This window comes from Hemitrygon akajei, chromosome 11 (genome assembly GCF_048418815.1).
Source record: "Hemitrygon akajei chromosome 11, sHemAka1.3, whole genome shotgun sequence".
Classification (NCBI taxonomy): domain Eukaryota; kingdom Metazoa; phylum Chordata; class Chondrichthyes; order Myliobatiformes; family Dasyatidae; genus Hemitrygon; species Hemitrygon akajei.
The window spans coordinates 129,842,404-129,986,582 of record NC_133134.1 but is presented as its reverse complement, the minus strand read 5'-3'; positions in this window follow the sequence as shown (position 1 = coordinate 129,986,582).

Here is a 144,179-nt window from a genome sequence, read left to right as displayed (position 1 = left end):
CACCAGCCGACTCACAGGTGAAGTGTCGCCTCACCTGGAAGGATTGTCTGGGGCCCTGAATGGTGGTGAGGGAGGAAGTGTAAGGGCAGGTGTAGCACTTATTCCGCTTACAAGGATAAGTGCCAGGAGGGAGATTGGTGGGAAGGGATGGGGGGGGAATGAATGGACAAGGGAGTCGTGTAGGGAGCGATCCCTGTGAAAAGCAGAAAGGGGGGAGAGGGAAAGATGTGCTTGGTAGTGGGATCCTGTTGGAGGTGGCGGAAGTTACGGAGAATTATACATTGGACCTGGAGGCTGGTGGGGTGGTAGGTGAGGACAAGGGGAACCCTATCCCGAGTGGGGTGGCAGGCGGATGGGATGAGGGCAGATGTGCGGGAAATGGGAGAGATGCGTTTGAGAGCAGAGTTGATGGTGGAAGAAAGGAAGCCCCTTTGTTTAAAAAAAGAAGACATCTCCTTCATCCTGGAATGAAAAGCCTCATCCTGAGAGCAGATGCGGTGGAGACAGAGGAGTTGTGAAAAGGGGATAGCATTTTTGCAAGACACAGGGTGGGAAGAGGAATAGTCCAGATAGCTGTGAGAGTCTGTAGGCTTACTGTAGATAAGCCGTCTCCAGAGATGGAAACAGAAAGATCAAGAAAGGGGATGGAGGTGTCAGAAATGGACCAGGTAAATTTGAGGGCAGGGTGAAAGTTGGAGGCAAAGTTAATGAAGTCAACGAGCTCAGCATGCGTGCAGGAGGCAGCGCCAATGCAGTCGTCGATGTAGCGAAGGAAAAGAGGGGGATGGATACCGGTATAGACTTGGAGCATGGACTGTTTCACAAAGCCAACAAAAAGGCAGGCATAACTGGGACCCATACGGGTGCCCGTGACTACATCCTTGGTTTGGAGGAAGTGGGAGGAGCCATTGGAGAAATTATTGAGAGTAAGAACTAATTCCGCTAGACGGAGGAGAGTGGTGGTAGAGGGGAATTGGTTAGGTCTGGAATCCAAAAAGAAGCGAAGAGCTTTGAGACTGTCCCGGTGGGGGATGGAGGTATATAGGGACTGGATGTCCATGGTGAAAATAAGGCGGTGGGGGCCAGGGAACTTAAAATCATCGAAAAAATTCAAAACGTGAGAAGTGTCACAAACATAGGTGGGAAGAGATTGAACAAGGGGGGATAAAACAGTGTCAAGGTATGCAGAAATGAGTTTGGTGGGGCAGGAGCAAGCTGAGACAATAGGTCTACCTGGACAGGCAGGTTTGTGGATCTTGGGTAGGAGATAGAAACGGGAAGTGCGGGGTGTGGGAACTATGAGGTTGGTGGCAGTGGATGGGAGATCCCCAGAGCTGATAAGGTTGGTGATGGTATAGGAGACAGTGGCCTGGCGCTCCTTAGTGGGGTCATGATCAAGGGGTAAATAAGAGGAGGTATCAGAGAGTTGTCACTGTGCCTCGGCCAGGTAGGGGTCAGTACGCCAGACAACAACAGCTCCCCCCTTATCAGCGGGTTTTATAGTGTTGGGATTGGTGCGGAGGGAGCAGAGAGCAGAGTGTTCGGAAGGAGTGAGGTTGGAATTAGAACAGGGTGTGGTGAAGTCGAGATGGTTTATGTCCCATCGGCAATTAGCAATGAAGAGATCCAGAGCAGGCAGAAGACCAGAGCGGGGTGTCCATGAAGAGGAGGAGGGTTGAAGACGGGAGAAGGGGTCATCAGTGGGGGTAGGAGAGTCCTTGCCAAAGAAGTAAGCTCGGAGACAGAGCCGGCAGAAGAAGAGTTCAGCGTCATGACATATGCAGAACTCGCTGAGGTGTGGGCGAAGGGGGACAAAGGTGAGGCCCTTACTCAGGACAGAACACTCTGTCTCAGAGAGTTGAAGGTCGGAGGGAATGGTAAAGACCAGGCACGGATGAGAGATGGGATCAGAGGGGGGAGGGAGGCTGGTAGTGTCAGTGGAGAGGGAAGGGTTGGGGTGAGAGGAAGATGGAGCCTCTGAGGGCCTAGGAACTGACGATGGGATCTGAGGGAGAGTGGATTGCAGAGTGGTGGTGGGGGAAGGGGAGACGGGAGTCACAATCGCAGCATGTGAAGACCCGGCCTGGAGTTCAAGACTGGAGTCGCAGTCGGTGGTTGCGCAATCACTTTGAAGCTGTCCATGGTCGTTGGAACACGCGTTGATGGCGCTGGAGTCCGGGTTCTGAATATGCCCTGGGTCACTGGGGCAGCCGAGATCGACGGCCGGGGCCAATCCATGGCCATTGGAACACGCGGTGATGATGCTGGAGTGCAGGTTTTGAATATGCCCTGGGTTGCTGGAGCAGCCGAGATCGAAGATTGAAGAGGATAATTTTAATCTGTCCCAGATTTTTAAACTTATCCATTTTTGCACTCCATTGAAATTAGCAGAAAATTAATTTGGTTAGAAACTAAAATCAGCATTTGATACAATCCCATTAGATTTCCTCGCAGTGGGTTAGTTTAGTAAGTCTTCCTTTGGTGTTAACTTGCCTTTTCTTAGATACTAATATTTTAATAGATTTTGTTTCTTAAGCATAAAAACAATGTTTGTATTTTGTCTCCCTTTTCCATGTTTATTTCTTTACTCATTGAGATACAGTGTGGAACTGACCCTTCCAGCTGCTGCCCAGTGACGACCCCTGATCTCATCCCAGCCTAATCACAGAACAACTTACAATGACAAATTAACCTACCAACGGTACGTCGTTGAACTGTGGGAGGAAACCGGAGCACCTGGAGGAAACCCACTCAGTCATGGGGAGAACATACAAACTCCTTACAGGCAGGATATCCATCTATGTAAATATGTAAAACCTCTTTTTGGGTAACATATCATGACTAAAGATTCCTCTTGACATTGTAGCAGTCTGCTTCTTCCTTAGGCAGTCAGTTGCAGTCAAGAACAGTTTGCTTTCACTCAATCTCTGAGAAGTAGAAGAAAAAGTCTTTCTGAATTATTTTAACATAGTGTGTCTGGGGACACCAGCCATCACACAGGTAGGACAAAGTGAGATTTTGGTTGACTATCAAGAGGTTTAAAGGACAATTAGAAACCATTCTCAGTTACAGAAGCATACCACACACACACACACACACACACACACACACACACACACACACACACACACACACACACACACACACACACACACACACACACACACACACAGTTATGCTGAGACACATTGCAAGCGCACACAGATGTGCTATGACCGTGCACACTATTCGTGAGCACACCTGCATGTATTAGGGATGCAGTCAGTCTACATGTGCACACGTAACCATGACAACAAGCACATAAACATAGATGTACATGTTGACACACACACATACATAGATGCTCACAAATGTAACATTGGCAACACTCGGACATAGACTCACAAAATGGAAATGCATGTGCAACATGTACTGTAGATAAATATATAGATAAGTTTTGTTTAATTAAGTGCAATCGTGAACAATAGCCAGATCAGAAATGCTGATCAAGTCAACTAGTTCCCAAAGAGAACTCTGATAGGCCAATTAGATGGTTCACTGCTGCTCAGCGATAGAACCCAAAAAAAATCGTGTACAATTAAGAAACATTATAAATAGTAAAAATACCGGAGTCATGATGATCATGATGAAGTCTGTTGGAGAGAGACATTTATACACATGCTGTCCTCCATAATTCAAAGAGATTGAAGGATTAGGTTGCAGGGTGACAAAACAGGGCAGGAGCACTTGGAACTAAAAACTAATCCCTACTGGGAGAAAACAGCACCTGTTCTTTCCGCACTGTTCTCCAGCAGTTTAAGGACTAAGTCCAGCCGGAACATAACTCCCAAGTGCTCTTAAAAGTCAGGTATTAACCCTACCTACCAACAACCAAGCATTGCCGTCCTGGTCCCCTTCATAGCTTATGAAGAGGCATGTGACTTCCCTCCCAGAGATGATAGGTGTTTGTGAACTCGACTCTTGAAGGCTTGGACCCCATCGTCGCAGATGTTTCCAACCACAGCATCTGGAAGGCTGTTCCAAATTCTGCTAGCACAGTGAAGGAAGCTTCTATCCAGAGTGTAGGTACACACAGAGACATAGAAACATTGATGCAAATACACACACACAGACGCACTCATAGAAATTTACTGAATAGTTTCAAACATACCTTGAGGCTGAATCTGTTAAACTGATGGCCAGCTCAGCTAATGCACTTCATAATGGCATCTCAACTTGTATTACTTTCTACATTCTGCATTCTCAAGATTACTTTGCAAAGTCCATTGCTTCCTTATGTGAATTACACTATATGGTAGAGTATAAATTTTCTGTACAGCTGAATTTCTTCACTTAATTCCATTCTTGACCCACTCAAACTTTAATTGTGGATCGATATATCTAATTTTAACTATTTTTGACATTTATTCCAATCTTTTTTATGCATTTGTATGAGTCTGTAAAGAGGAAGTTCTTAAAAGTAACTAAATTTCTTAAGCACCCAGGGCATGCCCTTTTTCCACTGTTACCATCAGGAAGGAGATACAGAAGATTCAGGAACAGCATCTTTCCCTCTGCCATCCGATTCCTATATGGACGTTGAAGCTTTAGACATTACCTCACTTTTTTTTAATATACAGTATTTCTGTTTTGCACATTAAAAAAATCTATTCAATATATATAATTGATTTACACTTTGTACTTGTTTATTTAATATTATGTGTTATTTTATTTATTATTATTATTTTTTCTCTCTCTCTTGGATTATGTATTGTATTGAACTGCTGCTGCTAAGTTAGCAAATTTCACGTACATGCCGGTGATAATAAACCTGATTTTGATTCTGATTCTGAGATGGACCTGCCTCTAATTCCTGGCAGTTCTTGCTCTGACTAACCTCAATCCAATTTCACCCTTCTACACTTTCCAGGAAACACTGGCAAGACACCTTCAGTTGGCAATAGTGCTGAAGCAGTTGCTTCAGTGCATAACGTGGCTGGCGGGGAACATGAGAAACACATTGAAATATGATCACATAAGGTCATTTAATTTCATTTCAGGTTCATTTTACACCTACGAGACAACAGCCCATTACTGAAAATTAGTTGAACTACAGAAATGGATAGAAAACAAATATAATAATATATTTAATACATACATATAAAATGCAGATTCCCAGCCATCTTCAGTATGTGAGAGAATTGGCCAACATGGAAGGCATAGTTATAAAACATTCTCTCTCCAGTGTGGTTGAGCCTGCTGCATATTTCTAATGTTTCTGGTTTTACTCCAGTTATAATCAACTTGATTCATTTTGAAACACTTAAATGAAAGTTCAATGTCAGATTGTTTATATTTACAAATTGAATTATGTAATAGAATGATGTTAGATGAGAGCAGTGGTGCTTTGAGATGGAGGAATCTCTGCAATTGCATCAAACTGTATTTTACATCCAGATGCCCAGTGGTGTGTGTGTGTGTGTGTGTGTGTGTGTGTGTGTGTGTGTGTGTGTGTGTGTGTGTGTGTGTGTGTGTGTGTGTGTGTGTGTGTGTGTGTGTGTGTGTGTGTGTGTGTGTGTGTGCGTGCGTGCGTACGTGTGTGTGTGATCGACATTAAATATGAGGTTACTGGGTTTACTTTAACTGCTCACCCCTGTGGTTGGGGAAAAATGTTTTTGATGTAGGAAAGAACTTTTGAAAAACATGATTATTCATTTTATTCTCTTTTATGCTTGATTTTGGAGGTTTGCTTCAGAATATGTACTAAATTAACATCTAATGATATTTGCAAATCACAAGGAGAACTATAATTAATATATGCAAGAGTTCAGTAGAATAGAAAAGTGACAAAGCAAACTGAGCAAAAAATTGTACAGGCATCCCCCGCTTTACGAAAGCTCGCTTTACGCCACTTCACTTTTACGAGAGACCTACATTAGTACCTGTTCTCACTAACCGAAAGAACTCCGGAGGATTTTCGCTTTTACAAAAAAGGCGCCCGCTTTAAACTTGTGTTTACCCTGAGAAAGACTACCATGACCGTGAAGCCTTGCGCAGGCAGCTGTGTGCGCATGCGTGTACGTGCCGATTTTTTTCTATAAATCAGATTTGGTTAAATCTTCCCAATTCTGATAAGTGACACTACACTGTACGTACATTATTTCTACTTTATATAGGCTGTATATTTATCATATCATTCCTGCTTTTACTATATGTTAGTGTTATTTTAGGTTTTATGTGTTATTTGGTATGATTTGGTAGGTTATTTTTTTGGGTCTGGGAACGCTCAAAAATTTTTCCCATATAAATTAATGATACATAATTGCTTCTTCGCTTTACGCCATTTCAGCTTATGAAAGGCTTGATAGGAACACTCCACTTTCGGATTGCAAGGGAAGCCAGTATTAAACTATCACATGGAATACAATGCAACTTTGTGCAAACTATAGTTAGTGGATCAACTTGAAGTTTTTGAGATTCATTTACTTATTTATTTAGAGACATAGCACTGTAACAGGCCCCACTGGCCCAAAAGACCGCATCACCCAATGACACCCAAGTGACCAGTTCACCTACTAATCTGTACATCTTTGGAATATGGGAGGAAATTGGAGCATCGGAAGAAACCCACACCATCACGGTTCAAATGTCAAGCTCTGTATATGCAGTGGCGGAATTGAACCTGGATCAATGGTGCTGTAATAAGGTTTTGCTGTGTTATGCACTGCATTTGTGTAAGTGTTACTGAATTGCTGCATGATGAAAGAAATTATGTCAGAGAGCACATTGGCATGAGAAGTGATCTGGGCATAACCATTGTCACGCTGTTGATTAATGCAGGTTGTCGTGTACTTACCCAGCAGTACAACAGCCTCTGCAGTCCCTGGGTCAGTGGGGAGAGAGGCAGTTATTGTTAAATGGCTCATTACATTTCTTTAAATCCTGCTAATATGCCAAATTCCCATTGGCAAGCTCTCATCAGTATGTTCACCTGAGGCAGAAAGTTAATGAGCACGCTGAAAGAAGACTGATCCAAAACAAGGCCAGGCATTCCTCATTTAGGCAAATTCATATTGATCCATGACAGGAGCACCAAGATCAACAAAAACAAATAAAGGAGTAAATAAAGAGGTGAAACTGGGCACGATGAGGCATTCCCCACAGATACAGGGAATACTCAGATGAGAAGGTGGCCAACATTGGCACTTTAGAATTTTCACATAGAAGTTAATGAATGAAAAATCTGACCTAAGGCTGAAACCCTTACTTTTGGAGACCATTTGGGCTGAATAATGTATACAATAAGCTAATATAAGCTAAGAAATTAGAAATTAGTTGATGGAAAGCTTCTGTTCTAAAAACAATAAACTGAAGAGCACAGTTTTAAGGTGCTTAGAAGTAGGTACAGAGGAGATGTTAGGGGTAAGTTTTTTACACAGAGTGTGGTGAGTGCGTGAAATGGGCTCTCAGCAACAGTGGTGGAGGTGGATAGGACAACGTATTTTAAGAGACTCCTGGATAGGTCTGTAGAGCTTAGAAAAATAGAGGGCTATGGGTAACCCTAGGTAATTTCTAAAGTAAGTATATGTTTGGCACAGCATTGTGGGCCAAAGGGCGTGTATTGTGCTGTAGGTTTTCTATGGTTCTAACACTGCATAGGTAGGCACTGGTTACTTGTGGTGATTTTGATCTCCTGTATCACATTTTAAATTCAATTGGCATTGGAAATGCACTTTTTATATGTGTTTTTGTTACTAGAATCAGTCATCATTATCTTGTCCCTCAACATTTTCAACCAATACTCTTCATCAGGATTCAAGAGCCCTAATGAAGGGTTTCAGCTCGAAATGTCGACTCTTTATTTCTCTCCATAGATACTAACTGACCTGTTGAGTTCCTCCAGCATTTTGTGTGCACTACTCTGGATTTCCAGCATCTGCAGAATCTCTTATGTTGATGGTATTGATGGTCCTTTTTACTGTGATTCTCGTGTGGAACAACTTGAAAGGATTGACTGGAAGTAGGAGACTTACTGGTGGATTAAAATGGAAGGACAGGTATGTGCTGATATTACCCCATATTCTGAATGTGGAGATTACTGAAACTGGTCTGCAGTTAGATGGAATTCGGCATCCGTCCCAAGTGTGAGTAACAGAACTGAAATCCCCTGAAGCCCCCACTGGTTTCATCGTTCTTTCTATTCCTCCTGAAGCTCCTCTTCCATTGTTTTCCTGATTTTCTTCCATCCATATGCTTCACCTAATTGCTCTTGTTACACTGGATTATAAATGGCAACTCTCCATCAATATTTGTAGTTATTGCAGGTATGCAAATGAATATACAAATTTCTTTGGGACATTTTTGCTTGGTACTTTTCAGTGTTCAACACTATGTTTTATACTTTATGAATTCAATGTGGACAATCTCACATTTTACTATGTTGGAATCCATTTGCTACACTGATTCACTTAACCTATTATTATTTCTTTGTAATTCAATGTGACAATTGAACCTGCTTACAATGAAATCATCTTGTGCCATTGGCAAATTGAAGCTAATAAGTGATAAAGTGCTCTTTATCCATGCACTGATGTCATGTAAATATTGTTAGTAACTACTGACCTAGCATAGATCTTTATGAGACACCACTAGTCACATCCTGCCATTTTCTATACCCATCCATTAACAGAAAAATGTCTCTTGTTGCACAGCCAATTTTGTAGCTGATTAAATAATTTCCCTTTAGTTCCATAAGATTTAACTTTAGCCAGTTGTTTCTTGTGAAGGACTTTATTCACTTAAATAAACCATACTCAAAAGAAAGGACAAAGATGGTGCAAGGTATGAAACTCGGTAATTCTGTTCAGAGTCTGCCGGGAAAGGTCAATACATACAAAAATAAGAGTGCATCTTCAATTAGATTTAGGGCAGAGTATGATGGATATTCACTTTCCCAGGCCCGAGATGCTTATTGCTAAACTCAGCTTTCTAGCACAGCAGCATGACATTTCCAAAAGGTCAGAATATTTGTGACAAAGTTCAACTTGGAACCAATGCTTTTTTGCTCAGTGTCTTGACGTAAGCAAGAATAAGTCTTCACTTCTTAATGTAAATTGCAAGCAATAATCAGTCTGAAGTTAAAATGACAGTTTTGCAAACAAATAGTACTAGCTGGGTTGTTTGCACAATTGTGACTGACTTCAATTGCACAATTGCAGACCAGATTTATTTTGTCACATAGCGCATCAAACACTGTCACAGCTGAGATAAATCAACAGTTGGGATATTTGTGTACTCAGAGAGTCAGCCTTCACTGCATTAATGTTGGTGTCTGGGATCTCTGAGCAGCTTTTAGACTTTTAAACTTTTAGGGAATGAAGATATTGCCAATAAGTGGCATCTCTTTGTGCACAGCTCCAAAGGGATTCTTCAAATATTCCTGGTTAGGACTACTAAAGCTGAAATCCACAGCCACAGCCATGGGTACTGCAGTAAGCAATATTGTTTAAAACATTAAAAAACATTTAAACAATGCACCAGTCTTCAAAATTGACAGACCCTGGACTCAGCTTACAAGTGCAGTTTTCCCTTAAGAAAAAAGAATAAGGAAAGCACACTGGGCCTCTGAACTGCAGAGGTCTTAGACACCCCCACTTGCCACTACACTGCGGGCAAATGTACAGTTTCTAAAAAATTATATTGAAGTCCTCAGAGCAAGACTGCAGTACCAGAGGGACATCAGGGACTGCTATGTACATTGCTTTATGGAGACATGGCTCTTACCCGCCATTTTGGACACAGCGCAGCAGCCCAATGACTCCACCATTTGCTACAAAGATAGGTCAGTTGAGTCTTTTAAAGGTGGTGGAGGAGGATTATGCTTCATTATTAACTTATCGTGCTGCACAGACGTGACAGTACTGTCTCAGTTCTGCTTACCTGACCTGAAACATCTAGCAGTCAAATGCTGTTCATTTTATCTGTCAAGGGAGTTTTCTGCCAACATCCTGGTAGTTGTATTTTGCACCTCAGTCTAATATAAGGCAGGAACTGGAGAGCTGAGCACTGTGATCAGCAGTCACAAAACAGCACATCCTGATACATTCCCTATTATAATAGGGGATTTCAAATCAGGCCAGCTTGAAAAAATCTCTGAACAGCTACCACCAATATATCACTCGTGGAACCAGAGGAGCCTAAACTGACCACTTGACCACTGTTATACCACCATCAAGAATGCTTACTATACCATCCCATGTCTGCAGTTTGGTAAGTCCAATCATCTGTCTGTACTTCTACTCACAGTATATAGGCAGAAAGGAAAGAATGCAGCACCAGTGGTGAGGACCATGAAGGTATGGTCAAGGGAGGTGGAGGAATGCTTACAGCGCTGCTTTGAGTCAGTGGACTGAACAATATTCTGGGATTCATCTTTGAGTCTGACTGAAGTCAACTACAAAGTCACTGACTTCATCAAGGCCTGAGTGGATGATTATGTGCCTTCGAGAGCATACCAGAACCAAGCTGTGGATGAACCAAGGGATTTGTGCTGTACTGAGGGCAAGATCTGTGGCATTCAAGACTGGTGATCCAGAAATAATCAAGAAGTCCAGGTACAACCTATAGAAGGTTATTTTATGAGGGATAAAAATCAATTCTGATTGAAGGTTAGGGTGGTTAGGGGAGCAGAGAAGGTTATTGGGGTCTCCCTACCTTCTGTCCAAGACCTCTTTCAGAGTCGATGCCTCCAGAAGACATGGTACATCATTAAAGACCCCTCACACCCTCTCCATAAACTGTTTGTTCTTCTGCCATCAGGCAAATGTTACAGGAGCATCAAAACAAAAACCACAAGGCTACTAAACAGCTTCCTCCCACAGGCAGTCAGACTGCTAAATAGCTGCTCTACCTGACTCTGCTTTGGACACTTTTAACTTGCACTGGACACTTATAACTTGATTTTAACTGACATGTGGCTGTTGTGTTTTACTACTTATTGTTGTGTTTACTATTTATTGTTGCATTTGTTATGTTATTGATGCACCATCAATAACTCACTCTGAGACGTAAAGGCGAGGTATCGGCTTTTTATTGACTGGAAGAAGGAACAAGCAGTGGTTGACCACTATACTACATCCTGGAGACTGAGAGGCCGGGCTCAGACCTCCATCACCTTTATACAGGGGTCTGTGGGAGGAGCCGCAGGAGCAGTCAGCAGGGAGCGTGTCCAGACAGGTATATGTAGTTCACCACAGTTATGATTGCACTTGCCCCTGGGAAACGCTGTCTCATTCTGCCCTGCAGAGCTGATGTATGGTTGGAATGACAATAAAGCTTTTGAATCTTGAATCTTGAATCTTGAAGGTAGAGACAAAATTGCACATGCATCAGCAATGGCAGGCCACTACTTCCTACAGACCGATCCTAAAATTATGAACGGCTGTGATGCTTCACTGCCAGATGAGCTCAATGCCTTTTATGCACACCTTGAAAGGGAGAATAAAACTACACCTATGCGAATCCCTGTGGCACCTGCTGATCCTGTAACCTCTTGCTTCAGAGACCAAAACCAGAACATCTTTCAAGGGGGTAACCCCTTGCCAGGTATCAAGCCATGAAGGTATACCTGGTAGGACTCTGAAAATCTGTGCCAACCATCTGGCGTGAGTGTTTGAGGACATCTTCAATCCTCTCAATGCTTCAGAGGGAGGTTCCTCCCCCCTTCTAAAGGGGCAATAATTATGCCGGTGCCCAAAACGAGCGGGGCGAGCTGCCTCAATGATTAGAGCACACATGCATTCTCATCTACTGCGATGAAGTGTTTTGTGAGGTTGCTCAAAGCTAGAACCAACTCCTGCCTAAGCAAGGACCTGTACTCACTGAAATTTACCTAACACTAGAATAGATTTACAGCGGATGCAATCTCACTGGCTCTTCACTCTGCCTTGGATCACCTGGAAGGTAACAACACCTACTTAAGGCTGCTGTTTATTGATTACAGCTCAGCGTTCAACACCATCGTACCTTCAGTTCTAAATAGCAAGCTCAAAAACCTGGGTCTCTCTACCTTCCTCTGCAAATGTATCGTTGACATCCTCATTAGGAGACCACAATCAGTGCCGATCGTAAATAATTAACAGACTTCAACACTGTTGCACCTCAAGGATGTGTGCTTAGCCCACTGTTCTACTTCCTCTACACCCACAACTCTGTGGCTAGGCAATGTTCAAGTGCCATCTATAAATTTGCTGTGACACAACTATTGTTAGCAGAATTTCAGATGGTGACGAGGAGGCGTACAGGGGTGAGATAGGTCAGCTGATGAGAGGTGTTGCAACAACAGTATTGCACTCAGCAAGATTAAGGAATTCATTGTGAGCTTCAGGAAGGGGAAATTGAGGAAATACACACCAGTCCTGATCAAGGGATCAGCAGTGGAAAGGGTGAGTGTCTTAAGTTCCTGGGTAGCAACATCTCTGAATACCTATCCTGGGTCCAACATATTTATACAATTGCCAAGAAGACAGTGGCTATATTTCATTAGGTGTTTCAGGAGACTTAGTAAGTCACCATAGATTCTTGCAAAATTCTACAGATGTACTGTGGAGAGCATTCTAACTGGTTGGTATGGGGGCAGGGGGAGCCACTGCACAGGATTGGAAAAAGCTGCAGGAAATTGCAAGCGCTGTCAGCTCCATCGTAGGCACTAGGCTCCCCAGCATTGAGGAGTTCTTCAAAGAGTGATGCCTCAATTCTTCAGTATCTGTCATTAAGGATCTTCATCACCCAGGACATGCTCTCTTCTCACTGCTATCATCAGGGAGGAGCTCCAGGAGACTGAAGACACATACTCAACATTTTAGGAACAGCTTCTTCCCCACTAACATCAGCTTTCTTAGTGTAGAAGAAACCCATGTACAGAACCTCACTATTTTGTTTCATTTTTTGCTCTCTTTTTACACTATTTCATTTCATTTTTATATATTATTGTAGTTTATCTTTTTTATTATGCATTCCAATGTACTGTGCTGCAAAACAACATATTTCTCAACATATGCAGGAGATGTTAAACTTGATTCTGATTCTGACCATCTGTGTGAATTACTTTGTCCTAGCAAAGGTATCTGAAAAACATCACATGCAGAACTGTCAACTAGTAGCGAAATAGTATGAATATGCTAAAGGTGAAGAAGTATTCTAAAGGTAGGATGACACAACTATGGCTAACAAGAGAAGCCAAAGCCAACATAAAAACCAAAGAGAGGGCATGTAATAGAGCAAAAAATAATGGGGGATTAGAGGATTGGGAAGCTTTTAAAAACCAACAGAAGACAACTAAAAAGTCATAAAGAAGGAAAAGATGGAATACAAAGTTATGCTAGCTGTTAATACTAAAGGAGACACAAAAAATTTCTCCAGATATATAAAGTGTAAAAGAGAGGTGAGAGTAGATATAGAACTACTGGAAAATGACCCTGAAGAGGTAGTAATGGGGGACAAGGAAATGGCAGATGAACTGAATAAGTATCTTGCATCAGTCTTCACTGTGGAAGACACCAGTAGTATGCTGGAAGTTTGAAAGTGTCGGGGGCAAAACAATGTGAGGTTGCCATTACTAGGGAGAAGTTTCTTGCTAAACTGAAAGGTATAAAGGCAGATAAATCACCTGGACCACATTCTATGAAAGAGGTGGTTGAAGAGATTGCGGAGGCATTGGTAATGATCTTTCAAGAATTAATAGTTTCTCACATGGGTCTGGAGGACTGGGAAATTGCAAATGTCACTCCACTCTTCAAGAAAGTAGAGAGAGAGAGAGAGAGAGAGAGAGAGAGAGAGAGAGAGAGAGAGAGAGAGAGAGAGAGAGAGAGAGAGAGAGAGAGAGAGAGAGAAAAGGAAATTATAGGCCAGTCGCTGGGGGCACTATTCAGAGCTTGAACAATTTAATACCGACCCAGATAGACTGGAAAGCCCAAGAGTGGAGGTGAGAGTTGAGCTGATATTGCTCGCTCTCCAGTGCTGGATTAACCTAGTAGCAAAAGTAGCATGTGCTATGGGCCCCGCATTTTCGAGGGCCCTGCACTAAATGCTTGCAAGCTGCAAGCTGGTGAAATCGGCATCTCACCGTATTCTCACGACGATCTGGCAACGCTGTTGTTTTCATGTCAGGGGAGCTGCACGCTGCATGGTATGTGTGTGCAGGCATGTGTTGGCTCCTTGCTGTGTCGTGGTGACCTTTGTGCTATCTCCCACTCTCCCAAGCCGCCGCAGCGTGCGCTGTTACGCTGCTGGAGGATGCGCCACATGGTGAGCCTGCGGCAAGGGATGTGCAACTCAATAGTTTTATGTGACCCAGTTCATGATTCCTCATTTTTTCCTGATTTTAGGTAGTCTGAACCAGCTCAGGAACATACAAAATCAGATTAGACTGTGAGTTTCAACCTGTATTTCCCAATTGAAATGAGTTTCAATAAGCAACTAAACAGATAATTTTCAGAACACTATTCCTAGTTGGTTATTCTGTTTCATTGGATTCTACTCCAGATATATCTAACTGACCAGCTAACTTTGACTGTGCGCTATATTTCGCCATTGGACCAGTTGAAAGATTTGCGAAGTTTTTGGATATTGAAGGTCATAGTGCTGAACAGTTCGCTCAAAGTTTACTTGACTTTTTAAAGGAAAATGACATTGATATAAAAGACCGCCTTGGTCAAAGTTATGACAATGCCAGCAACGTGAGTGACAAGTATAGTGGCTTACAAGCACGAATTAAAGAGGGGAATGAGTTTGCGGATTACATTCCATGTTTTGCACATTCTCTAAATTTGGTTGGAAAATATGCTGCTGAATGTTGTCAAGAAGTATTAATTTTCTTTCAGTTTGTAGAAAGCCCATGCACCTTTTTTTTTCTGCTTCTACTTATCGGTGGGATCTCCTTTCTGCTGCATTATCTGATGATGGTGCTCATTTGCCCTTTGTGAAAAGAATGTCAGATACCAGGTGGTCAGCTTGTGCAGATGCAACAAAAGCACTCTTACACAGCTTTTCTGCAATAAAACAAGTCTTGGATGACATTTCAAATAACAATGATCAGAAGGCAGAGTGTCGACAACAGACTCGTGGACTACTTTCAACCATGATGAAGTTGGAAACAGGAATAATGGTCATATTGTGGGATCAAGTATTACAGAGTTTTCAAATGACTAGTGCTTCTTTGCAATCTTCTGGCCAAGACTTGAATACAGCTTGTGCACTCTATGAATCCTTGCACGGATATATTCAAGCTATGCGGTCTACTTTTTCAGACATTGAGCAAAAAGCCAAGGATCTGACCAAGTGTAAAGATTATCAACAGCAAACTCAAAGAAAACACAAGCAAAATCGCGTGTATGATGATTTCAGTGGTTCCAGCACTCTTGATCTACTTGTTGAATCTCAAACGCCTGCTCAGAAGTTTAAAAGCCGAACATTTCTTGCCATTATTGACAGCTTGCTTTCTGCCCTGTCAAAAAGGCAGAAAGCTTATCTATAGATGAATGGTGCTTTTAGAATCCTTCATCAGTTACAGTCGTTTACACCTGAAGGGATCGTAAAGAGGTCATCAAATCTTATTAAATCATATCCGTAAGATCTGGAAGAAAGTCTTGATGAAGAATTTGTGCAGTTTACTGAACTGTTGAAAACTGATCTTGCTTCTCATATTGGTACCAAACAAGACCTTGTAGAGTTACAGTTGTACCGTTTGATAGCTGACGATTCTTTGGAGTCATGTTTTCCAAATGTAGAAAATGCCTTGCGCATCTATTTGTCACTCATGGTTACCAACTGCAGTGGAGAACGCTCATTTTCAAAACTGAAAAGGATTAAAAATGAACTAACCATGGGTCAAAACAGATTGAACAATCTCACTCTAATGAGTATTGAACATGAACTTCTGTGTGAAATAGACATTTCCAGTATCATCAGCAAATTTGCTCATGCTAAATCTAGAAAATGTAACTTTTAAATGGTAGTTTTGTTACTTTCAACATTTGAAATTGATACTTAAATGTAAGTAATACTATTACTGAAGTGTCAGGCATTTGTCATATTATCTGGCAAATGAAAAAATTGAAATACTTTACTATGCAAGTAAGTAATTTATGTTTTAATACTTAAGTGCATTTTTAAAATTTAAAATTTAGGGCCCCTTTATAACATATGCTGCAGGCCCCGCACTAGCTTAATCTGGCCCTGTCGCTCTCCATTGATGTTCATTCCTCTCACCAGTCGCTGTCATCTCTATGGATTTTGTGGCATTTTTTCCCCACTAATATGATGAACTTGAGATTGAAGCTTTGGCCTGCCAGTCTGGCTGCTCCAGAGGGTGGATCTAAGACCCAGCCTGGTTCAGAATGCTATCGTTTGCATCAATTGTTTACATGATGTGTGTTTTTCCCCCTCTTTCTCTGTGCAATGGTTATGGTATTCCTTTTTTTAAATTCATTCTTCAGGTTTCTTGCTTTGTGGCTGCTTGTAAGCAAATATCGAGGTGTATAATTTCTACATTCTTTGATAATATATGTATTTTCATTGATTGAGTTAGTCTGACCTCAGTGGTTGAGAAGATGTTGGAGTCAATTGTTAAGGATGTAGTTTTGGTGTACTTGGTGGCACTCGATAAAATAGGCAGTAGTCTGCCTGGTTTCCTTAAGGGAAAGTATTGCCTGCCAAATCTGTTGGAATTCTTGAAGAAATAACAAGCAGGATAGACATTGGAGAATTTGTGGTTGTTGTGTACTTGGGTTATAAGAAGGCCTTTAACAAGGTGCCACACATGAGGCTGCTTAACAAGTTATGAACTCATGAAATATTCCAGCATGAATGGAGGACTGGCTGATTGGCAGGAGGCAAAGAGTGGGAATAAAGGGAGCCTTTTCTGGTTGGCTGCCGGTGACTAGTGGTGTTCCACAGGGGTCAGTGTTGGAACCATTTCTTTTTATGTTATATGCCAGTGATTTGAATGACTTGAGTTGACAGCTTTGTGGCCAAGTTTGCGGACAACATGTAGATAGATGGAGAGGCAGGTAGCTTTGAGGAAGCAGAGAGGCTATAGAAGTATGTAGACAGATTACGAGAATAGGCAAAGGACTGGCAGATAGAATACAGTATTGGATTGTGTATGGTCATGCATTTTTGAAGACAATATACAAGTGTAGGCTATTTTCTAAAAGGGGTGAAAATTCAAAAATCAGAGATGCAAAGGAACTTGGGAGTCCTCATGTAGGGTTCCCTGGTGTTTAATTTCAGGTTGTGCCAGTTGTGAGGAAGGCAAATGCGACACTAGCAAACACGAGGAAATCTACAGATGCTGGAAATTCAAACAACAACACACACACACAAAACGTTGGTGGAACACAGCAGGCCAGGCAGCATCTATAAGGAGAAGTGCTGTCGATGTTTCGGGCCGAGACCCTTCGTAAGGACTAGCATACTAGCATGCGATACTAGCATTCATTTTGAGAGGACTAGAACATAAAGCAAGGATGTAATGTTGCGACTTTGTAAAGCACTGATGAGGCAATTCTTTGAGTATTGTGAGCAGTTTTGGGCCCCTTATGTAAGAAGGGATGTGTGGACATTGAGCGTGTCCAAAGGAGGTTAATGAAAATGATTCCAGGATTGAAAACCTCATCATATGTGGAGTGTTTGATGGATCTGGGCCTGTGCTCACTGAAATTCAGAGAATGAACAGTGACCTTATTGAAACCTATCGAATATTTAGAGGCCTAAATAGAATGAATGTGGAGAGGTTGTTTCCCATGGTGAAGGAGTCAAGACCAGAAGACATAACTTCAGAGTGGAGATGAGGAGGGATTTCTTTAGCCAGAGAGTGATGAATCTGTGGAATTTGTTACCACAGGCAGCTGTGGAGAACAAGTCATTGGGCACATTTAAGGCAGAGGTTGATAAATTCTTGATTAATCAGGACATAAAGTGATTTGGGGAGAAGGCAGGAGTATGGGACTAAGAGGGAAAATGGATCAGTCATGATGAAATGGTGGAGCCAACCCGATGTCCAGATGGCCTAATTCTGCTCCTATATCTTATGGTCATTGGAGATCGTTAGGAATGACATGAAGAATGACAGAAAGATGTGGTGACAGAAATAAGTTCATTGCAGTTTATAAATCTTTTAGAATTCAGAAATCTTTCATAAATCAGAAATCCTCTGCAAGTTTTAAATGTGTATTAAGAACTAGTGGTCTAAATTTTATCATGTATCATTAAAAATGAAATAAACTGTGTTTAAACTAATTTATTAACTGGAAGTATTCCTCCTTGGTAGGGAGGGCAGCCTCACCACTCAAGCAGCGGGTAGACCTCGCTGCAGAGGCCAAACAGTGAAGGAAGCAAGTCTTTGGCGAGTAGGTTGTAACAGTATGAACTTCCTATAGTGAGGATGCCTGAGGAGACCTTTATCAGACAGGGCATAGCATCTCCTTTTGAGTTTACACTTTTGTGAACAGTGAACTCAATACCATCACAAGAGCAAAATGGTCTAAAGGCTAAATTGAATGTTATTTATTTGAATGCATTATTCACAAGGTAAGTGAATTAGACATATGTTAAATTGCTGTAATCTAATTGCCATTACAGGGAGATGGGTATAAAGTTACCAAGGTTGGGAATTAAATACTCCTGGATACTTAACAAACCAGATTGAATAGGAAGTGGTAGAGCTGTGATGTCAAACAATGGGTCAAGGCTGAAGAGCAGAAGGATGCTTGCTCAGAAGGCCAAAAAAAATAGTATCCGATTGGGAGAAGCCATGGGACTTGTATAAAGTATTAGCAATAATGCAGGGCACAGTACAAATCAGGTAATTAGGTCATTATAAGTGGTATAACAAGAGTAGCAAAATAATAATGGGGCCTTCAATCTACAAATAGACTGGGAAGAACGTGGAACCTGCCTTAATAATTATCATCCAGTAGCACTGTGATGAAGTGTTTTGAGAGGTTGGTAATGAAACACATCAACTCCTGCCTGAGAAATGACCTGGACCAATTGTCACAGGCCGAATCGAAGGTGGTGATGAATTAGTATATAGGAAGGAGAATGAAAATCTGTTTCAGTGGTGCCACAGCAACCACCTCTCACTCAATATCAACAAGACCAAGGAGCCGATTATTGACTTTGGGAGGAAGAAACCAGAGGTCCATGAGCCAGTCTTCATTGGGGGATTAAAGGTGGAGAGGGTCAGCAACTTTTAATTCCTTTCTGAAGACCTGTCCAGGGCCCAGGACGTAAGAGCAATTACAACAAAGCACGTCTGCTTTCTTGGAGGTTTGTGAAGATGCAACATGACATCTAATATTTTGACAAACTTCTATAGGTATGTGGTGGAGAGTATATTGACTGGCTGCATCACATCCTGGTATGGAAACACCAATACCTATGAATGGAAAATTCGACAAAGCATAGTAGATACAACCCAGTCCATCACGAGTAAATCTCTCTCCACCATTGAGCACATCTACATGAAATGCTGTTGCAGGAAAGCAGCTTCCATCATCAGTGACTCCCACTACCCTGGTCATATTCTTTCCTTATTGCTGCCATAAAAAAGAAGGTACAGGAGCCTCAGGATTCACAATACTAGTTTCAGGAACAGTTGTTACCCTTCAGCTGTCAGGGTCTTGAACCAGTGGGGATAACATCATTCAACTTCACTTACCCCATCACGGAATGGTTCCCACAACCTAAGGACTCACTTTCAGGTACTCTTCATCTCGTGTTCTCAATATGTTTTGGTTACTTATTTGTGATAATGATGTAATTTATTATTATTATTATTATTTTCTCTTTTGAACTTCCTCAGTTTGTTGTCATTTGCACATTGGTTGTATGTTTGCTCTGTTGGATGCAGTCTTTCGTTGATTCTATAATGTTTCTTGGATTTAAAGAGAATGCTCACAAGAATATGAATCTCAGGGTTGTATATGGTGACATATATGTACTTTGATAATAAATTTACTTTGAACTTTGAAACTTGCTAATTATGCCATATATATTCATAACCAAATAATATACATATACAGTATAATGAATAACAGAGGCTCAACACTGATAACTGGGGCACCCAATTAGTCACAAGCCTCCAGTTGGAGAATCAACTTCCAACTGTCATACTCTGTTATTTATCATTGAACCAATTCTGAATCCAACTCACTAGCTCCCCATGAATCCCATTCAATCTAACATTCCAGATCTGGCTGTTATGCAAAACCTTGCCAAAGGCCATACTAAAATCCTTATAGACAAGGTCTGCTGTCCTACCTTCATCTATCCCTTAGTTACCTCTCAAAAAGCTCCAAAAGATTAATCAAACCTGACCTCCCATGTACTAAACCATGTTGATTATTCATGATCAGGTCTCAACTACCCAAATGATGGTAGATCTTGTTAGTCAGAATCCCCTGCAGTAACTGAAGTCAAACTCACAAACTGGTAGTTCTCTGGCCAGTTTTTGCTACTCTCCTTGGGCAATGGAACAGTATCATCCCCCTCCATTCTTCTAGTGACACAATATCTTTACAAGAGCATACACAATGTCTTTCTTTGCCTCCATTAAGGTCTGCAGTTGCACTTGGCTAAGCCCTGGGGATCTGCTTGCCTTAATTGACCTTCAAGGCTGCAGATATCTCATTCCTCATCACATGTATGTAATCTAATAACTCACCACCTAGTCCAATGCAGTTAAGTAATGAGGTTGTGACTAGTGGGGTCCACAGAGCTCTGTGCTGGGGCCCAGGTTGTTCACAATTTGATGAGGGGATTATATACAAGTTTTCTCATGATACTAAGCAAAGTGGGACTGTGAGCAGTATGGGAGATACAGAAAGGCTTCAGGATAATGTAGATAAGTTGAATGAATTTGGAAAAATAAGCTAATTCATTTTGTAGAAAAATATAAAAGCAGGTCTTTTAGATTACGGAAGGTTGAAAGACGTTGGTGTTCAGAGGAACCTAGGTGTCCTTGTATATGACTCACTGAAAATTATTTTGCAGGTAACTTTATACAGTTTGTGAAGTATGTTGGCTTTTATTACAGTGGATTTGATTAAAAGAGCAGAGCCACCTTGCTCTACTGACATAGACCTGTGGAGATACACCAGCTGGAATATTGTGTACAGGTCTGGTCTTCCTACCCAAGTAAGACTATGTTAGTGAAAGATTCAACAGGCTAATTCCTGAATTGGGGGTTTCAGATATGGGGAGAGATTCATCAGACTTGCCCTATTCTTTCATGAGTTTAGGAAAAAACAAGAGATAATCCCTTTGAAATATATGAAGATTCATGGACTATTCAGTCAGGGTGAGTTTTATTCTTAAAAGATTGAATCTATTTGAGCATTATTTGTAATCTGATTTCAGTGTGCCATTTTCCTCATGTTACAAACAAGTTATATTGGACCATATAATTGCCACCTGCTGTTTGAACCATTTTTTAATCCATCTGCTTTGGTATTCTTACGTAAGTCATTAAAATTCTTGTTGTGTTGAGGACTTACTAGTACAGTTTTGACTCTTTGCATGCTGTTAATTGACCTTTGAAATTTTTACTCCCCTTCTCCTAGATTAAGCTTCTCCCCTTTCAAAGATCATATCCACGCCTGGACAAAAACCAGATTGTGAATCAAGCTTTCCTTGTATGTGACTAAATCTGGAAGTGCAGCTAATGTCAATATGTGATGTATGTTCTAGTTAATCCATGATTACAGTATGAAATAGGTTAGATCAGATCATTCAGGATTAGCCAAAATTCTAAATGTTACTCCTTATGTATGAAGAATTGTTCAAAGTAAATTTGAATATTGTTGTTTATAAATTTTAAAAATGAGATAATTAGCTAATGTAGAAACAACATCAGAGGAAAATTCCATGGCATGTCATAAATGTCAAGAACAATTCCTGTTGGAAACAGGACAGCAGGGTCATGTTAACCTGAAAATCATAGCAGGAACGGTCCAGACTCAGTTGAAAATCAGCCTGTTTCATTTTCATTATTCTCTTAATATGAAATACGATAGCCCAGGTGATTGATTCATCAAATAATATGAACACATAATTTGTAAAAGACAAAATTTCATTCTTGGCTGAACATTCATGTCTAGATAGTTGCACACAAGAAAAAGAAATACATGTTCATACGACTTATAATTAATGAAGGGAACTTTATTACATCCAGGAAGAAGGTGTATTAACCAGTATTGTGGCTGCCAGTCTGTAATGAATAATGTTTTTATGTTATGCTAATCTCACAGCAGTTGTTTATCATAATCATTGCTGGAGCCACTCACAGGATATTATAATTGTTTCCAGTAAGGTAATAAGGAAATTATTGAATTTTTAAAGAAGAATCTTAAATATAACAGCTTTGTAATAAAGATATTTACTGGTGACTTAGTGATTTTCTATTGCATTATAGTGTCAGAAAAGAATGGTGGTGGCATCCGTCGGTCTCGAGAGACCATGGATCTGCGCCTGGAGTTTCCAGGGCTCAGGCCTGGGCAGGGTTGTATGGGAGACTGGCAGTTGCCTTTCCCTCTCCATGCCACCGATGTTGTCCAAGGGAAGGGCACTAGGACCCATACAGCTTGACACTGGTGATGTCGCAGGGCAATGTGTTGTTAAGTACTTTGCTCAAGGACACAAACACGCTGCCTCAGCTGAGGCTCGAACCAGTGACCTTCAGGTTACTAGTCTGATGCCTTGCCCACTAGGCCACGCGCCAACAGAAAAGAATAATGGCTCATTTTAACGTGCAAGGACGGATTTCCAACTCTATACATTGAACATACAAACAGGAACTGATTTCCTGTCAATTTATGCCAACAGAAAGTCATTGCATTCCAAGAGCCATAGTTATTACCACGCCAGTAGTGAATTACATGTCATGAGAGGGCGCCCCTTTAAACTTACCAGCTCTTGGCCAGGACGGTGTGGGATAGCTTACATAGCAGAGCCATTGTCAGGCTGGCAATTCAGGGATGGGGTAAATGTAGGAGAAAACACAGAAAAGAAGCAGCTGGCAATATTTGATTGGAGCATGAAGGAATAGCCTTGCTCCACCTGAACCTGGATTATGTTTTCCTCTTCTGTACTTGGTACAACAGGCAGAACCTGCTATGTTTATAAAAACGTCCATCATTAATTTTACAGAAATTATTTGAAAAGTTAATTTCAGTTTTGGGCATTTCTGTATTTTCACCAGATCAATGAACCATTGGTATTAGGCAGTTTAAAGCCGACTGAGTTAGTTTTGACTCATTGGACTAACAACTGCAAACATTTGTTATAAATGAAACAATAGCTCATGCTTTGTTCTGGAGTTTCTCTGATCCCTACAGAAGTGGGTCAAACAGGTTTCAGAACTCCTAACCATCCTGACTACTCTTTCTTCTTTCACCTGGAACTGTAAAAGAGCATTACACGTTTTGATTAGAATGCATGCTAGGTATGTATTGCCAATAAAGATAGTTTGCACAGCTAGCCGCCAAATCTGGCAGAGGTTCTCTAGAGAAGTCAGGATGCATGTCCTGAGCAGCCTGAAGGAAGAATTCACAAACCTCCATTCCTTCACTTGAGTGATGTTTCATGACTACCCTTGAGAAGCAAATGATAAGAACAAATTAATAGCATCACCAAGTCATGGAAACAAAGACTAGAAGAGCCTTCAGAAAGTTCAATGCATCTTTCTTTAAAATATTTAGATCTTTTGTAAGTTCCCCATGTCTGGCCTACTCCCCCTGACATCTCCCAGTCTCCACCCAGCCAATAGGATTCACCTGCCGCTCATTCCAGTCTCATCACCTGCAACCTATTTAAACCCAGTTCTCATCCACTATCCTTGTTCACTCATTACACCAGCCAGCCTCAATCCACTGCTCCCAGTTTTCGCTCTCCCTGCCTAAGCTTTGTCTTGTTGCCTGGTGTGTTTAGTTTCTGTTCCCTCTTGTTTTGTGGCCATCCATGGCCTGTTATTTTGCGATCTATTATTAAAGTTGTTGTTTACTGCTAAATCATCTCCACTGCTCTACTTTCAGGCAAGTCTCCTCTACATATGCTGACATTTCTGCCAGCAAATTTCTCTGTCAGGCTTCACTAGCATATCTGAGATTTCAATCTGGACTTCAATAGGGTCAGTTATGTTTTGTATAAGATATGTGACAAAATGAGCCTCAAAAATATATTTAAAATTCCATAAACATTTTCAAGAAAGCACAGCACAAATTGTGAAAATGACCTGCTGGCTTTTATGGTAACGAACACTGTGATACGTCTGTGTCCAGAGACCTCCACATGATGTACCCATGTCAATATCATGTAACAAGAAAAAATCTGCAGATGCTGGAAATCCAAGCAACACACACAAAGTGCTAGAGGAACTCCATCAGTCCTGCTGCAGGGTCTTGGCTCGAAATGTTGACCCTACTTTTTTCCATAGATGCTGTCTGGCCTGCTGAGTTTCTCTAGCATTTTGTGTGTGTTCCTTCAATATCATGCAATGTACATTTGAAATCACTGTCACTGTAGGTCTTAATTAGAGAAAGAACAGGAGGGCACTGGCCCAGTTGAGTGTGAACTAAACATATAATCCTCACGGGTCACAGTCATGAAATATTTTCTGTTGAACCAGATGCCTTATATATTCTATATGGTAACTCTAATACTCCTCTTGGATCACTGCTATGATGTCCAATTAGAAACAGGGGAAATAAGGCATTTCTTATCTTTCCTCATTAGGTCAGCAGATTAAGCTCACCCATTTGAAGGCACAACTACCATTCAGACCTGACATAACGAAGCCTCCTGCCATGGTGGGAAATCACATAGGTAGTATGCAGATACTGTTCAAAACAATATTATATATGGCTGCAAAGTGTAACTGTGCTGAAGGCCCTAGACTGTCCAATTGGAAAGAAATACTCTGCAATGTGAGAAATGTCTTCCTTCCCAACCTCTAGAAGAAACTGGCATGTATCCCTTGTGCAGCTTTTACAGTTTCTATTGATTAGTGTTCCCCAGGATCCAGTGGCTGAATCTAACACCTGTTTCTACACATAATATTTGTAATATCCTTGCGATGCTTCTACCTTATTTCAGAACAAACTAAATATAAAGTTGGACTAGAACTGAGCTGATATCTGGTGGAGATTTTCACATGATTTCCCTTACACTTTATGCCTCCTGCTCAATATTCAGTACTTACATCTAGGCCTCAGCTCAAGGGAAAATGCTCCAATGGTTGGTGTCATACCTCACACAAAGGGAGATGGTGAAAGTAGTTGGATGTCAACCATTGCAGTTCCAAGGTATTGCAGCAGAAGTTCTCATGATAGGTGTCCTATTGTCAGCTGCTTCATTAATGATCTTCCTTGCCTCATGAAGTCGGGTCAGTTCCATACTCTTCTCCTCAGCAAAAGAAACAGTCCATTCTTCCATGTAGTACTTAACAATTAAGCAAGAGCTAACAAGTGGCAAGTAATATTCGTGCCACAAATATACCAGATAATGGTAATATACAACAAGATTATCCTTGAAATTCAGTGACAGAATGAATCCTCCACCAACACATAACATTTTGCTATCGAATTATTGGAGTTCAAAGGCTAAGTATTTTGTAGTTAATGACTCTCTTCCTGACATGGCAATGTCTTTCCACATGTCTAGAGATTGAACAAACACCTTCCATTTGTCAAGATGACTGTAGCGTTACCAGCCTCAGAAAGCATGATACAGACCAAGAGAAAGCAGTCTGCACTGAGCAAGCAGTCTAAATGTTATTCTGTTTGGCACCATGTGCCTGTGATAGAATTATATGATTCCTTCAAATAACTAAGAAAAAAATAAAAAATAAATGAAATTAAATGTATAAAAATTAAATAACTCAAATGAATGGTGACCACGACCGCAGAGCAGGCCTACCTGGCAAAGTATCGAAAGACAGGTTCCTCATGTAATGCTGAGGAAGTTGAGCAAAACGTAACTTTGCCTGTATGGTCTGGTAATGGAAAAGAGTGTCCAATAACTTACAGCAGGGCTGTACAAGTCCAAGATGTAATTGTCTGGGGGCAGCCAAGCACCAGCTATTCTGAAGCCAGCACAATTTAGTCTATGGTTAGGAATCTGCTCACAGGATTATATGAAGACAGAAGCAAAGGCTTGACTGTGTCTTAAAAACAGGTTTCCTCTCAAGATAAGGAAGAAACCAGTGTTTAGTGGTCCAATTAGTCAGATTCAAAGGCTTGCAGCAGGGGCTCTGTGATGTTATAATTAGAAGTCTCGTTTATTTGAATTCCCACCTGATTTTTCCATGTCCCACATCAAAGCTCTGGTTATCATTGAAATGCGAAATTCAACAACAAATACTGCAATATCTCAGTAACACTTTCGGATTACTTGTCTAACTATTATATATATATATTAATTACAGTAAATATATATATACTTACTGACTTACTGTAATTCAGATTTTTTTCTATTATTATGTATTGCATTGTACTGCTGCTACAAATTTCACGGCATATGCCAGTGATATTAAACCTGATTCTGGAAATTAAAAAAAATAGAACTGCTGTTTTAGGCCAATGACCTTTTATCAGTTCAAACCACCAATCTTTCACCAGTGCAAACAAAAAAATCATTGACTTTAGGCTCCCCTTCCTGCAAAGTGTCTCGAATACAGAAGAAGTGAGGCACATGAAGAAAGATATGAAGTAGATGGCTCCTGTAATTTTAAGGAGTAAAGTGTCCCTGGTTCAAAAGGGTGTTTCTTTTAGAAACCCTAGTACTTCCCATCTTTCAGAGCTTAGATTTTGTAGCAGAAAGTAAGCTAAGCTGTTCTGGTGAATGTATATATGCATATAGGCATATACATTGCCTAGATGTATACGCCATTTTGTATATACCTTATAAGGTGGACTTATCAAGGCCTTCTTAACAAACATTCACTGGATTTAATTCTTGAATTATAAAAAGCTTTTGCCTCTGACTGCCCTTCTTTAAACACAGTAGACAATTGTGATCTCAGATGCTTGGAGACAGGGAAAGAAAAACAGGAAAAACTGCTTTCTCTCAGGTAGACTGTATTGCCCAATTCTCATGCACATGAAAAACTTAACCTTATAGTTTACTCGAACAGTGGGCCTTCATAACAATGCACAATGATTTCATTGTTTGTGGAAATGTATAATGTGGCATGTCTTTCCTCTTCTGTATTGTGTATGTTTACATTGTAGGATTTTCATCTTATGAAAGATTTCATTTAATAGATTGACTGAAACCTTCTCAGCCAATGATGTAATTTTTGAACAGGCCTCAAAATAGTCAGTCAGCTAACTTATCTAAAAGAGATAAGATGCTAGATGCTCACCAAAACATTTGATTTTTGGGGATCAGTGCCTTATTTCGATCTCTCACAGCTATCGACAGCTGAGTGACAGGCCATGTGTGATGGAGTTGAGAAATAGTCCTTAAAAGGACCAAATACTTCCTAAGCAAATTTAAAACCAATAATTGTCACCCTGGTTCCACAAATATCATCTAACTGTCTGCTGGCTCCTCCAAGCTCAACACCCCACCCTATCACAGAATGCATCCAATTAATACCCCACCTCCACCTCTACCCTGCAGAAGACTTGCTCCATTTTGCAACACCTTCCCACAAGGCCTGCAGACTGCCTGTCAGTGCTTGTGCTAGGAGCTTATTAACAATTTTATGAGGCCCATTTTAGTTCAAGCTTCTCAAAAACAATATTAGGTGGGTGTGTTTTGTTCACAGGGCTCACTGTCATCAGCTGAAAACAAAAATTAGCCATTATGTCTGACTAAGAGTTTTTTGTGAAGCTGAAAGAAGCATGGACTTGTTTAAAATCAGCAAGCCGATCATGAATGCATCATCATCAATCAATCATCAAACGCTTGTTATGCTGTTGCCGCTTAGGGCAGCAATTTAGTTTTGCTGTTTCCGTAATGATTCTTTGTTAACCATTCAGGTTTGTTAGCTCTGAGCTGAATCCCTGAATCTGGAGGACCAGTGAGCCACTCTTAGTCTGGTCTCTACTCCTTGGCCTGTTTGGCATGGGTGACCCTACCAAGAGTCAAAGCACAAGGCCCTGACGCCAGCCAACAGATTTCTCCCAGTTATTGAGGCATGCAAGCCTCCAAACCCCACAGCAAGGTTATGGTCCTTTTGGAGGACAGGAATACATCAGCATTTGTTTAAAGCTAACACTTCTGCCTCAGTTACAAAGATGAGTGTTCAAATGCCATTTGAGAAGCAGGAACATACAATGCAGGTTGACAACTCATTACAATATTGAAGCGGAAATTTGAGCAATGATGAGTTATTGCATAGAATCCTATTTTTTTCTCCTGAGTTGAATGAAAACAAATCACTGTACTATCTCACAGAAGAGAAGGAGAGATAGCCCGGTTGTCTTGGCCTTTATTTTCCCTCAGTTAAGATTGCCTGAACACATTATCTGGTTATTATTCTTTTCGATAGATGCTGCCTGGCCTGCTGAGTTCCTCCAGTATTTTGTGTGTGTAGCTTTCTGGCATTTCCGGCATTTTCTCTTGTTTGTATCTGGTTATTATCATCTTTCTCTATATTGGGGGTTTACTATATACTGTACCAGTAATTGATGCCACTGTTGGATAAAAAAGATACATGCAGTCCATTGTCTGTAAAATACCTTGGGATAAGATGGGGTATGAAAGGGCCTATATAAATACTCAACATTCTTTTACGTTCACACTACACAAACATTTTTGATGTCCTCACAGAAAGACACTATTTCAGGAAGAAGTCAACACAAGTCCATTGTGTTGTGATCAATATTTATTTCTCAAATAACATTATGAAATGCTATTATTTGGTCAGCATCAAAGTGTCACCTGTAGGATCTTGCTGCATTCAAAATGAAAAATGTGTTTTGGCCTAACAGTCACCATACTTCAAGAACTTCAACAGTCATAAAGCAGTTTGGCTCATCCTGAGGTTGTGTGAAGTAAAAGATAAATACAAGTCTTCTTTTCTTTCAAACTATTTTTTACAGAGTAAATTTTATAATTACAGCATGTATATTAGTATTGTTCATTTGTTGCTCTACCTGTGTATAGATATTTAATCGTAGATAAATAACAAAGACATGCAAATTGCTCAAGTGAAGTTTTATTTCCTGTAGGCTGAAGTGACTGAATAACTTAACTATGAGTCTATTTATACTCCGGTAAGCAATTAACCATTATCAGATTTTTATTAAGCAAAGTGCAAAAGACATGATACTAAAACATGACGGACATATCTGAAACTTTTAATTGGAAGTGTTGGGAAGGACTTAAACTACAATATATCCTTTTTTTAAAATAACAATCTGTATCTTGGGAATTTGTGTATTATTTAAGAATAGACATTTGACTTGTGCAAACTAACATGCAATTGTCATATTAATATAGGAAATTTACTTCTCCTGTTCCAATACAACATTAAAATATGGTCTTATTATGATAGTTATATGTTCAAATATAAAATTACATTAATGTGATGGGCAGGTGAGGAGAAGAGGTAAGAGGGGAGCCAGGATAGGGAATGGAAAAAGAGGGAAGGGAGGGTGAGGAAAATTACGAGATATTATAGAAATAGACATTCATGCTGTCAGTTTTGTGGCTACCATGTGTAATACGAGCTGTTTCTCCTCCAACCTGAGAGTCATCATGGCACTAAAGCAGGTCATGGACCGACGTGTCACAATGGAAATGCGTAGCAGCACTAAAATGGGTAGCCAGTGTGAAAATCTGCCTTTTGGTGTAGCATTACAGAGAGCAAATCTAATAGTTGCATATTCAGACTACTTAAAATACTGTCTTTTGTTATTTGTATACTGTTTTGCAACTCCAGCACATCATGTTTTCCTTGCTTTTGCTTATGTTCATCTATTTAACAACAGAAGCATGTTGGGAATTTTATTTGGCTAGGTTAGGATTATTTAGGATTGCTAATGCTGTTTCAGAATATGAAATCTAGAGCCTAAGGTTAATAATTAAGTGTGATAAGTAGGTTAGTTATTACCAAAGTCAGACGTCCATTTATAAATCACATTTCATATATTCCTCTCAAGATGCCCCGGAGGGCATCGTATCAAACAAAGAAACTTGGAACTGTAAACACATTGCAAAGGCAGAAAAGTGGCAGCCAGATTACGTGGAGCAAGAAACAAGGTAACAAGGATCAGATGTTCTGGTTCAGTGATGTTTTAGTGGAAAGTCCAACATAAACTTATTATCCAAGTACATACAGTGTATGTCACCATATACAGCCCTGAGGTTCAATCTCTTGCGAGCTTATTCAATAAATCCATAATAGAATCAATGAAAGACCACACCAATTTGGCCATCCAACCAGTGTGCAAAAGACAATAAACTGCAAATATAAAAACAATGAAATAGCAATAGAGAAATAAGCAATAAACATTGAGAACATGAGATGAATAGCCCTTGAAAGTGAGTCCATTGGTTGTGGGAACACTTCAATGATGGGGCAAGTGAAGATGAGTGAAGTTATCCCCTGGTTCAAGAACCTGATGGTTAAATGGTAATAACTGTCCCAAGGCTTTTGTACCTTCTTCCTATTGGCAGCAGTGAGACGAGAGTAAGGTCTGGGTAGTGGGGATTCTTGATGCTCCTTTCCTGTGGAGTGCTCCATGAAAATGTGCTCAGTAGTAATGAGAGCTTTACCTGTGATGGACAGGGCTGTACCCTCTATTTTTTGTAGGATTTTACGTTCAAGGGTATTGGTGTTTCCGTACCAGGCTCTCCACTGCTCATCTATAGACATTTGTCAAAGTTTAGATGACATGCCGAATCTTTGCAAGCTCCTAAGGAAGTGGAGGGACTGCTGTGCTTTCTTCATAATTGCACTTGCGTGCTGGGCTCAGGACAGGTCCTCTGAAATGATAATATTGAGGGATTTCAAGTTGCTGACCTGCTCTGACGAGGACCTCTGGTTTCCTTCTCCTGAAGGCAGTAAGCGGCTCCTTGGCCTTGCTGACATTGAGAAGAGGTTATGTTGTGGTACCATGCAGCCAGATTTTCCATTTCCCTCTTATATTCTGATTCGTCAGCACCTTTGACTTTGACCAGTGACGGTAGTGTTTGCAGCAAACTTAAATATGGCATTGGAGCTGTGATTAGCCGTACAGTCACAAATGTAAAGCGAGTAGAGCAGGGTCTAAACACACAGCGTTGTGGTGCACCTGTGTTGATGGAGATTGGGGAGGAGGTGTTGTTGCCAATCCAGACTGGGAACTGCAAGTGAGGAAATTGAGGAACCAATTGCACCAGGAGGCATTGAGGCTTAGGCCTCAAAGCTTATTGATTAGTTTTGAGGGAATGATGGTTTTGAATGCCAAGCTGTATTCGATAAAGAACATCTTTGCTGTCCAGATGTTTCATAGCTGAGTGAAGAACCATTGAGATGGAATCTGCTGTGGATCTGTTGTGCCAGTAGGCAAATTGGAGCAGATCCAAGTTGTTTCTTAGGCAGGAGCTGATATATTTCATCAACAACCTCTCAAAACAGTTCATCACTGTGAATGCAAGTGCTAATGATTGATAGTCATTAAGGTTACCACATTCTTCTTAGGCAATGGTGTAACCAGGTAGGTACCTCAGACTGCCAAAGCAAGATGTTTCAAGATCTCTGTGAACACTGCAGCCAGTTAATAGGCACATGTCTTCAGTACTTGGCCAGTTATCCTATCTGGGCTGAATGTTTTCCGTGGGTTCAGGGAAGGATGCATGCACATCAGCCTCAGATACTCAAATCACAGGATTAGATTAGATTTGATTATGAGGACACTCAGTCCTCGTTTATTGTCATTTAGTAATGAATGCATTAATAAATGATACAATGTTCCTCCAGAGTGATATCACAAAATAAAAAATGGACAAACCAAGACTCACACTGACACAACCACATAATTATAGCATATAGTTACAGCAGTGCAAAATAATACCCTAATTCAATCAACGCAGACCATGGCCGTGGTTTAAAAAAAGTCTCAAAGTCCCAATCGACTCCAATAGTCTGATGATATCAGTCAGCAAAGGGAGAAACTCTCCCTGCCATAAACTTCCAGGCACTAACAATTAATGCCTCGGAAGCACTCGATGACAGCAGACTCTGAGTCCCTCTGAAAACTTCGAGCCTCCGACCAGCCCCTCCGATACAGCCTCCCGAGCGCCATCCTCTGCCGAATGCCTTCGACCTCGTCCCGGCTGCCGAAACAAGCAAAGCCGAGGTCTCGGAGGCCTTCTGCTCCGGAGATTCCGGACCGCACAGTAACAGTGGCAGTGAAGCGGGCATTTCAGAAGTTTCTCCAGATGTTCCTCCACGCTCTCACGTCTGCCTCCATCGAATCAGGATTGTGCACGGATCCCTACTTAACTCGAAATGGATATCCATCTCCAGAGAGGCCGCGCGCGCAGTGTCGCGCCGCCATCTTCTCCTCAAAGATGTTTGGGAGCTATGGGAGTTTGTGATCATTCTTCCATGTTTTGATATTCAAAGCGAGCATAGAAGGCATTGAGCTCACCTGGAAGCAAAGCCCTGTTGTCACCCATGTCGCTTGATTTCATGATATTAAGAAAGGAACAAATACAGCGAATTTACATATTTTTGTTTTAAACCTGGAAAGAAAACAATAATACTGGCAAAAGTAATCATAAAGCTGTCAGAAATGCTGTAAAACACCATAAAATATTTATGAATGCTGTAGTGAAGAACAGTTCTCCAGAACCATTGAACTGGAAATGCAGGCCTTTAGGTTGCTAATTCAGTAATTTATGTGCGGCGATATTGTGCCCTACAAGATGGTCATTCTTTACCAATCTGACCATAATCTATAGCAAATTAACTTATGCACTTAAATGCAAATAGCAGGAAGTGCAATGGTAATCTGCTCCTGCACAGGGTGTCCTGTAATCATTTTTTTTCCAGAGTCATTTGACAGGGAATTAGAAATTTGATGTGCAATTCAGATATATTTTACTTATTATAATTATAAAACAAAATAAAAATGATAAGTCTTCTTGAAATTTGTCACCAAATTTTTAATAGTGTACAAGGTAATAATTACTGTCTTTAGATCAAAAAAGGTTTTAGTATGTGCAAAGTGGTACTCTACCTAAATGACAATTTAAAATTCCAGTCTTTTTTAGAAAAATGTTTATGATATTTCATTTTCTACCTTCATCTAAGCATAAATCCAAATGTTTATTTCAATATTTGTCAGATTATTTTACGACTTTCTGCCCCCCTTCCTAACTTAAGGTTGACATTGTCATAAGCATACATAGACAGGATATAAATGCCATAACAATAGGTTTTTCTAGCAGCACCACAGTACAGTACATGACAAATGTACTTCCATTGCATTTCCTTTGTTATGTTTCAATACAGCGCACTCAGCCTGCTTAGTTATATCACTGTAGCTGAAAACTAGAAATCCTCTGATTATGGTGGCTGATTATAAGTCACATCAGGAAAGGAGGAAGACCAGCCAGGGGGCCCATTTCATTTTAGTGGCTCATTTCCTTTGAGGCGCTCAGTAAGCTCTGTACTATCATCTCTGACTGAAAAAATCTGCTTAATATTCTGGTTGCAAGAAAAGGTGATATAATTAATTAAAACTCACCTAGTAGCAGCAAAACCTTTTATGGACTAGTTATATGGCTGGAGCTTAAAGTTGTCCATGAGGAGAGTTTAAGCAATTTTATAGTCAATATGTGAAGTTTGAGAGACATTTTGTTTCAACACAGAGAATATAGTAGAGAATATTTTGTTAGCAGTTCAGAGACTCTTGTAAGCTGTACTGAAAATGTGCAAATTTAATCTGTCTTGCCAGTGGCAGCACAGGTCACAAAAAAGTTTGTCACATGCACAATGTACCCTTTCCAGTTAACTGATAAAAATCCGTCATTTGAAGCCACAAATTATGATGTCTTAACGCAAAAAAATTTCCATAATTAGACATAATTCAGACATAATTAGAAATCAAACTTCCCCTTTTGTACTCTTTTAGGACACTACTGCGTTTTAAGATGTAAGAGATTCGATTAAAATTTTAAACAATTGAAGATGAAGTACATTTTTTTCTGTCAGTTATAATCATAAAAGATGGACCAGTAGATATCTTCCCAATGGTTTTAGTCATGTGAACAAACTTTTGTGGAAAACAAATAAATTCCGTTGTTACACCCACAAGATGCTGGAGGAACCCAGCAGATCAGGCAGCATCCAAGGATTTTAGAAAAACAGTCTATGTTTTAGGCAGAGACCCTTCTTCAGTACTGGAAAGGAAGGAGGAAGATGCCAGGATAAAAAGGTGGCAGAAGGGGAAGGAGGACCAACTAGATAGGTGAGGCCAGGTAAAGTTAAAGGGCTGAAGAAAAAGGAATTTGATATTGTTGTATCTATGCAACCACATACTGTATCAATTAAATAAAAGCATGCATGCAGGCGATGGCTTTAAATGGTGCATTCACATTGCAGTGAGAGAGAGAGAGACACACACATACACACAATGCATACATGTAGACAATAGGACAATACGCAGACGACAAATCATATGTAGTGCTAAGGGGAATCTTCGCTCTAAAAGAAATTGATCCATACATTACACTTCCGCCCCCTTTAGATTAATGTCGCATAAAAGTGTATGCATGCAAAGCATTCAATTTCCCTTTTACAAACCATATTCAAATAACATGCTTTCCCATAACGGTCTATAACTAACATCACTGTACTAAAGGTTCAGTCTTTTGGGTGGCGCTTTGTTTCTTTCTGGATAGCACTTCTGGAACTGTGGAGTGGCATCAGGTTTGGCAAGAGTCTAGTCAATGATAATGTTCCTGTAGCACCTCTGGACCTGTGGAGTGGCATCAGGTTTGGTGGGTGTCTTGTCTAAGACAAAGTTCTCAGTTGCTGGTGTCACATTGCTGTCAGTGACATGATCATGCAAATCAGAATCAGGTTTATTATCACCGGCATGTGATGTGAAATTTGTTAACTCAACAGCAGCAGTGCAATACAAAACATAATATAGAACAAAATAAATAAATAAATCTTACTCAGTATACTTTATACAGTATACGTATATTGAATAGATTAAAAATCATGCAAAAAACAGAAATACTATATATTGAAAAAAGTGAGATAGCGTCCAAGGGTTTAAAGTCCATTTCGGAATTGGATGGCTGAGGGGAAGGAGCTGTTCCTGAATCGCTGAGTGTGTGCCTTCAGGCTTCTGTATCTCCTACCTGATGGTAACAGTGAAAAAAGGGCATGCCCTGGGTGCTGGAGGTCTTTAATAATGGACGCTGCCTTTCTGAGACACTGCTCTCTGAAGATATCCTGGGTACTTTGTAGGCTAGTGCCCAAGATAGAGCCGACTAAATTTACAACCCTCTGCAGCTTCTTTCAGTCCTGTGCAGTAGCCCCTCCATATCAGACAGTGATGCAGCTTGTCAGAATGCTCTCCACAGCATATCTATAGAAGTTTTTGAGTGTATTTGTTGACATACCAAATCTTTTCAAACTCCTTATAAAGTATAGCTGCTGTCTTGCATTCTTTATAACTGCATCAATATGTTGGGACCACGTTAGATCCTCGGAGATCTTGACACCCAGGAACTTGAAACTGCTCACTCTCTCCACTTCTGATCCCTCTGTGAGGATTGGTATGTGTTCCTTCATCTTACCCTTCCTGAAGTCCACAATCAGCTCTTTTGTCTTGTTGACATTGAGTGCCAGGTTGTTGCTGTGGCACCATTTCATTAGTTGGCATATCTCACTCCTGTACGACCTCTCATCATCACCTGAGATTTTACCAACAATGTTTGTATCATCAGCAAATTTATAGATGGGTAAATAGAGAGTAGAGTAGTGGGCTAAGCACACACTTCTGAGGTGCCCCAGTGTTGATTGTCAGCGAAGAGGATATGTTATCACCAATCCACACAGATTGTGGTCTTCCGGTTAGGAAGTCGAGGATCCAATTACAGAAGGAGGTACTGAGGTCCAGATTCTGCAATTTTTCAATCAGGATTGTGGGAATGATGGTGTTAAATGCTGACCTACAGTTGATGAACAGCATCCTGATGTAGGTGTTTGTGTTGTCCAGGTGGTCTAAAGCCATGTGAAGAGCCATTGAGATTGCGTCTACCGTTGACCTATTGTGGTGAAAGGCAAATTGCAATGGGTCCAGGTCCTTGCTGAGGCAGGAGTTCAGTCTAGTCATAACCAACCTCTCAAAGCATTTCATCATTGTAGATGTGAGTCATTAAGGCAGCTCACGTTATTCTTCTTAGGCACTGGTATAATTGTTGCTTTTTTGAAACAAGTGAGAACTTCCACCCATAACAGTGAGAGGTTGAAAATGTACTTGAATACTCCCGCTGGTTAGTTGGCACAGGTTTTCACAGCCTTACCACGTACTCCATCAGGATCTTCGACCTTGTAAGGGTTCACTCTCTTTAAAGACAGTCTAACATCAGCCTCTGAGACAGAGATCACAGGGTCGTCAGGTGCAGCAGGGATTTTCACAGCTGTAGTTGTGTTCTCCCTTTCAAAGCGGGCATAGAAGACATTGAGTTCATCTGGTAGGGAAGCATCGCTGCCATTCATGCTATTGGGTTTCGCTTTGTAGGAAGTAATGTCTTGTAAACCCTGCTAGAGTTGCCGTGCATCTGATGTCATCTCCAACCTTGTTTGAAATTGTCTCTTCGCCTTTGAACTAGCCCTCCGCAGATCATACCTGGTTTTCTGGTACAGGCCTGGGTTGCCAGACTTGAATGCCACAGATCTAGCCTTCAGCAGATGATGTACCTCCTGGTTCATCCATGGCTTTTGGTTTGGGAATGTGCAGTAAGTCTTTGTAGGCACACACTCATCCACACAGGTTTTAATGAAGTCGGTATCATTACTGAGAGGTAAGTTCAGTAGCTGGAATGTGTCTGTCTTTTTGGATGTAATCGACTCAGGTGTGTTCTTCAGTTGAGCATCCAGTATCTAGTCCATGTGATGTCTCCATGTATCATCTCCATCATCCACAATGTACATCAGTGGTCCAGTTCTTGTAGCTATCCTACTGGGTGTCCACTTGTCTTCTTGGTAATCACATGCCAGGACTTCCTGTCCAACCTCCAAGATCCTTGTTGATTTACCTGGCAACTGTTTGAACTGTTTATTCTGCACTTCCCTCCGTAGATCTGGTTTCAGGAGGTCTTTGTGAGATCTCAGATTTCTGTTCATGAACAGCATTGCAGGTGTTGGATTTGACGTCACATGAACAGAGTTCTGATACACAAAAAGCAAGTTGTCTTGTGCTGTGGAGAAATGTTCTTCTTGTCCATTGCTTTAATGGACTTCTTGAATGTTTGGATAAACCTTTCAGCTAACCCATTCATTCCAGGGTGATTTGAAATGTCTGATGCCATTTTTCTTCATGAACAGTTGGAATTCTTCTGACGTGTATTGTGGTCCGTTGTCACTCACAATTTGTTCTGGTAAGTCATTTCTAGTGAAGATAGTCCTCTGAGCAGAGACAGACTTTGCTGAGGTGGTTGACTTCATTGGTATAACCTTCCGGGCACTTTGAATGAGCATCCACAGCAATCAGAAACATGGAGTCCATGAAAGGCCCAGCAGAGTCAATAGGTACTCTTTGCCATCGTGATGAAGGCCACTCCCATGGTGTAATGGAGCCTGCGGGGGTGCATCTTGAACATTTTGGCATCCTGAACAGCTTTTGGCCTAGTCTTCAATCGGTTTATCCATTCCTGGCTACCACACGTAGCTCCGTGCGAGAAACATTATCTTGATTGTACTCAGGTGTCCTTCATGCAGATTCTCTAACATGCTGGTGCACAGTTTAGAGCGAACCACAACACAAGATCCACATATCATCATTCTTTGACATACCAATAGTTGGCGTCATCTCTCTGAGAGCTCTGGGAACATAGGACTACCAGGAGCTGGCCATCCTTGCAAGGTGATATCCTAGACTTTTGACAATGTCGGGTCTTTCCTTGTCTCTCTTTGTATTTCCAAATTTGTTACCGGCAACTAGTCCACTAATGCTGAGTGGAACACTTTATCAGGATCACAGCATGAAGTCTTTTCTTCTTCAATAGCCAGTAGTGGAAGATGTGGCAAACCATCAGCATTGCTGTGTTGTTTGGTTCCTTTCAGCTCTGTGTCATAAGGGTGGGCTTCAAGGAAAAGTGCCCAACGTTGTAACTGGGTAGCAGACATCGTTGGCACTCCCTTCCTGGGATTGAAAATGGACACAAGGGGCTGGTGATCTGTCACTAGCATAAACTTTTGTCCGTAGATGTAGTGGTGGAACTTCTTTATTCCCCATACCAGACTAAGGGCCTCTTGGCTGAGCTGCGCGTAGTTGCATTCTGTGCCTGCCAGTAAATGCAATCAGATGTTCAGATCCAACTTTCATAGTGTCAACAAAATGGCTCCAATGATATAAGGGGATGCATTGCTCATCAGTCTGATGGGCAGAAATGGGTCATAATGAGCGGTTCATCTGATGTTATTGGTCTCTTTCTTTCCTTGAATGCTCTATCACATCTTTCTGACCATTTCCACTTTGCTCCAGTCTGTAATAGTGCCTTCAACGGATGCAGCACCACAGCAATGTTTGGGAGAAACCGGTAGTAGTAGTTCACGAGGCCCAAGTATGACCTGAATTGTGACACATTTTCCAGTTTAGGTGCCTGTAGCATTGCTTCAATCTTCTCTTGTGAATTATGTAAGCCATGTTTGTCAATGGGATGTCCACAATATGAGATCGCATTCTTGAAAAACTCACATTTCTGTCTCTTTGCACACAGACCGTACTCACTCAGCCTGGTAAGCACTTTACCAAGGTTCTGAAGGTGCTCTTCATCATTCTTACCAGTCACAATGTTGTCATCAGGGTAACATTGTGTTCCTAGGATATCTTGGAGCACTTGGTCTATTGCTCTTTGCCAAACTGCTGGAGCTGATGCAACACCAAAGACGAGACGGTTATTCAAGACAAGTCCCTTGTGAGTGTTGATTGTGAGGAACTTCCTGCTTGACGCCTCAGTCTCCATTTGCAGATAGGCTTGTAACAAGTCAATCTTTGAAAATGTCTTCCCGCCTCCCGAAGATGCAAAAATGTCTTCTCTTTGTGGCAGGGAATGCTGTACAGTATGCAGCACAGGGATGATGCTCACCTTGGAATCCCCACACATGCGAATGGCTCCGGCCTTCCCTTTCTTGATCACCGGGACAATGGGCATGGCCCAATCACTCCACTCAACCTTGGAGAGAATTCCAGATGCTTCCAAGTTCTGAAGTTCAGCATCCACTTTAGGACGTAGTGCGTAAGGCACTGGGTGCACTTTATGGAATCTTGCTGTTGCTGCTTCATCCAGTTCAATGTTGGCCTTCGTGCCTTTGAGTTTACCAATGCCTTTCTCAAACATCTTCTCATTAGCATCAAGCAGCTGTGACAGTCTCTGATTAGTGCTACTGTTTGGACTGCAGTTGCCTGTCTTTGACACTCTGAGAGCTTTGATTGTGTCCAGTGCAGTTGGAGTTTTCTCAACTATTCACATCTGAAAAGTGCTGGCCCTCCGCTTTTCAATACATAAAGCTCTAACTGCTGTGTTTGGCCTCCATACATCACGTTCACTTCAGTTTGCCTTTGGGAGACATTTTCTCACCTGTGTAGGTCTTTAGCATCACTGAGGTCTTCTCTAATGGTATCTTAGAAAACAGTCTGTTACAGTCAGCCTCTGAAGTTATAGACAAAGCTGACCTTGTATCCAGTTCTATTTCCAGGCTTACACCAGACACATCTTGTGTGATCCATTTGATTTTGTGATCTGCTTCAGTATTTCAGTAATGCTATGCATGACGCCTCACCTTTGTCAGATGCTGTGTTGTCTGATTCTGTTTCACATTTGGTCACTTTATGCATCCGATTAGTTTTGTGTTTGAAACTTTTCACCCAGTGCGGTTTTCTTTTTGATTGTGCTTTTTGTCTGCCTTGCAGACTCTCTCTCTGTGACCTTGTCTGTCACACTTTCTGCAAACTTTTTCTTTGAAACAACAAGTCATTCGCATCATGGGAGGATTTGCCACATCGATAACATTTTTGGCTTTTTGCTTCATTCAGGGACTTTTTGTACATTTCACATTCTAACCTCTTTTTCTGTAGTTCTGCCGTGTCCTTTGCTGCAGTCTCTAACAATATTGCACTGGTCAATGCCCGTTCTAAGGTTAGGCCTCTTTCTGATGGTAGCCTCTTTTGAGTGCTTTGACAATGCATGCCACATACAAGCCTGTCCCCTAATGTATCAGAAAGGCTATCTCTAAAGTCACAGTATTGGAGAAGTTTTGCACAGTTCTGCAATGTATTCAGAAATGATTTCATCCTTTGACTGGTTTCTTTTGTAAAATCTGAATTTCACCGCTATTACCAGCAGTTTAGGGCTCAAGCGATTTTCTAAAATTGTAACTCTTTCATCAAATGTCTTGCTTGCTGGCTTTTCAGGGTTACAAGGTTGTGTAAGAGACTGTATTCCCTAGTATTCATTAAGCTAAGAAGCATGCATACTTTCTTTTGCTCATCCACACCGTTTGCCTTACAATACAGTTCAACAGTCTCGATATACGACTCCCAGCCTTCATTAGTACTATTGAATTTGTCAACTTCCCTGACTGAAGCCATTGTCACATTATTTTCACTTTAACTTTGCTAGCTGTGCATCTTTCACTGTGTACAATGCAGTGTACTCATGTGTCCCTTTGTTAGCATCCATGACGGCCTTCCATACTGTTCAGCTCATTCTTCTCACTGTCTCGTCCCATAACTGTCAGTGCAATTTGTGATATTTTCTGACATTCGGGGTCATACTTGTGGCCAATTTGTTGTGCCTGTGCAACTACATATCGATTAATTAAAAGCATGCAAGCGGGAGATGGTGCTAACAGGAGTCATTGCTGTAAAAGAAGTAGATCTGTATATTACAGATAGGAGAGAAAAGTGGACCATGGGAGAAATGGAAGAAGGAGGGGGACTAAGGGGAGGTGATAAGCAGGTGAGGGGAGGAGCTAAGAGGCCAGTGTGGGGAATAGATGACAGAGAAGCGGGAGGGTATTTTTTTTATTGAAAGATAAATTGATGTTCATCTTATCAGGTTGGAGGCTACCCAGATGGCATATGAGGTGTTGCTCCACCACTCTGAGTGGCCTCATTGTGGAAAAGGGGAGCCATGGACCAACATATTGGAATGGTAATGGGGATAGGGATTTAAATGGTTGGTCACGGGGAAATTCAACTTTTGGCGGATGGAGTGGAGGTGCTCAACAAAGCAATCTCCCAGTTTATTTTGGGTCTCACCAATGTAGAGGAAGCTGCATCGGAAGCACTGGATACAGTAGGTGAAGGTGTTGCCTCACTTGGAAGGACTGCCTGGGGCCCTGAATGGAGTTGAAGGAGGAGGTAAATGGACAAGCAGTAATTGCACATCTGTCACTTGCAGTGATATGTGCCAGGAGGGAGATTAGTGGAAAGAGATGAATGGGAATCATGGAGAGAATGATCCCAGTGGAAAGAAGGGAGTGGGGAGAGGTAAAGATATGTTTGGTGGTAGGATCCCATTGAAGATGGCAGAAGTTTTGGAGAATGATGTGTTGGATGCAGAGACTCATGGGGTGATAGGTGAGGACCAGAGGAACTCTTTCCCTGTTAAGGCGATGGGAAGATGGGATGAGCATGGATGTTCAGGAAATGGAGGAGATGTGAGTGAGGGCAGCATCAATGGTGGAGGAAGGGAAACCCTGTTCTCTGAAGAAGGAAGATTCCTCTGATGTCCTGAAAAGGAAAGCCTCATCCTGGGAACACGTGCAGCAGAGATGAAGGAACTGAGAAAAGAAAGTAGAATTTTTACAGGAGACAGGATGGGAAGAAGTTTTATACAAGATTTATAAAAGATATTGGTAGACAATTTGTCTCAAGAGAAGGAGACAGAGAGATTGAGAAAAGGGAGGGAGGTGTCAGAAATGGACAAATTGAATTTAAGGGCAGGGTAGGAGTTAGAGGCAAAGTTGATGAAATTGATGAGTTCAGCATGGATGTAGGAAGCAGCACCAATGTAGGAAAAATTCCATTATTGCAGCTTTTATTTTGTATTACATTGTGTGATTTCATGAGGTTATAAGATTTTGTGTCCTGCATCTATATAGATCTATTATTGATCTATGATCTTGAAAAAACTACTTTATAATTCTGAACATGTACTAAGAATTTGGATTTAGTCGATGTATGGTCTAAATTGTTTTTAGTTTCTCAGTTCTTAGAAGGATTGTCACATTTACTGAGACACAGTGAAAAGCTTTTGTTGGTTTGCCATCCAGACAGAACATTCCACACGCAAGAACTTCAAAGTAACAAAAATAGAAACAGAATTTAGAAAATAGTGTTTAGTTACACAGAAAATGCAGTGCAGATAGACAAAGAGCAAAGTCACAACAAGATAGATTGGTAGACAAAGAGGTCTGACATACAAGAAGTCTTTTCAAAAGTCTGATAACATCAGGATAGAAGGCGCCTTTGAGCCTGGTGACATATTCTACCTATGGGAGAGAGGAGAAGAGAGAATGACCAGTGTGAGGGGCTCCTTAATTATGTTGGCTGCTTTCCTGAGGCAGCAGGAATTGCAGGACCAGTTTTGGAATGGAGGTTGGTTTGCATGATGGGCTGCGCTATGTTCACAACTCTGCAATTTCTTGCAATCTTGCACAGAGCCGTTATCCAGATAGGACACTCCTATGCTGCATCTGTAAAAAATAGTAAGAGTCATTGGGGACATACTTGTTCCCCTACATTTAGTGCATATGGCAAATTCAAAGGTTTCCTGTGCATGAGGAAGACTGTCTGAACTACTATTCCAATGCCAAGGCAGTATGAAAAATAAACAATGTAGAAACCAAGGAATTAGGGGAAAACCTTTCAGCAAGTATGTGAAAAAGAAACATCTGGAAGACAAATGACAACATACATCATAACATTTATTCCTCATGAAAGTGTATAGTTTGTGGTCTGTAGAAAGGAAACAAAGTAAATCATCCAGTAAACACTGGAACTTCAAAGCCATGGTTTGATTATCCCCTCCACATATTTGTGGAAAGTTATTGCGTTTTTAGAGAGAACAAAATAGCTATTCTCAGTGACAAAGAGTGGGAATAAAGGGAGCATTTCTGATTGGCTGTAGGCGACCTGTGGTATTCCACAGGGGTCAGTATTGGGACCGCTTCTGTTTACATTGTATGACAATGATTTGGATAACAGAATTGTAGGCTCTGTGGCAAAGTTTGCAGACAATATGAAGAAAGGTCGAGGAGCACATAGTGTTGAGGAAGCAGGGAGGCTGCAGGAAGACTGAGACATATTAGGAGAAAGGGAAACAAAGTGGTAGATGGAATAAAGTGTCAGGAAGTCATGCACTTCTGTAGAAGGATTAAAAGTGTAGACTATTTCCTAAACAGGAGAAAATTCAAACATCTGAGATGCAAAGGGATTTGGGAGTCCTTGTGCAGGATTCCCTAAAGGTTAACATGCAGGCTGAGTTAGAGGTGAGGAAGACAAATGCAATGATAGTATTCATCTTGAGAGGATTAGAATATAAAAGCAAGGATGTACAACTGAGCCTTTATAAGGCGGAGGTTGATAAGGTGGAGAAGGCGGGGAAATGGGGTTGAGAGGGAAATGGATCAGCCATGATCAAATGGTGGAGCAGACTAGATGGGCCGAAAGGCCTAATTCTGCTCAAATGTCTTATAGCCTTAGGACCAGTAATAATGCTATGATTTAAGTAAAATGAAAAATCCAAGGCATGTATGAAAACAATTTACACCTGTGATTTAGTTACTTTGTACAAATCAGTCAACAGAAAGGCTTTATCATGTCTCTGAGAAGAAGCTCTGCTGTACATCACATAAAACAAAATAACACAAAATACAGCTGCTCAGGTTAAAGTAGCAAATGCAGTAACTAACTAGTACAACAAGATCACATTTGGAGTACATAAATCTGGTTCTGCTGGAGAGAAGAATATTGAAGGAACAGTGGATAATGGTATAAATTCATGAGTATACACCTAATCCACAACAGTAGATTGATAAAAACAAGTGTTAAATGTCTCAGCTAGGGGATGGTACCATTAGCAATAATTTTAGTAGAACTGCAGGACTCTAACCCATACAATTTACCCAGTCCTGCAGTCCTCCAAGAGCACCACAACCCTGTCAAGCTTTGGAAGCTTGCACCCCTCAGTGAGCTGGGGAGCGATGCTGCCTGGAGTCAGGGCTTTATGCTTTCGCTCTTGGTAGGGTCACTCATGCCAAACAGGCCAAAGGTCGGATGCCATACTGAGTAGTCCACCGGTCCTCTAGTCTCAGGGGTTCAGCTCAGGGCTAATAACCCTGAGTGGTCAAGCAAAACTGTTATAGAAACAGCACTGAAGAATCATTCTACATCTGTGTGAAATGGTATCCTGTGTCTCCACCTGCGTGGGACTTATATGGTTGACAGTAGTGAAAACTGAGAGGAAGCTAATGGCACAATGAAAGAAGCACCGAACACTGCCAAGAACCCTGAACCACACCTGGGGCACATAGAGAAGGCGGCCAAGGACAGACAGAAATATCGCCAATCACCATGGCAGGTCTAATATCACTCTTCCGGATAGTGACCCATGGAAAGCATTGGGCTTGGTTGGTATCACATGCCATGTCCTTAGATTCTTTTTCTAAGGACACAACTGGCCGTGTTAGTTACAGACAATTTTAACCTCTCTGTGCTTCATTTTGTGGTTCCTGTCTGCTTTAGGAAGACCACCATCATCCTAAGAGAAACAAAATAACAACTACCACCCCATAGCTCTGCCATCTATCAATATGAAGTCCTTCAAGAGACTGATCATGGCATGTGTCTACTCCAGCTTTCCAGACAATCTCAAACACCGTAATTCACCTATTGCTGAAACAGGTCTACAGTGGACACAATCTCCCTGGATCTACATTCATCTCTGAAGCATCTGGATGGTAAAGGTGCCTATAATCAGACAATTATTTATTGACTAGGTTCTCCTTTCAATACTATTTTTCCAAGCAGACTTATCACCAAACTCTGGGATGGTGGCAGTCAAAGCCTCCTCTGCAACTAGATCCTTCACTTCCTGACCTCAATCAGTAAGGATAAGCAGCAACATGTCAACCACAATTATTCTAAACAGTGGTGCTCCACAAGGTAGCATTCTCAGCTCCCTACTCTACTCTTTGTACACTCATGACTGTGTGGCCAGATTCTGCTCTGATCTAACTCAATCTGTCTGTTTGCTGATGATATGACCACAGCGTGGCATATTTCAAATTACGATGAGTCAGAGTACAGACAGGAGATAGGGAGTGTAGTAACATGGTGTCAAGGTAACAATATTTCCCTCAATGCCAGCAAAACAAAAGAGCTGGTGGTTGACTTCTGGGAGAGTCATAGGGCACATTCTCCTGTTTACATCAATGGTACTAGGGTTGAGAAAGTGGAGAGCTTCTTGGAGTAAACAGCACTAATAACCTGTCCTGGTCCAATCGCATAGATGCCAAGGCCAAGATAACTAACCAATGCCTCTACATCCTCAGGAGGCTAAAGAAATCTGGCATGATCCCATTGGCCCTTACAAATTTTTATTGATGCATCATAGAAAACATCCCGTCTGAATGCATAATGGCTAGTATGGCAACTTCTCTGCATGTGACCACAAGTTGTATACACAGCTCAGCTCATCATGGAAATCAGTCTCCCCTCAGTAGACTCTGTCTATACTTCTCACTGCCTCAGTAAAGCAGCCTGCATCATGAAAGTCCACACCATTACCACGAGGCTCAAGGACAGCTTCTGCTCTGCTGTTGTAAGACTATTAAGTAGTTCTCCAGAATGATAAGTTGGACTCTTGACTTCACAATCTACCTTGTTATGATTTTGCACATTATTATTTACCAGCACTACATTTTCTCTGTAGCTTTTACACTTTATTCGGCGTTGTTATTGTTTTACCTCGTTCTACCTTAACACACTGTGTAATGATCTGTTTGAAATGAACAGCATGCAAGAAAAGCTTCTCACTGTATGTTGGTACACACGACAGTAAGGAACCAATTGAAATTCCAACTCCTCCTTCCTGATGGCAGGAGCAAGATGAGAGCATGGCCTGGGTGGTAGGGGTGGTGTTGGGGGGCTCCTTGATGATGGATGCTGCTTTTCTGTGTGTGGTGAACTACATATACCTGTCTGGACACCCCCCCCCCACCCCCCGCTGACTGCTCCTGTGGCTCCTCCCACAGACCCCGGTATAAAGGCGATTGGGGCCTGAGCCCTGCCTCTCAGTCTCCAGGATGTAGCATGGTGGTCAATTGCTGCTTGTTCTTTCTTCCAGTCAATAAAAGCCTATATCTCGCCTCACGTCTCAGACAGTTATTGATGGTGCATCACTGTGACAGTGCTCTATGGTGGGGAAGGTGATGGACTGGGCCGTATCCAGTCGTTTTTGTATGATTTTCTATTCAAGGGCATTTGTGTTTCCATACCAGGCTGGGGTACAACCAGACAATAGACTCTCTACCACTCAGCTACAGAAGTTTGTCAAAGGTTTAGATCTCATGCAGAATCTTCATAAACTTCTAAGTAAGTAGAGGTGGTGCTATGCTTTCTTCATGAGTTGACTGCATGGAAAAATAATTCTTCACTTCCTCCCTGCAGTTTCACTATTTCTTTAGATTTAATGCAGTATTGAGTTTTTACATCATTCAACTTATAACCTTTTTAATATCCATTGGAAGGTAGATTTGGTCAGGTTTGTAAATCAAATCCTTTTTTCCCTCCTTGGGACATACCTTCCTCTAAATCCTCACAAAGTTGGTACTTTGTAATGAAGGCTAGTTCTGGGAGGTAGTTATATAGATCAGGTTAGAAAGATGCTGAAAAAATAGATGGGAAGGTATCTGACATCAAGTTCCATAGCCTTGATGGCAAAGCAGACCAAGAAAAAGAAGAAACTGCACATAGCATCTGAAGGTAGCCAACCCAGCCTTGAAGGGGAATGAACACAAATAAGCTGGGCCCTTTCAGTGGTTGGGACAGTAGTCAAAAGGACAGTCCAGGAGTGGCTGCCACTGGGTGAGGTCCTTGCAGTCATTCAAATGGAGACCAGCCAAACCCTTCTGCAGATTGATCAAAGGGACTGAGGGGTTTCTTGCCAGATTATTCTGTCAATCCACTGCCATGGAATGGAATGTGAACCGTTGCCTGTAAACCTGAAACAGTTACCTTGCTGGTGCCCCAGCATACAGAGTAACTACTGATAGCCACTGCTGATATTTACTTATCAGATATGGAAGGAGCATCTTGTAGATAGCCAGTTAGGGATGATATTATAGATGTAGATGTACATTGAGACATGATAGATTAGTAATTGGGGAAGGCATCCATAGTGAAGGACACTTTTGGCATTGTATCTTTTGAAATTGTATTGAATCACCAGCTTTTACCTTTGCTATTCAGAGTATAAAAATGTGATGTACTTTAGGGTAATGAGCCTCTAGCGAGAGTGTCTCCAAAAGATGCCTGCTTATTGTGATGAATAAAGACTTCTATGTCACCTGCTTTGGTATCTCTCTGGTGACCTTGATCACAGTCACAATGGCAGTGCCTTTACTTTGTTAGAAATTTGCATAGATTCGGCATGTCATCCAAAACTTTGACAAACTTCTATAGATATGTAGTGGAGAGTATATTGACTGGATCCATCATGGTCTAGTATGGAAGGAGCAGTACCCTAGAACAGAAAAGCCCTGTCCCCTTCCTGAAGTCATTATGGTCAAAGTGCATGAAATTTCCAAATACACAGCTATGTAGCTGCATTAGAAACAGTTTTACCCCATTGCCACTATGACAATAAATTGCCACTAAAGCTTAAATTGAATTGACTTTATTACTTACATCCTTCATTACTTCTTTACATTACGTTTCTGTCTAAATGTGCAATGTGCAATTTATAGTAATTTATAATAAATAGTATGTACAACAGGATAGTCAATATAACATAGAAATACAGTTGTGTCAGTATGAGTTAAGCAGTCTGATGGCCTGGTGGAAGAAGCTGTCCTGGAGCCTGTTGGTCCTGGCTTTTATGTTGTGGCACCGTTACTTGGATGGTAGCAGCTGGAACCGTTTGTGACTGGGGTCCACAATGATCCTTCGGGCCCTTTTTACACCCCTGTCTTTGTAAATGTCCTGAATAGTGGGAAGCACACCTACCTTTGTAATTACATTAAAAGGAAAAGATCACAGGACATTTCCACAAACTCACATAGGATGGCTTTGGTAATGTAAAGTTTGTTCCTGTTACAATTGCTTGCAGGACGAAACTATTTTTTAACAAATCCCAACAAATCCCGACCATGAGACATTTACTTAATCCCTGACTAAACTCCTCATAAGGAAATAACTCTGGGAATTCCAGGGCTTTAAGTAATCTGAGGGTGGGTGAGTCATTTAAATTAAATGAGAATATAACATTAAATTAAAGGTGACATCTCATTGTTTAAGATTGAAAATTCTATGTTAATTGAGCCAACTAATAAGTCAGTAATGAGTTTTAAGGTGTGAATACATAAGAAACTTTTTCTATAAAATTATTTAAACTAAACTCCAATGTTCCAGCTCTTGTCTTTGTCCTCTTTTCACCATTAAATTAATTTTATGATTTATTTTAGCTTTCAGAACATGTCCTATGATTGGCATTTAACATATATATACATATACTCTAAAATGACTTAATAATTTCATGAAAAGTTGAAGTTTGTGTTTAAAATAATAATCTTGGTAGAAGCATCCAACACAACGCTGAGAAAATGAAAACTGGAATGTTATCTATTGAAGCAGAGTGTCCAGAGATTTCAAGAAACTTACATTGTTTCAACAGCAACATAATTGAAAACTAAGCTACTCATACATGTTACGACATGCATCCAACCATGCTAGCTTCCGGGGTTACTCCAACCCTTGGGCACCAACCAACGTCAAAATACAGGAAAAATAACTTCTGTCTGTATTTTTTTTCACTTTTATATTTAAGATTGTGGGCCTACAGTTTCACAGTTGGCAGAGAGCATGTGAGAATTAGGCCCTTGGGTTGGATTGAAGTGAGTTCCCACATTACCCAGGGATTCTCTCCCAATACAGCAAGAAAGGGTTTCATAGAACTTATACCAGTTTAGGCAAGGCATGATGTCCTTTGAGGCCCTTGAAGAGTCAGAATCATCACTGAAATATGATAATTAATCCCAGAAGGGTACTGTGTTGGCTCCATGGGGAATGGCTCATATATGTCTCAAAGGGACCGGGCAGAATGGCAAAGAACTGTTCCATTTAAAAAAAAACATAATGTGAATGTTGTTGATGTTAAACATAGAAACCCTACGCACAATGCAGGCCCTTAGGCCCACAAAGTTGTGCTGAACATGTCCCTACCTTAGAAATTACTAGGGTTACCCATATAGCCCTCTATTTTACTGAGCACCATGTACCTATCTAAAAGCCTCTTAAAAGACCCTTTCATATCCGCCTCCACCACCATTGCCAGCAGCCCATTCCACGCACTCACCACTCTCCTCTCTGAGTAAAAAACTTAACCCTGACGTCTCTGCTGTACCTACTCCCCAGCACCTTAAACCTGTGTCCTCTTATGGCAACCATTTCAGTCCTGGGAAAAAGCTTCTGACTATCCACACGATCAATGCCTCTCATCATCTTGTACACCTCTATCACGTCACCTCTCATCCTCCTTCACTCCGAGGAGAAAAGGCCAAGTTCACTCAGCCTATTCTCATAAGGCATGCTCCCCAATCCAGGCAACATCCTTGTAAATCTCCCCTGCACCCTTTCTATGGCTTCCACATTCTTCCTGTAGTGAGGCGACCAGAACTGAGCATGGTGGGGTCTGATCAGGGTCCTATATAGCTGCAACATTACCTCTTGGCTCCTAAATTCAATTCCACGATTGATGAAGCCCAATACACCATATGCCTTCTTAACCACAGAGTCAACTTGCGCAGCTGCTTTGAGTGTCCTATGGACTCGGACCCCAAGATCCCTCTGATCCTGCACACTGCCAAGAGTCCTACCATTTGTCAATACCATCATATTTGACCTACCAAAATGAACCACTTCACACTTACCTGGGTTGAACTCCATTTGCCACTTCTCAGCCCAAGTCCCGCTATCAATGTCCCGCTGTAACCTCTGACAGCCCTCCACACTATCCACAGCACCTCCAACATTTGTGTCATCAGCAAACTTACTAACCCATCCCTCCACTTCCTCATCCAGGTCATTTATAAAAATCACAAAGAGTAAGGGTCCCAGAACAGATCCCTGAGGCACTCCACTGGTGACTGACCTCCATACAGAATATGACCCATCTACAATCACTCTTTGCCTTCTGTGGGTAAGCCAGTTCTGGATCCACACAGCAATGTCCCCTTGGATCCTACACCTCATTACTTTCTCAATAAGCCTTGAATGGGGTTCCTTATCAAATGCCTTGCTGAAATCCATATACACTACATCTACTGCACTTCCTTTAGTCACATCTCCTCCCTCATCTCCCACAGTAGCCTGGGGTACATTTCGTCCGATCCTGGCGACTTATCCAACTTGATACTTTCCAAAAGCTCCAGCACATCCTCTTTCTTAATATCTACATGCTCAAGCTTTTCAGTCTGCTGCAAGTCATCACTACAATCACTAAGGTCCTTTTCTATAGTGAATACTGAAGTAAAGTATTCATTAAGTACCTCTGCTATTTCCTCCCGTTCCATACACACTTTCTCACTGTCACACTTGATTGGTCCTATTCTTTCACGTCTTATCCTCTTGCTCTTCATATACTTGTAGAATGTCTTGGGGTTTTCCTTAATTCTGCCCACCAAGGCCTTCTCATGGCCCCTTCTGGCTCTCCTAATTTCCTTCTTAAGCTCCTTCCTAGTAGCATTATAATCTTCTAGATCTCTAACATTACCTAGCTCTCTGAACCTTTTGTAAGCTTTTCTTTCCTTCTTGACTAGATTTATTACAGCCTTTGTACACCACGGTTCCTGTACCCTACCATAACTTCCCTCTCTCATTGGAACATACCTATACAGAACTCTACACAAATATCCCCTGAACGTTTGCCACATTTCTTCCGTACTTTTCCCTGAGAACATCTGTTTCCAATTTAATCCTCCAATTTCCCGTTACTCCAATTAAACACTTTTCTAACATGTCTGTTCCTATCTCTCTCCAATGCTATGGTAAAGGAGATAGAATTATGATCACTATCTCCAAAATGCTCTCCCACTGAGAGATCTGACACCTGACCAAGTTCATTTCCCAATACCAAATGAAGTCCAGCCTCTCCTCTTGTAGGCTTATCTACATACTGTGTCAAGAAACCTTCCTGAACACACCTAACAAACTCCACCCCATCTAAACCCCTTGCTCTAGGGAGATGCCAATCGATATTTGGGTAATTTAAATCTCCCATCATGACAACTCTGTTATTATTACACCTTTCCAGGATCTGTTTCCCCTTCTGCTTCTCGATATCCCTGTTACTATTGGGCAGCCTATAAAAAATGCCCAGTAAAGTTATTGACCCCTTCCTGTTCCTAATCTCCACCCACAAAGACTCTGTAGACAATCCCTCCATGACGTCCGACTTTTCTGCAGCCTTGACACTATCTGTGATCAATAGTGCCACACCCCCACCTCTTTTGCCTCCCTCCCTGTCCTTTCTGAAACATCTAAAACCCGGCACTTGAAGTAACCATTCCTGTCCCTGAGCCATCCAAGTCTCTGTAATGGCCACCACATCATACCTCCAAGTACTGATCCACTTTGTTCACAACTCTCTTTGTATTAAAATAGACACATCTCAAGCCTTCGTTCTGAGCACGCCCCTTCTCTATCACCTGCCTATCCTCCCTCTTGCCCTGCCTACAAGCTGTCTCTATTTATGAGTGAACCTCCTCTTCCCCAGTCTCTTCAGTTCAGTTCCCACCCCTCAACAATTCCAGTGTAAACTCTCCCCAGTAGCCTTAGCAAACCTTCCTGCCAGGATGTTGGTCCCCCTGGGATTCAAGTGCAACCCGTCCTTTTTGTACAATCACACGTGCCCCAGAAGAGGTCCCAATGATCCAGAAATCTGAATCCCTGCCCCCTGCTCCAATCCCTCAGCCACTTATTTATCCTCCACTTCATTCTTTTCCTATTCTCACTGTCGCGTGGCACAGGCAGTAATCCCGAGATTACTACCTTTGCAGTCCTGCTTCTCAACTTCCTTCCTCACTCCCTGTAGTCTTTTTTCAGGACCTCTTCCCTTTTCATACCTATGTCATTGGTACCAATATGTACCACGACCTCTGTCTGTTCTCCCTCCCACTGCAGGATATCTTGGACGCGATCTGAAACATCATGGACCCTGGCGCCTGGGAGGCAAATTACCATCCGAGTTTCTTTCCTGTGTCCACAGAATCACCTTTCTGACCCCCTGACTACAGAGTCCCCTATCACCACTTCCAATGTACGTTGGAAAAGCAGGTGGCCTTCCCTAGATAAGCAAATGACACTCTCACCTGGATTTATTGTAGTTGAGCATTGCCCCAGTAACTTCAGCCGTCTGCTATTTTTGGGCTTTGAATCATGGGGAAGGTACAACAATAAAGTTTTTCCAGGTGTTCCAGAAGAAATGAAGTATATGATTGCGTTTCATAACACAAGTAAAGTATTTGAACCTGCTCATTTTTTTACCTCGAGGGCTGAGTGCAAGCATTTAGGTTGCGTGCATCTAAATCCGACCCAGGAAGTTTTGGAGCTGCTCCCACTGTGACTTCAGCATATGCATAAATAGAGGCTCTGTTGATTAACTCCACAGAACATGCAGCCACAGATTTTTGGCTTTATCCACTAAATGCTTAACACAGAATTAGATGGGATCATAGAAAATAAAAAGGCTGCTGGTTTATTTTGGGATGCAACAGCACTAAGGGCAGTTAATAATTTTTTGAACTGCAGGTGTAAATAACCACATGGGAATATGATGTTTTGATGATTAAGGAAGCTGCAAAAAAAAGGACTGGATACTTAATAATCCTGCCTACAGATGCTCAGAAAGGAAAGGAAGAGAAATATGGGAGAAAGGGCAGCCAGTTTTTAATTTTATGTTATTTTGTTTAGTGATACAGTATTGAACAGGCTCTTCTGGGCCATGCTGCCCCAGCAATCCCACAACCCCGATAAACTCTAACCTAATCACTGGACATTTTACAATGACCAATTAACCTACCAGGTACATCTTTGGACTGTGGAAAGAAACCAGAACAGCCAAGGAAATCCCATGCAGTCCGCTGGGAGGACGTGAAGAACTTCCTTACAGAAAGGTGCCAGGATTGAACTCTGAACTTCAGAACACCCTGGGCAGTAATAGCGTCGCACTAACCACTATGCTACCATGGCACCCCTATTTTGAAGGAAAATATTACAAGGGTTGAAAGTGAAATTGCTTTTGAAGTTAGATACCCGCCACTTTTGCCTGTGAGTTTTCATTCTTTTATTTCCCAGTAGACCAGACTATACACATCAATAGCACATTACAGACAAAAGCACTTAATTGCTCCTTATGGGCCACGATTTCAACCTATCAGAAAATTTCCCTTTGTTCAGTCTATTGTTCTTCTCCAGATGACCTAAACTATCTTCCACCTTCTTTTCTATCTAGAATAACTTGTTTCTCCCTTTCTCAACACTGATTACAGATCATACATCTGAAACACACATCTCTTCCCACAGATACTGCATGATCTGTTGGTTTTTTGGTTTCCTTTCCAAACTTCTAGTATCTGCAGTTTTTTTTTCAGATTTTCATTTAGGTACAGAATCTACATGGTTGAAACTATAAAATTATGGAAGATCTATTCTTTTATTTGGGATATTTTAAAGGCCATTAAATAGTTAGACAAGGCAAAGGGGAATTATGGAAGATTTCATGAAAACTTATCCTCAGTTGCATACACTTGCCACAGAATACTATAGAGCATGTTGATCTATGTTTTTGAACCTTTGTTATGTTCAGGAAATGGAATCAAATTACAGACACAATGAATTAAGGGCAACACACACAAAATGCTGGAGGAACTGAGCAGGCCAGGCAGCATCTATGAAAAAGACTACAGTCGATGCTTTGGGCCAAGAATTAAGGGCACATGCTATAGAATCAGAATTTGGTTTAATATCACCAGAATATGTCATGAAATTTGTTAACTTTGCAGCAGCAGTACAACACCATACATAATAATAGAAAAACAGTGTATTACAGTATATATATTACACACACATGCACGCACACAGTACTGTGTATACATATATATTAAGTAAGTAGTGCAAAAAATAAAAATAACATTTGTGAGGTGGTGTTCATGGGTTCAATGCCCATTCAGAAATCAGATAGCAGAGGGGAAGAAGCTGTTTCTGAATCACTGAGTGTGTGGCTTCAGGCTTCTGTACCTCCTTCACGATGGTAGAAATGAGAAGAGGCCATGTCCTGGGGGTCCTCAGTGATGGAAACTGCCATTTTGAGGCATCGCTCCTTGAAGATGTTCCTGGATACTACCCATGTAGTGCTCACAATGGAGCTGACTAATTTAAACCTGCTGCAACTTACTTTGATTCTGTGCAGTAGCACCAACCTCCCCATACACCCCCTCCTCACGCAGCCAGTTAGAATGCTCTCCACAGTACATCTGTAGAAACTTGTGTGTCTTTTAGGTGACAAATCAAATCTCTTCAAACACCTCATATTTTCAGCCGCTGTTGTGCCTTCTTTGTAGCTGCATCAATACCTTGGGTCCAGATTAGATCTTCAGAGATAATGACACCCAGGAACTCGAAATTCCCACTCTTTCCACTTCTGATCCCTCTATGAGGACTGGTGTGTGTTCATTCACCCTTACCCTTTCTTTGATCTTATTGATGTTGAGTGCAAGTTTGTTGCTGCGACCATCTGGTATATCTCACTCCTGTATGCTATCTCATCACCATCTGAGGTTCTGCCAACAATGGCTGTATCATCAGCAAATTTATAGATGCTATTTGAGCTGTAACTAGCCACACAGTCATGAGAGTAAGGAGAGGAGAGCAGTGGGCTCAGCGCGCATCCCTGCTGAGCGCCAGTGTTGTTTGTCAGCGAGGTGGAGATGTTAGTTTCAACTTGCACAGACTGTGGTCTTCCATTTAGGAAGTTGAGGATTCAGATTTAGGGGAGGTACAGAGGCCCAGGATCTGCAACTTTTTGAACAAAACTGTAGAAATAATGGTGTTAAATGCTGAGCTGTAATCAGTAAACAGCATCCTGACATAGATATTTGATTAGCATTTGAAAACAAGGGCAACAATGGGGAGCTTAAAATGACCCCAGTACTGACTGGAGCAATGATTAGTCATAGGACTATAGAGCAAGGAAACAGCCCCTTTACCCTGTTATGACCTCAGCCCCCTCCTTTGTGAGAATCGCAAGAGAGAGAGAGAGAGCCTTATGGTTTGGAATGTGGGCTGGTCGCTCAACAAGACAAAAGCCTTGGATATAGCCATTGTCTTGGGAGACACCTTTGTGGAATAAGGAACTGGCCTACGTGCAGACCCTCAGGGCAAGGTGATGGGGGAAAGATTGCCTCGCCCCCCCACCCTGATGGACATTGACAACCCTGCCAGTCCAGATAAAAGGTGGGCTGCCGAGGCGGGGCCTCAGACGCACCAAGGAGACATCCGAAGAAGACACGATAGTGCTTCCCGTCGGAACGGGAAGCCATTTTGAAGGAAGCCACGTGCGTTAGATTCCGGATCGGGAGTCTGTGGCTGGAACCAAAGGACAAACCGTTTTAACTAACAACAGGGATTTGCTTCGCAAAGACGACGGGCAAGTGTTCCTTCTCTCTCTATCCAACACGTGAAATGTCAGTGGTTCCCGAAACGGGGAAGCCTGCAGACTTTGAGTGACTCTTATACCCAATTGGACTCAGTATCCCCTAGACAACGATAGAGCTCATTTTTGATTGATTATTACTACACCTGTGCTTTAGATTGAGTTTTGACGATGTATATGATCTGAATGTTTTGTAGTAACCATACGTTTGTGTCCCTTTATAAATAAAAACGTTTGAAAATAGTAGCACCAGGCTTCAGCGGACCTATCTATCTTTGCTGGTAAGTCACCCGGTTACTGGGGAATGTAACAACCCTAACTTGCCCGTGCTGACCAAGTTGCCTACCTGAGCTGGTCTCATTTGCCTGAGCTTGGCAAATATCCCTCTAAACCATTCCAGTCTATGTATCTGTCCAAATGTCTTTCAAAGAATGAAATTATGCCTGCCTTTACTGCTTTCTCTGGCAGCTTGTTCCATGTACCCACGGCCTTCTGTGTGAAAAACTTTCTCGTCAGGCCCACTTTAAATCTTTCCATCCCTCCACTTCTTATGCTACAGGGAAAACAATCCCAGCCTACGCAGTTTCTTCATATAATACAAGCAGCTCTGTACCAGCAACATCCTTGTGAATCTTTTCAGTACACTTCCTGTCACTGGGTGACCAGAACGGCAGACAATGCTCCAAGCGTGGCCTCACCAACATCTTGTACGGCTGAAACATGATGATCCAATCTTATATACAATGTCTTGACCACTTGTGCTCATGGCAGCTCCAGTGTAGCTCCAGTAGTTGGCACGTTCAGGATCTGTGATCAGTATTATTTCTAACTAAGCATGAAGAAGGCATTTTTGCACGAGTCTAGGAAAATAAACTGAAGAACATCACAGGTTGAGGCATCTCAAAAACAGCAATAACCAGCATCTTAAAGTTAAGATTAATTACAGAGGAAGTTAAAGAGCAAACTAGGGTAAAGGCATTGAAAAAGACTAATTTTGGCAAATTGTGATGGGATTTGGACCTTGAGCCAATGACTAAAAAGCAAAAATGCAGTGCAATGATGCTCTACTTTTAAATATGTTCTAATTGCATTCCTAGGAGAGGAAAAGGGAATGCCTCAGATAATGGAGATAAAAACTAGTAGAATGATACAGAAAAAGATATGCATTAGTGTGTTTGTACAAGGGAGAATTTTAAATAGGCAATAAAGCAATCCTAAGAAAATGTACACAAATACAATGATGGAAGATGTGAAACGGTAACTATAGTAATGCTGAAGAGCTTCTATAGCCACATTAACAGTAAGAGAAGCTGCCAAAGAAATTATACAGGCAAATAGGACCTGTTGATGGAGGCAAGAGGACGGTGGAAAAGAATAGCAACAAATGGGTATTTATTCTAGGTTTTGCTTTCAGAAATTATTTTGCCAAAGTTGTATTAAATTAGGGTTTTCTTCAGGTTGTTATAGCTGGGGGAAGTAGTGGGAATAACCTCCCACCACCTATTGAATGCTCCCAATGGCATGCATCTCAAATATCCTCTGACAACCTCTGAAGTTCCTGGCCTTCATGTGTGGCTTGGCTTCTAAGCCCAGAAGAACCTTTTCTAATGACAGGAGAAGGGGAGAAAGGTGGGTTACTGGCACCTTAAAACCAGTCACTTCGGGCAGATGGGGCTCATCAGTCATGGTTGGCAGCTCATCTAGGAGATTGAAAATTGTGATCTGAAACCTCCACTGCCTTTTATCTACACTCACTCATGGGGAAGGATTCATGAGTAAACCCTGAGTAAAGTCTGGAGCTGGCATCACAAAGCCAGTCCTATGTTGAGCTCAATGCTGACTGGCGACTCCTGTGATGCCACTGGTTTGCATATCACATAGGACGCAATATCCATGGTCAACCCCAACCAACAGAGGGGCTTAATAAAATGGGATGGGTGTGGTCAAGATATAGGTTAAGTTAAAAACTAAGGAAGTGATGAAAAAGATGTTGGTACTTATAGCGGATATTTCATCCAGCTGGAATAGGCTACTGGTGCAGAGTACAAACATCTAATCATTAGGCAAGTGATAGGTGAATGGAGGGAGAGGGACCCTAGGTGGACTAGTTGGAGTGGAAAAGGAACAGAGGGGTGTGGGTTACCTGAAATTGAAAGATTCAGTGTTTATAGTGGGCTGTAGGCTCTCCAAGTAGAATATGAGGTGTTGTTCTTCTAATTTATCTGTGGACTCATCTTGAGAGTGGAGAAGGCTGAAGACAAGCAGGTTGTTATGGGAATGGAAAGGTTTGGAATGCTGAGTCATCAACCCAAAACATCGACCATACCTTTGCTTTCACAGATGCTGCTTGAACTGCGGAGTTCTTCCAGCATTTTGTTTTTTTGACAAGGGACATATATAGGCTCCACTGTACACTTTTTGAAGAGGAGACAGGAACAGAATACTTACAGATGGTGGCTCTTTGTACACAAATGTTTTGTGGTTGGACAGTTTTATATGAACCTAGAACTTTGATCATGTAATGTGACCTTCATGTGCAAATATTTATAGTTTTATCTCAAAATTGTGCTTTTGATATGAACTTAATGACAGGATTCTCTGTGAGGATGTCTCAATGACATATTTATGCATGAAGTACTCATGCATAAGGTATCAGGCATGTAGCATCCAGTTACATACAATCAAAGTAAATTTACTATCAAAATGCATAAATGTCACCATATTCAATCCTGAGATTTATTTTCTTGTGGGCATTCACTGTAAACACAAAGAAACACAAGAGAACCAATGAAAGACCGCACACAAGATGGACAACCAGTATGCAAAAGACAACAAACTGTGAAAATACAAAAAAATTAAAAAGAATAAAATAATGATTATAAATCTGTAAATAATCAATAAATATCGAGAATATGAGATGAAGAGTCCTCGAAAGTGATTCCATAGGTTGTGGGAACAGATCAGTGTTAGGGTGAGTGAAGTTGAATGAAGTTATCCCTTCAGGTTCAAGAGCCTGATGGTTGAAGGATAATAACTGTTCCTGAACCTGGTGGTGTGATTCTTGAGGCTCCTGTACCTCCTTCCTGATGGCAGCAGAGAGAAGAGAGCATGAATGGCGGGGGGTCCCTGATGATGGATGCTGCTTTTCTGCAACAGTACTCCATGTAGATGTGCTCAGTGGTGGGGAGGGCTTTGCCCATGATGGACTGGGCTGTACGTATTACTTTCTGCAGGCTTTCCGTTCAAAGGCATTGGTGTTTCCATACCAGGCCACGATGCAACCAGTCAGTATACTCCCTACCACACATTTATAGAAGTTTGTCAAGGAATTAGATGACCTGCCATATCTTTGCAAACTTCTTAAAAGTAGAGGTGCTGCCATGCTTTCTTTGTAATGGCACTTATGCGTTGAGCCCAGGACAGGTCCTTTAAAATGATCCTTGATCTTGCTGACCTTGAGTGAGAAGTTGTTGTTGTGACACACCCGTCTATATGCTGATATGTCACCACCTTTGATATGGCTAACAACAGTACAGCAAATGTAAACATGGCATTGGAGCTGTGCTTAGCCTCACAGTCATAAGTAGGGAGTACAGAGCCTTGAGGTGCACCTGAGCTGATGATGATTGAAGAGGCGAAGTTGTTGTCAATTCAAACTGACAGGTCTGTAAATGAGGAAATCAAGGATCCAGTTGCACAATGAGGTACTGAGGTCTACGTCTTTGAGCTTATTGATGAGTTTTGAGGGGATGATACTATTGAATGCTGAGCTGTAGTCAATGAAGAATATCTGATGTAAGTCCAGATTGATAGAAGAGCCAATCAAATAGCATCTGCTGTTGGTCTGTTGTGATGGTAGGCAAATTGGGGTGGAATTCAAGTTGCTCCTCAGGCAGGACTTGATGTGTTCCATCACCAAGCTCTGAAAGCACTTCATCACAATGGATATAAGCGCTCCTAGACGACAGTCACTGAGGCAAGTTAACATGCTCTTCTTAGGCACTGGTGTAATTGAAGTTTGCTTGAAGCAGGTAGGTACCTCAGACTGCTAAAGTGGGAGGTTAAAGATATCAGTGTACACTCCAGGCAGTTGATTAGCACAGGTCTTCAGTTCAATGCATGTTTGGATGCCAGCTCTTGGATGCCTTTTGTTTCAAACCTATCCTTAGTTGTTGATCTTCCTCAGACTCCCTAACACTGTATCTGGTCTGATTGTGGACCTGTTCCCCTCAACCCATCACTGCCTGATCTTAACCACCATCAAAACTGTTTGCAACCCAACCACCTCACTCCACACACTGAATAACTGATGGAAACTAACCTTCCCTCCTCTGCCCCAAACTGAACTTCAAAGACTTAACCAGCCACATGATGCCCCAGCCTTTTTCTTGTTCTAGCCTCTCTCTGTAACAAAGGCTTGCATCTCACACCTGTTCTCCCAATAACAAAGCAAGTGAAGGAATTGCCACTGTGCCTATTAAATGTGCAAAGCCTGTTCCATTGTGCACAATGTGGTCCAGTATAGCATGCACTTGCAGAGACATGTTGGATGCTGCATCTTTCCTGGCTTGGAAGAGTTGCTTGGCTATAGAATCTTGAACTTTGTAACTTGATCCCTAATGTAAAAAATCTATGTATTATACATGCATGAAATTATTCCTTTGGAGTATCATGTTCACCGGGGATTGTACTTCAAGATAGCCACAATGTGAAGATGGAGTTTTCACAAAATGCATTTAGAGCCAAAGTTTAAATAGTATCATAATATAATTGAAATATTGAATTAGCTTATGTCCTATGTCCCTCTCATTTTCGATACTCCAACATAATGGAAGCAATTGGTTACAACAAGGTTGTCAAGTTCTGGTAAAGGAGATAGCAGTAGGTTTTAAATGATGATTGAAGTAGTGTTTGTCTGGGAAGCCCAGCTTTGATCTAAACTACGAATGGGTGCTGTCTGGACATATTAAATGGCAGGCAACAGGACCATCACTGATACACGTGAGTGGTGAGATCATGAGTGTGACATCAGGAACACCAATAGACTGCTGGCTGTATTGGCAGAATAAGGGACTCAGCCCAAAACACTGACTATCCTTTTTCTCCACAATTGCTGCCTGATCAACTGTGTTCCTTCAGTTTCTTGTTTGTCACTCCAGATCCTAGCATCTGCAGTCTTGTGTGCCTCCTCAATAGAAGGGCTCGTGAGAGTGCTGAGGAAGCAGCTGAGGTGAGCGTGCTTTAAAAAGGTGCACGCAGCGGGTACTCAGGACAGAGTGATCGAGAAACCGTTGCAGCAGGAAGAGGAGGAGCGAGGGCCTCATGAGGTAATTGGCAGGATGAGTAACTGAAGAGGAGCAGCCAGTGGTGTGAGTGGCTCAGGGTAGGAGTGGAGATTTGAGGCTTTGGCTCAAGAGGCTTCAGCGAGCAGAGGCTGAGGACGAGCTTGCTCCCAGTGAGGTAAGGCTGGGTAAGTTCCTCTAATTAATTTTATTAACTTAGGAGTAGGTAATGGAGGCAGCAGTTAGGGCAGTCAAGTGTTCTGTATGCAGTATGTGGGAAGTCAGGGACAGCACAATTGTCCCTGATAACTACACCTGTAAAAGGTGCATCCAGCTGCAGCTCCTGACAAACCGGGTTAGGGAACTGGAGCTGGATGAACTTCAGATCATTTGTGAGGCAGAGGCAGAAATAGACAAGAGTTTCAGGGAGATAGTCACCCCTAGGAGTCAGGAGGGAGGTAGCTGGGTGACTGTCAGGAGAGGGAAGGGGAATAGACAGAATGAGCAGAGCACCCCTGTGGCCTTTCCCATCAATAATAAGTATACCGTTTTGGACACTGTTGGTGGGGATGACCTACCAGGGACATGTTGTAGTGGTCACACCTTTGACACTGAGACTGGACCCTCAGCTTTGAAAGGAAGGAGGGAAAAGAGGAGAGCAGTAGTGATATGGGATTTGATAGTTAGGGGGACAGATAAGAGGTTCTGTGGAAGAGATTGAGAATCCCCGATGGTCTGTTGCCTCCCTGGTGCCAGGGTCAGCGATATCTTGGATTGAGTTCTCAGTATTCTCAGGATGGAAGGTGAGCAGCCAGATGTCGTGGTCCATGTAGGGACCAATAACTCGGAGAGGAAGAAGGAGGAAGTCCTGCGAAGAGAGTTTAGGGAGATAGGTACAAAGTTGAAGGACAGGACCTCTAGGGTTGAATCTCAGGATTGTTCCCCATGCCACGTGCTAGTGAGGCTAGAAAAAAGAAGATAATGCAGCTAAATACGTGGCTAAGGAGATGGTGCAGGAGGGAGGGCTTCATGTTTCTGGACAATTGGGCTTTGTTCCAGGGAAAGTGGGACCTGTTCCGATGGGACTGTTTGCACCTGAACTGGAAGGGGACTACCATCCTTGTGGGTAGGTTTGCTAGTGCTGCTCCGGGGGGTTTAAACTAGATTTGCAACGGGAGGGGAACCAGAGTGTTAGAGGACTGCTTGTGTGGACAGAAATCAAAGGTTTGTATGTGATAGCAATGTCATCAGGTGCCAAACTGAAGACTGGGGAAGAGGTGTCTGGCTCTCAAATAGAGAAAGATAGGAGACAGAGTGTGAGGGAGGGTAGGCAGGTGATACAGAAGGGACGCGTTCAGACCGAATGTTTCAGATGTATCTATTTTAACACAAGGAATGCTGTGAACAAAGCAGATGAGCTTAGAGCATGGATCAGTACTTGGGGATATAATGTGGTGGCCATTACAGAGACCTGGATGGCTCAGGGACAGGAATGGTTACTTCAAGTGCCGGGTTTCAGATGTTTCAGAAAGGACAAGGGAGGAGGCAAAAGAGGTGGGGGTGTGGCACTGTTGATCAGAGATAGTGTCACGGCTGCAGAAAAGGTGGATGTCATGGAGGGATTGTCTACAGAGTCTTTGTGGGTGGAGATTAGGAACAGCAAGGGGTCAATAACTTTACTGGGCGTTTTTTATAGGCCACCCAATAGTAACAGGGATATCGAGGAGCAGATGGGGAAACAGATCCTGGAAAGGTGTAATAATAACAGAATTGTCATGATGGGAGATTTAAATTACCTAAATATAGATTGGCATCTCCCTAGAGCAAAGAGTTTAGATGGGGTTGGGTTTGTTAGGTGTGTTCAGGAAGGTTTCTTGACACAGTATGTAGATAAGCCTACAAGAGGAGAGGCTGGACTTGATTTGGTATTGGGAAATGAACCTGATTAGGTGTCAGATCTCTCAGTGGGAGAGCATTTTGGAGATAGTGATCATAATTCTATCTTCTTTACAATAGCATTGGAGAGAGATATGAACAGACAAGTTAGAAAAGTGTTTAATTGGAGTAAGGGGAATTATAAGGCTATCAGTCAGGAAAGTGGAAACTTACCATCTGGTAAACGCTACAGGAGCATCAAAACAAAAACCACAAGGCTACTAAACAGCTTCCTCCCACAGGCAGTCAGACTGCTAAATAGCTGCTCTAACTGACTCTGCTTTGGACACTTTTAACTTGCACTGGACACTTATAACTTGTTTTTAACTGACATGTGGCTGTTATGTTTTACTATTTATTGTTATGTTTATTATTTAGTGTTGCATTTGTTATGTTATGATTGCACTGATCCTGGGAAACGCTGTCTCATTCTGCCCTGCAGAGCTGATGTACGGTTAGAAGGACAATAAAGTTTTTGAATCTTTGTATCTTTGTTTTTGAATCTTAAATTGGAAACAGATGTTCTCAAGGAAAAGTACAGAAGAAATGTGGCAAACGTTCAGGGAATATTTGTGTGAAGTTCTGCATAGGTACGTGCCAATGAGACAGGGAAGTTATGGTAGGGTGCAAGAACCGTGGTGTACAAAGGCTGTAATAAATATGGTCAAGAAGAAAAGGTTCAGAGACTTAGGTAACGTTAGAGATCTAGAAGATTATAAAGCTAACAGGAAGGAGCTTATGAAGGAAATTAGGAGAGTCAGAAGGGGCCATGAGAAGGCCTCGGCGGGCAGGATTAAGGAAAATCCCAAGGCATCTACAAGCATGTGTAGAGCAAGAGGATAAGATGTGGAAGAATCTGACAGTGGGAAAGTGTGTATGGAACCGGAGTAAATAGCAGAAATACTTAATGAATACTTTACTTCAGTATTCACTATGGAAAAGGCTCTTGGTGATAATAGTGATGACTTGTAGCAGATTAAAAAGCTTGAGCATGTAGATATTAAGAAAGAGAAGATGCTGGAGCTTTTGGAAAGCATCAAGTTGGATAAGTCGCTGGGCCTGGATGAGATGTACCCCAGGCTTCTGTGGGAGGCGAGGGAGGAGATTGTTAAGCCTCTGGCAATACTCTTTGCATCATCAATAGGGATGGGAGGTTCCAGAGGATTGGAGGGTTGTGAATGTTGTTCCTTTATCCAAGAAGGGGAGTAGATATAGCCTAGGAAATTATAGACTAGTGAGTCTTACCTCAGTGATTGGCAAGTTGATGGAGAAAATCCTGAGAGGCAGGATTTATGAAAATTTGGAGATGTATAATATGATTAGGAATAGTCAGCATGGCTTTGTCAAGGGCAGGTCATGTCTTACGAGCCTGATTTAATTTTTTGAGGATGTGATTAAACATATTGATGAAGGAAGAGCAGTAGATGTAGTGTATATGGATTTCAGCAAGGCATTTGATAAGTTACCCCATGCAAGGCTTATTGAGAAAGTAAGGATGCATGGGATCCAAGGGGACATTGCTTTATGGATCTAGAACTGCCTTGCCCACAGAGGGAAAGAGTGGTTGTGGATGGGTCATATTTTGCATGGAGGTTCGTCACCAGCGGAGTGCCTCAGGGATCTGGTCTGGGACCCTTACTCTTCGTGATTTTTATAAATGACCTGGATGAGGGAGTGGAGGGATGGGTTAGTAAGTTTGCTGATGACACAAATGTTGGAGGTGTTGTGGATAGTGTGGAGGGTTCTCAGAGGTTACAACAGGACATTGATAAGATGCAAAACTGGGCTGAGAAGTGCAGATGGAGTTCAACCCAGATAAGTGCGAAGTGGTTCATTTTGGTTGGTCAAATATGATGGCAGAATATGGTATTAATAGTAAGAGTCTTGGCAGTGTGGAGGATCAGAGGGATCTTGGGGTCCGAGTCCATAGAACACTCAAAGCAGCTGCGCAGGTTGACTCTGTGGTTAAGAAGGCATACGGTGTATTGGCCTTCATCAATAGTGGAATTGAATTTAGGAGCCGAGAGGTAATGTTGCAGCTATATAGGACCCTGGTCAGACCCCACTTGGAGTACTGTGCTCAGTTCTGGTAGCCTCACTACAGGAAGAATGTGGAAGCCATAGAAAGGGTGCAGAGGAGATTTACAAGGATGTTGCCTGGATTAGGGAGCATGCCTTATGAGGATAGGTGGAGTGAGCTCAGCCTTTTCTCCTTGGAGAGACGCAGGATGAAAACTGACCTGATAGAGGAGTACAAGATGATGAGAGGCATTGATTGTGTGGATAGTCAGAGGCTTTTTCCCAGGGCTGAAATGGTTGCCACAAGAGGACACAGGTTTAAGCTGCTGGGAAGTAGGTACAGAGGGGATGTCAGGGGTAAGTATTTTACGCAGAGAGTGGTGAGTGCATGGAATGGACTGCCGGCAAAGGTGGTGGAGGCGGATACAATAGGGTCTTTTAAGAGACTTTTAGATAGGTACATGTAGCTTAGTAAAATAGAGGGCTATGGGTAAGCCTAGTAATTTCTAGGATTGGGACATGTTTGACATAACCTCGTGGGTCGAAGGGCCTGTATTGTGCTGTAGATAGATAGATAGATAGATAGATACTTTATTCATCCCCATGGGGAAATTCAACTTTTTTCCAATGTCCCATACACTTGTTGTAGCAAAACTAATTACATTCAATACTTAACTCAGTAAAAAATATGATATGCATCTAAATCACTATCTCAAAAAGCATTAATAATAGCTTTTAAAAAGTTCTTAAGTCCTGGCGGTTGAATTGTAAAGCCTAATGGCATTGGGGAGTATTGACCTCTTCATCCTGTCTGAGGAGCATTGCATCGATAGTAACCTGTCGCTGAAACTGCTTCTCTGTCTCTGGATGGTGCTATGTAGAGGATGTTCAGAGTTTTCCATAATTGACCATAGCCTACTCAGCGCCCTTCGCTCAGCTACTGATGTTAAACTCTCCAGTACTTTGCCCACGACAGAGCCCGCCTTCCTTACCAGCTTATTAAGATGTGAGGCGTCCCTCTTCTTAATGCTTCCTCCCCAACACGCCACCACAAAGAAGAGGGCGCTCTCCACAACTGACCTATAGAACATCTTCAGCATCTCACTACAGACATTGAATGACGCCAACCTTCTAAGGAAGTACAGTCGACTCTGTGCCTTCCTGCACAAAGCATCTGTGTTGGCATCTGTAGGTTTTCTATGTTTCTATGTGTTGTCCATACATTAAAAAATGTTGAATTATGTAAGGTAAGGGGTTCAATATTGTCAGCTATAAATGTGTAGCAGTTATTGGTTTTATAATTTTATAATTCAGAATTCATCAATTTGAATACATTCCAATTAAATGACCTATTACCAAATTTTCAAAAGATGTCAATACGCTACAGAAAAAGTCAAAAACTTGACCAAGGACATGTCCTAAGAGGTCTATTATTGGAAAAGAGATAGAGGGTTTTCAGGAGAGAATCGAAGCCAGTTGTGCTGAAACAGCAAACAGCGTGGTATCATTGGTAAGGGAATTAAAATCAGAAGAGAGCAAAAGATCACAATTGGAGGGTGAAATACATGTAAAAATTCAGTTGAACAGGAAGAGTCACCATGGGCAGGAAGAAATAGGCATTGGATTGTAGCTGTTTTTAGGGATCTTGAAAACATGGCTGAAGATTTTAAAACAAACTATCAAAGTAGAACCACTGAAGGTTAGTAAACATAGGCCTAATAGGTGGAATTAGAATTAGAATTTTATTTCTTGCATCCATCTTGCAAAGTGAGGGAGTAAAAATCTTTATGTTGCATCTCTGTCGCTATCTACAAGTAATAAGGGAAATGTGGGAGGATATTGTCCAAGATTGTATACATATTTGTTCTGTATACATGAATGTACAGTCAGATATGCAATCAGATCGATGTGTATTGATCAATCTGATGGCCTGGTGAGAGAAGCTGTCCCAGAGCTTGTTGGTCCTGGCCTTAATGCTGTGGTACTGTTTGCCAGACGGAAGCAGCTGAAGCAGTTTGTGGTTGGGGTGGCTGGACTCCCTGATGATCCTCTGGGCCATTTTTACACACCTGCTGCTGTAAGTGTCCTGACCAGAGGAAAGTCCACATCCACAGATGTGCTGGACTGTCGGCACCACTCTCTGCAGTGCCCTGCGATTGAGGGTAGTACAGTTCCCATACCAGGCAGTGACACAGCCAGTCAGGATGCTCTCACTGGTGCCCCTGTAGAAAGTCCTGAGGATTAGGGGACTCATGCCAAACTTCTTCAGCCACCTGAGGTGAAAGTGGCACTGTTGTGCTTTTTTCACCACCTAGCCGGAATGTACAATCCAGGTGAGATCCTCGGTGATGTGTACACTGAGGAACTTGAAGCTACTCACCCTCTCAACCACAGTCCAATTGATGTCATTAGGGGCTACCCTGTCTCCGTTCTTCCTGTAATCCATGATCAACTCCTTTGTTTTTCCAGCAATGAGGGAGAGGTTATTTTCTTGGCACCACTGTGTCAGGGCGTAGACTTCTTCTCTGTAGGCTGTCTCATCATTGTTGGAAATAAGGCTTATCAGGTTTAGGTAGCAGAGCTCTGAATGAGTACATTATTATAAAATGTAGAAGATAAGTTGTCCTCTTTATTAAAGACAATTGTACATATTGCATTTAACTCAGTGATAATGACTTAATGCCAATCTGTTCAAAGAAATTACGAGAACAATTCGATTAATTGGAATCTGCATGGAGACTGTGGTCATTGAGGTTTTCAGCTGGAGTCACACTGGTATTTATCATACTTGTTATTGTCAGTAGGAGGATACTTGGAATTCCTTAATTGTTACTTTGATTTAGCTTGTTGCTGACAAATATTATTATACCTAGTTAATTGTGCATGTAAAGTTACTGATAGGATTTCAAATCTTTAATAATCAGAACAAGATGCCACCTCCATGTTCTCTATCAAAATCAAGCAAGATTCTGAACAATAAAGTTAGAACATTTGAGAATTGATGCTTAAGGCTGGTTAACACTATTATTCCCTCTCTCTGCTTGTGGCTGTGTAGATCGCATTTCTGACTCACTACATATTGAGGGTGAGGGGTGAGGCCTTGGGGTTCTGCGTAAAGGAATATGGCTGACACAGGCATCCTCCTTCTTCATCATCATGCCTGTGTGGCTTCATTTATGTCGACCTGGTATTTGTCCAGGACTTTGATCATGCAGCTCCACAGTGCTATGGGCCACTGTTGACACATTAATACTGTTATTTACTCCAGCTTTCCCCAACCCCATCTCTGACTTATGTGCTGCATGAATCGTTTTACTATGTCATCATCACACTGTCAGCTTGACTTTGCAAGCTGTGTTTCAGTGGGAGTTCATTTGCATTCTCACTGGGTATTGGGAAAGACATTTCTGCAAGGAAAAACTATGATTAGTTCTTACACATTGCCATAATACTTTGACTGTTATACTTAAATTTGTTCAAAGTACATCGAGAGTAATTCTGGCATGGAGGGAACCCACACAGTCACAGGGAGGATGTACAGATAGTGTTAGAATGGAACCTGGGTTGTTGGCAGTTTAATAGTGTTATGCTAACCATTGCACTACCATGGTGTGGAGAATTAAATAATAACTTTAAAAGAGCAAAGTCTGTGCTAGTACTGAGGATACAAAAGAGAGTGCCCTGCAAGTTAGCTTGCCTGACTCTAGTGAGGTTAATTAACTGCCCTTATGCTGGGGTATTGGCAAATATGGAGTACCTGGAAGTATTGTTCAGAAGAGTACCCAGAGACTGTGTCATTCCAGTTCCATTTCCCTGAATGGATTTAGAGATACATCTACTAAGTCAATGTTCTTCTCTTTCTGGGTGTCATCTTCCACAACGCTAGTGGCTGGTAGAATTTGTTCCTACCATAGATGCCCATTAAAAAGAGGAATAAAAGTGAAACATGTAGATAGGTTTCCTGATACTCAGATAAGGAAAACAAACACTACTTCTTGTCCTTATTGAATCACTCAGGCAGAACTCTCCTATAAAAGTCGAACTCTCATTTTATTAGCTTCCAGGTTATTGCTCTTATTTCAGATAAGACTTAGGCCTCTTAGTAGACCAACGGATCTGTCAATGAGGTAAGCAGGAAACCCTGTGTAAAAGTCCTGCCTAAATTCAATTAGCATGTCGACTTTGCTACCAGAGGTGAGAGTACATTAGTTTATACCAGTATTCCTGCTTCTTGTAAAGCAGCTCCTTTCACCCCCCTCCCCCCATACCACCACCTTGGATACTCTGACCACTTATCTGTTATGCCGATTCCTGCGTACAGGCCACTGATCAAACGAGTCATACCAGTTCATAGGGAGATAAGAACTTGGCCAGAAGGAGCAACCTCAGCACTGCGGAACTGTTTTGAAAACACGGACTAGACTATGTTCAAGGAAACAGATACCTACCACCATCACATTAACCGCAGTGAGTGTGTGGGGTCCGTGACTGGCTATATAGAAAGGTGCATTGAGGGCATCACCATTATTAAGGACACCTCCATGAGGACAAATCAGAAATCATGGTAAACAGCAGAGGATCGGGCACTGCTGAGTCATCGGGATGCTGCCTTCAGATTGGAGGATAAGACAGTTCTCACGTCAGCAAGAGCAGCACTTTCCTGTGCCACCAGAAAGGCAAAACAAGATCATTCAACATATTTTCAGCCATTTCTATGACGCCAGAGACATGTGCACATGTGGCAGGGCGTTCAGACCATAATTGGCTACAAGTCCACCCTACGAGTCAACGATAGTGACACCTCTCGTGCTGACAGGCTGAATGTCCTGGAGGCATGGTTTGATGCACAGAATGATGGGCATTCTCTCCTTCCCCTCCCCTCCCCTTCCCCATTTCCCCCAGTGGAGCAGGCATTTTGCCTGGCCATAGCTGATATAAGGAAGAACCTAGCCAGGGTCAACGCACAGAAAGCAGTGGGCCTGATAACATTCCTGAACTGGGTGCTGAGGGCCGGTGCAATCTAGTTAACAGAGCTCATTACAGATATCTTTAACATCTCTCTGGAGCAATCCACTGTCCCCTCAGGCTTCAAGGGAGCCAAAATTATCTTGGTACCCAAGAGGGCAAAAGTAACCTGCTGAAACAACTACCATCCAGTGGCACTGACCTCAACAAAGATGAAGTATTTCAAACAGCTGGTTAGGGATTGCATTAACTCCCACCTTTCTGTTATATTGCACACTTTTCAGTTTGTTTAACCCTCAAGTTGGTCCACTGAAAATGCCATAGGTTCTGCCTTCCAATCCATCCTGTCCCATCTGGAAAAAGATGCCTCATTTGATGAGGCCACCATTTATTGGCCAGCTCTAATTTCCGTTCAGAAGGTAGTGGTGAGCTGCCTTCTCAAACTGCTGCTGTATTGTAGGAGTTCCAGGATTTAGATCCAGCGGTGTTGAAGAGCTGGCGATGTACTGTACTTCTGAGACAGGATGGTGCGGAGTTTGGAGATGTATTTCCATGTCACTGCCTCCCTTGCCTTTCTTGCTGCTAGAGTTTGCTGGTGTTAAAGACACTGTTGAAGCAGCCAGGGCATGTGAATGCAGTACATTTTGGAGAAGGTGGGGTGAATAGGGCATCCAGGGAGGGGTAGCACCTCTGGTGAAGGAGCTTGTCATGTCCAACCTGGGGCAGCTCACTCCTTTGGCCCTGTGACTCTAAGTAGTTGTTTGCATGTGACAGCGGCCACGTCCCAGTACACCACTTTGACAGGTGGGCTAAACCAGATGAGTATAACCAGTGGGCTTCACATCTTGGTGAGAGAGGGACATGCCTTTTCCTAGCACTACAGCCAGCAGGATCCATGAACATCAGCTGGCTGTAAAGCGGCATGACTAACTCTCCCTAGTCTCTACCCATGAAGATCGAGAGGGGCACAAGTTCGACTGGGCCTCAGTGGAAGTCCATAAGGCCATTAGACATTGGAGCAGAATTAGGCCATTCAGCCCTTTGAGTCCGCTCTGCCATTTCAGCATGGTGGATCTTGGATCCCATTCAACCCCATACATCTGCCCTCTCACCATGTCTGTTGATGCCCTAACTAATCAGGAAACTATCAATTTCTGCGTTGAGTATACCCATGGACCTCCACTGCAGTCTGTGGCAAAGCATTCCACAGAGTCACCACTCTTCAACTAAAAAAATTCCTCCTTACTTCTGTTTTAAAAGGTTCACCCTCGATTTTGAGGCAATGTCCTCTTATTCTGGTCAACATTTGGTAGGTTTCAATGAGATCCCCACACATTCTTCTAATTTCCAGTGAGTACAGGCTCAAAGCTGCCAAATATTCCTTATATTTCATTCATCCCCTTCATTCCCTTCATTCTAACCCCTCGCGAAATTCCTGTGGACTCTCTCCAATGTCAATATGTCCTTTCTGAGATATGGGGCCTGAAACTGTTGACTGTGTGTGTGTGTGTGTGTGTGTGTGTGTGTGTGTGTGTGTGTGTGTGTGTGTGTGTGTGTGTGTGTGTGTGTGTGTGTGCGTGTGTGCGCGCGCGCACCCTTAACTCCTAGTGGAGTCATCAGGGCGCCGTTATGACAAGCTTTTTTGCACCGATCTTTTTACTGTCTTGGGCATCTGAAACCTGGCAGAACCCATCCCACTCCAGGTTTTTTTTTACGAGGTCAAGTTGCTAGCTTGACACACAACCCAGGCACGGATGGAGAGTGTGCAAGGGAGCCGCTGGATTCGAACTCAGGGCCTCTCGCTGGACTCCAAAGTCCAACGCTGATGCCACGACGCCACCAGCCGGCCTGACTAGTGTCTTATAAAGCTTCAGCAATATCTTCTTGTTTTTATATTCTATTTCCCTTGAAATAAATGCCAACATTGCATTTACCTTCCTTACCACAGGCTTAACCAGTAAATTAACATTCTGGGAGTCTTATGCGAGGACTCCAAATTCCTTCTGCACCTTTGATGTTTGAATTTTCTCCCCATTTAGATAATAGTCTGCACTATTGTTCCTTTTACCAAAATGCATTATCATACATTTCCCAACACTGTATTCCATCCGACAGGTCCTACTAAAGGATCTTGTCCCGGAACGTCGACGGTACCTTTTTTCCATCGATGCTGCCAGTCCTCCTGAGTTCCTCCAGCATTTTGTGTGTGTTGCTTAGATTTCAGGCATCTGCAGATTTTCTCATGTCTGTATTCCTTCTGACACTTTTTTTCCCCATTCTTCCAACTTGTCTAAGTCCTGCTCCAATCACACTGCTTCCTCAGCACTACTTAGCCCTCCACCTATATTCATATCATCTGCAAACTTTGCCACAAAGCCATCAATTCCATGATCTAAATCACTGACAAGCAATGTGAAAAGTAGCAGTCCCAATACTAACCCTCTGAGGAACACCACTAGTCACCGGCAGCCAACCAGAAATGGCCCCTTTTATTCCTAGTCGCTGCCTCCTGCCTGTCAGCCATTCCTCTATCCATGCTAGTATTTTTCCTATAACACCATAGGATTTTATCTTGTTAAACAACATGTGAGGTACCTTATCAAATGCCTTCTGAAAATTTAAGTAAATGATCTGCTTGTTACTTCCATGAAGAATTTGAACAGATTTGTCAGGCAAGATTTCCCTTTAAAGAAACAATGTTGACTTTGACTTATTTTATCATTAATCTCCAAGGACCCCAAAACCTCATCCTTAATAATACACTCCAACACTTTCCCAACCACTGAGCTTAGGCTAACTGGCCTATAATTTCCTTTCTTTTGACTTCCCCCCTTCTTAAAGAACGGAGTGACATTTGCAATTTTCCAGTCCTCCGGAACCATGCCAGAATCAGGTGATTCTTGAAAGATCATAATCAATGCCTCTGCAGTCTCTTCAGCAACCTCTTTCTGAACGCTGGGATGTAGTCCATCTGGTCCAGGTGACTTATCCACCTTAAGACCTTTCAGTTCGCCTTGCACTATTTCCTTTGTAATAGCAATGGCGCTCACTCCTGCTCCCCGACACTCACGGACGTCTGGCACACTGCTAGTGTCTTCCACAGTGAAGAATGATACAAAGTACCCATTAAATTTATCTACCATTTCTTTGTGCCCCATGACTACCTCATCAGCATCAGTTTTCAATGGATTAATATCATCTCTCACCTCCATTTTATTCTTTATATAACCGAAAAAGCTTTTAGTATCCTGCTTTATATTATCGACTGATTTGCCCTAATATTCCGTCGTTTCCCTTCTTAAAGCTTTTTTAGTTTTGTTGGATTTTAGAAGCTTCCCAATCATCCAACTTCCCACTCACTTTTATGACATTATATGCCCTTTACTTGGCTTTTATGCAGACCTTAACTTCCCTTGTCAGCCACGGTTGCCTAGCCCTACCATTTGAGAACTTCGTCTTATGTGGGACATATCTACCCTGCGCCTTGTGAACTTCAACCACCTTGGTTCTGCTGTCATCTCCACCAGCATCCCTCTCTAATCCACCTGGGAAAGCTCCTCTCTCATGCCCCTGTAATTCCCTTTAGTCCAATGCAATACTGATACATGTGACAAATGTTTCTCACTCTCAAATTGCAGTATGAATTCAATCATATTATGATCACTGCCTCCTAAGCTTTCCTTTACGTTAAGCTGACTAATAAAATCTGGGTAATTACACAACACACAATCAAAGATAGCCTTTCTCCTAGAAGGCTCGAATACAAGACCAAATCATAGGCATTTAACAAATTCCCTCGCTCGCGATCCGACACCAACCCGATTTTCACAATCCCCCAATACAATTGCGACATTTCACTTATTACATGCCGTTTTCATTGGCTTTGCAATATCAACCCCACATCTTGGCTACTATTTGGAGGCTTATATATGATTCACATAATGGATTTTTTATCCTTACAGTTTCTTAACCCCACCCACAAAGATTCAACATTCTCTGACCCTATGTCACCTCTTTCGAAAGATGTAATTCCATCTCTTAACAACAGAGCCACTCCTCCGCCTATACCTTCCTGCCTGTCCTTTCATGCAAAGTATATCCTTTGATGTTAAGCTCCCATCTATGACCTTCCTTCGGCCCGAACTCAGTGACGCCCACAACGTCATACCGACCAATCTCGATTTCTACCATGAGCTTGTACATCTTATTCCAAATGCTACATGCATTTAAATACAGCACCTTCAGTCCTGCATTCTTTGCCCTTTTCAATTTTGCCTCTGTGGTACAATTTAACTCTTTGCTCTCTTTGCATTTGTACCCAGTCATTGGCTTGTACTTTCTTACATTCATATTATGGATTACATCATTCACTTGTAAACCTGCTGGCACAGCTCAGCTCTATCATACTGGTTCCCATCCTCCTGTCATATTAGTTTAAACCACTCCCAACAGCTCTGGAAAACCTGCCCACAAGGATATTGGTCCCCCTTGGAATCAAGTGCAACCTGTCCCTTTTGTACAGATCAGATCTGTCTCAGAAGAGTTCCCAATGACCCAGAAACCTGAATCCCTGCCCCCTGCTCCAATTCTTCAACCACACCTCTATCAACCTCCTCATTTTATTCCTATCCTCACTGTCACATGGCACAGGCAGCAATCCCGAGATTACTACCCTTGAGGTCTTGCTTCTCAGCTTCCTTCCTAACTCACTGCATTCTGTTTTCAGGACCTCCTCCCTTTTTATACCTATTTTGTTGGTACCAGTATGTTCCATGACTTCTGGCTGCTCACCCTCCCTTTTCAGGATATTATGAATGTGTTCTGAAACATCACAGACCCTGACACCTGGGAGGCAAAATACCATCCATGTTTACTTTTCACGTCTACATAATCACCTATCTGTCCTCCTAACTATAGAGTTCCCTATTACTGCTGCCATCCTCTTCTGTTTCCTGCCCTTCTGAGCCATAGGGCCAGGGGTACAGCCACTGTTGCTTCCCCTAGCTAGGTTGTTCCCCCCCCCCCAACAGTACTCAAAATGGAGTACTTATTGTTGAGAGGGATGACCACAGGGGTGCTCTCCACTGTCTGATGTTCTCTCTTCCCTCACTTGACAGTCACCCATTTATCTGTCTCCTATTGCCTTGGGGTGACTACATCCCTGTAGCTCCTGTCTATCACCACTTCACTTTCCCCATCACTTCTCGATGCACTTGGTGCAGATGTGGTCATCGAGGAGGCTGGTAGTCTCCTGGGAATCCCACATCTGACGCCCAGAACAGAACACTGGCTCTGCAGACATAAACGCTGTTCTCTCAAGTGTTAATTCAGAAAATGAAATAAGAAATAAGGAATGAATTCACCTACTTACCTAACCTCAACCTGTTCTCACTGAAGCCACTTTGTTAGGCGGTACCTTTCCGTTATAGAAACTGGGTTTTAAAGCTCTTCACCAGATCTGCACAGGAATGCTTCTATTGCAGCTGCGCAGTACTGCAGTCAAAGATCATGGCACAAGAAGACATGACTCCAATTAAACTCACGATGCAAGAAAACATGCAGTATGCATGGGAATCCCTAGGGGCATGGATTTCCATGAACAATCCTATAAACAAACACGTCAACCTTGATCCTATTTATGAGCCAAAGAGGGAAAAATTCCAGACCACAACACACAAAGTTCACCACAAACCAATCAGCGACAAGATTTCCATAAGACCATAAGACATAGGAGCAGAATTAGGCCATTTGGCCCGCTGGATCTGTTCCGCCATTCAATCAAAGGTTCAAAGGTTTCAAATGTTTCAAAGGTACCTTTAATGTCAGAAAAATGTATACAATATACATCCTGAAATGCTTTTTCTTCGCAACCATCCATGAAAACAGAGGAGTGCCCCCAAAGAATGAATGATAGTTAAATGTTAGAACCCTAACGTCCCCCCATCTCCTTCCCTCCTGTGTGTAAGCGGCAGCAAGCAACAATCCCCCCTCCCCCCACCAAGGCAGCAGCAAAGACACAGACTCGCAGTACTCCAAAGACTACATTTGTTCACCCGGCATTTGACATACCACAGGCTCTCTCCCTCTCTCCCTAATAAGGAAGAAAGAGATGTTTCCATTTCATAGCGAGAGGGTAGACATACCAAACAACTCGCTGGTTTGCGACGTTAAAAGTCTGTTGCGTCGTTTTTTCTGAGCTTTGTGCCCAAAGATCTCGGGTCTCTGGGCACACAGTCTTAGATCTTCCATCTCCCACAACACCCTGGCCTTCTGCTTGGACATCAACCTCCGATCCCCCATCTCCAGACCCACGAAAACCTGGTCCTCCGAAGGCAAGCTGAGCTCTTAGGCTGAACCCTTGGCATGCCGAACAACGGCCAGTTGTGAAACCCCGAGTGTGGGTCCCATTCCCACAAAGAACCATAGTCAGCATGTAACTCCAGGTCAGGGTCTTCAAAAGTACCCTGAAAGGGAAAAATAGAGATAATAAAGATGGAAATATAGCCGTTTACAAAGATGCAAGCAAAGGAGTCGTCATTATGGAGTCATGCCTAATCTTTTTTTATCTCCTCCTCAACCCCATTTTCCAGTCTTCTCCCTGTAACCTTTGATGCCATGTCCAATCAAGAACCTATCAATCTCTGTCTTAAATACACCCAACGACATAGCCTCCACAGTTGCACACGGCAGCAAATTCCACAAAACCACCACCCTCTGGCTAAAGAAATTTCTCTGCATCTCTGTTTTGAATGGACTCCCATCTATCCTGAGACTTTGCCCTCTTGTCCTAGATTCTCCCGCCATGGGAAACATCCTTTCCACATCTACTCTGTTTAGGCCTTTCAACATTCGAAAGGTTTCAATGAGATTCCCCCCCCCCACCCATCCTTCTGAATTCCCTCCTCACATTAAATTGCGTTTCTGAAATGGTGACCAATTAGCCAATAGATAAGTCTATAAAAGTTAAGCATTCAGAGGACCCCACAATCAACAGCACACTGACATTGTCTCTTCATAAGGCGATTAAACATTTGCAAGTAAATTGCCAAGAGTGGAAACCAACTCAGCCAAAGAGCTTTAAATCTAACTTTAACAAGAACCAGAACAAAGTCCAGTTTTGGGGATCTCAGAGTGGCTTAGAAGGAATTTATTGAGTGGGAATCACAACATGTGAACATGATCAGATTTTAATGGAACATGAGGTGCAGTATGATGATAACTGGAGGATCGAGAAATGTCACCACTTCCAATGAAGTGGCAGTAGAGGAGGCCAAGGACCAATATGTCAGAATGGGAATGGGGATTGGAATAAAAGTGGTTGGCCACCAGGATCTGCCTGCAGGGTTAAGTGCCAGGAGGGAGATTAGCTGGGAGGTAAAAATAGACAAGGGAAGGATGGAGCTATTCCCATTCCCATTCTGACATGTCAGATCACGGCCTCCTCTATTGCCATGATGAAGGAACAACTGGGACCTTCAATAAAATGGAAGTGCTGCACAGAAGTGAAGCTTGAGAAGCTTGTGCACATATTAAATCATAGGTTTGGATTCACTTGAGCGAATCTATTGTATACACAGCAATAGACACAATCAATGACTATCAATATCCTAGCTAGAATGTTGAGAACATGTTTTTAGCACTAACTACACCAAAGCTATACTGCAATTGTGATGGTATAATAATAATAATAATAATAATAATAATAATAATAATAATAATAATAAATACTTCAACAGTTTGAACAGGGTACAACTGTGCAAACGTGTGTTCATTGGCCAGTGAGAACAGTGAAAAGAGTTTAAAAGAATGCAGATTTAAACAGCAGGCATCAGAGAAGCTGGCAACAGAGTAGAGGTAGATAGAGTAGGAAGGCTTTGGCTCAACAGAGCTTCAGTGATAATGGATCGAGGTGAGGTAGGTTACCTGTGTAGAATACAGGCAGAAAGTATGTGTGTGAGGCCGGTTTTCTGTGCTCGGTGTCAGATGTGGGAGGTCCTGGACACTCCCAGCCTCCCAGACGGCCACTTCTGCACCAGGTGTGTTGAGCTGCAGCTCCTTAGGGACCGGGTTAGGGAACTAGAGATGTAGCTCGATGACCTTCGTCTGGTCAGGGAAAGTGAGGAGGTGATAGAGAGGAGCTATAGGCAGGTAGTCACACCGGGGCCTGGGGAGACAGTAAAGTGGGTAACAGTCAAGAGAGGGAAGAGCAGGAGTCAGAGGCTAGAGAGCACCCTGGTGACTGTACCCTTTGACAATAAGTACTCTTGCTTGAGCTCTGTTGGAGGAGATGGCCTACCTGGGAGCAGCAACAGTGGCTGTGCCTCTGGCACAGAGTCTGGCCCTGTGGCTCAGACGGGTAGGGAAAGGAAGAGGATGGCAGTAGTGATAGGAGACTCTATAGTTAGGGGGTCAGACAGGCAATTCTGTGGATGCAGGAAAGAAACGCAGATGGTAGTTTGCCTCCCAGGTGCCAGGGTCCGGGATGTTCCTGATCGTATCCACGATATCTTGAAGAGGGAAGGCGAACAGCCAGAGGCCGTGGTATATATTGCTACCAACAACATAGGCAGGAAAAGGGAGGAGCTCCTGAAAACAGACTACACGGAGTTGGAAGGAAGTTGAGAAGCAGGACCACAAAGGTAGTAATCTCGGGATTGCTACCTGTGCCACGTGACAGTGAGAATAGGAATAGGATGAGGTGGAGGATAAATGCGTGGCTGAGGGATTGGAGCAGGGGGCAGGGATTCAGATTTCTGGATCATTGGGACCTCTTTTGGGGCAGCTGTGACCTGTACAAAAAGGATGGGTTGCACTTGAATCCCAGGTGGACCAATATCCTAGCAGAGAAGTTTCCCAAGGCTATTGGGGAGAGTTTAAACTGGAATTGCTGGGGAGCGGGAACCGAACTGATGTGACAGAAGAAAGGGAGGTTGGCTCACAAACAGAGAAAGCTTGAAGACAGTGCGAAAGGGAGGATAGGCAGGTGATAGGGGAGGGACGCGCTTAGACCAATGGTTTGAGATGTGTCTATTTTTTAAAGATTATTTTATTTTATTGTTTTATGTGAACAAACTTGGAAAAAACTAAAAAAAGACTAACGAAAACAAATACAGCACAACCACAAAAACCACAACCATAGCAAAATCAAATTAAATATGGAGCAGCAAAAAAGAAAAAAAAAGGCAAAAAGTAAACATACACAGCAGAGGTGCACCACACCAAAAAACCTCAGTCCTCACCCCGTAAGAAAGTCCAATACAGGGCCCCATATCCTTTCAAAGATGTCCCCTCTGTCCTCATTACATGATCTCAGTCTCTCAAAATGTAAAGTGTTTGCCAGTTCTCTCAGCCACAGATCGTACGTAGGCACCAAGTCCATTTTCCACATTTGCAGGATTAACTTCTTAGCATTCACCATTCCAAACAATACAGCCACGTTTTCATAGATATTGGCATATTGCTGCTCCAAGGATGGCTATGAGCGGGTCTGGTTCCCACCACTTCTCAAAAGCCTCAGAGAAACAATGAAAAGTACTTTTCCAGTATGCATAAAGCTTACAACATGACCAGAATGAATGTGACAAGTTACTGTTCACAGATTTACATCTATTACAAACTGGCAAAACTGGGTAGAAGCTATGCAACTTTTCTATAGAATAATGGTGTCTATGCAATGTTTTAAACTGCATGAGTCTGTGTCTAACGTTGACCAGACAATCATGTATACTCTTTAAACACTCATCCCAGACATCCTATGTCAGTTCTATACCCAATTCATCCACCCATGCAACTAGTTTAACGCGAGGAGGAGTATTATGAACAAAGCGGATGAGCTTAGAGCATAGATCAGTACTTGGAGATATGATGTTGTGGCCATTACAGAGACTTGGATGGCTCAGGGGCAGGAATGACTACTTCAAGTGCCAGGCTTTAGATGTTTCAGAAAGGACAGGGAGGGAGGCAAAAGAAGTGGGGGTGTGGCACTGTTGATCAGGGATAGTGTCATGGCTGCAGAAAAGGAGGAAGGTATGGAGGGGTTGTCTACGGAGTTTCTGTGGGTGGATGTTAGGATTAGGAAGGGGTCAATAACTCTACTGGGTGTTTCTTATAGACCACCCAATAGTAACAGGGACATCGAGGAGCAGATAGGCAGATGGATTCTGCAAAGGTGTAATAATAACAGGGTTGTTGTGGTGGAAAATTTTAATTTCCCAAATATCAATTGTCATCTCCCTAGAGTGAGGGGTTTAGATGGGGTGGAGTTTGTTAGATGTGTTCAGGAAGGTTTCTTGACACAATATGTAGATCAGCTAACAAGAGGAGAGCCTGTACTTTATCTGGTATTGGGAAGTGAACCCAATATTACGTATTTTTTTTATTACGTAGTTCAGTCTAGTTTTTTGTACTGTGTCATGTAAACCATGGTCCTGAAAAACATTGTCTCATTTTTACTATGCACTGTACCAGAAGTTATGGTCGAAATGGCAATAAAAGTGACTTGACTTGACTTGACTTGACTTGACTTGGTCAGGTGTCAGGTCTCTCAGTGGGAGAGCATTCTGGAGATTGTGATCACAGTTCTATCTCCTTTACATTGCAGAGGGATAGGAACAGACAAGTTAGGCAAATGTTTAATTGGAGTAAGGGGAAATATGAGGCTATCAGGCAGGAACTTGGAAGCATAAATTGGGAACAGATGTTCTCAGGGAAATGTCCGTAAGGAATGTGGCAAATGTTCAGGGGATATTTGTGTGGAATTCTGCATTGGTACTTTCCAATGAGACAGGGAAAGGATGGTAGGATACCAGAACCGTGGTGTACAAAGGCTGTTGTAAATCTAGTCAAGAAGAAAAGAAGAGCTTACGAAAGGTTCAAAACACTAGGTAATGATAGAGATCTAGAAGATTATAAGGCTAGCAAGAAGAAGCTTAAGAATGAAATTAGGAGAGCCAGAAGGGTCCATGAGAAGGCCTTGGCAGACAGGATTAAGGAAAACCCCAAGGCATTCTACAAGTATGTGAAAAGCAAGAGGATAAGACGTGGAAGAATAGGACCAATCAAGTGTGACAGTGGAAAAGTGTGTATGGAACCAGAGCAAATAGCAGAGGTACTTAATGAATACTTTGCTTCAGTATTCACTACGGAAAAGGATCTTGGTGTTTGTATGGATGACTTGCAATGGACTGAAAATCTTGAGCATGTAGATATCAAGAAAGAAGATGTGCTGGAGCTTTAGGAAAGCATCATGTTGGATAAGTCACTGGGACTGGACGGGATGTTTCCCAGGCTACTGTGGGAGGCGAGGGATGAGATTGCTGAGCCTCTGGTGATGATCTTTGCATCATCAATGAAGACGAGAGAGGTTCCAGAGGATTGGAGGGTTGCTGATGTTTTTCCCTTATTCAAGAAAGGGAGTAGAGATAGCCCAAAAAATTATAGGCCAGTGAGTCCTGAGAGGCAGGATTTATGAACATTTGGAGAGGCACAATATGATTAGGAATAGTCAGCATGGCTTTGTCAAAGGCAGGTTGTGCCTTACGAGCCTGACTGAATTTTTGAGGATGTGATTAAATACACTGATGAAGGTAGAGTGGTAGGTATAGTGTAAATGGATTTCAGCAAGGCATTTGATAAGGTACACCATGCAAGGCTTATTTAGAAAATAAGGAGGCATGGGATCCAAGGGGACATCGCTTTGTGGATATAGAACTGACTTGCCCACAGAAGGCAAAATATGAAAATTTCACAATGCAATTCACTTCTAACCGACACAATCCACCTTTTGCAATGTTTACAACAGCAAAGTGGCAAGTCAGCAGTTGAGTCACAGTACAAAAAAATTCTTTCTTTAGAATGAAAATCTCCCTCCAAGGAGGGAGAGGCTGACGTTACAGCCCAAGTTAGGTGAGTAGATTCAACACTTGGAAAGTGCACTTCATGCTCCTCATCAGCCTACCATCTTCTCCTCTTTGCAATGCAGCACTCACCAATTATCAACAGCCTTCCCTACCTTGCGTAAAAAACTGAGAATGGACTCAACCGAATAAACACAGTCCTGCTCCACACTGCCATACTGGTCTGAGAGACTCTAATAAAATTGCTAACTGGCTGCTCAGTCAATGCCCGCCACTGTGAGCACTGGTACAGTGCATCACGTGAGATTAAAAAGCAATGTTTATTTTTTTAAATCATGATCTCTTGCAGAATCCTTAGTGACCTCTCATAGAACTCTAGGGTTCCACAGAACCCCAGTTGAGAAACTCTGTTCTAAGTGACATCATCTATCTGTTCTGCGAGCTTCCTGGAACTAAGCAACTTAAGAGTCAGCTTGTCTGTTTGAATTAATCCAAATTAAAAACCTATTGTATACTCTACTCTTGAGCAATAATAAATCAGTTGCTGTGACTATATAGAGTCTTCAACATACAGAGCCTATTTGCAAAGCTGTTCTACAAAGAGTGCTTTACATTCACACTTTAAGAACTGAGGACCAGACAGGCACAATAGCTTTAAGAATGTTCATCACCATGGCTGAGAATGAGGCAGGAGGAGGGGACTCTAAACCAGGCTGAAACACAGAAGGATGAGGCCTCCTCTATCAGCACCTTGTTGGCAAATGTGCAGTCTCTGGAGAACAAAATTGAGGACCTGAGGCTAGACTGCAGGTATTGGAAGCAACTGAAGTGACTGTGAGACTGCTCAATTGAATACTTAATTGAAATGTGGCTTTCTCTGGGCACACCAGGAACAGTGATCAAACCAGAATAAATTTTGATCTGCAGAGTGGACCCAGTTGCTGATTTGGGAAAGGCAAAGGAAGGCAATGTGTGTGTTATGATAAACTCTCCTCAGTGCTCTGTTTTGTCAAATTCATGTTCCTCAATTTGGAACATCTAACAGTCAAATACCATCTGTTCTACTTGCTTAGGGAGCTTTCTTCTGTAATCCTGACTTCAGTGTAATACCACTAATGGCTGGCTGTAATCAAGTGACACCACATGATGCTATCTCCAAACAAGAAACAGCCCATCCTGATGCATTTCAAATAATAGTCAGAGGCTTCAACCAGGATTGTTTCATGAAAACCCTGCCCAATTACCATCAGCATATAACATGTAGCACAGAAGTCCCAACTTACTAGACCATTGTTATTCTAAGATAAGGAACACCTACTGCTCCTTCCCCAATCCATATTTTGGTAAATCAGATCACTTGTCTGTCCTTCTGCCTACATACAGCAGAGGTTGAAGAACAAGGCTCCAGTGATTAGGACAACGAAGAGGTGGTCGCGGAAGTCAAGAAGCGGTTAAGGAATTGCGTTAAGTCAGTTCACTGGGCCGTGTTCAAGCACTCTCTGGGGATCTGTATGAATACACCATGGTTGTAATAAACCTTATTAAAACAGCTGTAGGTGAGTATGTCCCCATGAAATTATTCAGAGACTTCCCCAATCAGAACCACAGGATGAGCTATGAGGACTGAGGTCTGCTGAGGCCAGATCAGAGGAATTCAAGGCTAGAAACCAATAAAGCTACACGAGGTCCAGGTACAATCTCTGGAAAGCCATCTCCTGGATGAATGGAGATTGAAAATCTGGCTGAGTGGTGTCATAACAACAACCTCTCACTCAATGTCAGCAAGACCAAAGATTATAGGCTTCAGGAGAGGGAAACCAATCTTCATTGGAGGATCAGAGGTGGAGAAGGTTAGCCTCTTTAAATTCCTAGCTGCTACTATTTCAAAGGACCTGTCCTGGACCCAGGCCCTAATTGCAATTATGAAGAAAGCACAGCAGAGCCTTTACTTCATTAGAATTTTGCAGAGATTTGGTATGACATCTAGAACTTTGGAAAACATCTATAGATATGCAATGGAGAGTATACTGACTGTCTGAATTACGGCCTGGTAAGGAAACACCAATGCCCTTGAATGGAAAATCCTACAAAGAGTAATGGATTCAGCCCAGACCATCATTGGTTAAGCCCTCCCAACCATTGAGCACATCTGCTTGAAACACAATCAAAGGAAAGCAGTATCCATCACTGGGGAACCCCAGCACATGCTCTCTTCTAGCTGTGGCCAAAAGGAAGAAGGTACAAGAGTCTCAGGACTCGCACCACCAGGTTCAAGAACAATTACTATCACTCAACTATCAGGCTCTTGAATGAAAGGGGATAACTTGAATCTTGAATAAAATGGGACATTGGAAAAAAAGTTGAATTTCCCCATGGGGATGAATAAAGTATCTATCTATCTATCTATCTAACTTCCCTCAACTTCCTTCAACTTCATAACCAATGGACTCACTTTCAAGTAATCTTCATCTCATATACTCATCATTTATTGCAATTTATTTTATATTTATATTTGCACAGTTTGTTGCTTTTGCCAATTCTGTTTGAATGCCCTAGTTGGGTGATCTTTCACTGATTCCAATATAGTTACTATCTATAGATTTGTTGAGTATGCCCACAAGAAAATGAATCTCATGTTTGTATATGGTGACATATGCACTTTGATAATAACATCTACTTTGAACTCTGAACTTTGAACTTCCACTTACAACCAGAAGTTAAACAAACTGTTTGTTGGAAGTTTACTTACAACTGTTTGATCTTACAGGATGCAATGATTAGAAAACAAGATTAACAAACAACCAGGAAAGTGAAAGAGGTCTACTGGCCAAGAAATGAAAATCCATCGCAATACCAAATGCTGTAACTTTCATTTATATAGTATGCATTCATCCAGAATTATCTTGCAACCAGTAACAATTTCTAAAAATGATAAGCAATTTCATATTTATAAACAAAATGCAAGCTTAGTGTGAATAGACATTTTAGCTTTCTTGATATTTGTATATAGGACCAGCGCAGTTATAGACATTAGCAGCAACAGTCTCTTTGAAGATTTGGTATCAAGATGGTGAATACACTCATTTATTTGATTTATTTTTACTGTACTTTAATGCACTTTATAAAATATAGAAGTAAAAAATAAAACATTGATATATAGTTTGGAAATTCTTTTGTAAATTTATGCATTGAATAGTAGTGTGTGATGTACAGTTTTTTTTCGGAAAAATTCTCATGTAACTGCTTTCCTTATTCCTCAAGGAAGTAGATGGCTGACTGTACAAAGTAATAGGGCAATCAGTTTTAGATTACTAGTATAGTGTTGGATCACTTAATGACACTGCAGTCCACATTGGACTATGTTATATCCAGAGTCAGTTAGTGTATATCAGTGACTAAGTCCAAAGGCAGCTTGTAATTTTTTTCATAGATGCACAATCTTCTCCTATAAAAATCCTGGTTTATATCAGAGAAAGTGTATCTGCCTGGTTTCAAGAGGATAAAAAATAAGTTGTTGAATTCGAGGTTTCCAGAGGTTTGTTTTACTCTAAAGCAGTGGCCATGTAAAGGCATTCCCCATTAATAATACGGTGACCAGATGCTTTAAAGTCTCAGGATGATACCACATTAAAGACAGCCATCAACTTCCTCTATCATATTTTCCAATGAAACAGAAAGAGGCCGTTCGACCCACTAATTTTTAGCTGCCTCTCCGAGCAATCCTACCAAACTCATTCCCCTCAAAATTTTCTGTAACCTCTTCTCCTCCATATGTCCATTAATTCTACACTCTCTCACTTCTCTGATCTGTGTACCCGTTCACTTAGTCAAGGTAATTTAAAGTAGTCAACTAATTTACCACCTTTCTACTCTCTCGAACTCCCACATTTCTCCAGCTGTTTTTGCTCTTGCGATAATAGTTTACAGGAAAAGAATGAGTTTGTTAGATTGTAAGGCCTGCTCCCATGAAGGGTAAACACTGACACAATGTTCAAGTAAACACTGATACATTGCAAGCTGAGAGAGGGTGTTGGAGAGTTATCAGCTGATTGGTGAGGAAAAGATGTAAGTATACGGAAATAAATGAGAGAGAGAGAAGAGAAAGTAAAACAATGTTTATCCATGCATATAAGGTGACTTGGCTTGGATGTTCTTATGCCATAAGAACTAAAATCTGCAATAGGTTCATCTCAGGTGTCCACAGAATAAGGATGATCAGTCCTATTAAGTTACAAGCAGCTGTAAAATGCCACATCTAGCAGAGATGTGCAGTACAAAGGGCACAAACAGGGGAGAGAAATTTATCTTTGCTGGCTAGTGCCAAGTGTTTGCACGAGAATTGACTGCTGGCTCACCCTCCTCTCTCACATTAGGTTCTACTGAGTCCATGGAACCAGAGAGGCAAAGGTTAAATCAGTGACTGAGAGTTTTATTGCCCATGGCTTAAGACAAATTTGTCTCCTCGTATATTTTCTTTTTAGTTTAAATTTTGCCACCAGCAAGGGTGTTGTGGATTCAGACAATTTTGTCAGGATGTGAACTTTGTGTCATTAGCTTACATGGAACTATAAGCTGATATGTGTGGAAAGGTTTTTGAGATGGTAAAGTATTTGTAGCAGATCCGAGAAACACAAGACTATTCATATTGTGGCCAACTATAGCCATCAAGAGAAGATATGATGTTGAGAGTCTATCTTTTAGGTTGGCCCTGCATCACTTTCCAATCCTGCTTTTGTTTATGTCTTTACCAAGATGGACAGTACTGTGTGTGCCTCGGACCAATGCAGAGATCTGAACTGATCTGCTAGTATTACAGACTCTTTAAAGCACAACAAATATGTGACTGCAATGTGGAATGGCCTCACAAGTAGCAAACTGCTTGATTTTATGTACAGGTGTGGGGGGTGGGGTGAATAAAGGTGAGCTGGGGTGATTCAGCAGCATGAACACTGATCTGATTTATGATCTTTCTAATTTCCTGTTGCTGCATGCTGTTTAGCAATGCAAAATCAGCAGAAAATCTACACTGCCTTCCTTACGTCTGATTTCATTACCAAGCAAAGTATGAGGTAATTGTTTATAAGCTCAGGCAATTTATTACAGCTTGCGATGGTCTAATTGCAAGTGTCCTACTCCAACTGGGAAATGAGTGGGAGTCTAGGTGAATAAAACTGTTGTTGATCTTTGAATTGTCACTCAGTTCTTCATACGTAATCTGGTAAAGTCAGTAACATCTCTATTTTTTGGAAGTGTATGGGAATATAATTCTGTTCTGCTGATCACCATTGCATGACTTGGATTGGCTAGGCAGGGATGCAGGGGCATCCTATGACAACAGAACGATCCACTTCCATCATTCTTCACTTACCACTCTTGGTCACAACATCAATAATTTTCAGCTCCTCTGATTTGTTAGAAAAACTTCATCATTGAAAAGTGACATATTGATTTTTATTTCCCCTTACCTTTGCAAGTTAAGATCTCAGCCTAGACCCTCGACTGTTTAATCAATCCATCAATAAGACTCTACAAGTATGTGAAGAGCAAGAGGATAAGACGTGAGAGAATAGGACCAATCAAATGTGACAGTGGAAAGGTGTGTATGGAACTGGAAGAGATAGCAGAGATACTTAATGAGTACTTTGCTTCAGTATTCACTATGGAAAAGAATCTTGGTGATTGAATGAATGACTTACAGTGGATTGAAAAGCTTGAGCATGTAGACATTAAGAAAGCATCAAGTTAAATAAATCTCTGGGACTGGATGGGATGTACCCCAGGCTACTGTGGGTGCCAAGGGAGGAGATTGCTGAGACTCTGACAATGATCTTTGCATCGTCAATTGGGGTGGGAGAGGTTCCAGAGGATTGGAGGGTCACAGATGTTGTTCCTTTATTCAAGAAAGGGAGTAGAGATTGTCCAGGAAATTATAGACCAGTGAATCTTACTTCAGTGGTTGGTAAGTTGATGGAGAAGATCCCGAGAGGCAGGATTTATGAACATTTGGAGAGGCATACTATAATTAGAAATAGTCAGCATGGCTTTCTCAAAGGCAGGTTGTGCCTTATGAGCCTGATTAAATTTTTTGAGGATGTGACTAAACATATTGATGAAGGTAGAGCAGTACATGTAGAGTATATGGATTTCAGCAGAACATTTGATAAGGTAACGCATGCAAGGCTTATTGAGAAAATAAGGAGGTATGGGATCCAAGGGGACATTGCTTTGTGGATCCAGAACTGGCTTGCTCACAGAAGGTAAAGTGCGGTTGTAGACGGGTCATATTCTGCACGGAGGTCGGTAACCAGTGGTGTGCCTCAGGGATCTATTCTGGGACCCCTTCTCTTTGTGATTTTTATAAATGACCTGGATGAGGAAGTGGAGAGTTGGGTTAGTAAATTTGCTGATGACACAAGGTTGGGGGTGTTGTGGATAGTGTGAAGGGCTATTAGAGGTTTCAACAGGACATCGATAGGATGTAAAACTGGGCTGAGAAGCGGCAGATGTAGTTCAACCCAGATAAGTGTGAGGTGGTTCATTTTGGGAGGTCAAATATGACAGTAGAATATAGTAATAATGGTAAGATTCTTGGCAGTGTGGAGTATCAGAGAGATCTTGGGGTCTGAGGTTGACTCTGTGGTTAAGAAGGCATACGGTGCATTGGCCTTCATCAACTGTGGAATTGAGGTCTAGAGCCCAGAGGTAATGTTACAGCTATATAGGACTCTGGTCAGACCCCACTTGGAGTACTGTGCTCAGTTCTGGTCACCTCACTACAGGAAGGATGTGGAAACTAAAGAAAGGGTGCAAAGGAAATTTACAAGGATGTTGCCTGGATTGGGGAGCATGCCTTATGAGAATAGGTTGAGTGAATTTGGCCTTTTCTCCTTCGAGGATGAGAGGTGACCTGATAGAGGTGTATAAGATGATGAGAGGCATTGATCGTGTGGATAGTCAGAGGCTTTTTCCCAGGGCTGAAATGGCTAACATGAGAGGGCACAGTTTTAAGGTGCTTGGAAGTTGGTACAGAAGAGATGTCAGGGTTAGTTTTTTACGCAGAGAGTGGTGAGTGCATGGAATGGGCTGCTGGCGATGGTGGTGGAGGCAGATACGATAGGGTCTTTTAAGAGACTGCTGGATAAGTACATGGAGCTTAGAAAAATAGAGGGCTATCGGTAACCCTAGGTAGTTTCTGAAGTAAACACATGTTCAGCACAGCATTGTGGGCTGAAGGGCCTGTATTGTGCTGTAGGTTTTCTATGTTTCTATGTTTCTAAATGTTGTCTGTCTTGCTGAGTTCCTCCAGCATTTTGTGTGTGGACTCTCATGTCTATTGTGTCAATTTGCTTAAGGTGAAGGCAGTTGATGGTTGTGTCAACTATCAGAAAAAAAGAATGAACCAGAGACATTGGATTCTATAATATAAATTGTGAGAAATTGATACTTTTAAAAATTTATATTCCATATGGATTTCCATGGAATAATGTAGGTAATATACTCCTGCCAGAAGGATTGATATTCTGAAAATATTGGTAGAACTCACAACTGATTGACTTGCAAAAAGTTAATCCATATGGAGTCAACTAACTATTAATGCTCCAACCTCATTATCATTTCATTGTCCAATCGGTGATAATAACACTGTCTGTTATCTATAAGCACCTTGGCACATGTGTGCAAGGGTCAACTCTGTGAATAGTTAGCATTGAATGCGTGTCTGTGTGTCTTAAAGAGATTTGCTTTACTTTGATAGTAATTGGTAGTAGGAAGATTCCACATGTTTTGGGAACTTGCTTGGTGTAAGACATGACTTCAAAAGGTGACAAACACATTCATTTTAACACGCTGCTTGGAAGCATTGATTGACAAAGTGGAGAGGAGTGAGCTCTTCTTTCAAAATGAGAGATCAGCACTAGCAGTCTCAAAGTCAAAAGAAGGAAATGACAACGATCTCACACATGATATGAAGGTCACTGAAGACATTTTCAAATACCATTCAAAAATTGCATGACTTGCCTCCTGATCATTCCTCCTGATCTTTTATTCTGAAACATTTTCCCCTAGTTCTAAATTCTCCCATATGGAGGAAGCATTCAATATCTATCTATCTATATATATATATATTTATATATATAAACCCCCTGAAGATTTTATATGCTTCACCAAGATCATCTCTTATTCTTCTTAACTTTATTTGTGCCTGTATAATAAGTTTGTATTTTATTTATGAGAATATCCAGCATTTTGTGGTTTCTCTTTACTTAAGCAATTTTCTGTCTTACCATTTTTTCTGCAGATGTTGGTAATGTCATATTTCTGGATAATCACAGAAATGAATAAGCACACAACCCTGGGTGCACCAGTGTTAAGGGCCAGAGTGAATGAAATGTTATGATCAATTCTAAACAAATGAGATCTGCTAGTCAGGAAGTCTAGAAGCTAGGTGAAAATGGGCTGAGGTTCAAGAGTTTAGAAATTAACTTAATTAGTGTTATAGTGTTGAGGGCAGAGCTGTCATCAACAAAGAGTTCCCTTACAAATGTCTTCTTATTGTTGAGGTGATCCAGAGCTAAATATAGTGCAAGGTGTCCTCCATAGACCTATTTTTTTGTCTGCATGCAAATTGCAGGAGATCTAGATTGCCTGGGAGGCTGGCACTGATGAGGGCCATTACAAATCTTTTTAAAAAACTTAGTTATAGTGCTGTTAGAGCCTCTGGTCAGTAAATAGTGAGACAGGACAGTCTACTGTTCTTGGAGACTGGAATGATGGAAGATTTCATAAAAAAAAGGGGATGGGGGCATAGTAAATCGTTGAAATGAAAGTTGACTCTGACTTAGCAGTGAGTGGCTGGTGGATTTGAGTATGATTTCAGAACCCGTCTAGGGACTCCATCTGGTCTGGCTGCTTGCTGACCTTCTACCTTTGTGAAAGCAGATCTGACTTGTGCCTCTAAGATGTAAGGGACAGAGTCATTGTGGGATTGGAGTACACACTTTGGTAAAAATTGCTCAAAATGGGCATAAAAAGCATTGAACTCATCCAGTAGAGATATGTCACTGCCAGAGATCAATTCAAATTTTGACTTATAGCCATGATGGAACTTGGGAGCAGCCACAGTAGCGTCCTGTTTGAATTTAGCTTGGTCCAGCATTCTCTCTTTGCATTCCTGATAGCTTTATAGAAACCATACTTGGCTTTCTTGTGCAGTGCAAGATCATCCTTCCTGAAAGCCTTGGATCGGGACTTCAGAGGAATGTGGATGTCCCTGTTCATCCAAGGCTGTTAGATAGGACAGACCCCAACTGCCTTCATTGGAATGCAGCTGTCAACACATTTCATGACAAAATTACTGACAACAGAGGCATATTCATTCAGGCTAGGTGAAGTGCTCTTAAACATGCTCAGTCCATCAACTCAGGACAGTCCTGATGTATATCCTCAACCCCCTCAAACTGCTACTGCATTACAATTTCCATTAGTGCTTTGAACTTCAATATCTGGAAGCAGATCATCTGACTGGTGGAAATGAGGGTGAGGGATATAGGTGTGTTTTATGTTGATATTGTAGTGTTTTAATCCTTAAAATGGAGAAGGAGACATGCTGGTGACACTTGGGGAGCATGTTCCTGAAATTTTCTTGAATGAAGTACCTTGCATTGATGACCTTGTCATTAGGATTTACCGTCTCATGACGGCTGATAGATGTGGGTATTCTTCCAGTGCCACCTTGATCTTGGCTTGAGGCGGTGTGTAGAGCACTGACAAGATCGAAGTAGTGAATTCCCTGGATAGGCAAAAGTGATGGCATTTTCTGAATAGGCGTTACTGGGCAGTGTAGCAGAATTGAGCTAAGAACAACATATCAGTGCATCATGTAGTGTTGAATACAAAACAGATGTCACCATTGCCTTTTAAATCAAGAATCTTGTCACTTGAAGTCAAAACATTTTCTCCAGGGTCTTGCAGAGAGTTGTTCAACTGGTTCACATGATGAAAAATGTCTGTTAAATAGGGTAGTTTCTGCAGCCATTCCTCATCTTCAAAGTACACAGCAAAATCTAGCTTACTATTGTCTTGAAAGTACCCTTGCAATTCACCTTTCAGCTCAAACACCCGTCTGAGAACCCTTCCTCTGCTAAGCCACCAGATTTCCATATATAACAGGAGATCAGTGTCTCTTTGTCTAGGTTTTCACAGTTTTTAAAATATACTCTAGTGAACTGCCCTTAAAGCTAATAAGTAACATCTCCTGATTCCTTTTACTGACTGTGACTTTATTTTCAAAAGCTTTAACCTGTTTGTTTTAAGATTCCAATAGTCATTTAACATAATCATTGTTTCTATGTGTCATATGGCTGTGATTTGTGGTTGTGTCTTTTCAGTTTTGCTGGAGCCATTACTACATTAGTAAGTTGCTTGCCACTGACTAGGAACAATGGAATAGGACAACTTGGATCACCAGTCCTTGTAAAACCCATTGATAAGTTGCTTTCATTGTACAGACAGACATTTTTTTTGTGTGTCCATTGTTGAGTAGTTCAGTGAAATGACTCAGATTGTAATTCTTCATCATTAACCTTATCAGAATTGTCTGTAGGCCTGGGCCTAGAATCCACCTCTTCCATCTTTCACATCACTTCAAAAATCGCCGCACTAGACTGTCTTTAGAATGAAGGTTTCCCTCCAGTTTTCTACTACACTGGTAGTTTGTCCGCTCTCATAAGTCAGTCAGCAGCGCGTAAAGGGAAGTTGGAGGAGATAGTTTGGGAAGGAGAGGCTGATGTCACAGCTCAAATTGGATGAGTCCATTCAATACTTGGAAAACACACTTCATGCTCATGAACAGCCTACAGTCCTCCCCTCCGTGCAATACAGTACTCACTAAGTATTGCTGGCCTTCCCTATCTCGCTTCAACAACTGAGAATGGACACAACAAAATAAACACGGTCCTACTGTGCACTTCCATACTAGGCTAAGGTTGCCAACGGGGTTGCCTGGTCACTGTCCAACACTGCAAGTGCTAGCATTGTGCATTGCGTGAAGTTCAAAGAGTGATTTTTCTTTTTAATCATGATCTCTCACGGAACCCCTAGTGACCTCTCATGGAGCTCCGGTTGAGAAGCACTGTTGGAATCAAAAAAGATTATTTTCTTGGAAACCAACTTTTATTGTGGGTCACTTGCTTCAGCTGTATTCGATACAATTACCTGGCCATAAATGGGAAAAGACAATGTGCCAATTAATGAATGCAGGGATCTCCATTGTTTTGAATGGTAACTGAACCTGATGTACTACAGTAACTTAGCAGTACATAAAAACATTTAAATCTTTTTCCAGTGATTTTAAACTAGAAGCAAAGAATAATTTTCCAAATTTAAGTAATGAAGGAAAGATAAATAAGTTTGGCTTGTCTTCTTGAAAAAACAAAATCAAATTTACTCTTTACTAAATTCAAACAAAAGTTTAATGTTCATAGCATAGAATTATGAGGAGAGACAAGAAAACTTTTATTACACAGGACTAATTTATCAAAAATGCTTTGCAAGTCAATTAAATAATTCAGAGAGATAAAAGAATGTAGTACATGATAAGGAATATTGAGAAAAAGAGGAGGAACTATTTGGTTGAATGAAGTGAGTCTCCCTATTAGTATTGTCACAGGAAGCATGGGATTTCATTCTCAGATTGATTCCAGGATCAGATTCAGAACCAGAAGTTATGAAGCCTGGATTGATGATGGCTAGTAGCTTATTTCTCTAAGCATGATCCTAAGAAATTTTAGCCTGCTGGGTGGGACATGGGGCAATCCAAAGAATGAGGTTGCTTTTGTACAAAGAAAAATGTTAACACCATCTTTGGTTCTCACTTCTGTATTCCTGTGGGAGCCTGCTCAAAGATACCGGAAGTCTGATGATCTGATAAAACCACTCCAACCTTGCAAAAGTGTAATGATTAACTATATATTTCAGTTCCAAAAGCTTATTTTCACAGCATTCAAGAATTTGTAATAAAATCTAAGAGCATGCCTCAGGGTGAATAGGTACCCTGAAAATGTGGTTTTTCACTTATGGATGATCTTTCCCTCCCAGTTAACCATTTAATGCCCCCTCCCAAAAGCTTTGTATGGAATATCATAGTTGTTTCCTGCATTTGTCATAGTCATTCAGTCTACTGCTTCTTCACAACTGAGGCTAACAAGTAAGAATTAGAACATCACACAGTAGTCCCACAGAAAACTAAATATTTCATACTGATGTCAGAATGCGTATTTTTGCTTTAAAATTGAGAAGGATAATAGAGAGCTGCACTAATCAGCTGTACACAGAAGAGACAGCATAAAGTAATATAGATGGAAGATATGTATAAAATCTTTCATCTACCGAGAAGAGATTACACTAAAGGAACAATCTTCTTTAAGTGATTGCCAATCATGTTTCATTGTAGTTATTTGTTTTTGGGCGGACCGTATATGGCTAATGCATCTGCGACCTTTAGCCGCTTGCTGCTCCTACTTATAAATGAAAATTATGCAGTGCATAGCAGATTACATTTATCAGCAAGGACAGTCAAAACAGATGATCGATTCGTGTCAGACTGATCCTGCCATTTGATGTGATCCTTCAGAATTTTTATCTTGCGCTTAATGATGATCAAAAACAGAATGGACTTTGTTATACCAATTCTTTCCTGGCTTCCGTAAAGGCAGGTGACTGATATCAGAAGCCAAGACGATAGAACACAGACTTTGTCCCTAATTCTGAAATTACTGATTACTGATTTCTAATTACTGAAATTACTCTTTACTTAAGCTAATCTATGGTAATGGAAAAGATTTCTACAGTACCTTCTCTATTGATTTTTTACCCTTTGTTAGATTGGTATCAATTTCAGTTAGATCAGATGTTTTGGAACAGTGGGGGAGGGGGATGTTGATTGTTGCTTAAAATTCTGTTTATTAGAAGTTACATATGACACATTTTTCTCACTTAAATGACATAGTCACAGAATTGGTGGAGAAAGCAAAAATTAATTCTGAACAAATGTCTGTCCTAGTTCATTGGAACTATTGCACCTGCATGAATGTTCTTGGAAGCTCTGTACAAGGTCTTGCTTGCATCAAAGTGGCGGGATATGGATGGCAACTCCGAAACTCCCCATCCTGCAGAATGGTTGGTGTACTTTCACCAGCAGCTCAAGGGTACTCAGGGACAGCCAATATGCACCAGCTGCTCCAGAGGTAGCCCCATTTCTTCTATAGAGAACATTTGGGCTGGTGTGCCATCCTGCCAGTAAAGGGTATTCTATTCCAGCCCTGGATTCTGAGAAAGCAAATCAAAACAAAGGCAATGAACTGGATCTTGCAGCTTAGTCCAGTCAAGAGAAGTACCTCTCAGCCCTTCTAGTTCCAGAGAAACAGTGCTTACTGTTTTCCTTTGATGTCCACGAGTTACACCAACGCAAGAGGAACATTCAGACTCCACCAGAGCCATGAAACAACTGCATCAGCAGTTGAAACAATATGCTTTCCTCATATATTTATGTTCTAGCCAAAAGCTGAGCAGAGCAAAAATAAAATTCTCCAAAATTTGTTCTTCACACTAAATTTTCAAATGGTGCAATGCAACCTTCAAAAAAATCTTACTGTGAAAGTGTACGACTATCAAATCAGTTTCAGATGACCATGAAGTTTGAATAGTTCTTCTCAAAGGTTTGGCTCAGCATTTAGATTTTTTAATTCTTTGCTTACAACTAAGTTAGGATAGAATAGAGAATGAAATGTAGCAGTGTAGAGATGAGTTTGCATGGTCAACATGGGTGATTTATCATTTTCAATCTCCAACTCCTCTTTCCATATATAGCTGCCATGCGTGATCTTTACTAAGTCCAGTCCAACTGTCACCGAAAGGTACAAAATTGCAATCTGATGATCTTGAAAGACGTACACTCATGCTGATGAAGTAGAAAAAAGTGCTGAGGCTTTCAATATTATATCTAAATAAAAATACACAGGGGATAAATATGGTCAGATACAGATTCAGATTTATTTATCGTATGTACAATATGTAGAAACATAAGTCGAAATTTGAATTTGAATTAAGAACCAATGCACCAAAGGATGTTCTGGAGGCAGCCCACCAAGGCCTCCACACATTCCAGTGTCAACATAGCATGCCCACAATGTTCAGCGGAACAACACAGAACACAAATGACAAAACAACTACAGCAAAATATGCCCCTTTCCTCCCTTCCACCTTCCCACCCAGCTACCCCCCTCCCCCCACATGCAAACCATCTTCCAACTCCAGGACAGGCCTCCAGTCTCCAGACTCCAGGTTTTTGCCATCGCGTTTCGATTTCCAAACTTCCAGTCAACATTCGGGTCCCGACCTTCAGTACCCACCTCTGGACCCCAAACCTGGGGCTCAAACTCCAAATCTGCAAAATAACCGCCCCTCGTGCCTCTTGCTCAAATGGACATCTAATGCCAGGACCAGCCGATCTCGAGCAGCCTGACTTTCACTGGTGCCCTTCATCACCCGTCCACGTCTCTGTGCTTCAAACCGAGAGAGACGGCCTCCTTTTGATGATGGCCTGCTTTAAAACAGCACTCTGCAGTGGAACAAAGACAAGTTTATTGTGAAGTTACAGAGAAGCAACATAAAAATGTGTTACAATGTGTATTACATACAGTACTTACTAGAGTGTAGAATGGTGAATTTAGAATTTTCTGTGTAGTTATGTACAGAAAAGAACTGTGAGTTACAAAATTGTGTGGACTTTGCTGCGTGATCTTCCACCTTTATGGTGCTCTTGAAGCAATAGTTCCAACTTCAAATAGTGGGGGATCCCCTGAGAAGCAATAGATAATTCAAGATGGTATGATGATCTCTGACATCTGTACAAAGATTTATTGTCATTTGAGCTGCTTTAAGACCTTTCTTCACTTCACAGGATCATGAGTTTGGCTCCTGCATTCACAAGACTCTATACTTGCATGGAGTTGTGCTGACGGGTTTTCAGATAAGAGTTTTACCTTATAATTGTGGTCAGATGAACCATGAATTCTCCAATCTCCTTCAGCTGTCATCAGAAGTGCCTAGTTACACATTGTTGGGTATTTAATATTTCAGTAATATTTGAGGGATCTAGTGAATATGTTGTTGATTAATCATTCTTTGTATGTTTAAATAATTAATTACGTGTTATATGTAATAAGTTGCATACATCATGACGCTACCACATGATATGTGCCTGCCTTGCTTAAAGTAAAGACGAAGTTAGAATCACATCTTGGATTCCTGTGTTTAATAGTTTGGTGTTACAAAACATAACAGTGGTGATGAGGTATTTTTAAATGAACCCAAGACAATTACCTACCTATAGAAGCGCAGTGAAACGTGTTCTTCCGAAAGTAAGACACAATCGAGATAAAGACAGTCAGAAGATGGAAGAATTCACTAGTTCATAAACTATGAGTACTGGGTGATAATAATCATAAAAAAAGAGAAGAAATGGTTGGAAACATTGAGTTGTAGTCACGAATAAAAGTGAACATGATCAAAATTTCAGCATCTAAGTTGCTGAAATTTAACATCCTGCAGTCTCAGTGTCAACTCCTACAATCACACAGAGAAAGGCCAAGAACCTGAGATTGTTTTCATAGCCATGAATCTCGCCTGCTTCATCAGAAAAGACGTTATCCCACAAGAGTAAGAAATCCTCTGGTGTTTAAGCCTTTAAGCCTGAATGGGACAATTTAAAAATTTACCATACTGTGGATATATGTACTGTATATTGTGTATATAGTTGAGATGCATTCTATATTGAGTTGGAGTTTATAGCTAAGCAGAGAGGAGTGTTGTGCATTAATATTGCAGTAATATTTGCATTATCTTGTAAATATGCTGTTTGAGCATAAAAACACAAGAATTAGGAGCAGGAGTAGGCCATCTGGCCCATTGAGCCTGCTCCAACAATCAATAAGGTCATGGCTGATCTGACCATGGACTCATCTCCATCTACCTGCCTTTTCCCCATAACCGTTAATTCTCCTGCTATACAAAAATCTATCCAACCTTGGCTTAAATATATTTACTGAGGTAGCCTGCACTACATCATTAAGCATTTGATTAAGCATTCTTTGTTTGTTTAAGTAATTCACTATGGGTTATAGAAACATAGAAAACATACAGCACAATACAGCCCTTTTGGCCCACAAAGCTGTGTTAAACATGTCCCTACTTTAGAACTACCTAGGCTTTACCCATAGCCCTCTATTTTTCTAAGCTCCATGTAGCCATCTAGGAGTCTCTTAAAAGACCCTATTGTTTCCGCCGCTGGCAGCCCATTCCATGAACTCACCACTCTCTGTGTAAAAAACTTACCCCTGACATCTCCTATGCACCTACTTTCAAGAACCTTAAAACTATGCCTTCTCGTGCTAGCCAATTCAGCCCTGGGGAAAAGCCTCTGACTATCCACATGATCAATGCCTCTCATCTTGTACACCTCTATTAGGTCACCTCTCATCCTCCATCGCTCCAAGGAGAAAAGGCTGAGTTCTCTCAACCTATTCTCATAAGCCATGCTCCCTAATCCAGGCGACATCCTTGTAAATCTCCTCTGCACCCTTTCTATGGTTTCCACATCCTTCCTGAGGCGACCAGAACTGAGCACAGTACTCCAAATATATGTAAAAGTAAGTGAATGGCATATGTCACAACGCTACCATGTGATATGTATGTATTTTGCTTAAAGTAAACACAAAGTTAGACTCACATTTTTGTCCTTCATTTAATTAGTGTAATGTTTTGGAGTTACATAGCATAACACACAGTAACTCCTAATAGCTTACAACACACCTGAATGCTACTTTTGTGATTTCCTTCTTGTGCAGACCTCCTTCCAACCGCTGAAAACCTATCCATTTACGACAGCCAAATTCCCTTGCCTGATCATGATTCAAAGACCCAACTCCAAAAGCTGATAGTGAGATTCCCCTTCTATTGATTTCCAACTTCACTCCTGATCCTAGACTCCTTCTGGCTGCCTATTTGACTCCCCTTGTTTTCTAGGGTTTCTCTTTATCCATGCCTTGATATATTTAGCCCAGTCACACAATTCATCAGTTTTCTACTACTTGCTCCATAACTGTAGAGTGAATAGACGTAATGCTACATGGCGTCTCTGTCTCTGGCACATCATGGGTCTACTGAATTTATCCTGGGAATTTCAGCAGGAATCATTGTGTCAGCTCTTTGACATTCATTAATCTTATTATTTTTTTGTCAGACATGACAGATGGCAGACATTGCTCAACGATGTGTGAGCTTATAGGATGATTGAAATTTAAGAAAACATAAATGTTTACATTTTGCATGGTACTAAAAAAATCACTAACTCATATTGCTCTCCAGAACATTTACATTGAAGATACTGGCAAAGAAATTCAGGTAGCAGGCAAAATGCTGGAGATTATGTTATTGATGGCTTTGTACAGATGAATGCAGAATGATTACATTGCACTTAGTTCTGTCACGTAAGTCATTAGAATAACTAATTCAAGTTTCTAGTCAAGCTTTACCTGTTAGTGACATCTTGACATTTAGAGTTGTGGAAAATCCAGATTTAAAGCACTATACACATCTTTAAGCATTCCTTTTGGCTTCAGTTGTTGTTTAAAAAAAAAACATTATTCCAGCTCTCAAAGTGGATTTTATACATTTGTTATCCTTTGCTGAGACTAGGGATGGGAGGGAGTGATACTAAAGAAAATGCTGTGAAAAGACATACTATACAGAGAATGAAGAGAATGGCCAAGGTCAAAAGCTGGAATTGAAAAACAATATTGATGCTTTGTAAAATGGATGTGGTAAATAGGTATTGTTTATGAACTTCTGTTCTTGGGGATACAATCACCTGGAATTTTAACACATCCTGCTACTATGATGTCTCGTTTCAACAAACAAAGTTTCCTTTCCAAGCCAGGCTTCTATCAGTAGCTTGATACATTCATGAGCAGTCAAATGACAGATTTGATTTCTTTCACCACTGAAGTCCAGATAGGATCAGATGATCTAAATATTTCTGTTCACAGGAAACACATTCTTTGTGGTGCTAGTCATCTGCAAGTCAGCTACCAGAGAAGGCACAACATTTTTGTAACTATTATTCAGATGAAGGGTCATTAACACAAAATGTTAACTCTTTTTTTTCTCTCTCTTCCAATGAGCTACTGATACAGATGTTCAACATCAGCAGTATTTTGGTTTTGGTTTTGTACCTGAAGCATCCTGCTTTGTGAAGTAACATGCATTAAATGGAGATCCTGGTAAAAGTACATTAGTTTCAATAATTCAATGTTTGTCTGATCACAAATCCCAATTGTTTGGCATCTGTTTCATGAGGTACCATTTGTGGTACTTCCCAGGAGCCCAGTTCCTGCCCACCCTTCCAACTTTCTGCACTTCCTCTAACTTTCCAAGGTCCCAGTTCCCATGCTTCCCGGAAAATTTATTATGATACTGTATAATCTTTTAAAAAAATTAAAACATGTGAAGATGTTAATAAGCATAAGGTTCCAATCATCTAGAAAATCTGTTAACCATGAAAATCCAAAACATGTCAGAATCTTACTGTAAATAGTACATGAGATATAGTCACATTTGTGTCTTATCACCTAAAGATACTGTATGTCCTTGCTCTTCCTAATAAAGGTCTCTTCTTGTATATTGTCATATGTTCCCAGGTATATTGTCATTTGCCCATTTTGAAATCTGCATGTTAAATAACACCCAGAAACAATGTGTTGAAAATAATATTTTGTGTTGCAAAATGTAAGATATAGACAAAATTTTACACCTGCAAAAATACTAAGCAGGTTAAGGATGGAAAATAAGTTTCATTTTAATAATGGAGGGTGATGCTCATCTTTAAGTGATCCAAAGGTCTATGTATTTCTGACTTCTATTTTTGACTGTCAAGTACTTTAAGCAACCATAGAGCTGGAATGCTTGAAAACTGATCTTAAAATTAATTTCAATAATTAATATCATGATCAGTCTCCAAAACAGTAGTCTTTTTTTTTGTTAGTTGGAGCTGAAAATTGGGTAAGTTATTCTGAATTCCATTTTCAGAATTAACATCCCGATACAACTGTTTTTGACATTGGAACACAGTGTAACTTCAGTGCATGACACCCAGAAAATTTAGTAAATTTCAGGTTAATGAGTGAATAGGGATAAAAGACACAGGAATGGCAAATGTAATATTGATCTCCATGCTCATATCACCAATAGTACTCATTTAACTCATTAATACTGCCTATGTCTACCACTTTTTTATTGGTTCACTCTATTGTAACCATACCGGTTTACATTCACCTTTAGAGACAAATCTGTCTGTGCACAGGCATAAGATCATGTTGTTTTGTTTTATATTTACATATTATTCTTGAGGTGTAATCACAATTCCATTTCCGGTTATTTAGAAACCGAATGTGGTGCCACTTTTTTGGATATTCCTATGTGCTTAAATGTCAGAGGTTTTTAACAGAGGTTCACTAGATGTTGGAAATCTTGATCAAAACATACAAAATGCTGAGGAACTCAACAAGTCAGGCAGCATCTATGGAGGGGAATAAACAGTCGACTTTCTGAGCTGAGATCCATCATCAGAAAAAGCTGTTCCCTTTTATGTTTTCTACTAGCTGAAAAATTAGACTGCAATGATGTTCCACAGAGAGCTAATTTGTTATTTACAACATTATTCAATGGAACCATATTTCAACTTGACAATTTTGGAAACTTTACAACTAATCTAAAAAAAATACTGCTAATTATCAGGCCACGCCTTAACTTAAAGGGTACATAAAATTCTTATTGAAGTGAGTCATTGTTGATCTACTCTGTAACATGAACCCATCCTTGTCTCGCTGCCAAATGGATAATACGTTGCCATGGAGCTCTTGACATCAGCAATGTACCTGTACTTGGGAATGCACATAGAAATGAACAAACATCCCTCAGAAATGCTTTGACAAGCACGTACACTTAGTAGATGAGCTCGAACCACACCTGTTAAGCACTTGCCTTTTTACCTATATATCAAAGATGAGCCTTGAGAAACTCACTGACGAGTTCAGTTCCTTTATTTGTCATGTTAATATTTGAAAGTACTTCACTGTATTTTCTTTCCTGTCATTCACTTATGGAATAATTATTCTATTTAAATAACCTCATAGAAATCTTTTTAGTTATTCCAACAGTAAGTTCAAGGGACACCATTCAGTTTTAAAGCATCAGTCAAAGCATTCACTATATGTCTTTACATATCACAACGGTTTAAAATCAATTAGCAATATTTATTCTGAGTACTTTTCTGATGAAAATTCCTGAAACAAAGGTGTGATTCCAAGGCTGGGGTCTCTAGAATATACTGCTGGTGGCTGGTAAAAAGGCCCTTACCAGGAAATGGTTATCACAGGAGAGCCCAACTTTAAATGTATGGATGGAAATTACAATGGACATTTACAAAATGGAGAAGATAACAGCATCTGTTAATCATTAGTTGGAACGATTTGATTCATACTGGGGAAAATGGTTTAAGTACATAACACCTCATAGGCCAGATTTTATTCTCACAAGTCAATGAATATGTTGTAAAAAAAAGGTCACTCCCTACTTTGTACAGTTTTTTTATTTTGGTTGTTCTTTCTCTCCTCTCCTTTCTATAAGTGTATACATCAGATAATTATTATGTGGAGATTTGTGACAAATATGATTATATGATATATATGTACAGTATCTGAAATACATCTTATGGAAATGTTTGTTTGATGATAAACTTCAATAAAAAACAAATTACAAAAAAAAAGAAAATTCTTGAAACATTTTTTTGGAGTGCTGTAGCTGCAAGGTATTCCATTCCTGAAAATAGGTTAAAATCCTAGAATTTCCTACTTAACAATAGTGTGAGGTAAATGCAGCAAATGGACTGTGGTGATTTTAATCGATTGTTTACCACAACCTTAGCAAGAGGACAAAATTATAAAAAAATATTGCTTTGGCTTATATTTAACATATCATTAGGAAGGGAGCACCTCAGACTTATATTTCACACTCCTGAATGGTTCTGAGAATTTCTATTTTTCATCTCAAATCATTTGATTTTGCCCTTATCTGTGAGCACCATCCTCTATATACTGAATTGAATTGAATGACTTCATTACTTACACCCTCATATACATAAGGAGTAAAATCTTTATGTTACGTCTCCATCTAAATGTGCAATATGCAAATATAGTAATTTATATTAAATATGTACAACAGGACAGTCAATATAACATAGAAATACATTTGCGTCAGCATGAATTAATCAGTCTGATGGCCTGGTGGAAGAAGCTGTCCCAGAGTCTGTTGGTTCTGGCTTTTATGCTGTGGTACCATTTCCCGGATGGTAACAGCTGGAATAGTTTGTGATTGAGGTGATTCGAGACTCCAATGATTGGGCCGTTTTTATACACCTGTCTTTGTAAATGTCCTGAATAGTGGAAAGTTCACATCTACAGATGTGCTGGGGCTGTCCACATCACTCTCTGCAAAGTCCTGTGATTGAGGGAAGTACAGGCAGTGATGCAGCCAGTCGGGGTGCTCTCAATTGTGCCCCTAATGTAAACCATAGTAGCCAAATTGATCTGAGTATTTCATGATGACCATTTTCTTCAGAATCAGAATCTGGTCTAATAACACTGACATATGTCATGAAACTTGTTGTTTTGTGACAGCAGGGCAGTGCAATACATAACAACAAACTATAAATTACAATAATATACGGTATATATACAAAAATTTTAAATTAAATAAGTTATGCAAATAGAGTACAAAAATAGTGAGGTAGTGTTCATGGGCTGATTCATTGTTCTTGCAGAGATCTGTTGTTAGAGGGGACGAAACTGTTCCTAAAACTCTGAGCATGTGTCTTCATGCTCCTGTATCTTCTCCCTGATGGTAGCAATGGAAAGAAGGCAAGTCCTATCCAATGGTGGTTCTTAATGATGGGTGCTGCCATTTTGAGGCATCGCCTTTTGCAGATGTCCTCGATGCTGAGGAGGCTAGTGCCCATGATGGAGCTGGTTGAGTTTTCAGCTTTTTCAGAACATGTACAGTAGCCCCCTCCTACCAGATGGTGATATTACCAGTTAGAATTCTTGTAATGATACATCTGTAGAAATTTGGTAGAGTCTTTGGTGACATATCAAATCTCCTCAAACTCCTAATGAAATATAGTAGTTGCTGACGTGCCTTCTTTGTAACTGCATCAATATGTTGAGCCCAGGATATATCTTCTTTGATTTTGACACCGAAGAAATGATATTTCTCACCATTTCCATTGCTGATCCCTCAATGAGGACTGGTGTGTGTTCCCTCGACTTCCCTTCCTGAAGTCCACAATCAGTTCCTTACTCTCATGAATCTAATTTCCCCATCTGTACCTTCCCTAGAATTATATCAGATTAATGTTTCATTTTTATGAGGCTGGAAAAACAATAACATGGTACAAGGAGAAGGCAGATGAACTAAATGAGTATTTTGCATCAGTCTTCACTGTGGAAGACACTAGCAGTGTGCCAGATATTGAAGGATATGAAGCAGGAGAAGAGAATGCAGTAACTATTACAAGAGAGAAGGTGCTCAAAAAGCTGAAAGACCTGAGGGTATATAAGTCACCGGGACCAGATAAACTTATCCATTCCTTAAGAAAGGAGGAAGGCAGCAGAAAGGAAATTATAGACCAGTTACTCTGATATCAGTGGTTGCAGAGATGTTAGAGTCAATTGTTAAGGATGAGTTTATGGAGTACTTGGTCACAGAGGACAAGATAGGACAAAGTCATCATGGTATCCTTAAGGGAAAATCTTGCCTGACAAACCGGTTGGAATTCTTTGAGCAGATTACAAGTAGGATAGATAAAGGGGATGCAGTGGATGTTGTATATTTGGACTTCCAGAAGGCCTTTGATAAGGTGCCACACATGAGGCTGCTTACCAAGTTAAGAGCCTATGGTATTACAGGAAATATACTGGCATGGTTAGGGCATTGGTTGATTGGTAGGAGGCAGTGAGTGGGAATAAAAGGATCCTTTTCTGGTTGGCTGCAAGTGACTAATGGTGTTTGGCAATGGTCAGTGTTGGGACCACTTCTTTTATGCTGTATATCAATGATTTTGATGATGGAATAGATGGCTTTGTTGCCAAGTTTACAAATGTTACGAAAATTGGTGGAGGGGCAAAGAGTGTTGAGGTAACAGGAAGGCTGCAGAAGGATTTAGACAGATTAGGAGAATGGGCAAGACAGTGGCAAATGAAATACAGTGTTTGAAAATGCATAGCATGCATTTTGGTAGTAGAAATAAATGTGCAGAATATTTTCTAAATGGGGAGAAAATCCAAAAACCTGACAATACAAAGGGCTTGGAGTCCTTGTGCAGAACACCCTAAAGGTGCTCTCGGTGCGGCCTCCACTACATCAGTGAGACCCGATGCAGATTGGGGGACCGCTTCGTCGAGCACCTCTGCTCCATTTGCCACAACAGACAGGATCTCCTGGTTGCCACCCACTTCAACTCTGCTTCACATATTCATTTGGATATGTCCATATATGGCCTCCTCTGCTGCCACGATGAGGCCAAACTCAGGTTGGGGGAGCAACACCTCATACACCGTCTGGGTAGTCTCTAGCCCCTTGGCATGAATATTGAATTCTCGAATTCTGGTAATTCCCTCCCTCTCCCTTCTCTCATCCTAGTTTCACTCTGCCTCCTCCTCCAGCTGCCTATCACCTCCCTCATGGTTCTGCCTTCTTCTACTACCCATAGTGCTTTCTCTACCCCACCCCTTGATCTTTCCCCTTACTGGTTTTTCACCTGGCACCTATCAGCCTTCTCCTTCCCACCCTCCCACCACTTTCTTTATAGGGCCCCTGCCCCCTCCATCTTCAGTCCTGATGAAGGGTCATGGCCTGAAACGTTGACTGCTGTTTTCTGCTGAGTTCCTCCAGCATGTTTGCATGTTGCTTTGACTCCAGCATCTGCAGTGTATTTTGTGTTTACCCTAAAGATTAACTTGCAGGTAGAGTCAGTGGTGAGGAAGGCAAATGCAATCTTAGCATTCATTTCAAGCGGTCTAGAATACAAGAGCAGGGATGTGACGATGAAGCTTTATAAGGCACTGATGAGGCCTCACCCTGAATATTGTGAAGAGTTTTGGACTCCTCATCTAAGAAAAGATGTGCTGGAATTGGAGAGAGTTCATAAGGATGATTCTGGAAATGAAAGGGTTATCACAGAGGAACATTTGATGGCTCTGGGTCTGTACTCGCTGGAATTTGGAAGGACGAGGAGGTGATCTCGTTGAAATCTTTTGAATGTTGAAAGGCCTAGACAGAGTAAATGTGGAAAGGATGTTTCCCATGTTGGGGGGTCTAGGACAAGAGGGCACACCCTCAGTCCATTTAAAACAGAGATATGGAGAAATTTCTTTAGCCAGAGGGTGGTGAATTTTTGGAATTTATTACCACATGCAGCTGTGAAGGCCAGGCCAGTGGGTGTAATTAAAGCAGAAATTGATAGGTTCTTTACTGGACACGGCATCAAATGTTACAGGGAGCAGGCTGGGGAGTGGGGCTGAGGAGGGGAAAAAAGGATCAGACATGATTGAATGACAGAGCAGACTCGATGGGCCAAATACCTAATTCTGTTCCTACGTCTTATAGTCTGCTGTTCTAAAAGGTGGGCAAGATCGAAAAGGGTGAATACAGGACTGAAGATGTTGTATTTGAATGCATGCAGTTTATGGAATAAGGGAGATGATTGGCAGGTATGATGTTGTAGGCATTACTGAATCATGGCTGAAAGTAGATTATAGCTGGGAGCTTAATGTCCAGGGATATGTATTGTATGGAAAGGACAGGCAGGAGGGTGGGAACGAGGGCTTGCTCTTTTGGTAAAAAAATGAAATCACATCAGTAGAAAGAGGTGACATAGAGCTGGAAGGTATTGAATTAGTATGGATAGAGCTAAGGAACTGCAAGTGTAAAAAAACCCTTGTGGGAGTTGTACACAGACTCCCAAACAGTAGTAAGGATGTGGTCTATAAATTACAACGGGGGATAGAAAATACATGAAAAAGGAGACTGTTACAATAGTCCTAGGGGTCTTCACTATGGAGGAAGATTGGGAAAATTAGGTTGGTGCTGGATTCCAAGAGGAGAGATTTTCTAGAGTGCCTATGAGATGGCTTTTTAGAGTAGCTGGCGGTTGAGCCCACAAGAGGATCAGCTATTCAGTGTTGTGCAACTGACCAGAATTTATTAGAGAGCTTAAGGTAAAAGAACCCTTAGGGGAGAGTGATCATAATATGATCAAATTCCCCCTGAAATTTGAGAAAGAGAAGCTAAAGTCAGATGTATCAGTATTACATGGAATAAAGGGAATTACAGAGGCATAAGAGAGGAGCTGAACGGAATTGATTGGAAAGGAACACTGGCAGGGATGATGGCAGAGCAACAATGACTGGAATTTCTGGAAACAATTCAGAAGGCACAGGATATATGCATTTCAAAGAGGAAGGAGTATTCTAAAGGAAAGATGACTAGCAATAAGGTGGCTAACAAGTGAAGTCAAAGCCAACATAAAAGCCAAAGACAGTGCAGATAATAGAAGAAAAATTAATGGGAAGTTAGGGAATTGGGACACTTTTAAAAACTAATAGAAGGCAACTAAAAAAGTTATTAAGAAGGTAAGATGGAAATTGAAAGTAAGCTAGCCAATAATATTAAAGCGGATACCAAAAGTTATTTCATATACATGAAGTGCAAAAGAGAGGCAAGAGAGGATTTTGGACCACTGGAAAACAATCTTGCAGAGGTAGTAATGGGGGACAATGAAATGGCAAACAAACTGAATAAATATTTTGCATCATTATTCACTGTATGTATGCACTAGCAGAATGGTGGAAATTTCAGGTATCAGGGTTCATAAAGTGTGTGAAGTTGCATGACTAAAGAGAAGTTTCATGGGAAAATGAAAGATCTGAAGGTAGAAAAGTCACCTGGACCAGATGGTGTACAAGCCAATGTTCTGAAAGAGATGGCTGAAGATACTGTGGAAGCATTAGTAATGATCTTTCAAGAATCACCAGACTCTGGAATGGTTCTGGAAGACAGAAAAATTTCAAATGTCACTCCACACTTTAAGAAGAAAGGAAACTATAGGCCAGTTAGTCTGACCTCAGTGGTTGGGAAGATGTTGGAGTCGATTATTAAGTATGAGGTCTCAGGGTACTTGGAGATGTATGATAAAATAGGCCATAGCCAGCATGGTTTCCTCAAGGGAAAACCTTGTCTGACAAATCTGTTGGAATTCTTTGAGAAATAAAAAGCAGTATAGACAAAGGAGAATCGAATGAAGTTGTGTACATGGATTTTCAGAAGGTGCCACATCTGAGGCTGCTAAACAAGCTACAAATCCATGGTATTACAGGAAAGCTTCTAGCATGGATAAAATAGTGGCTGATTGGCAGGAGGCAAAGACTGGGAATAAAGGGAGCCTTTTCTTACTGGCTGCCAGTGACTAGTGGTGTTCCACAGGGCTCTGTAATGGGACTGATTCTTTTTATGTTACACAGTATATCAATGATTTGGATGATGTAATTGATGGCTTTGTGGCAAAGTTTGCAGATGATATGAAGATAGGTGGAGGTGCAGGTAGTTTGAAGAAGTAGAGAGGCTACAGAAGGACTTAGACAGATTAGGAGAATGGCAAAGAAATGGCAGATAGAATACAGTGTCAGGAAGTTTATGGTCTTGCACTGTGGTAGAAGAAATGAAAGGGTTAACTAATTTCTAAATGGAGAGGAAATACAAAAAACTGTGTTGCAAAGGGACTTGGAAGTCCTTGTGCAAAATTCCCTAAAGGTTAATTTGCAGATTTAGTCTGTGGTGAGGAAGACAAATGCAATGTTAGCATTCGTTTCATGAGGACTAGAATATAAAAGCAAAGATGTAATGTTGAGGCTTTATAAAGCACTGGTGAGGCCTCACTTGGAGTGTTGTGAGAAGCTTCAGGCCCCTTATCTGAGAAAGGATGTGCTGAATCTGGAGAGGGTTCAAGGATTTTTACGAAAATGATTCCAGGTTTGAATGGCTTGTCATATGAAGAGCATCTGATTGCTCTGGGCCTGTACTTGCTGGAATTCAGAAGAATGAAGGGTGACCTCACTGAAACCTACCGAATGGTGAAAGGCCTAGATAGAGTGTATGTGGAGAGGATGTTTCCTAAGGTGGGAGAGTATAAGACCAGAGAACACAGCCTCAGAATAAGAGGGGTGTCCTTTTAGAATGGAGATAAGGAGGAATTTCTTTAGCCAGAGAGTGGTGAATCTGTGGAATTCTTTGCAGAGGCAGCTGTGGAGGCAATTCTTTATGTAATTTTAAGGCAGAGGTTGATAGATTCTTGATTGGTCAGGGCATGAAGGGATATGAGGAGAAGGCAGGAGATCGGGGCTGAGACGAAAATTGGATCCACCACAACGAAATGGCAGAACAGACTCGATGGGACAAATGGCCTAATTCTGCTCCTATATCTTATGGTCTCATAGTCTAATGGTTTGCAGAAAAGAACCCAGATGGATTCTTTGGAATCACTTTGGAAGCATCCGATTATCGTAATGGAACGCATACAGATCAGATTGTTAACTATCACAGTAAATGCCCTAATGCAGACAAGAAAATCTATATCAAAATTTTGTTCCAAAGAGCAGAGAGGTACACTGCAGCATTGTGGAACTAAAGGATAAAGAGGAAAAATATCGCTTTAAAGTATTCGCATGAAATGGATAACCACATAACTTCATACGAAGATGCCTGTGAGGTCGACGACGCGTCCACCAAGAGAGGACCAAATGGGTTGTCCTTCCTTACATTCAAAATACCTCGGAAGTGACAGCCTGACTGCTCGAAGACCATAGACTTTAGGTTGCGTGTAAGCCAACAGCAACATTGAGGAGAGTACTCGGCAGATCAAAAAAATGAACCAGCCTATTGGACAAGAACAATGTGGTCTACAAATGCGAGGACTGGAGCAAGTTTTCCTCAGTCAAACTGGAAGAAAACTATCCTCAAGAATCCATGAACATCAACTAGCTGTGATGTGGCATGACCAATTCTCTTTAGTCTCTACCCATGAAGATTGAAAGGGACAGAAGTTCAACTGGGCATCAGTGAAAGTCATGGCGCAAATGAACATGCAGCATTCAAGAGAATTGCTAGGAACATGGTTTTTCACAAACAACTCTGTAAACAGATATGTGGACCTTGATTCTATTTGAACCAACATTCCAGATGACCACACACAAGGTTTGCCACGCAACCTATCAGCAATGAGACCCCTTCCCTACATCACAATAGTGTTTTCGTAAACATGACCAATCGACTGATTGATAATTATGTAAAGGCTAAGCATTTGGAGGACATGGTTGTGTGAATACTGTAAATAACCAGAAACAGTTGAACATGTATTTATAAAATCTAAGAAGTATGAAAGAGAAAGAGTGAAGATGATAGGAGTGCTTCAGATAAACAAAGAAACTGCTGTGGGTATAAAAGACACTTTAGGTGTGAGTTCAAGAGAAATATGGACCTATATCATAAAGTATCTGAAAGACTCTGGTTTATTATATAGAATTTAGGGAATGCAATTCTTTTCATTCCTCCTGTTTATCAAATGATCCACAGTCCAGTCTAGTAGGTGGCGGTAATGCACCTTAAAGCTGGTTTGCCAACCGCCAGAAAACAACAGAAGAAGAAGAAGACACACCACAATTGAGCAGTGCATTGATGATGTCTTTTTGTATGGTGACGAAACATCTGCTAATGTATTGCCTGCATTGGAGACCAACTCAATTGGATAATCAGATGTTATAGAAAACTGAATATGGCAGCAAATAAAGTTGTTGATATGATGGAATTCGAGGCTTTTATACCATGCAAATGATATTTTCTACCATTACTTGTATCACATTATTCAATTCCAAAAAACTCCAGACTAATTTATTTACAACAGTACTATTTCATACCTTAAACAACCTTTGTTGGCTTTCTTTGTTTATCTCTTATACCTTACAAACTTAATCTTAACTTAAGGATTCTAGGAATCTAGAATTTTCCTGGCAACATTTTATAAGATGGCATTTGTACTCAACAAAACATTTCCCATGTTTTATGTAAAACATAAACTTTAAAACATTTGAGCATTTCTAATAACATTCATAAGAAATTATAAAAATGTTTAAGCTTGGGAATAAAAGGATTCCCTTTATAAGTTTGATTGGGTGAAGTCGCCTGTCATGTGGGGTTTGAGTGAACGAGAGTTTAATGTGATGTAATCTTAGATATAGAATAAAAATATGGTAGTAATTGAACAAATGAATGTCAAAGAACTTAAATATAGTCACTCCAGCAATGTGGCATTTAATAATGAGTTTGAATGAGAATGCTACAGAGGAAAGTTTCCTCCATTCAGCATTCAAGGCAAAACGTAAACATGCTTATACGTAGAGAAAAAGGTATTGAGTTCTGTCAATGAAGCACAAAGCAGATGCAGGGGTGTGAGCCATGATTAGAATGAGATCCATTATCAGGCAAGGGCTAGGCAGAGTAATACGTTGTTTGTACAGACCTGCATAGTTTCGCACTGGAACAATTTATCAGGCTGCACCTAGCCTTAGACGAAAGGCAAGATGCAAAGTACACTATGTTTAGAATGGCTAATGCTAATCTTTGTTTACACTTTGGCATAGTTTATAATGACAGTGACAAAAAGCAAATCTGCTTTAGAGTGAAACTTGTAATACAAAGAAAACCCAAGGAGCAGCAGTAACACGAAATAAATTATCTCCAGCAAAAAATGTATATTTATTTGCAGGGCAGAATGCTTAAACGATTCACATGTTAAAGCTGTTCACTGCTAGTGTGGACTGAATGCCTATAACAATGTTAATACACCACATGACTCTCCTTCCCAATACAGTCATGGTCTGAACAAGGTAGACAGGGAACAGAATGTCCTGATTAAAGACACGTGACATAGTCAAATTGATTGCTTTGTGGTTATACAAATGTAGATAATGTCAAGAATTTCAGAAAGAGTTGAAGAGCAGGGCCTGGCAGAAATTCTCGTCACATTGCTATTATCATTGGGATGGCTCGATATTCTTTGAAATCCTCTAACTAGAGATAAGGAGAGCTTGTTTGAAGAGGACAAACTGCTCTTTTAGAGATTTTGGATTCAGGCTAACCATCAGATTTGCAGAGTAACTGCTGTGCCCTGTATCAGGTAGTAGCTAAGTTCAAAAGGAACTCATAACATAAGGAAATCCTATTTTTTTGTGTGTGGCGATAGGCATAGGGAGCTTGTTTCTCCATGGAATAAAATGAAAAGTCAGTCAACATAACTACTGTTTTGGCTCTCTCCTTCCTTCGGGAAAATGAATCCCATATCAGATTTATGTTCAACTTCAGTTTCTCCCACCCTGAGCAAACCTTGCCAAGGAAAGAACTTTTGCACTGAATGCTTGCATGGTTACTCAAGAATCTTAATGTTGACCAGCCCTCAAAGTGGCCTCCTGTCATGTCAATCAGGTGATTTCATAGCTCAGTTCATCATCAACTTCCAGAAAACTAACCAGAGGAATAGTTGGGATGGGGAATGAAACTCTAATTTTCTTACTACAGAGAAGCAAACTCTCTGATTGGAAGGGAATGGGAATCATGAGATTCATGAAATTAAAGTAAATCAATATGAAAATATAAGCAGCTAGAAATAGGACAAATTTGAGCTTGCATGAAGTCCCTACAGCAATATTTTAACAATTAGCTTCCAAGGGATTTTGATTAATAAAGGAAAATGAAGACAAGATTAAACTTGCCAATTTAGTTCCCCAAGGGAAGAAGATTGAGCAAGTTTTAAAAAGATAATATAACAAAACTAACTTAATGTGCATAATGTGTGTTAATACTGTTAATGAAACAAGATGCCTAGTATTCTAAGAGAAGAGGCTGTTGAGGAATTAGACTTTTCTAGCAGAGTAGAAAAGGGGAACTGATGGAAGTAATATATCTGAATTATCCAAAGCAATTGATAAAAGACAAATGTGATTACATAAAACAGAGCTAATTGCATTCAGAAGAACATAGATGGGTGATTTTTTTTAAAAGATTAACGATTAGCTTCATTTGTCATATGTACTTTAAAACATTGAAACACAATGAAGTGCATTGTTTGCAGTAACGCAAGACAGAAACAATGCGAGAATGTGCTGGGGACAGCACAGAAGTGTTGCAATTCATCCAGTACCATAATGAAGCACGCCCATAACCTACTAACCTTAACCTGTACATCTTTGGAACATGGCAGGAAACAGAAGAACCTGGAAGAAACCCACATGCTATTACACATTAATGGGAAATCATGCCTGAGAAATCTGTTAGAGTACTTTGAGGAAGTAACAAGCAGGGTGGACAAAGGAGAGGTAGTGGATGTCATTTATTCGGATTTTCAGAAGGCATTTGATAAGGTACCACATATAAGGCTGCTTAACAAAATAAAATCCTACGGCTTCACAGGAAAGATACTAGCACGGATAGTGGAATGGCTGACAGCCAGAGGGTAGCAAGTGGGAATAAAGACGGCTTTTTCTGTTTGGCTACCAGTGACTAGTGGTGTTTCTCAGGGGTCAGTATTGGGACCACTATTTTTCACATTGCATGTCAATGGATAATGGAATTGATGGCTTTGTGGCAAAGTTTGTGTATGATACAAAGATAGGCTGATGGGGTAGGTGATGCTGAGGAAGCAATGCGATTGCAGCAGGACTTAGACAAATTGGAAGAATGGACAAAAAAGTGGCAGATGGAATACAATGTTGGGAAATGTATGATAATACATTTTGATAAAAGGAACAAAAGTGTGGACTACTATCTGAATGGGGAAAAGGTTCAAACATTGGAGGTACAGAGGGACTTAGGAATCTTTGAACAAGACTCCCAGAAGGTTAATCTACAGGCTGAGTCTGTGATAAAGAAGGCAAATGCAATGTTGGCATTTATTTCAAGGGGAATAGAATATAAAAGCAAGGAGATAATGCTGAGCATTTATAAGTCAGGACACACTTGGAGCATTATCAACAGGTTTGGGCCTCATATGTCAGAAAGTACGTGTTGTCATTGGAGAGAGTCCAGAGAAGGTTCACAAGGATTATTCCAGGAATGAAGGAGTTAACATATGAGGAGCGTTTGGCAGCTTTAGGCCTGTACTCACTGGAATTTAGAAGAGTGTGGGGGTTCTCATTGAAACCTATAGAATTTTGAAAGGACCAGATAGTGCAGATGTGGAGAGAATGTTTCTTATGGCAGGGGGTATCCAGAACTAGAGGGCACAGCCTCAAAATTGAGGGGCTACCTTTTAGAACAGAGATAAAGAGGATTTTTTTTTTTATTCAGAGAGTAGTAAATCTGTGGAATGTTCTGTTACTAACTGCAGTGGACGCCAAGTCCATGGGTATATTTAAGGTGGAAGTTGGTCATTTCCTGATCAGTCAGGACATCAAAGGATATGGTGAGAAGGCAGGTGTATGGGGTTGAGCGGAATCCGGGATCAGCCATGATGGAATGGCAGAGCAGACTCGATGGGCTTAATTCTGCTCCTATGTCTTATGCTCATGGGGAGAATGCACTCAAACACCTTAGACAGCAGTGAGAGTTGAACCCTAATCTCTGGCACTGTAAAGTATGTGCTAATTGTGTTTAAGATCATAGAAAATCAGAGAGTGTCAATCAACAAATCACTTACAAATTTGAGGAATGTGGGCAGGAGAGTTTGTTCCAAGGGTAAAAATAAACCGCTCATATTCATGTTTTAATGATAATTAAAATTAAATCATATTTTCAGATATTGGGAACAAAAGAATATAGAATATAGAATAGTACAGCACATTACAGGCCCTTCGGCCCAGAATGTTGTGCTGACCCTCAAACCCTGCCTCCCATATAACCCCCCACCTTAAATTCCTCCATATACCTGTCTAGTAGTCTCTTAAACTTTATTAGTGTATCTGCCTCCACCACTGACTCAGGCAGTGCATTCCACGCACCAACCACTCTCTGAGTGAAAAACCTTCCTCTAATATCCCTCTTGAACTTCCCACCCCTTACCTTAAAGCCATGTCCTCTTGTATTGAGCAGTGGTGCCCTGGGGAAGAGGCGCTGGCTGTCTGTCTATTCCTCTTAATATCTTGTACACCACTATCATGTTTCCTCTCATCCTCCTTCTCTCCAAAGAGTAAAGCCTTAGCTCCCTTAATCTCTGATCATAATCCACACTCTCTAAACCAGGCAGCATCCTGGCAAATCTCCTCTGTACCCTTTCCAATGCTTCCACATCCTTCCTATAGTGAAGGTGGACAGTGAGTAGAATAAATGTAATGGTCAGCTTATGTAAGTAGATAAGCAGTTAACAGTGCAGTATAACATGGAGAAATGTGAAGTTAGGTTGTCTGGTAGAAAGAATATAAAAATACTTCTAATTGGGAGAAAAGTGGTTAAGCTGGTTAACTAAAGAGATCATATTGTGGAATGAAAATAAACATGCAGTCATAGAAAGCGGCTACAAAAACAGTTGCTTTTATTATAAGATACAATGGATTTCAGTAGTGAGGAAGTCTTGCTTTGTGTGTCTTCATTCAGTTTTAGACTTCGTAACTAATGGAGGATATACTTGTTTTGGAGTCAGTGTAGAGCGATTGGTGGAAACATACAGTATGTTATGCACTACAGAAACAAGCCACTAAGCAGATCTGTGTTAACCACCAAGCTCCCATCTACATTAATCCCATCTACCAGAACTTAGTCCATAGCTACCCGCATCTTGGTGATTAAATACTCATTAAATGTGTGAATTTCTGCCTCCACCATCGCATCAATCAGTACATTCCAGAACGCAGCCAGCCCTTCTAAAATAAACCCTTCCTCAGATTCTCTCCTGACCTCTTACTCTCTACCTTAAATTTGATATTTAAAGTTTTTATTATCTACTCTTCTACCCTTCCTCATAACTTTGCATACAAAAGAAATGCCCATGAAGAGATACTAAGTAATAAAGGTATGGAGCCATTCGGATTTGGAAAAAAAGAGAGATGATCACATTGAGGAATAATGTGATCCTGAGAGAAATCAAGGGAATAAGTGCTGATTGTCTGTTCCAATTAGCCAGAGAGACTGGAGCAAGGGAACTCTTCCTTAGGACAAGGGCTGGCTTTTAGGAATAAGCTGACAGGAAAGTTCCTTGCACGGAGAGCTGTTAATCTTCAGAATTCTCCATCTCTAGGGTGGTGGATAATCAGATACTCAAGCCAAGATTGGTAGATTTGTGGAATCACTTGGAATCACCAGCATTGGCTAGGTCTGTGGAGAAGGCACAGGATCAAAAACAGTCTTATTTATTACAGTGCAGGCCTAAGGGGCTGGATATCCTATTTCCGATTCATTTCTTCTTGTTCTAAAGTACAGCTTGATATTCACCAAGAGAAAATATAACATCTGTTATCAAATTATTTGTGAAGAATTCACAGACAAAACTCCGCAGCACATGAGAATGTGAACATGGAAAAATGCAGGAATAACCTTACTTCAGCAGTGGGCTCTATTTTGTCAAATGGTTGTTGACCTGAAATATGAACATTATTTCCCTTCCACAGGTGCTACCTGATCTGATGAGTGGTTCCAGACATTTTATTTAACACCACAGACAAGTTTTTTTCCCAGACCATTTAATTAAGGAACTCAGTGAGAAAGACTTAATAATGGCAAAGATAGAAATTCATCCTTGGATTAGAGGAGCAAAGGGTATCATGTGGTAATATTTGTTACAAAAATTTGGTCCATTGACTATATTCTATGTAATAGATGTTTGGATACTAAGGGCCAAAGCAGAAATATGGATGAAGTAGAAAATCCTAAACATTAAAGTTTCTGCAGATGGTGGAGATTCAGAGCAACACACACAAAATTCTGGAGGAACTCAGCAGGTCAGGTAGCACCTATGGAAAGGAATAAACAGTCAGTGTTTCAGTAATGGTTTTATTGGAAAAGTGTTCTGGCATTCTAGTTCCCCCCCCCCCCCACCCCCGCATCCTGCAACTCTAGTTTAAACTCCCACATGCAGCATGAGCAAACCTTCCCCTTCCAGTTCAGGTGCAAGCTATCCCTTCTGTACCTGGAAAAGAGCTCAATGATCCCAAGATATGAAGCCTTCCCTTCTGAGCCATCTCCTTAGCCACGTATTAAACTGTCTGATCTTCCTATTTTTGGCCTCACTAGCATATGGCATGGGTACCAATCTTGAGATCATAACCCTGGAGGCCCTGACTTTTAAGTTAGCACCTAACCCCCTGAACTCACTTTGCTGGACCTCATCACCCTTCCTATCCATGTCATTAGTTCCATGACCTCTGGCTGCTCACTGAATGCTGTGGACCCGATCCAAGATGTCCCTGACCCTGACCCGGGGAGGCAACATACCATCTGGGAATCTGGAAAATGCTGGGGAATGAATAGACAGAGCAGAGTTGACATGCAGGTCAACTCTTTGAGTGATTATACAGAAAGTTTGAAGTTAATAACTCATCACCTTCTACCTTAGGCCACGAACTTACCAATCACCCCTGATGAGTTATTAACTTCAAATTTTCTAACTTCAAACAGTTCAAAGAGTTGAACTGCATGTGTATGTAACGAGAGCTGTATAACTCATCTCCTCCTACTTTAGGCCCACAAACTTATCAATCACCCCTGCTGTGGGCACTTTCTGGAGGTCCAGGGTCTATATGCTCCGCAACCACTGGACTAAGTGTGTAAATGTAGGAGGGGACTACGTTGAAAAATAAATGTGCTAGGTTTTCTAAAATTGACTCCTTCTACCTTAGGCCACAAACTTATTAATCACCCCTCGTATTACAGACTACATTACATTCTGCCAGATGCATCTTTCTCAGTGATTATCTTAGTATTTGTGTTTTTCATAAAGGCTAATTCCCAGGCTTAACGTAAAATGTAAGGCAGATAGATTATAGTACATTTCTATACCACCTCATTTAGACAACCCTCAGAATGCCAGAGACAGCAAATATTACATTTCACCAAGATCTTTCATCCCAGATGAATGGCCTCAACCTGAAATATCATCTGTCCTCTTCCCTCCATAGACGCTCTCTGACCGATTGAGTTCCTCCAGCTTTTTGCGTGTTGTTGCAGATTGCAGTGTATTCTGTACTCGGTCCTGGTCTCTACATTACACCCAAAGTTGCAAAAGAAAGATTGCAAGCATGAAATTAATAACAAATCAGGAAAGATTGAATGGATTAGGCTCTTTACGTGAGGAATAAGTGGCGGAATAGCAAACAGAGGTTTAATAGGATGGATATAGAGAAGATATTTTTAGGTGTGGTTATTCCAGATCTAGAGACTATAAATGAAAAATGATCACAAATAAATTCAATAAATAATTCTGGAGAAACCTTTTAATATAGAATGATTAGCAAGTGGAACTTGCTGCTGCATGGAATAAATGAGAACAAAATAGACCAGTAGATGAAACAAAAAGGAATGAAAGTCTGTATTACTAGGATTAGATAAATTGGGCTCAGATGAGGCTGAGGTAGAGTGTAAATACCAGGACCTTTCAGAAATCATTGGATCCTGGCATGGAGCCAGAGGACTAGAAAATTGCAAATGTCTCTCCACTCTTTAAGAAAGGAGGAAGGCAGCAGAAAGGAAATTATAGACTAGTTAGCCTGACCTCAGTGGTTGGGAAGATGTAGGAGTTAATTGTTAAGGATGAACATTATGGAGTACTTTGGTGACACAGAACGAGATAAAGACAAAGTCAGTTTAGTTTCCTTAATGGAAAATCCTGCCTGACAAATCTATTGCAATTTTTTGAGGAAATTACAAGTAGGCTAGACAAGGGAGATGCAGGGGATGTTGTGTATTTGGATTTTCAGAAGGCCTTTGACAAAGGTGCCGCACGTGAGACTGCTAAACAAGATAAGAGCCCATGGAATTACGGGAAAGTTACATACGTGGATAGAGCATTGGCTGATTGGCAGGAAACAGATAGTGGGAATAAAGGGATCCCATTCTGGTTGGCTGCCGGTTACCAGTGGTGTTCCACAGGAGTCCGTGTTGGGGCTGCTTCTTTTTACATTGTATATCAATGATTTGGATAATGGAATAGATGGCTTTGTGGCTAAGTTTTCTGATGATACAAAGATAGGTGGAGGGGCCGGTAGTGCTGAGGAAACAGAGTCTGCAGAGAGACTTGAATAGATTGGGAGAATGGGCAAAGAAGTGGCAAATGAATTACAATGTCGGAAAGTGTACGGTCATGCACTTTAGTAGTAGAAATAAATGTGCAGACTATTCTCTAAATGAGGAGAAAATACAAAAATCTGAGATGCGAAGGGACAGAGGAGTCCTTGTGCAGAACACCTTGAAGGTTAGCTTGCAGGTCAAGTCTGTTGGGGAATTCCAATGCCTGTACAGATGGCCCAGGTGCGAGGTTGGATCTCTCTGCACGCCAAGCCAATCCGGAGAGATTGAGAATGGCTTTGAGCTGAGTGGTGAAATCTGGGCATGGAGTGACTTGCTGAGTGATCCTTTCTCTGCAGCAGTGATTGGGTCCTAGTGTGAGGTATGATATGCACTTTGGACAATTTAAATGCCAGCCCAGATAGACAGAAAGGAGAGGATCTGGGAATCAGAGGAGAGAGCCAATTTTGCTCCCTCTCCTATAATGTTCACTCCTCTCTCCATGGCGCTGAGGCTATGAAGACTGCCACAGCTGCTGTGCTCCGTGCTGCTAATATGATGCACTAATACTGAGGCTTTGGGCCTACTCCAGGCTGCTCCGGGGTTCGATTCTAAAGACTCATTTTGGTTCAGGATGTTGTTGCTTGCTTCTATTGTTTGTACGACTTGTGTTTTTCTTCCCCTTTTCAATGCGTATCAGGTGCTGGTCTTTAATTTCTTTAATTGGGGTCTTTCAGGTTTCTTGTTTTGTAGCTGCCTGTAAGCAAACAAATCTCAATTTCTACGTTCTTTGATAATAAGTGTACTCTGAAACTTTGTATTGGCCTCCACTGGGACATGATCAGTGTATTTCAGATCCTAACCATCTACCATCATGTAGATTCTCTAACAAATGCTGGCAAGAAAATAAATTGATTGTACAAGCTAACATACTTGCATATGTATTTTGATAATACATTTACCTTGAATTTTTGAAATTTTTGAAATCCAAGGATATCACAGAATCTTAGAACACTCTGGGAGCCCTTCAGCCTATTGGAAGTGTGCCAGCCTAATCTTATTTCTCAGTTCCCAATCTAAAGCTGAGAAGATAATGTAATATCCAACATTATCCTAGCAGCTTTAAATGCGATGAAGGTTTCACCTTCCATCCTCCTTTCAGAGAGTGACTAGAACAGCCTTTCATTTGAAAATGTTTTACCTCTATTCCCACCAAATACGTCCATATCCCTTTCAGTGAAATCTTATTTAAAAAGCTTCAAGATGTTAGTGCCTTGAAATCTGATTCATCTATATGTACTTTTCATGTACAAATCATACACAGAAGTCATTTCCCTTCCATTTGAAATTTGCCCTTCAACATCATGGTACAGACATTTCAATTAATGTAATTCACCTCAGTGCAGCTAACAATTCTACCTACCTAATGACATCACAATGCATTGCTTTAATTTGTTGTATCTCGGCATTCTAGGTTGGATACTGCAGTTAGAAACATAGAAAACCTACAGCACAATACAGGCTCTTCAGCCCACAAAGTTGTGCCGAACACGTCCCTACCTTAGAAATTACTAGGCTTACCCATAGCCCTCTATTTTTCTTCATGAAAGGGAACAGGTTCCCACTGTCTCTGTGTTCAGACCAGTCATGATTTTATATACCCCTGTCAACTCTCCTCTTAGCCTTCTCTCCTCAAAAGAAAACAGCCTCAGAGTCTCTGATCTGTCTTGTAAATGTAGTCCCTCATCAAATTTTTCAGGACCCCTTCTTAGGTCTTTTACATCCCTTGCAGTTGTGTATGGATACCTGCTTTGATAATAAATGAACCGTTGAATCTTTTTTTAAATCTTTGATTTAATTTAGTTCATCAGTAATCAGTTTTCCAATTGAGACAATTGACTGCACAGCGTCAGTTCAGACACTTTCCAAATTTCACACAGTGTATTCGTTCAATGGATGACACTTATGGCAGTGCTTGATTAACAACTTTTCTAGCAGAGTGCCTGCAGCCATCAACTGCCACACCTTGATCAATTATCTCTATGTAATGAAGGAAGTTACTGCTCATGAATGAGGATGTATCTTAAATTCTGCAAAAAGAGAAAAAAAACTTGTTAATGCTTGAAAAGATGCCATTGTCATTCAGAGACTGGACAAGTCACCAGTGACAGATATGTTTATATTGTGTAAACATTCTCCTTTTTTTATTTTTAAGTAGAGTAAGGTTTATTGTCCTTCTGTATCAAATTGCTTACAAACTTTATATTCCATGACCAATACTAAATGTTTGTCCTCATTGTACTCCTTTGAGAACATGTTTAATTCAGTACCTTAGAATGTGCTGAGCATCCTGGAGATTTTCCAGGAAGTGATTGACTATAATTAGCAGAGAAGTGGCAAATCCAGGAACATTGCCTCATACAGAGCAGAATCTAATTTATAAATTCAGTTGAAGAGAGAGAATGAGAGAAAGAGAGAGGGAGGTGGAGAGAAGGGAGAAGAGAGCGGAGAGGCAAAGCAGGGTTTGGGAGGTGGGGAGAGAAAGAGATACGGAGAGAAGGGGGCAGAGGGAGAGACGGGGGTGGGGAAGAAGGAGAAAGGGGGGAGCGAGAGGAGGAGAGAGAGGGAGCAGGAGAGGGAGAGATAGATCTAACATGATGTACAATTCTCTGACCAGTTATCCTGTCCATTTGAGCTTCTGCTCTAGAACTGTTTACTTCCTGAAACATAGCAAGATTTTTTTTACATTTCAGCTTCTTTTTTCTGGTTAAGTGCTGAGGAAATGTCAATTAAGCAACAATCTCTAACAGGTATATATCTACTTCATGTTCCTTGCAAAAAAAGATGTTGAGACTGGACCTATAAGAAATAAATTAAGAGGTTTGGTTACGCAGCACCTTCCAATCTCAGGATATCTACCTCCAGTACAATTGTACTGCAAAGAAATTGCCATTAATCACTGATGACACTTTCTGCCACTTTATTAACCCCTGGTTTCCATTTAAGGTTTCTACACCTGTGCACCAGTACAGATTGTACTACCCGCCCCTTGCTTCTTCCTGCATCAGGAAGTTCCCATCCATCATCAGTACCTGCCTGATTATTTTTACATTGCTTAATGTTCTGCTGAATTCCGTTCACTGCCCCCAATGAAAAAAAAGTTGTTATAGGAACCTGCATAGGTCCACAGCATGCTTATGTTAAAAATATGTTACTTTCTCCTTGTTCCAAACCTCTCACGTTCTCTCCTTAATCACTGAGCTGATCCTATCAATGACTGCATAGCTGCTGCTTCCTGCTCTAAACCTCATACTTTTTGCTTTTTTGCTAGATATTCTTGCCAGCTCAAGGTAAAACTGACAGGATTTATAGATTTGGATGGAAATAAATCAGGTTTAGTTGGACCCTCAGTAAATCTAGGAATTACTGTGCCAGAGTAATGAGACTGGCCAGGTAATTGACCTTTCATTGGGTGGACAGTTAGGAAACAGTGAGCACAACTCCTTAACTTTAGGACTGCTATTGATAAGGATAGGTATAGTTCTTGTGGGAGAGCTTTAAATTGGAGTAGGGAAAATGATGAGGGCATTATGCAGGAACTGAGAAGCGTTAATTGGGAACACCTTTTCTCTGGCAAGTCCACAGCAGACATGTGGAGGGTATTTAAAGTTCAATTGTATCAAGCACAGGAAAGGTATGTTCTTGTTAGAAGGAAGGACGGGGATGGAAAGATAAGATAATCTTGGATGTCCAGAGAAGTGATGAATTTAGTCAAGAAACCAAAGGAAAAGTATGGAAAAGGAAAAGAAGTTAGATTCAAATGAAGCACATAAGGCATATTAAGAAGCCAGACAATAACTAAAGAAGGGAATTAGGGAAGTCAGGAGGGGCCATGAAAATTCATTGGCACATAGGATTAAGGGGAAATTGCAAGGCATTCTAAACATACATCAAGAGCAAGAGAATAACTAGGAGAGGGTGGTACCACTCGATGATAAAGGGGGGAGCATTTCCCTGGATGCAGAGAATGTGAGTGAGGTACTTAATGAGTACTTGGCTTCAGTATTTACCAAGGAAAGGGATATGGAGGACCAGGAGATCAGTGGTGAGTGTAAAAATACATTAAGGCAATTATAGGTCAAGGAGGAGGATACGTTGGGCCTCCTAATGAGTATTAAGGTGGACAAGTCCACAGGGCCTGATGGGATTTAACCCAGGTTATTGAAAGCAAGAGACTAGATTGCTGTAGGGGTGGTGGGCGGATGGGGTGAGGGCAGATGTGCTGGAAATGGGAGAGATGCATTTGAGAGCAGAGTTGATGATGGATCACACCACTTGGGATAGGGTTCCACTTGTCCTCACCTACCACCCCACCAGTCTCCGGGTCCAACGTATAATTCTCCGTAACTTCCGCCACCTCCAACGGGATCCCACTACCAAGCACATCTTTCCCTCCCCCCCCTTTCCGCTTTCCACAGGGATTGCTCCCTCTGGTGCTCCCCTTGCCCTTTCTTTCTCCTGAGGCCTCCCGTCCCATGATCCTTCCCCTTCTCCAGCTCTGTATCTCTTTTGCCAATCACCTTTCCAGCTCTCAGCTTCACCCCAACCCTTCCGGTCTTCTCCTATCATTTCGCATTTTCCCCTCCCCCTCCTACTTTCAAATCTCTTACTATCTTTCCTTTCAGTTAGTCCTGACGAAGGGTCTCGGCCCGAAACATCAACAGCGCTTCTCCCTATAGATGCTGCCTGGCCTGCTGTGTTCCATCAGCATTTTGTGTGTGTGTGTTGCTTGAATTTCCAGCATCTGCAGATTTCCTCGTGTTTGCCCCCAATCTACATCAAGTTTCACCAATACAGAGCAGGCTGCGTCGGGAGCATTGGCTACAATGGACGACCTTAACAGATTTGCAAGTGAAGTGTTGCCTTACCTGCAAGAACTGTGTGGGACCCTGAATGAGAGTGGGGAAGAGTTGAAGGGGCAGGTAGCATTTTTTCCACTTGCAGGGATAAGTGCCAGAAGGGAGATTAGTGAGGAGGGACAAATGGGCAAGGGAATCCCGGAGGGGATGATCCGGCTGAGTAGATCTACACAAAACCTACCTTTGTTAGTGTGTAGATGCCTTCATTTTTAATTGTTTCAGTTCTCCCAGTAACCAGGGACTCAGCAATGTTGCTTCCCAGAAAGACAACCGCAGTCTGTTTGAAAGTTGGCAATTCACTTCTTCTTGATTAGTTCATTCCTGCTGCTCCCGGTTATGCAGCACTTCCTTTAAGAGAGAAGGGTGTCAAGCGAGTGAGTGTCATATTAAAAACTTGACAGAACTGGTTATCGCAGATACACACCTGACATGTGTAAATCCTGATGCAGTCTACAGCTTTATCAGTACGGTTTGTGTGAGTAGAAAGCTCAGAATCCAGAATAATAATGCGAACACAACGCTGGACGGACTCAGCAGGTGAGGCAGCATCCGTGAGAAAAGAGTAGCCAATGTTTCGGGCCGAGACCCTTCATCAGGAATGGTGGGGAAGAGAGGACCGAAGCCCAGTAATAGAGCTTACTACCATTCCGGGCCCCAGACAGTCGATCCAGGTGAGGCAACACTTCACCTGCGAGTCTGCTGGAGTCGTCTATTGCATCCGGTGCTCCCGGTGTGGCCTCCTCTACATCAGTGAGACCCGACGCAGATTGGGGGACCGCTTCGTTGAGCACCTACGCTCCGTCCGTCGCAATAGACAGGACCTCCCAGTTGCCACCCACTTCAACTCTGCCTCTCATTCCCATCTAGATATGTCCATACATGGCCTCCTCTACTGCCATGATGAGGTCAAACTCAGGTTGGAGGAGCAACACCTCATCTACCATCTGGGTAGCCTCTAGCCTGGTGGTATGAACATTGAATTCTCCAATTTCCGGTAATTCCCTCCCCCTCCCCCTTCCCCTATCCCAGGTCCCTCTCTGCCTCTCTCCCCTTTCAACTTTCTGCTTCTTTATCTCTACAGTTCTTTCATGCTTATCCCCTCTCCCCTCCCCCCTTTATCTTTCCTCTGATTGGTTTTCCACCTGGCACCTCTAGGCCCTACCCCCTCCCCTATCTCTATTACTGGGCTTCGGTCCTCTCTTCACCCCCATTCCTGATGAAGGGTCTCGGCCCGAAACGTTGGCTACTCTTTTCTCACGGATGCTGCCTGACCTGCTGAGTCCTTCCAGTGTTGTGTTCGTATTCTTTGATCCACAGCATCTGCAGTTGTATTTTTGTGTCCAGAATAATAATAGTTATTGGTAGGTGGGTAAGGGGATGTAATAGGCAGAGCAGTGGCTTAGTCCAAAAATTAAAGTGATAGAATATAGCATTTGAAGCTACATTCACTGACCAAGATCACTGAACTTCCTTTATTTCAGACAGTTCTTGAATGCAAAGAGGATGTTTCCTATAGTGGGGGTGTCTTGGACCAGAGGGCACAGCGTCAGAAAAGAGGAGCGTCCCTTTAGAACAGTGATGTGGAGGAGCCAGAAGGTGGTGAATCTGTGGAATTTATTATCACAGACGGCTGTAGAGCCCAAGTCATTGGGTATATTTAAATCAAAGGTTGATAAGTTCTTGTTCAGTAAGGGCATCAAAGGTTATGGGGAGAAGGCAGGAGAACGGGGTTGAGAGGGATAATAAATCAGCCACGATGGAATGGCGGAGCAGACTCAATGGGCCGAATGACCTAATTCTGTTCCCATGTCTCATGGTTTCGTGGTCTAACATTATTGAAGTCATTAACCTTTGCAGCTACAGCAGCTCCTGCCGTTGAGCATGTCCAAACTCCTCTTGCTCCTATGAAGATACTAGACAGCTGTTCCCTGTTCCACTCTCTTAAATAATATTTCCAGAATCAAATAACCATGACACCCATTCAGCAACATGTCAATCATGGTTGCGAATTTCACAACAGAACATTCCCAATTATTTGAATAGTCAGCAATGCAGTACCCCTTCCCTTTTAGAAACATAGAATTTCTTTGCTGATGCAGAATTTTTATTTCATCAGCCTCCTGGCTGATGTAAGCAGCCATTTATTCAGAATACTAGGAAGTGATATTCCTGCTGGATATCTGGACACATGTATAAGTGTGACAATGTGCAAGCTACATAGAACGTAGATGAGTACAGCACAGAACAGGCCATTCAGCCCACAATGCTGTGCTGAGCCAGGTAAAATGCAAATCAAAGTCACCCAAACACTAATCCCTCCGACCTACACCATATCCATATCCCTTCATCTTCCTCACTTCCATGTGCCTATCTAAACATCTCTGAAGAATTTGCATCTACTGCTATACCAGACAGCATATTCCAGGCATTTAGGTAAAAAACTTACACCTCACATCCCCTTTCTCACCTTCAATGCATGCCATCTTAGTATTAGACATTTCAACCCTGCAAAACTCTGTCTACTCTCTCTCTGTTTCTACAATTTTATGAACCTCTATCAGATCTCACCTCAGCCAATGCCGCACCAGAGAAAACAACTGGTTTATTCAGCCTCACATTATAGCACATATCCTCTAAACCAGGCAGCAACCTGGTAAGCCTCTTCTGCACCCTCTCGAAAGCCTCAGAACCTTTCCTATAGTGGGGCGACCAGAACTGTATGCAATACTCCAGATGTGGCCTAACCAAAGTTTTATAAAGTTGCAACATAACCCCTTGACTTTAGAACTCAATGCCTTGACTAATATAGCAAGCATTCCATAAGCCTTCTTAACCACCCTATTGACCTGTGTAGCTATGAACTTGGATCCCAAGAGCTCTCTGCTCGGCAACGCTGTTAAGGATTTGCCCTTAGCAGTATAATGTCTCCTTACATTTGCCCTCCTGAGTGCAACACCTCACATTTATCTGGGTTAAACTCCATCTGCCATTTCTCTGCCGATATCGGCAACTGATCTATTTCACACTGTATCATTTGCCAATCTCTACACTACCCACAACTCCACCAATCTTGGTCTCATCATAACCTTACTAACCAGCCCATCTACATTTTCATCCAGGTCATTTATATACACCAAAAACAGCAGAGATCCCAGCACAGATCCCTGCAGAACCCCACTAATTACACACCTCCAGCTCAAATAAGTCCCTTCAAACACTACCCTCTTTCCTCTTTGCACAGGCCAGTTCTGGATCCAAACAGCCAGTTCATCAGGGACCCCCATTCATCTTAATCTTCCAGATTAGCCTCCCATGAGGGACTTTGTCAAACACCTTACTAAAATCTGTGTAGACAACATCCACTGCCCTACCCTCAACAACCTCTTATGTCACCTTGGTAAAAAAAACTATATCAAGTTGGTAAGGCATGAATTACCATGCAAAAAGCTGTGCTGGCTCTCCCCAGTTAGGCCATGGGTTTCCAAATGCTCATATATCCTATCCCTAAGAATCTTCTCCACCAACTTTCTCTACAACTGACATGAAACTCACCAATTAAATCCTATTAGGCTGTGGGGACTTATCCACCTCAATACTCATTCGGATGCCCAATATTTCCTCCTTCTTGACATATAAATGTGATAACATATTTATACACTCAATACTGATTACCTGGACCTCCATATCCTTTTCCTTGATAAATACTGAAGCAAATTACTTATTAAGTATCTCACTTGCATTCGCCACATCAAAAGGAATGTTACCCCCATAACCTTGAGTGGTTCTACACTCTCCCTAGTTATCCTCTTGTTCTTAATGTATGTATAGAATGCATTAGGATTCACCTTGATCCAACTTGCCAAGGACGTTTCATTGCACCTCTTGGCTTTCCTAATTTCCTTCTTCAATTTTTTTTGGCTTCTTTATACTCCTCACGGGCTCTGTTTGATCCTAACTTCCGAAGCTTTACATGCTTTTCCTTTTATTTTTTGATGAATTTCATCACCTCTCTGAACATCCAAGGTTCTCTTATCTTTCCATCCCTATCCTTCCTTCTAACAGGAACATACCTTTCATGTACTCTGTGCAATTGATCTTGTTTTGGCTATGTTCTAATCAATTTATCACTAGCTTTCTTTTTACTTGGTCTTCCTAAGAATCTAAACTGGGTTGGTAGCAAGAATTTAAAACACATTCATGGATTCGGATAATTTTCCTGTTGAGATTAATGTAATGATGGCTTTGTTTCAAAATCCCCTCCCACATGCCTATTATTTCAAGCTGCATATTTATTCTTGCCTTCTTAAAAATCAACTTACTTGATAGCATAACTGCCTTATTATAATAATTTGCCATGAAGGGATTATGTCAGGTATTGGAAATATCCAAACTTGCCTCTGAGATCAAGTAAAGCTCTAATTGTCCTGAATTTTTTTGCTTTCTCACTACATTCTACAGGCTGTGTTTTGACATATGGTAGAATGATTGACAATAGACTAATTGCTTTATGATGGTACTTTAAACAACTGGAATAATGGAGTAGGAGTGTGGAGGCAAGTTTTCCTAGGAATTGTAATCATCTCACTCTTAGGTAAAAGAACATATGGATGTTGTGTTTTAGGCATTTTGCTGTCTTTTGCTGATGAATGGTCAGTGAGTCACTGATACATAAGTAAGGGTTTAAGAGACCTATCAATGTACCAACATGCTGTGCCATAGAATTGCAGAGTGCAAGCTAACGCCTATTATTTTCCCGAGCGAATCCTCAGATGTCACCAGGGTGGAGTTGAAAACAGACAGTTTGAAGTGCAAATATCAGGGTGACCTAACCTTTGGCTTAGTTTACTAATACTAGCAAATGGATTGAAGTAAAAACTTGATTTTTCCCTTTCCATTCAGTCACAAATGCATAGCCTTGTAAAGAATGACCTATGCATTTTATGTTTTTGCAGAATTTACATGATAGAAAAAGGTTGCTCAAATCAGCTGACTGACCATAAGACAAAAGAACAGAATTGGGCCATTTGGCCCATCAAGTCTGCTCTGCCATTCAATCATGTCTGATCCTTTTTCCCCTCCTCAGCCCCACTCCCCAGCCTGTAACCTTTGATGCCGTGTCCAATCTAGAACCTACCAAGCTCGGCCTTAAATACACCCAATGACCTGGTCTCCACAACTGTCTGTGGCAACAAATTCCACAAATTCACCACCCTCTGGCAAAAGACATTTCTCCTCATCTCTGTTTCAAATGGACAGCCCTCTATCCTGAGGCTGTGCTCTCTTGTCCTAGACTCCCCCACCATGGGAAACATTCGTTCCATATCTGCTCTGTCCAGGCCTTTCAACGTTCGAAAGGTTTCAATGAGATCCCCCCTCATCCTTCTAAATTCCAGCTAGTACAGGCCCAGAGCCATCAAACCTTCCTTGAATGATAACACTTTCATTCCTGGAATCATCCTGGTGAATCTCCTCTGAACTCTCTCCAATGCCAGCACATCTGTTCTTAGATGAAGAGTCCAAAACTGTTCACAATACTCAAGGTGAGGCCTCAGCAGTGCCTTATAAAGCCTCAGCACCACATCCCTACTCTTGTATTCTAGACCTCTTGTAAAGGATGTTAACATTGCATTTGCCTTCCTCACCACCAGACTCGACTTCTTCTCTCCATATGACTCCCCCATCTGCGTCAATCCTACAACGTAGCCGCATGGTTCATTCCTTGAATTCGTTCACCTCTTCATTGTTTGTGGTGATAATTTGCAACAAATTACTTCAGAAAAGGTGTTATTAGTAATGTTTGTAGTTGAATTTGTTGCCTTTTGAACTACCAGTGAGCTGTCACATGTGCTCAGTAGTGTCATCTTAAACTAGAAGTATAATCATGGTATTCAAAAAATAGCTTGGTAAGTAGATGAATGGAAAAGAAATGTAGATAATTAGAGGGAGCAGTGGGCTGGCTATATTCTTACAGCTGGCATAGACTCCATAGGCTACAGAACTTCTATCTTGCAAACTATCTGTGATTATATGATACAACGGCCTTACGAAGAAAGGCTTTTCTTCCTCGAACAGAGAAGTTCCCGGGACCATTGAATATATAGTAGTTGCTATAATGGAAGATTGTTCATCTGTTCTCTCTTAAGTGCTGAACTTTAAAACAATGAGTAATGAAATGGATCTTAAAGGGGCTGTGGATTCATATAAGCCATATTAGTCAGTTTATCAGTTGTCCGAGCCGAAAGAAACATTTTATGAGATTGAAGTTGTAAAGATAGGAGGACCTAATTTTCATCCAATAATCAAATGAATAGCTATTTCAATTGCACAGGAAATAAAGAAATAATGAGACATTAAATGATATTTTGCATCTGACTACACTGCAAAAGGCATAATAAATTAACAGAAATAGTGGAGAGTTTCATGACGATAAGAAATGCATTTAGCTAGATCTTGCAGAGCTCAAAAGTCACTGGTCACCTGTTGTTGCTTCCAGAATGGCTGCTGCCCCAGTCTTCCATTGAAAGCCAGTAACCTAGGGTTAAGAAGAAACCACTTAGTAATCCTGTCCATGAGCACAAGAGATCATACAGAACAGCTGAAGGAACATGGAGGATAAACAGGCTGGAAGTCACCATAATATTTTCAAGGAAAATCTAGCCTCCTTTAACACTGCTATACACTCTGCAAGAAGAGCTAATTTTTTCTAAGATTATTACAGAGAATAGTTGCAATTCAGCAATATTGCTTTCAACTATAAACCAACTGTTGAACCTGTTCCAAATTATAATGTCCTCAGTCAAAGATCTGTCACAAAATGTGAAGAATTCGTAGTATTTTTTTAACAACAAAATTACTTCCATTAAGGAGCGTATAGCTACATATACTGGTAACCTCCTTGATCAACCTCATAAAAAGACGGCAACCATGTCAAAATTTACAAGCATTTCCAATTCAGAACTCTGTAAGATTGTAATAAAGCGTAAACTGTCTACGTACTATCTCAACCCTGCCACTACCACATAGAAACATAGAAAACCTACAGCACAATACAGGCCCTTCAGCCAACAATCTTGTGCCGAACATGTACTTACTTTGGAAATTACCTAGGGTTACCCATAGCCCTCTATTTTTCTAGACTCCATGTACCTATCCAGGAGTCTCTTAAAAGACCCTATCATATCCACCTCCTCCACCTTTGCCAGCAGCCCATTCCACGCACTCACCACTCTCTGTGTAAAAAACTTACCCGACGTCTCCTCTGCACCTTCTTCCAATCACCTTAAAACTGTGCCCGCTCGTGTTAACCATTTCAGCCCTGGGAAAAAGCCTCTGACTATCCACACAATCAATGCTGCTCATCATCTTATACACCTCTATCAGGTCACCTCTCATCCTCTGCCACTCCAAGGCCAATTCACTCAACCTATTCTCATAAGGCATGCTCCCCAATCCAGGCAACATCCTTGTAAATCTCCTCTGCACCCTTTCTATGGCTTCCACATCCTTCCTGTAGTGAGGAGCCCTGGGGTCTGACCAGGGTCCTGTATAGCTGTAACATTACCTCTGGGATCTTAATCCCATGGTTGATAAAGGCCAATGCGCCATATGCCGTCTTAAACACAGAGTCAAACTGCACAGCAGCTTTGAGTGTCCTATGGACTCGGATGCCAAGATTACTCTGATCCTCCACACTGCCAAGAGTCTTACCATTAATAATATATTCTAGCATCATATTTGACCTACCAAAATGAACCGCCTCACATTTATCTGGGTTGAACTCCATCTCCCATTTCTCAGCCCAGTTTTGCATCCTATCGATGTCCCGCTGTAACCTCTGATAGCCTGCCACACTATCCACAACATCCCCAACCTTTGTGTCACACAACCTTGTGTACCACAGTAGCTTGGGGTATATCTTATCCAGTCCCAGTGATTTACCCAACTTGATACTTTCCAAAGCTCCAGCACACCCTCTTTCTTAATATCTAAATGCTCAAGCTTTTCAATCTGCTGTAAGTCATCCCTACAATCACTAAGATCCTTTTCTGTAGTGAATACTGAAGCAAAGTATTCGAGTATCTCTGCTATCTCTTCCAGTTCCATACACACTTTACCACTGTCCCACTTGATTGGTCCTATTCTCTCATGTCATATCCTCTTGCTCTTCATATACTTGTAGAATGCCTCGGGGGTTTTCTTAATCCTGCTCACCAAGGCCTCCTCGTTGCCCTTCTGGCTCTCCTAATTTCATTCTTAAACTCCTTCCTGCTAGCCTTATAATCTACTAGATCTCTATCATTACCTAGTTTTCTAACCCTCCATAAGTATTTCTTTTCTTCTTGACTAGATTTTCAACAGCCTTTGTACACCACGGTTCCTGTACTCTACCATCCTTTCCCTGTCTCATTGGAACGTACCTATGCAGAACCTCACGCAAATATCCTCTGAACATTTGCCACATTTCTTCCGGACGTTTCGCTGAGAACATCTGTTTCCAATTTATGCTTGCAAGTTCCTGCCTGATAGCCTCGTATTTTCCCTTACTCCAATTAAGCGTTTGCCTATCTTGTCTGTTCCTATCCCTCTCCAATACTATGGTAAAGGAGATGGAATTATGATCACTGTCTCCAAAATGCTCTCCCACTGAGAGACTTGACACCTGACCAGGTTCATTTCCTAATATCAGATCAAGTACAGCCTCTCCTCTTGTAGTCTTATCAATATATTGTGTCAGGAAACCTTCCTGAACACACCAAACGAACAAACTCCACCCCATCTAAACCCCTTGCTGTAGGGAGATGCCAATCAATATTTGGAAAATTAAAATCTCCCATCACAACAACTCTGTTATTATTACACCTTTCCAGAATCTGTATCCCTATCTGTTCCTTGATGTCTCTGTTACTATTGGGTGGCCTATAAAAAGCACCCAGTAGAGTTATTGAGCCCTTTCTGTTTCCAACTTCCATGCACAGAGACTCAGTAGACAATCCCTCCATTTCTGCAGCCGTGACACTATCTCTGATCAACAGTGCCATGCCCCGACCTCTTTTGCCTCCCTCCCTGTCCTTTCCGAAACATCTAAAGGCTGGCACTACAAGTAACCATTCCTGCCCCTGAGCCATCCAAGTCTCGGTAATGGCCACAACATCACAGCTCCACGCTCTAAGCTCATCTGCTTTATTCATGATGCTTCTTTCATTAAAATAGACACATCTCAAACCATCGGTTGACCGCATCCCTTCTCTATTACCTGCCAAACCTACCTCTCACACTGTCTCTAAGTTATCTCTATTTGTGAGCCAACAACCCCTTCCTCCACCTCTTCAGTTCTGTTCCCACCCCCGAGCAATTCTAGTTTAAACTCTCCCCAACTGCCTTAGCAAACCTCCCTACCTGGATGTTGGTCCCCCTCAGATTCAAGTGCAACCCGTCCTTTTTGTACAGATTACATTTGCCCCAAAAGAGGACCAATGATGCAGAAATCTGAATCCTCTCCCCCTGCTCCAATCCCTCAGCCACACATTTATCCTCCATCTCACTCTACTCCTATACTCACTGGGTGAGTGGCACAGGCAGTAATCCCGAGATTACTACCTTTGAGGTCCAGCTTCTCAAGTTCCTTCCTAACTCCCTGTAGTCTGTTTTCAGGACCTCCTCCCTTTTCCTACCTAAGTCGTTGGTACCAATATGGATCACGACCTCTGACTGTTCACCTTCCCACTTCAGGATATCATGGACACTATCAGAAACATCCTGGACCCTGGCACCTGGGAGGCAAACTACCATCTGTTTTTCTTTCCTGCATCCACAGAATCGCTTGTCTGATCTCCTGACTATAGAGTCTCCTATCACTGCTGCCATCCTCTTCCTTTCCCTACCCTTCTGAGACACAGGGCCAGACTCTGTGTCAGAGGCGCAGCCACTGGTGCTTCCCCCAGGTAGGCTGTCCACCCTCCCCCCACAACAGTACTCAAACAGGAGTACTTATGATGCACCATCAATAACTCACGCTGAGACTTAGGAAGTTAGATATCGGCTTTTATTGACTGGAAGAATAAACAGCACTACATCCTGGGGAAAATGAGGGAGAGCAGTAGCCCACAGTCGCCTTTATACAGGGGTCTGTGGGAGGAGCCACAGGAGCAGTCAGCAGGGGTCTGTGGGAGGAGCCACAGGAGCAGTCAGCAGGGTCTGTGGGAGGAGCCACAGGAGCAGTCAGACAGGTATATCTAGTTCACCACAACTTATTGTTAAGGAGGACAGCCACAGGGGTACTCTCTAGTATCTGACTCTTGCCCTTCCCTCTCCTGACTGTTACCCACTTATCTGTCTCTTGATGTCCCAGTGTGACTACGTACTTGCCTATAGCTCTATCACTTCCTCACTTTCCGTGACCAGACGAAGGTCATCGAGCTGCATCTCCTGTTCCCTAACACGGTCCTAAGGAGCTGCAGCTCGACACACCTGGCGCAGGTGTGGCCTTCTAGTCCTAAAGCTAGAAGAGATAAATTTCTTGATAAACTTGGGAAAATGGCTCCCAAGGTAAAATCAGAAGTTACAAGACTGTGTGTTATCCTTGATTCAGATTTGAATTTAAAATCCCACAGCAGAGCAGCATTTCTACATTTTGTGCAAAGGTACATCTGTCTGGTAATGATGCTGAAAACCCAATTCACGTCTTTATAACAAATAGACTAGATTACTGCAATGCACTTACTACTGGCCTTCCAGAGCTATCTATTGACAAACTTCAACTCATCCAAAGCCCTGGCTGCTAGACTTTTAACCAAAACCAGGATGAGGGAGTATATCACTCCCATCCTAGCTAATCTGTATTGGCTTCCTATGTCTTCGAGAATTGCTTTTAAAGATCTCTTTCTGTTTTTTAAAGATGTCAGTAGTCTGAGTATATCACAGAATCACTCTTGTTTTATAATCCTGCTCGAGCTCTTATGTCTCCTGCAGGAGGATTCTTAAATTGAAACAATCTCTCTCAAAAAACAATAGGCAGGTCAGCTTTTTTTGAAATACGCTCCGAAACTGTGAAACACAATAGCAAAAACTATAAGGGATGCAAACTCAGATGACATTTTTAAACAGCAGCTCAAAACCTATTATTTAACCTTGCTTTTAATTAACATTTTTTGTCTTTTATTTTCATGTTTGCACTTTATCCCATTGTAAAGCACTTAGAACAACATTGTTTGTATGGAAAGTGCTCTATAAATAAATAATTAATAACAACAACAACAACAACAACAACAACAACAACAACAACAACAACAACAACAACAACAACAACAACAACAACAACAACAACAGCATACAGACTGTCTCATTCAGGGCTGCATTTAGAGAATCCCTTTGACATCTGTTCAGGCCCTGCCCCCAAACTCACAGTCTGTGATAGTGTCATTAAATATGTGTGAACACAGTTGACATACAAATATTCAGTGATGCTTGCGACACATAAAAATTAACAATATTACTAGGAAGTTAAATATATTATTTTCTCTTAACATTGAAAAAAGCTAGAAAGTAAAGAGTCAATTCAAATCATCAAAATGTATTTTAATTAATAATAAAGGCATAACTAACTACTGTCTCTCAATGCAGATTTTCTCATTCATTTAAATGGGGCCCATTGTGCTAGCATTTGGTATATCCCAGATCTATTCAGGTGCTGATTTCCCAGCCTGAGAGCTCAGAAGCATGTGTAAGGTTGACTGATCCTGCTAGACTCCATGAGGAATTCACCCAAAACAACACAAGAGCAGCCAGTAGGGCAGAAGATATCCCTGCCAATTTAGACTGAAGCTAGCATTGGGAAACAGGGTAAGTCTTTGGTGTCTGGGAGGAAGATCCTGATAGCCCAGCGTTCTAAAAGGAATAGGTGTAGAGATATAGTACAATTGCATTGGTGATAATTTAGCAGTCTTACCAAAGGTTGGTAATAACACCAGCACAGTGAAAGTCAAATCGAAAGTAATATGGCATGATAAAATAATCAGTCCATCATGTTATGAGAATTAAATGGAAATCTATCATTGAGGATATTGTTACAGGGCACTTAGCTAATTTTAATTATGATTAAGCAGAGTAAACAGAGGCTGAAAAGGGAAAGTTACACTCAAGCCCACTTTATTAGCTATCTCCTTTACCTAGTTAAGTAGCCACAGAGTGTATGTTCATGGTCTTCTGCTGCTGTAACCCACTTCACAGTTTAGCTGTTGTGTGTTCAGAGATGCTCTTCTGCACACCTCTGATGTAACATGTGGTTATTTCAGATACTGTCACCTTCCTGTCAGCTTGAACCAGTCTCGCTATTCTCCTCTGACTTCTTTTTGCCCTCTGAACTGCCACTCATGTTTTTTCTCTTTTTTGCATAATTTTCTTTAAACACCGGAGGCTATTGTGTGTGGAATCCTCAAAAGCTCAGCAGTTTCTAAGATACTCAAACCACCTTGTATGGCACCAACATTCCATCCATGGTCAAAGTCACTTTCTTCCCAATTCTGATGTTTGGTCTGAACAACAGCTGAACCTCTTGACCATGTCTGCATGGTTTTATGCATTGAGTTGCTGCCACATGATTGGCTGATTAGATATTTGCATTAACTATCAGGTGTATCTAATAAAGTGACTGTTGAGTGTATGTTTGTCATATTTAACAGATTTTCTAGAGAATTGATTAACAGGACAGAAAAGGAGGAAGATGAGATGTATATACTTGGATTTTCAAAAGGCACTTGAAAGGCGTTATTAAGAAAGGTTATGATACGAGGGTTCATGGAGGCAAACTAATATTATAAAGAACAGTGTACTATTTATTATAGAAACAGTGAACATAGAGTAAGAATAAACAGTAAATTTGGCATCCTCTTCATATTGGACCAGCATTGCTTCCTCATCTATTTAAAATTTGGATAAGAGATAAGTGAATTGTGAGGGGAACACAAGGGTCCAGGAGCTGCCAAGATATTGCTGCCAATTTGGGCTGAAATTAGCATTGAAAAATGGTAAGTCTTGGATGTCTGTGTGGAATACAGACAAATTTTCTGGTCCTGATAGCCAGGGTTCTAAAAGGGATAGCTGTAGAGGTTCAGTGGTGTATAGTGCAACAGTTTTGTATACTACTTTATTAATTTCCAAAAACAAAATAAAATATTGAATATTTTGTCTTGGTCTCTCTCTCTCTGTCTTCTTGATCATGAGCCTGTTTCATTGGAACTTAAGCTGTTTCAAGTCCCAAGCTTTGGGACACGGAGAACTTGTCATTGATATTCTTTACATAGTTCACTTAACCAACACACTGCTCATACACAATTTCCACCTGGTTGTGTTTACCACTCTTCCTTACTGATCTCTGGCTTGGACCTCCCTCCTGATCATCTGCAAGAACAAATGCCTCCACACAAACTCTCTTAGGCAGGTTAAGGGAATAGGTAAGAAAATGGGAGATGGTGTATAATTGGGATTTTATAAAGGCATCAAGTTTGGAAGAGAAATTTCAAAAACAGCACACTCTAAAGATGCTGAGATGTTCTGGTGTACAGCATGATTGTGGTATGTATTATAAGAAAATAGAATAAAATATGGAGAAACAACAACTTGGAAGTCAAAGGCTATGATAGTCTTTATTTTGGGGAGCTACAAAAGAAATTAAATCACAGACAACAACACACACAAAATGCTGGTAGAACACAGCAGGCTAGTCAGCATCTATAGGGAGAAGCGATGTCGATGTTTCGGACCGAGACCCTTCGTCAGGACTAACTGAAAGGAAAGATAGTAAGAGATTTGAAAGTAGTGAGGGAGGGGGAAATGCAAAATGATAGGAGAAGACCGGAGGGGGTGGGATGAAGCTGAGAGCTGGAAAGGTGATTGGCAAAAGTGATACAGAGCTGGAGAAGGGAAAGGATCATGGGACAGGAGGCCTCAGGAGAAAGAAATGGGGGGGGGGGAGCACCAGAGGGAGATGGAGAACAGGCAAACCACTAAATATGTCAGGGATGGGGTAAGAAGGGGAGGAGGGGCATTAACGGAAGTTAGAGAAGTCAATGTTCTATAATCTACAGATGCTGGAAATCCAAGCAACACACACAAAATGCTGGCGGAACTCACCAGGCCAGGCAGCATCTATAAAAAAATAGTACAATTGACATCTTAGGCCGATACCCTTCGGCAGTACCTTTTTCTATAGATACTGCCTGGCCTGCTAGGTTCCTCCAGCATTTTGAATGTGTAGCTACAAAAGTCAAGAAGTTTTAGTGAGAACGTAGACATTTTGATAAGACAATAATATTAGAAATTCTTCAGCATGCTAGATGATCATAGAAGCAACACATCAATGACATTTTTGGCTGCCAGCCTATCATAGCACTTGACTTCAGCTTGGACCACAACTAGGTTTGGAAGTCAGAGAGGAAAGGTAACAATCACTGGTTTGACCAGGGCCTGGAATTGCATTGACTGTCATGAATAAGTAGCCAGGAGTATGCTTCTGTAGGAATCAAGGTTGATGTTCACACTGGAGGTAGGGAATAGAGATAGGTCAATAACATTATCTGGAGCATTGCTGAGTTGCAGATTCGAGAATAAAGAGGAGACATTGATGAGGGACAAGGAGACATTAGATCCTCAGGGGATCAGCGAGTTGGAAATAGATCACTGGATGGTGTGGTGGGTTAGGGTCAGGGGAAGGAGAAGGTGGAGGAAGTGGTAATATTTGTTTTTCAGGCAAGAATATTGATGATCAAAGTTCATTAGGCAGGTGTGTGGGAAGTTTAATGTTTTGTTAAACAGAAAGCATCTTTGACTGTTCACTCTGTCCTCACACACTGCATCAAAGTGTCCTCTCAGATTAGGTACTCAAATCCTAATCGGGGTCCTGAATGCACAACTTATCAACTCAGAAGTAAAATTGCTATTAAATGAGCCAAGCTGACATGATAAATACAATTTTCATTAGTGTTGCTTTTTTCAAACTGTGTTGTGCTTGTATTAATACAGCCAACATAAACAATATTTATTCCATATAAAGCATGAAACAGTCAATGGAGTAAAACTTCGCTTGGGCTAACTTTTAACATATGGAGGGCCTCACAGCTGAACTCGCTGGAATGCACTTTCGCTTAGCCACAAGTTTTAGAAAATAAAGCTTACATTTTCTTGGGATGACATTATAATTATGCATAAATCTAACATGTAAAGTAAACATTTAGTCGGTTGTATGTTTAGTTATTATCAGTTATGGAGCTCTCGAATTCGCCCTGAGCTATGATAGAAACTAAGGGAAACGTATCTGCAGTGTTACTCCGTCAATGATCACAACCCTCCCTTTGGGTTCAGTGACCTTTGCACTCAAAAATCACACACATCTGAAAAGTAATTTACGTACATCTGCACAAATAAAGCAGCCATCTCAGGCAAATTAGAAGAAAACACATTTTAATAGCTCGTTCTGAGAATAGTTCAAAATATTCATGATGAACCATTTATAACATTCCTGCAGTCCTGAGTGAAATAGAACTAAAACATTATTCCAACTGAGAATCAAAAGTCGAAACTTAAAATATTTCAGCACTATAACCATGATAAAACCTCTTTAGTGTATTAGTGAGATTTAGGCAATAGGGATAGTAGACAGGTTGACAACATCAAGTGTTCTAATGGCTGGCCATTTGCTGCGGAGATGTTCTCTTAGAGTGTTATGACTTCTCAAAAAGAAATGAAAGGGGAAAATAGAGGCTAAATGGAAACCAACTTCATACATTGAACTGGATTACAAAGGAGAAACATTTCCTGTAATCACAAATATTCTTTTTACCTTCTGAAGTGGCCTGGCTATGTCTTATTCACAACTTCATGATACAGGGCACATCTATTCAGCTTCACATTTGGGAAAAGCAGAATGCATTCAGCAGAATTTAAAATAGAAGCTTAGGGAACAAGCACCATTCATCGTCACATGGTTCCTATCAAAGTATTGCTGAGAAGTAGACAACATCACAGGTGGAATGTGCAATTGTTAATCCAAGATCACCTAATGAAAAGAATGAGCTCCAGCGTTTCATTGAATTGTTTATCCTGTTTTTTCTTTGCAGTAGCTAAGTCATTCTTCCATGTGAAATTGAATTTTCTTTTGTATATCTTAGAATCGTACAACACAGAAACTGGCCCTGTCAGTCCTCCTCGACCAGGCTAACAACCACACTAATCCCATATATCTGCATGAAGCCTGTATCTTTCTCTGGCATTCCTACCTGATGGCTTTTTACTATTGCACTCCTAAGGTGATGACAAAAAAAGCACTTGGATAGCTGCAGAAGCACAAAAACTCAACAGCTGCCTCAACTCTGTGTTATAAATTGTGTTGCATTCAAAGAGATGCAATTTGAGTTACACCTTCCCTCATCTTAGGAAATAGAAATAGCCAGCTACAGTTTAAAGCTTTAGGGAAAAAAGAACACTATTTCCAGGAGCCTGTGCTCTTCTTGGCCACAATGTAATGTGTTAGGCTCTCTTTACCTGAGGCTTCCTATTTTTTCTAAGCCAAATTCCTCCCTGGACCACTTAACCTCATGCAATGAGCAAGACAGCACACACCTTTGGTCACTGTGCAGCCAACTCTGCTGTTTTTCCCACATATTGGATGTTACTGAGACATTGTAAAATTCAGCTGACTTTCTGATAGCACTCCGAGGTAAATAATTCAAGTCCTGCTCAAAGCTATTGCACAACTGATCTTGTTAAATGCAAGTGTAGCTACAATGCCTTCATTACCTTCATTTGAAAGTTAACTAGGTTGTTCCACACTTGCATTTTTTGCAATATGTGGTGAGTAAAGTAAATTACAAATTCCAAGAAATCTTTCTTTTTTTAAATTATGAGGAAAACACACTGGTTTTATCTTTAGACACACAATACATCAATGAGCATTTACTGCCAACTTCATTCTAACGGTTAAATTTATTTACAGTTGGTAAAATTCATGTTTGTTTTGTATTAAGAACATAGCACTCTAAATTATTCCCTTGGAATTGAGAATGAGTTACACCTGGTGGAACAGGTCGGTAGGTAGTTTGGGGGCTGTCAATCTCTTTCTGCTATTTACAATGGGCTTCTGTATAAATCTGACAATTAAAATTCAAGGTTTTCATGCCATCCAAATGCTTATTTAAGGAGAAAACAATAAGAAATTACACAATAATTTTAAAAAGAAAGCATAAAACTATTGATTGTTTAGATGAAATTCTCAGCAGACTCGAACCCATCTAAAATCCGCTGTTCATATCATAAGCCTCACTGATAACTTTTACATAGACCTCAGTTCCTAGTCAGTAAGTGTTGCAATTATATTCTTTCAAATCCCTCCATGTCTTGCTGAAGTTATTAATAGCATTCCAACATATCTCAGTAAAACTAATCCTGGACTTCCACAAAATTTTTATGCCACACATGTAATTAGGTGACTTTTCCCCCATTTATAATATAGTTCAATATAGTTTTTCATCTTTCTGACTGTAGGGAATTAAACAACTATTGTCTTTGCATAATGTACTATTAACTCTTAATCAGAAAACTGGTCAAATAAGTTATAGACTGAATAGAAAAAAATATTAAAATCTGAAATAACAGAAAATTAAATAAAAATATATGACTAGTTTAAATACAGAGCCCCTGTAAAGTGAAAAGACAAGTTAATTTTCTAGATGGACAGTCTTCAACAGAACTGACCTGAAGAAGATTCCTAAACTACAATTTTTCATTTTAAATATATAGTGACTTTTATGTTAAGTCTACATTGGAAGCAAAGGTTCATACTTGAGGAAGCAACAATAATTTTAAAGTCCAGATGAGCTAAGGGCAATATTGTATTTGGTATCCTTGTAGCTTTAACAATCTTTACTGATGAAATCACTATCATACAAAACATTGCTGGCTTTACTTATTTTCAAATAGAGAACTGATTTTAATATTGTGGCACAAATGAGGAGAGCTGGCAGCAGGTGGCAATTCATTGCACCTAAGCTCAAGAAAAAAAATATTAACTGCAGATATGTTGTTCCTTTGTTGATTAAACCTTGGAGGTAAGAACTTGCTCATTTCACGTATGGATACTAATTGCTAAAAAAAAGGGTTCTTTATCCCAGTTCGGCGAATTTCAAGTTTTGCATGAAACTCCACTCCTCAGGGAAAAAAAAACATCATTCAAAGATGAACCACCAAAAAACATGAGAATGCCTGTAGCCTGGATTACTCATTTCTCTCTCTGGGCCAAGATTCTATTTTACATCATATGTCAGGACAAAGGTGTTGAGAGATGTTGAAGCTTGAGTTATCTCTTTATGAAGTAACTGAGAAGCATCAGTTCTGTAGTTCCACAAAAAGAGAAGTATATCAAAGGCAAAGTGCTTCTTCCCCTCCTCCATTTAAATATTTAATTTAATTTCATTTCATTTAGAGATGCAGCATGAAAACAGGCCCTACTGGCCTAACAAACCTGTGCCACTCAATTACACCCATGTGACCAATAAATATTTTTGAATGTGGGAGGACACTGGAGCAGCTGGATGAAGCTCACTCGGTCACAGGGAGAACATACAAACTCCTTACAGACAGTGGCAGGAAATGATCCTAGGTCACTGGGGCTGTGAAACATTATGCTAACCACTATGCTACCACGCTGCACAAAATCATATCACTAATCAAATGCGTCCAATAAATGCGTTTGAGGTGTAACATGCACTAGGAAATTAATACTCTATTATAAGAGTATTACTCTTTTACAGGGCACAATTTCTACAGGCTTTCTGCCCAGCTGCTGCTGTAACATTGGTGAAATATCAATTCAAGTCCAGAGAAAAGTTATACACATGGCACTTTTGGCTAAGTTTCTGTTGAAATTATCACAGAAAATAGGGGATGCTTCTGTGGAAATTACATTGTGTTCTAGCAGCTGTTGTAACTTCTACTTGGTGATGGACAAATCACATTTTGTAGTTTGTGTGCCCTAGAATGAATATTTTGCTACATCGTTGCATTGAATTGGCTTTATTACGTACATCCTTTATATAAGCGAGGAGTAAAAATCTTAACGTTATGTCCCTAAATGTGCAATGTGCAATTTATAGTAATTTATAATAAATAGTATGTACAACAGGATAGTCAATATAACATAGAAATACAGTTGTGTCAGCATGAATTAATCAGTCTGACGGCCTGGTGGAAGAAGCTATCCCAGGGCCTATTGGTCCTGGCTTTTATGCTGTTGTACCATTTCTCGGATGGTAGCAGCTGGAACAGTTTGTGGTTGGGGTGACTCGGGTCTCCAATGACCCTTCAGGCCCTTTTTATACACCTGTTTTTGTAAATGTTCTGAATAGTGGGAAGTTCACATCTAGAGATGTGCAGGGCCACCCGCACCACTCTCTGCAGAGTCCTGCGATTGAGGGAAGTACAGTTCCATACCAGGCAGTGATGCAGCCAGTCAAGATGCTCTCAATTGTGCCCTACAGAAATTTCTTAGGATTTGGGCTCCATACCAAAACTTTTCAACCATCTAAGGTGAAAGAGGAGCTTTCGTGCCTTTTTTACCATACAGCTGGTATGTACAGACCACG